The sequence below is a fragment of the Loxodonta africana genome, chromosome 16 (assembly GCF_030014295.1).
Source record: "Loxodonta africana isolate mLoxAfr1 chromosome 16, mLoxAfr1.hap2, whole genome shotgun sequence".
NCBI lineage: Eukaryota > Metazoa > Chordata > Mammalia > Proboscidea > Elephantidae > Loxodonta > Loxodonta africana.
This window is the reverse complement of record NC_087357.1, coordinates 60,015,363-60,159,541: the sequence shown is the minus strand read 5'-3', so window position 1 is coordinate 60,159,541 and position 144,179 is coordinate 60,015,363. Positions and strand designations below refer to the sequence as shown.

The following is a 144,179-nucleotide window of genomic DNA, read 5'->3' as shown; positions in this document are numbered from 1 at the left end:
TTACCTTCCGTTTACGTAGAAAAAGCCCAGACAAGTCCATTTATCATTATCAGCTAACAATATGTAATTTGGCCTTCTCAACACTTTCATGTTCTTTTTCCATATAATAATGCATTTTAAGAAGAGTTGACTGTGTGAAAAGTACATATATTTCTCCAGACAACATATACTCAATAGTTTAAACTTACTTGTCCCTATTATTACCGGGAGGGGGGAAAAAAAATATCCAAATGGTGCAAGTGATATAACCCAACCTACAAGCAAGGAACTTTTACAACTGCAGTTCCAAAAACAGCCCTCCAAAAATGCATGTCCTGTGTCCATTATCCAAACACTGCTTGAGTGATTCAGCAGCACACTCTCCACGGAGAAGCCTTGTTTATATTCAGTGATTCTGATGGCCAAAATTTCTGCCACAAAACATTCTCTAACTGAGGCTCAAGTCTTGCCTGAAGCACAGAACTCAAGAGACATTTGGTTTGGCTTAGTATATTTCATCCTGATTTAAATTTTTAAGAGAGTATGGAATCCCTCACAATATCTTCATCCTATTACACTGGAGGGAAACCCTGGTGGTGTAGTGGTTAAGTGCTATGGCTGCTCCCTCACAATATCTTCATCCTATTACACTGGAGGGAAACCCTGGTGGTGTAGTGGTTAAGTGCTATGGCTGCTCCCTCACAATATCTTCATCCTATTACACTGGAGGGAAACCCTGGTGGTGTAGTGGTTAAGTGCTATGGCTGCTAACCAAAGGGTTGACAGTTCGAATCCGCCAGGGGCTCCTTGGAAACTCTATGGGGCGGTTCTACTCTGTCCTATAGGGTCACTATGAGTCGGAATCAACTCGACAGCACTGGGTTTAGTTTATTTTTTTATTACAGTGGAGAGAGATGTTTTACTCAGTTCTACCAATTTTCATTGACTCTTTCCCTGGAGTAATATGGCAGACACTGATCAGTACAACTGTGACAGTTTTAAAACATGGCTGCAAATTCTTTGACATTCCTCCCATTGAGAGATGGGGTCTCTTAACCCTTTCCTTGAATCTTGTGCCAGCTTCAACTAATAGAGTATGGAGGAGGGGACACTATGTAGTTTTGAAGGCTAGAATATACAAGGCCCTGTAGTTTCTTCCTAATTTGCTGGAACATTCTTCCTGGAGCCCTGAGCCACCATGTAAGAAACCTGACTACCCTGAGTTTGCCACGCTGGAGAGGCCTGTTGTAGGCATTCCAGTTGGCAGTCCCAGCTGAGTCCAGGCTTCCAGGCAGGCATTGCTGCAAGGAGACAGATGTGAGAATGAAGCTGACTTGACCCCCCCAAACCAGCCCATTTTTCAGCTGAAAATATCATCAAATGAACAGAAAAAAAAAAAAAAAAGCCACAGGTAAACCCTGCCTGAAATCCTGACTGACAAAATCATGAGATTCTGTTTTGGCCACCAAGTTTTAGGAAGTTTGTTTTATAGCAATAGATAACTGTTTTGTGGGGGTTTTGTTTTAAAATAAATGGACACACGCTCAGGTTTGTTATGCATAAATTAGTTTATTGTAAGGTAGTCAAGGCACAGCACACAGGTAAGACTCAAAGACATTCATTCAAACCTGGTGAACCGGGGTGGGGTAAAGTTAGTCCAATAATGAAAGTACAAATCTTCAGGCATTTACCTTTAACCAGTGGTGTTGGGAGGAAAGCTCTCTCATCCTCGTTGGAGGTCACTCCTTGCTAGGGTCTAAGGTCAAGGGACTGGGCAGAGTCTCTTCAGAGAGAGTCAGAGGCTCAGTTGCTCTTCTCTCACCAGAAGAGCAAAAGCCCGGGGTTTTTATGTTGTTCAGTCCCTCTGGTCTTACACGATAAGGGAGGGTACAGCTCACGTTGCATCAAGGTAATTCATGTCATATCTTTATAATCAGGGATGTTCATTTGGAATGTCTAACTTAGACAAACTAAGGGTCACGTCACACCATATCGCAGCAAAGTCATCATCTACAACAAGGAAGTTGCTTATAAGTTTCAAAAACCAGTTGCTGCCGAGTCGATCCAACTCATAATGACCCTATACGATAGAGTAGAACTGCCCCACAGGGTTTCTAAGGAGTGGCTGGTGGATTCAAACTGCTGACCTTTTGGTTAGCAGCCAAGCTTTTAACCACTATGCCACCAGGGCTCCACTTATAAGATTAGAAATTGTTTATATGAGAGAAGTTGTTTAGTTGTTGGTTGGTTTTAAGTTTTTTACAACTTAGCTTAAAAGTTCAAGAGATACATGTTTCACAGATTTGTGTTTGGGGATCACTACATTGCAAGCATACGTTACAATAACCAGAACAATTACCTCATAAGTCATGTAGTCACTGACGAACACAACGGCTGGTGGGTTCAAACTGCTGACCTTTTGGTTAGCAGTGGAGTGCTTAACCATTGTGCCACCAGGGTTCTGTACCCCACTATTAGGTAATATAATTTCATTTGACAGACAAAGAAATTGAACCATAAAGTCACATCATCATAGCAATGCAGGGTCAGAGATTGGTTCCACTGATCACTGAGAAACTATGTGCTCACTCTTCGTTGCATCTCTTCCTGTCGATCATAAAGCGTTTAAACTCTAACACAGAAGATGACTAAATCCATTTGCTTTCAAAGTGTGTTCTCTGGAGGCTCAGGTTCAAAAAACGGTGACCCTGGGTGAAGAGACAATTGGGGTAGGATAGCTAAGCAAAGGGAGTTCTGGGCCTGTTTCAAACCAAATTATTCTGCTTTTACTAGTTGTATAAAAAACGTTGGTACTCTGCCTAAGATAGCTTTTTAAAACAAATATTCCATTACTAAAAGAAAGAGTAAAAAAACAAAAAGTTTTCAAAACAGTTATCTAGTCCAAGGTCCTCGTTTTAAAATTGAAAAGCTGCATCCTGAGAAAGAAGGCATCTAGCCATATCGCCTTTCTTAGTCTCCTAGTGCTGCTGTAACAGAAATACCACAAATGGATGGCTTTAACAAAGAGAAATTTATTTTCTCACAGTAAAGTAGGCTAAAAGTCCAAATTCAGGGTTTCAGCTCCAGGGGAAGGCTTTCTCTCTCTGTCGGCCTTCTCACCAATATTCCCCTAGACTAGGAGCTTCTCTGCGCAGGGACCCCGAGTCCAAGGAGTGCTCTGCTCCCAGCACTGCTTTCTTGGTGGTATGAGGTCCCCAACTCTCTTCTTTCTTCCCTTTCATCTCTTGAGAGATAAAAGGTGGTGCAGACCCCACCCCAGGGAAACTCCCTTTACATTCGATCAGGGTGGTGACCTGAGTAACATCACCCATCAGGTTCCCTGACTTCCATTCCATTGATTTCACCAGGCTTATATAATTAGCCTATATCATGTGTATTAGCAAGTGCCAAGATTGAAATGAGTTCATTTATCCAACCAATGTTTTTTGCACTCCTGTCAGGTACCAGGCCCATTAATAAGTCCCAGGGATATAGTGTGAAACACAATGGCCATGGTTGTTGCTCTCATTGGGTGTACAACTCAGGTAGGAAATAATTATCAGCCGATAATCCATGAGCTTCATTTCTGTCAATACCTTCTGTTTCTGTCCACACCTTATTTGTAACAAGACCTATTGATAGAGGAACTCTTAAAAGTCAGATTACTTGGTCTCTTGCTGAGGACAAAATTTAGGCTATAACAGGTGAAAGGAAGGAAACCCATCCAGTTGCTGTAGGGTCAACACCAACGCGTGGCCACCCATACATGTCAGAGTAAAACTCTGCTCCACAGGTTTTTCAATGGCTGATTTTTCAGAAATAGTCGGTGTACTGGGCCCTCCAAACTTTTTGTTAGCAGCCAAGTGTGTTAACCATTTGTGCCACTCAGGGACTACATAATAACCCAGAAATAGGAATAATTAGGTGGAAATTAAGCAGAGTAGGCCCATGTGTATAAGATCGTAAGGCAATACAGAATTTTTAAATTCCTATAAAATTGCCGGGATGAATTTCAAGGAATTTTATCCAGTTCTTTGTATTGTTTATTTAGTTTTGCTTGAGAATTCCCCCTTAATTATTTCAAGAATGTTTTCAAGTACCACACTATTCAGGTGGCATTTTTAGAGTATGTCTTATAAAGCTCAAACTAAATGTAAGTAGGAATGTGAGATAGGTTTTAAAAATAGAAGTAGGCCGCCTGAGAGGATATGTGGACATGGTGATTTTTAAGCTCCTATGGAAACCCTGGTGGCATAGGGGTTAAGTGCTATGGCTGCTAACCAAAGGGTCGGCAGTTTGAATCCACCAGGCGCTCCTTGGAAACTCTATGGGGCAGTTCTACTCTGTCCTATAGGGTCACTAAGAGTCAGAATCGACTCGACGGCACTGGGTTTGGTTTTGGTTTTTTGGTACTGTTATAAAGACAACAATCAAAACATCTCCTCAATTCAGTCATAAAAATTCAAGCCTTTTAGGCAAATCAATTGTAGAACTTGTGAACCAAATAACAGCTAATGAGTGTGAAAACACCACAGATTCTTCATTCTAAAATGTGCAAAAGGGGTACTTTAAACTTTCTATTTTCATTTTAATTAAAATAGATAAAAGCTCTGCTTCAACACTTGAGAAATTCCAGCTGCAGGAACAATGCTTCCAACTTGTACTCTTCTTTAAAAGATTCCTGTTTTGGCAAAATCATCTTTTGACTCATCGCCAAAACAATAATTCATCATTTAACATAAAATGTCTCTTTTTAATAGATGTTATAGATTGAATTGTGTCCCCAAAAATGTGTGTCAACCTGGCTAGCCTGTGATTCCCAGTATTGTGCGGTCCTCCACCATTTTGTGATCTGATGTGATTATCCTATGTGTTGTAAGTTCTAACCTCTGTGATGTCAGTGGGGCAGGATTAGAGGTAGTTATGTTAATGAGACAGGACTTAATCTACAGGATTAGGTTGTACTTTGAGTAATATCTTTTGAGATAGAAAAGAGAGAAGGGAGCAGAGAGGAAATAGCCCTCATACCACCAAGAAAGAAGCACTGGAAGCGGCATGAGTCCTTTGGGTTCAGGGTCCCCGAACTGAGAAACTCCTAGACCAGGGAGAGATGGGTGATGAGGACCTTCCCCTAGAGCTAACAGAGACAGAAAGCTTTCCCAAGAGCTGGTGCCCTCAATTCGGACTTCTAGCCTCCTAAGCTGTGAGAAAATAAATTTCTGTTTGTTAAAGCCATCCACTTGTGGTATTTCTGTTACAGCAGCACTAGATAACTAAGACAATAGAGAAAACTGTATTATATGGTGTGATCATGAAACAGTATATTTTGACAACTAAAACTCTAGAGAGTGACCCTATTTTAAAAATGAATTACTGATGTTCAAATCTATAAATACAAACATAAATATATTACGCAAATTTATACTGACAATTATTTAATGTTTGGTAATTGAAATGGCACTGCAAAGACTGGGCTTCAGCATCACCATGAGAAAGTTTATTCTTAGTCTAAGATTAAAAAAAAAAAAGTCTAAGATAATACATATAAATGACGAAAAAGGTCAGTTTGGGTCTCTACTAATATATCAGCAAAACTTTGAAAAAACTGTTTGCTGCCTCTAAACTTTATCCTTCAAACACCACTCCCTCTCCTTGGGTAATGTTGAAGAGAAAAATCAATTACAGACATTTTACTTTGATTTTTACGGTTTTTCTTACCTCAAAACCAAATATTTACCAAAAAAAAAACTGACCCAAACTGCAAATGCCTGCCGGAAGCTGCTCTATAGCAATGTAAATTTATTTTATCTTGCTAGAAAAAGGTAGTTTGTCAAACCATTGCCTCCTAATGTACATCTCAAAAAGTGTCTTTGCTGCAGGTGGGTGGAGGGCCTAATTATTAGCAGCTGGGCCAGAGGTAAACTGGTATCAGTTGGTCTCAGTAAAGGCAGAAGGCAGGGTTCATTGATCATATTAAAATTACCCAATGGTGATCTTCTATATTTATCCCTCCTCTTGTCTTTATAAGCCCCATTGTAGGTAGCTTCTTAGAGCCATTTGCTTTTTCTGGAATCAAAATGGCCTCCCTAAACGCACATGGACAACTGCTCATTTGATTATTTTTAACAGTTGTTGCAAATTCGTGTGAGTAGTTCACCTCTATTGTTAGCCTAAAAAAAAGAAATTTTTTATGAATAAAATGATGTTCAATCCAAAACCGAAACTCGCTGCTGTTGAGTCGATTCCAACTCATAGTGACCTTATAAGACAGAGTAGAACTGCCCCATAGGGTTTCCAAGGAGCAACTGGTGGATTTGAACTGCCAACCTTTTGGGTAGCACTGAATTCTTAACCACTGCACCACCAGGGCTCAAATGATGAACAAATGTAGGGAAATTGGTAGCATCCTGCTTGATTCTGTGTTGCACAGTTGTACCCACTAAGTAGAGAACAGTCTGTGAGGTTGGGGGTGGAAACCAAAAGATAGGACAAATTTCCCTGTCCCTGTTGGGCATGGAACATCTGTTCCATTATATTAAATCAGGTTCACCACAGCATGATAACCAACTTCGGAGCTACAATTGGATATTTAATGTTAAAAATAATTGGTATGCTCTGCAAAAATAAACAATTTAACAACTTGCTCTTGGTAAGTGGGACTTTACTTTGGAAAGTAAATAACCTCTTAACACCATTTCAACATTGGATCTCAACATAGACCTAGAAGTGTTTTGTACTCATTTAATCTTAAAATATTAAACAAGGAGAAGGCCATCTCCTTTTTATTCCTCTGATCTGGTTCCCAGGTGCACATACTTGTAGACATATTAAACCAATAGGAGCTGAGTATCTATTAAGAGCCATACACTGTAGGTAGAAATGATGGTGTCAGACCAACATGGTCCTTGCTTTTGGAGAGCATATACTCCGGAGGAAAGTGACAGTAAAATAACCATCAAATCAATAGCAGAAAAATAAATATGAGATAGAGATGAATGCTGTAAAAACCCATTGCCATCGAGTCAATTTTGACTCATAACAACCATCTAGGGGATGAAAACAGATTGATTTGAGAGCCATTTTAGATTAAGTGATCAAAGAAGCCATCTCTAAAGAGGTATCATTTAAGATGAGATCTAAATGACAAGAAGTAGCTAGTCATGGAAAGGTCAGCAAAGATCGTCATTCCCGGAAGAGGAAACACCTAGGTCAAAGGCCCTGATGTAGAGTAAGTGAAACATATTAAGAACAGAAAGATCAATTGGCTAAAGCAGAATGAAACAGGAGATAGTGTTGGTGAGGTGAGCAGAGCAAGTTCACATACGGCTTTGTAAACTGAGGTAAGGCATTTGGATTTTATTCTAGTCATTGTTATATAGGATCCACTGGAGGACTGTAACTTCATTTTATTTACCCATTCTACTGTTGATGACACTGAAGTGTTTCTGGTGCTATAAGGAGGGATTTTATAGTGAAGGGGTGTGTATATGCACCCCAAACTCCCTTGCATATACTTACACTCTTAATCCCTAACACACATTTAGCTAGGGTTTCATACAATTTGTTTTCCATTTAATAAGTATTACATGTTCTTCCTTAAAATATGGGAGAAAAAAAAACTATAAAGAAGAAAATCATCATCACCAATAATCCTATTACCCAGATGTGCCAGATACCTAAAAAGCTAGTCTCCCATTCTCTGTCCTGCTCTGTGTCCTCGGAGAGTGATCTGTATGGGCTACACTGACAACTTCCCTTGCTTTCTGGTCGCTAAGCATATGACTGAAAAACAAAAAACACTGAGTAAATATTAGCCACTTCTGCTGTTATTATATGCAAGGTCTCTAGGTCACACTTTATATCATAGGGCTACTGAAAATAAATATTATTATCTAAGTGTATAGGCTACAATTCCATTTTTAAGTAGGGAGAATACTTAAAGGGTGTAGAAAGCACTAAAAAAAAAACCTACACTTTGTAGGTACCTGAACTATGAACTCAAAGCCATTAGAAAAAAAAACATTCCACTAGTCAGTACGTAGGTGACTAAGGAATTGGCCCCAATTAAGCTATAAGGAAAAACTTAACATTAAGAATAATTGGTTGGTGGGATTTTCAAAGAAAGAATTGTGTTTTCAGGACAATGATTCTGCTTATCCTTGTTCTGCAGTAACTTTCACTTTTTTCCTTTTTAACATTCATCTGTAACTTCTCAAATGCTAAATGAAGCGGTGAATTCTACAAACACAGAAAGCGAATGACCTTTCTCAAATATAACAGCCGTGGAAGAAGCTTAACCATTTGTCAGGAAACAGCATCTCTTCAGCATGCCTAGACTTCAAGGTTTCTTAATCCATCTTTCAAATATAAATTTTCTGCTGAACCTTGCTAGATAATTATGATTATTGCCAATATTATATCCCATGCTAAATGGATAAAGAAAATCAAGTTGTTTGATTTTTAACCTCTTCAATTCTAACTTAAATTAATGAGAGATTTGTGTACCAAAATCCAAAACAGAACCAAAGACGATTAAAGACATTGTTATGGATTGAATCGTGTCCCCCCAAAACATCTGTCAACTTTGGTAGGCCATGATTCTCAGTGTTACGTAATTATCCTCCATTGTGTGATCTGATGTAATTTTCCTACACAAAACCAATAAAACCAAACCCAGTGCCGTGGAGTCCCTAGGTGTTGTAAATTCTAACCTCTATAATGTTAATGAGGCAAGATTAGAGGCAGTTATGTTCATGAGGCAGGAAACAATCAACAGGATTAGGTTGTATTTTGAGCCAATCTCTTTTGAGCTACAAAAGAGATTAAACAAACAAGCAGAGAGATGGACTTCCTACCACCAGGAAAGAAGAGCCAGGAGTAGAGTGCATCCTTTGAACCTGGGATCCCTGCGTTGAGAACCTCCTAGACCAGGGGGAGGCTGATGCCAAGACACACGGAGATCTCCAAGGAACACCAGGCCCACAGATATTGAAAGGAGAGAAAAGCCTTCCCTCAGAGCTGATGGAGAAAGAAAGCCTTCCCCTATAGCTGGTGCCCTAAATTTGGACTTGTAGCCTCCTAAACTGTGAGAGAATAAGTTTCTGTTTGTTATAAAGTCATCCACATGTGGTATTTCTGTTATAGCAGCACTAGATAACTAAGACAGACATTAATGTCCTTGTTTTATACTTCTAACTAGATAACTTGAAAGTAAGTTCCTCCAATCAATAGTGTAATAATGATGAGGCTGTTTGTACCCCTTAATAATCATGTAGTCCCCAAATAATGATGGGACTATGAAGTCAAATGTGATTAATTTTAGGATAAATGTATTTATATAGGATGTATGTATTAGAAGTAGAACTAATAAAATTACTGAGGTATGTTAATACACAATAATTAAAAAGAAAATGAACATGTCAAATTTAAGGGATGAAAACATGATTTGTAATGTCTAAAAGGATTAATAACTTACAAGAGAACAACTCATTTCTCTGAACAGTTTTGCTATATTAAAAAGTCTAAGTGTGAAATGACTAAGGCTCATTTTATATTGACCTATTTTAGAGGAAAGCAAGTTAATTGTTAGGAAAGCAAATGAGAGCCAAGAGAAATAATCTATCCTAATTGATCAGTAATTAATTATGACTGGTTATTCTTGCTAGACATCTGTATGAAATTATTAATATTGAAAATGCTTCAATAATTTAACCAAGTATTTGACATAAGTTATTTTAATGATACATGAAAGACATCTTGTTAACACTCTGGAATGAATGACTTCATTCATACAATCATAAATAGGATGATCATAGAAACAGATTCATATTTGTAATTTCATTTCTTTAAACTGATTCTTATAGCAGAAGTCTGACGGTTACCTGGTGTTGTGTAACTTTTCAATATGAGTTTGTCAATTTGAGGTTTGAAATGTAGCTGCAGAAATAAATGACAGTGACCTTGATAAGTTATTTGACTTAACATATAGAATTTAATTTATCATATAGCATTTTACTAAATATATGAGAGTATTGAAACTAGGGATGGAGATGGTCAGGCTTTTTGCTGTTACTTTCATCTGAAAAATTAAAGGCCAGAAATTCAGCTGATGAAATAATACGTCTAGTCATACTTCTGACCTCTCCAATAAAAGCTGGGAATGAATTCAGCACCGTGGAGGCTAACTCTTGACTTTAGAGAGATAGACATGTCTGTTGTTCAAGAGCTCTACCTTAAAAGCTAGATTTTGCTTTATTTTCGAAGGGAAAAATTGCTGCTTACTGTAAGGAAGACAAAAAATGATTTTCTCAGTGGACAAATGGATACGTTGCTGTGTGGCGGGGGCAGCTGCACCATTGTACTGTCACGGCACTGTTAAAGAAGCATTTTATTCCAAAGACGTTGCGTCTGTCACAACCACTGAGCTCCTGGTCGATTAATGAATCTCATATGAACTATGACAAGCGGGTATGGAGGGCAGAAAAACAAGTAGCACAGCAGGGTCTTCAGCAGTGGGCATCTTTTCGTTCTCACTGTCTCTTTTCTTCCCCTTTAATTGTCTACACCTTCAAATGCACTTACAACTTAGAAGCTCACAGCTACAAAGACAAACCATGGCAAGAACCCTTTATATATCAGTGTAGCTGAGAGATGAGCATAATGAGATGCCCCTTGGTGAAATAGTGCATTGCTACCTAGAGAAAGCCCTTGCCAATTCTTCAAGCAGTCGTTTTAAAATGATGGAAAAATATTGTGGTAGCCCACCATTAACAACCAATTCATATCTTTTAGTAAATGTCATCGAAAAGGCTACATCAAAACCACTTTGTAAAATGTTCTTTTATCAGATATGGGAATTGTACTTCACGATAACATATAGTACACACTGATATTTATACAAATGCATAATAAATGTACAACAGCAATTTGTCATATGAGTGTACATCTTTAGGGAGAGATTGCCAGTAAGCCCCAGTAGTGTATTAAAAGTAAGTTACTACTTTTGTAAGTAACTTTTGTTAGTTTTATGACATTTTGTAACGATTGCATTACACTTACCGTGTTCTATAAAGTTGTGGAATAGAACTAGGTAGATACTCTCTAAGACTTGCTTGAATTTCTAAAATCCATGATTGAATCTTCTTTGCTCTAAAAGTCCCCTAATACCCTTCCACCAAGTCATAAAAATCCTGATTAAGCCTTAAAGAATTGTAAATCTCTTTTGCTACCATTGTTACACAATAGGTTTTATTCTGTGGCTTGGAAAATTGTAGTGTAACATCCACCTTACACATTTTATAATAATTACTAAGTCATTCTTATATTTAAAATAAAACAAAACCTGTTGCCATCAAGCAACCCTCATAATGACCCTATAGGACAGAGTAGAACTGCCCCATAGAGTTTCCAAGGAATGGCTGGTGGGTTTGAACTGTCGACTTTTTGGTTAGCAGCTGAAACTCTTAACCACTGTGCCATTAGCCATTACCATATGTATGTTCAAAATACACGTGGTAAAATCTTCTCATTACTCCACAAATCTAACCAGTCTAACCAGTCATATTAAAATGAATTTTCTGGGATAACCTAAACTTACATTTTTCCCTAAAATTTTTTTATTTGAAAATAAAAATGACAGAAATGTTTCTCTTTTGTTTCCTCTATTAATAAATTAAGGAGCCCTGCTTAAGTGCTCTGCTGCTAACTAAAAAGTTGGCAGTTCGAACCCACCTACTGGCTGTGCAAAAGAAAGACCTGGCAATCTGCTCCCATACAGATTACAGCCTAGAAAACCTCATGGGGGAGTTCTATTCTGTCTACAGGGTTGTTATGAGTTGAAAAACCAACTCAATGCCACATAACAAAAACAACATTAATAAATCATTAGAAAAAATCGATAAGATACACAAAGGGCTATTATGAATTATTTGATTTCTTTCTACAGACATTTTCAATTTCTAAAATTAATTTTTGTTAAAACTACATAATGTTCAAAGTAATTTTATGGTAATCTTGATTCCTTTAATTATTCTTTTTATTTTATTAATTTTATGAATTTGAAATACCCGTAATGAAAGCAAATTTAGTTTCAGTAAATAAGTAATGTCCAAAAAAAGGAAAAACCAGTTTTAATTTAGATAATAAAGTTCATATCATTCTGTAAGTAATTTCTATAATTAGCTCAAATATAAGAAGCTATTAAGCAAAGAAAAGCCAAGTAGAATTTCTATGTACAAAACTACATAGAAAAATAAAATATTGGACAAGTTGTTGTTGTTAGGTGCCGTGGAGTCAGTTCCGACTCATAGTGACCCTATGCACAACAGAACGAAACACTGCCCGGTCCTGCGCCATCCTTACAATCGTTGTTATGCTTGAGCTCATTGTTGCAGCCACTGTGCCAATCCACCTCTTTGAGGGTCTTCCTCTTTTCCACTGACCCTGTACTGTGCCAAGCATTATGTCCTTCTCCAGGAATTGATCCCTTCTGACAACATGTCCAAAATATGTAAGACGCAGTCTTGCCATCCTTGCTGCTAAGGGGCATCCTGATTGTACTTCTTCCAATACAGTTTGTTCTTTTGGCAGTCCATGGTATATTCAATCTCCTTCGCCAATACCGCACTTCAAAGGTGTCGGTTCTTCCTCGGTCTTCCTTATTCATTGTCCAGCTTGGGTCAGGTGCACCTTAGTCTTCAAGGTGACATCTTTGCTTTTCAACACTTTAAAGAGGTCCTTTGCAGCAGATTTGCCCAATGCAATGAGTCTTTTGATTTCTTGACTGCCTCTTCCACAGGTGTTGATTGTGGATCCAAGTAAAATGAAATCCTTGACAACTTGAATCATTTCTCCATTTATCATGATGTTGCTTACTGATCCATTCGTAAGGCTTTTTGTTTTCTTTACGTTGAGGTGCAATCCATACTGAGGGCTGTGGTCTTTGATCTTCATTAGAAAGTGCTTCAGGTCCTCTTCACTCTCAGCAAGCAAGGTTGTATCATCTGCATAATGCAGGTTGTTAAATGAATCTTTCTCCACACCTGATGTCACATTATTCTTCATATAGTCCAGCTTCTCGGATTATTTGCTCAGCATACAGATTGAATAGTATGGTGAAAGGATACAACCCTGATGCACACTTCTCCTGACTTTAAAACACTCAGTATCTCCTTCGTCTGTCTGAACAACTAACTGCCTCTTGATCTATGTACAGGTTCCTCATGAGCACAATCAGGTGTTCTGGAATTCCCATTCTTGACAATGTTATCCATAATTTATTATGATCCATACAGTCTAATGCCTTAGCATAGTCAATAAAACACAGGTAAACATCCTTCTGGTGTTCTCTGCTTTTAGCCAGGATCCGTCTGACATTAGCAATGATATCCCTCGTCTACGTCCTCTTCTGAAACCAGCCTGAATCTCTGGCAGTTGCCTGTCATATACTGCTGCAGAAATTTTTGAATGATCTTCAGCAAAATTTTGCTTGCGTGTGATATTAATGATATTGTTCATTAATTTCCACATTTCATTGGATCGCCTTTCTTAGGAATAGGCATAAATATGAATCTCTTTCAGTCAGTTGGCCAGGAAGCTGTCTTCCATATTTCTTGGCATAGATAAGTGAGCACTTCCAGTGCTGCATCTGTTTGCTGAAACATCTCAATTGATATTCTGTCAGTCCTTGGAGCCTTGTTTTTCTCTAGTGCTTCCATTGCAGCTTGGACTTCTTCCTTCAGTACCATCAGTTCCTGATCATATGCTACCTCTTGAAATGGTTGAATGCTGACTAATTCTTTCGGATATAATGACTCTGTGTATTCCAAATATTGGACATAGGAAAGAAAATCTTTCCAGCAGGGAGATTTCTATTTCAATTTGATATTTATACAGTATCTGTTTCTGGGCACAGAAACATTTTAAAAGCATATTTTGGTTAGACAGTTTGCAAATATGAATCAAGTGTATGACTAGTATATAGAATTCTTCAAAGTATTTGCAGCTATACAGTAAGGAACATACTTGAAAACTACAGGTAAAATCTTACATGGTGGTGCAGTGGTTAAAGTGCCTGGCTGCTAACTGAAAGGTCGGCAGTTAGAACTCACCAGCTGCTCCTCGGAAGAAAGATGTGGCAGTCTGCTTCCATAAAAATTACAGCCTTGAAAACCTATGGGGCAGCTCTACTTTGTCCTTTAGGGTCACTATGAATTGGAATCAACTTAATGGCGATGGGTTTGGTTTTTTGCTTTTTGGGTTTTTTTTTTAGAGAAAAAAATGTTGACATTGTTACACCAGTTTCCATGAAACAAAAAGGTGAAACTCCAAAAGATGAAGATATTGTCAGGACATTAAAAAATGAAGATATGTATTTCATGGCTGTGTACTGGGACTGGGATTATCATGCACAAACGTCTTTCAAGAATTCAGGGCCCACATTATTTGGGGTTACAATGACAAACGTGTTCTTGTAGGTATTATATGCTATTTTACACTTTATTTATTTCAACAAAATAATTTAGTGCACAGATGATTGTTGTTGTCATTGTTGTTGTTGTTAGGTGCCTTCAAGTTGATGCTACCAGGACTCTTTAAATGGATGATTACTCTTCTGTAAGTAAAAGAAATGGCTTGAAGAAATGAAATCTTATTCATGGCAGAGTAAATAGATGTAAAGAAAATGGAATAGTGACCAGCAAAAGGTAAGCTTTCACTCAGTGTTAGCTAATATTTAACACCTACTTTGAGCATAAGGTCCCCAGGTGGTGTAGACAATTTGTGCTTGACTACTCACCTAAAGATTGGCAGTTTAAGCCCACACAGTGGCACCACAAAAGAAAGGCCTGATGATCAGAAAGTTTATACAGCTCAAAATAAAACCTGAATCATCTAGATTTCCCCATGCAAAAATAGGAGAGAGATAAGTAATCAGGTCCAGATGTCTTAAAAGAGAAGTAGCCCAGGGTTTCATGTACAATTACTCATGACACAACCTCATCATTACTGTGATAGCACCAGTCAACACAGGACTTTATAGAATTAATAGGGAGCCCTGTCCAACCTGCCTGGGCATTCATACCACAGCAAATGCCAAGCCTAAAGCAACAACTCCATATGGCCCCCAGTTCCTTCTCACCGACAGTTTTAGTGATCGGTTCATATTTTTTTGACAATGAAGACAATGAAGAACTGCTAAACAGGCTCATATCCTCTGGAAAGTGGTCACAGGATGTTTACTTGCCTTTCAGTTTTCGGAAAATAATAGGAAGGGCGTTATAGATGACTCTGTGATTTATTCTTTTTAATGTGGAGATTTCAATGGAAGACAAGGGTCAACTCCAGGGCGTCTGAATTTGGGCGTGAGGGAGAGGCAGATGGAGTTTCAAAAAAAGCAGTTTAATAAGCTTGACTCTGGAACTCGTGCTAAGCAAGTCAATTCAATGTTCACCTTGAATCACACAAAGGTATAATTCTTGCTAAGGTAAAAATAAACTTTTCTTCTTCTAAAATTATCTCTGGTTTTCTTTTTATTGGTCACAATTCTTAACTTGTAATTGAATTTCAAGCATTAAAGACTCTTTAAAAGAAGTTCATGATTATAAAAGAAGGTGTGCATAGCCATTTTGATATTTTAAATGGGAATATCAGGACTTCATGCTAACAATATCAAGTCTTTCATTCCACTGTTATCTGCTCTAAATCTTGAGTTTTCATAGCTCCCCCAGTATTTTCCTCTTGCGAATGGCTTTGTATAAGTGGGAATAAACCAATTCAAGATTCTTAATGATACTACTTAATGTGAAGCATGTATTTATACATGCTTCACATTTTTCAAATACTTCCACATACACAGGATATTCAAAACAAGGCTGTGAAACAGGAAGAGAAAAAATTATTGGTCCTACATTACGTACAGATGAAGAAACATAGGTTCAGAGAGAGACTTAGGTTCCGTGACTTGCCGTATGGATGTTAGGTAGCGGGGATAAGACCAAACTTTAGATCCCTTATCTCACAGTTGTGGTTGGAATCCACCAGCCACTCTGTGGGATAAAGATGTGGCAGTCTGCCTCTATAAAGATTTAAAGCCTTGGAAACTCTATAGGGCAGTTTTGTTGTGTCCTATTGTGTTGCTATGAGTTTGAATCCATTCAGCAGCAATGAGTTATCTTCCAGTTTAGTACTTTTATTAATTGGGATGACTTAGATAATGCTGCTAGAACAAACAATCCCCAGATCTCAGAGTCTCAGAATGACAAAGGTGTGTTTCTTGCTCTTAATACATGTCCATTGCAAGATGGCCTGAGGCTCTCATTAGTTTTCTCACTCTGAAACCCAGGATATTGGATCATCTACTATCTGGAAAGTTGCCTGCCACTGGGATAGAGAGAAAGAAAAACAATAGCAAATTACACACTTGTTCTTAAAGCTGCTGCACAGACACTTCCGGTCATGGTTTATCAGCCAAAGCAAGTCACGTGGTCATGGCTAGCTTCAAACAGGCAAACCTATGAGGAAGTGAACCAAACCATAAATATTTTGTAAATATCACTGACTAAAACAATCAGTTCTTCTAGTCACTAAATATTCAGTTCATTTTTCTTCCCATAGACAATGTGTACTCATCCCCTTCCTGAAGGAGAAAACCCAAAAGTCCTATTCAGTAAGAATATCAAGCTCAAGGAACATGATCTTTGCATGACACATAGCAGTCACTACATCACAGAGAGATGCATATCACGTCTGAATGTGGCTCCTTATGAACCAAAAACCTATGAGCAAAAAAAGCAAGCCATCTACTTCCCACGTATCTAATATGTACACAGGTGGAGCGATTCTCATTCAGAAAGGAGAAGAATAGGAGGCAAACAACAGCCGCTGGTCATGAAATCCCAGTGGGCAGATATCGTAAGGATCCTCTACTATAAGGTGTGAAGAATGTTCCTTGATTAGATCCCAAAAGGGGCTCCCCAGTCCATTGTTCTCTAGGGTTCTTTGTTCTACCAGCTGAAAAATTCTTCCTTTTCCATTTTTCTCCTTGGCCATATTCAAACAAGTCATGAAGAAATATGGCTGTGTTGAGACACTGAGCAGCTTTTTCAGTTCCCTGCATTGTAGGAGGAAAAACAAAGATAACATAGTGAGTTTTCCTTAAAACAAAATGTGTTAAGCTTAAAAGACTGCTCTTTATTCTGCAGTTACCCACTTTCTAGACTTTTAGTGCCAAAACGTATTTTCCTGAGGAATTCTTCATCAGCAGTATGGTGAAATTAATGAATAGGGGGTCCCCCCACTATGGAATAAGAGTGCTACCACTGCTAACCAAAGGGTTGGCAGTTCGAATCTACCAGGCGCTCCTTGGAAACTCTATGGTACAGTTCTGCTCTGTCCTATAGGGTCACTACGAGTTCAAAAGCACAGGTTTTTTTTTTTTTTTTTTCCACTATGGAATAATTTTGTATGAAGTATAATTTTTTGCATGAAACATAACTTTTATAGCATCGTTAGGAGTCCAGGAAAAAAGTAACACTTCTAAGGGGTTAAAAATAGAATAACAATAAAAACAACCAACCAAACAAAAAACCTTGAGTTTAAACCAGAGCTGTCGGCATGTGCACGTGTACAGATTGTTTTGCTCTGGCTCTGGCAAGTGGAAGGATCATCACTTAAGATTCTAATATTAAGCTTAGGAACCTGGGCTAATTGTTGGATTCACTTGCTTTGGACACATCATCAGGAGGGATTGATGATTAGAGGAGGGAGTCATATTTTGTGATGTAGAGAGCCAACAAGGGTGTGGGAGACCCTCAGTGAGGTAGATTGACACAACAGCAGCATCGAAGAACCTGAACATGTTGGTGATTGTGAAGATGATGAAGGACTGGGCTACATTTCATTCTGTTGCATATGCATGGTGTCCCTATGAGTTGTGGTCACTATGAGCAGAAGTTGACTAGGCAGCTAACAGCAACAATCTAGCCCCCTTAAGGCTCCCAGCAGAAGTGTATGCAAATTCTCTCTGGAAGAAAACTTAGATTAGCTAAACATAAACATCCAATCAAAGATTAAAAACCCCAAGGAAACAAATCACTATGAGTAAGAGTCAGCAGAATCAATATCAGATTAAGACTCCAAAAACTACAAATATGGGAATGATTAGACACTGAGTATAGAATAATTGTGAAAAAGATTTAAAGAAATAAATGATAGAGTCACAGAAGTAAATAGGTGACAAAAGATTACATAAAGTGGCCAGGAAGATTTTTAAAAGTAGTTAAAGTAGAGCTCTTACAAAAGAAAAATGTAACTGCTGAAAAAAAAAAAAAAAAAAAAAAAGCCCTCAATGGATAGATTTAAGACCAATTAGACACAGGTAAAGAAAAAGGAGAGGAAAGATGCAAAAATAAAATCTCAGAATGTAGCACAAAAAGGCAAGGAAATAGAGAATATAGAAGAGAAGTTAGGAGATAAATTAGAATATTTAACCTAGGTCTAATTGGAATTCCTGAATGAGAGAATAAAGAGAATGGAAAAGAGGCAATTTTAGAAGTTAATGCTTGAGAAGGAAGTGCATAAATCCAAGGCTACAGGGTGAACAACATATATTTAGTAAGATAAAGAAATGGTTAGAGGCGGAGCCAAGATGGCGGACTAGGCAGACGCTACCTTGGATCCCTCTTACAACAAAGACACGGAAAAACAAGTGAATCGATCACATACATAACAATCTACAAACCCTGAACAACAAACACAGATTTAGAGACGGAGAACGAACTAATACGGGGAAGCAGCGATTGTTTCCAGAGCCTGGAGCCAGCGTACCAGTCACATACGGCACAAGCACAGAGAGCTGCTCCACCCCCCTGAACTAACCCCGGGAGGGGGACCAGCCGGTTCCACGGGCGGCGTGGGGCGCAGCCGGTAGGAGAAGTCCCCGGGAGGCAGTGACTGCTCTTGGAGCAGGAAGAGCAGCGTCCCAGCCGGCAACCGTCCCACCGAGATTTGGACTGGACGCAGGTACGGCATAAACACGGAGAGCTGCTCCACCCCCCTGAACTAACCCCGGGAGGGGGCCCAGCCAGGTCGCGTGGGCGGCGTGGGACGCAGCCGATAGGAGAAGTCCCCGGGAGGCAGCGACTGGTATTGGAGCGGGGAGATCAGCGTCCCAGCCGGGACACTTGGTCACGGCACAAGCACGGGGAGCTGCTCCACCCATCTGAACTAACCCCGGGAGGCGGCCCAACTGGTTCATGGAGGCGGCACGGCCACGCGGATGGAGGGATGAGAAGTCCCCGGGAGGCAGCGACTGATTTTGGAGTCGAGAGTGCACCGTCCCAGTAGGGGAGCCTTGACGCTGGGCGTGGGGCTGGAAGCGGAGGATCTGACCTTGACTCCAGCGGGCCAGGCCCCCCAGGGGCAATCTCCACACAGCCAGCACACATAGGCGACGCGCCCGTGGGAATCTCGGATATAATAGTCATTCTAAGCAAGACAAGCAACTCTGGCTATATTCTGAGGTGCTACTCTCCTATCTCTCTGTTCCCTCCCCCACCCTCCCCAGGCGGCTTCATTAACATCCGAATAGCCTGAGCCAGAGGGAGAACTCTGATAGGGATCTGACTGCATTTTTTTTTTTAGTGGATTTTCTGGAAAAACTAGTTTCCCAGTGATGGCTCGGAGACAACAATCCATATCAAACCACTTAAAGAAGCAGACCATGACAGCTTCTCCAACCCCCCAAACAAAAGAATCAAAATCTTTCCCAAATGAAGATACAATCCTGGAATTATCAGATACAGAATATAAAAAACTAATTTACAGAATGCTTAAAGATATCACAAATGAAATTAGGATAACTGCAGAAAAAGCCAAGGAACACACCGATAAAACTGTTGAAGAACTCAAAAAGATTATTCAAGAACATAGTGGAAAAATTAATAAGTTGCAAGAATCCATAGAGAGACAACATGTAGAAATCCAAAACATTAACAATAAAATTACAGAATTAGACAACTCAATAGGAAGTCAGAGGAGCAGACTCGAGCAATTAGAATGCAGACTGGGACATCTGGAGGACCAGGGAATCAATACCAACATAGCTGAAAAAAAATCAGATAAAAGAATTTAAAAAAATGAAGAAGCCCTAAGAATTATGTGGGACTCTATCAAGAAGGATAACCTGCGGGTGATTGGAGTCCCAGAACAGGGAGGGGAGACAGAAAACACAGAGAAAATAGTTGAAGAACTCCTGACAGAAAACTTCCCTGACATCATGAAAGACAAAAGGATATCTATCCAAGATGCTCATCGAACCCCATTTCAGATTGATCCAAAAAGAAAAACACCAAGACATATTATCATCAAACTCACCAAAACCAAAGATAAACAGAAAATTTTAAAAGCAGCCAGGGAGAAAAGAAAGGTTTCCTTCAAGGGAGAATCAATAAGAATAAGTTCAGACTACTCAGCAGAAACCATGCAGGCAAGAAGGGAATGGGACGACATATACAGAACACTGAAGGAGAAAAACTGCCAGCCAAGGATCATATATCCAGCAAAACTCTCTCTGAAATATGAAGGCGAAATTAAGATATTTACAGATAAACACAAGTTTAGAGAATTTGCAAAAACCAAACCAAAGCTACAAGAAATACTAAAGGATATTGTTTGGTCAGAGAACCAATAATATCAGATATCAACACAACACAAGGCCACAAAACAGAACATCCTGATATCAACTCAAATAGGGAAATCACAAAAACAAACAAATTAAGATTAATTAAAAAAAAAAAATACACATAACAGGGAATCATGGAAGTCAACAGGTAAAAGATCACAATAATCAAAAAGAGGGACTAAATACAGGAGGCATTGAACTGCCATATGGAGAGTGATACAAGGCGATATAGAACAATACAAGTTAGGTTTTTACTTAGAAAAATAGGGGTAAATAATAAGGTAACCACAAAAAGGTATAACAACTCTATAACTCAAGATAAAAACCAAGAAAAACATAACGATTCAACTAACATAAAGTCAAACACTATGAAAATGAGGATCTCACAATTTACTAAGAAAAACGCCTCAGCACAAAAAAGTATGTGGAAAAATGAAATTGTCAACAACACACATAAAAAGGCATCAAAATGACAGCACTAAAAACTTATTTATCTATAATTACGCTGAATGTAAATGGACTAAATGCACCAATAAAGAGACAGAGAGTCACAGACTGGATAAAGAAACGATCCATCTATATGCTGCCTACAAGAGACACACCTTAGACTTAGAGACACAAACAAACTAAAACTCAAAGGATGGAAAAAAGTATATCAAGCAGACAATAAGCAAAAAAGAAGAGGAGTAGCAATATTAATTTCTGACAAAATAGACTTTAGACTTAAATCCACCACAAAGAATAAAGAAGGACACTATATAATGATAAAAGGGACAATTGATCAGGAAGACATAACCATATTAAATATTCATGCACCCAATGACAGGGCTGCAAGATACATAAATCAAATTTTAACAGAATTGAAAAGTGAGATAGATACCTCCACAATTATAGTAAGAGACTTCAACACACCACTTTCGGAGAAGGACAGGACATCCAGTAAGAAGCTCAATAGAGACACGGAAGATCTACTTACAACAATCAACCAACTTGACCTCATTGACTTATACAGAACTCTCCACCCAACTGCTGCAAAATGTACTTTTTTTTCTAGGGCACATGGAACATTCTCTAGAATAGACCACATATTAGGTCATAAGACAAACCTTTGCAGAGTCCAAAACATCGAAATATTACAAAGCATCTTCTCAGACCACAAGGCAATAAAACTAGAGATCAATAACAGAAAAACTAGGGAAAAGAAATCAAATACTTGGAAAATGAACAATACCCTCCTGAAAAAAGACTGGGTTATAGAAGACATCAAGGAGGGAATAAGGAAATTCATAGAAAGCAACGAGAATGAAAATACTTCCTATCAAAACCTCTGGGACACAGCAAAAGCAGTGCTCAGAGGCCAATTTATATCGATAAATGCACACATACAAAAAGAAGAAAGAGCCAAAATCAGAGAACTGTCCCTACAACTTGAACAAATAGAAAGTGAGCAACAAAAGAATGCATCAGGCACCAGAAGAAAACAAATAATAAAAATTAGAGCTGAACTAAATGAATTAGAGAACAGAAAAACAATTGAAAGAATTAACAAAGCCAAAAGCTGGTTCTTTGAAAAAATTAACAAAATTGATAAACCATTGGCTAGACTGACTAAAGAAATACAGGAAAGGAAACAAATAACCCGAATAAGAAACGAGAAGGACCACATCACAACAGAACCAAATGAAATTAAAAGAATCATTTCAGATTATTATGAAAAATTGTACTCTAACAAATTTGAAAACCTAGAAGAAATGGATGAATTCCTGGAAAAACACTACCTACCTAAACTAACACATTCAGAAGTAGAACAACTAAATAGACCCATAACAAAAAAAGAGATTGAAACGGTAATCAAAAAACTCCCAACAAAAAAAAGCCCTGGCCCGGACGGCTTCACTGCAGAGTTCTACCAAACTTTCAGAGAAGAGTTAACACCACTACTTCTGAAGGTATTCCAAAGCATAGAAAATGACGGAATACTACCCAACTCATTCTTTGAAGCCACCATCTCCCTAATACCAAAACCAGGTAAAGACATTACAAAAAAAGAAAATTATAGACCTATATCCCTCATGAACATTGATGCAAAAATCCTCAACAAAATTCTAGCCAATAGAATCCAACAACACATCAAAAAAATAATTCACCCTGATCAAGTGGGATTTATACCAGGTATGCAAGGCTGGTTTAATATCAGAAAAACCATTAATGTAATCCATCACATAAATAAAACAAAAGACAAAAAACACATGATCTTATCAATTGATGCAGAAAAGGCATTTGACAAAGTCCAACACCCATTTATGATAAAAACTCTTACCAAAATAGGAATTGAAGGAAAATTCCTCAACATAATAAAGGGCATCTATGCAAAGCCACCAGCCAATATCACTCTAAATGGAGAGAACCTGAAAGCATTTCCCTTGAGAACGGGAACCAGACAAGGATGCCCTTTATCACCGCTCTTATTCAACATCGTGCTGGAAGTCCTAGCCAGGGCAATTAGGCTAGACAAAGAAATAAAAGGTATCCGGATTGGCAAGGAAGAAGTAAAGTTATCACTATTTGCAGATGACGTGATTATATACACGGAGAACCCTAGGGAATCCTCCAGAAAACTACTGAAACTAATGGAAGAGTTTGGCAGAGTCTCAGGTTATAAGATAAACATACAAAAATCACTTGGATTCCTCTACATCGGCGGAAGGAGCACCGAAGAGGAAATAACCAATTCAATACCATTCACAGTAGCCCCCAAGAAGATAAGATACTTAGGAATAAATCTTACCAAGGATGTAAAAGACCTATACAAAGAAAACTACAAAGCTCTACTACAAGAAATTCAAAAGGACATACTTAAGTGGAAAAACATACCTTGCTCATGGATAGGAAGACTTAACATAGTAAAAATGTCTATTCTACCAAAAGCCATCTATACATTTAACGCACTTCCGATCCAAATTCCAATGTCATATTTTAAGGGGATAGAGAAACAAATCACCAATTTCATATGGAAGGGAAAGAAGCCCCGGATAAGCAAAGCACTACTGAAAAAGAAGAAGAAAGTGGGAGGCCTCACTCTACCTGACTTCAGAACCTATTATACAGCCACAGTAGTCAAAACAGCCTGGTACTGGTACAACAACAGGCACATAGACCAATGGAACAGAATTGAGAACCCAGACATAGATTCATCCACGTATGAGCAGCTGATATTTGACAAAGGACCAGTGTCAATTAATTGGGGAAAAGATAGCCTTTTTAACAAATGGTGCTGGCATAACTGGATATCCATTTGCAAAAAAATGAAACAGAACCCATACCTCACACCATGCACAAAAACTAACTCCAAGTGGATCAAAGACCTAAACATAAAGACTAAAACGATAAAGATCATGGAAGAAAAAATTGGGACAACCCTAGGAGCCCTAATACAAGGTATAAACAGAATACAAAACATTACCAGAAATGATGAAGAGAAACCAGATAACTGGGAGCTCCTAAAAATCAAACACCTATGCTCATCTAAAGACTTCTCCAAAAGAATAAAAAGACCACCTACAGATTGGGAAAGAATTTTCAGCTATGACATCTCCGACCAGCGCCTGATCTCTAAAATCTATATGATTCTGTCAAAACTCAACCACAAAAAGACAAACAACCCAATCAAGAAGTGGGCAAAGGATATGAACACACATTTCACTAAAGAAGATATTCAGGCAGCCAACAGATACATGAGAAAATGCTCTCGATCATTAGCCATTAGAGAAATGCAAATTAAAACTACGATGAGATTCCATCTCACTCCAACAAAGCTAGCATTAATCCAAAAAACACAAAATAAATGTTGGAGAGGCTGCAGAGAGATTGGAACTCTCATACACTGCTGGTGGGAATGTAAAATGGTACAACCACTTTGGAAATCTATCTGGCGTTATCTTAAACAGTTAGAAATAGAACTACCATACAACTCAGAAATCCCACTCCTGGGAATATACCCTAGAGATACAAGAGCCTTCATACAAACAGATATATGCACACCCATGTTTATTGCAGCTCTGTTTACAATAGCAAAAAGTTGGAAGCAACCAAGGTGTCCATCAATGGATGAATGGGTAAATAAATTGTGGTATATTCACACAATGGAATACTACGCATCAATAAAGAACAGTGACGAATCTCTGAAACATTTCATAACATGGAGGAACCTGGAAGGCATTATGCTGAGCGAAATTTGTCAGAGGCAAAAGGACAAATATTGTATAAGACCACTATTATAAGATCTTGAGTAATAGTAAACCTGAGAAGAACACATACTTTTGTGGTTACGAGGGGGGGAGGGAGGGAGGGTGGGAGAGGGTTTTTTATTGATTAATCAGTAGATAAGAACTGCTTTAGGTGAAGGGAAGGACAACACTCAATACATGGAAGGTCAGCTCAATTGGACTGGACCAAAAGCAAAGAAGTTTCCAGGATAAAATGAATGCTTCAAAGGTCAGCGGAGCAAGTGCGGGGGTCTGGGGAACATGGTTTGCGGGGACTTCTAAGTCAATTGGCAAAATAATTCTATTATGAAATCATTCTGCATCCCACTTTGAAATGTGGCGTCTGGGGTCTTAAATGCTAACAAGCGGACATCTAAGATGCAGCAATTGGTCTCAACCCACCTGGAGCAAAGGAGAATGAAGAACACCAAGGCCACACGACAACTAAGAGCCCAAGAGACAGAAAGGGCCACATGAACCAGAGACCTACATCATCCTGAGACCAGAAGAACTGGTTGGTGCCCGGCCACAATCGATGACTGCCCTGACAGGGAGCACAGCAGAGGACCCCTGAGGGAGTAGGAGATCAGTGGGATACAGACCCCAAATTCTCATAAAAAGACCAAACTTAATGGTCTGACTGAGACTAGAGGAATCCCTGCGGCCATGGTCCCCAGACCTTCTGTTGGCACAGGACAGGAACCATCCCCGAAGACAACTCATCAGACATGAAAGGGACTGGTCAGCGGGTGGGAGAGAGATGCTGATGAAGAGTGAGCTAATTATATCAGGTGGACACTTGAGAGTGTGTTGGCAACTCTTGTCTGGAGGGGGGATGGGAGGATAGAGAGAGAGGGAAGCCGGCAAAATTGTCAAGAAAGGAGAGACTGAAAAGGCTGACTCAAGAGGGGGAGAGCAAGTGGGAGTAGGGAGTGAGATGTATGTAAACTTATATGTGACAGACTGATTGTATTTGTAAACGTTCACTTGAAGCTTAATAAAAGTTATAAGAAAAAAAAAAAAGAAATGGTTAAACGTTAGAAGCACTCCTTTTAAAACCAGGAAGAAGACCAGAACGTTCACTATTACCAGTTCCATTTAACGTTGTACTGGCAGCCCTATCCAGTGCAGTAAGATAACTAAATACAACTACAAGAGTTGAAGAATAAAATTGTCATTATTCACACTTGGTTGTCTACTTAGAAAACCTCAAAGACAGAGAAACTACAGACAATTTATTAGAAATAAGAAGAGAATTCATCAAGGCATCTGAATATGAGATCAATATACAAAAATCAACTTTATTTCCATACATCATGCACAAAGAAAAGACAAATTTTTTAATTATTTACGGTAGCAAAAGAGATCTAAGAAATTCAACAATAAATTGAACAAAGATGTGCAAGGCCGATGTGAAGAAAATGTAAAACTTCATCAAAAGACATTGAAGATTTAAATTTGTGGCATATGTGATGCTCGTGAATACCAAAACCAAACGCATTGCCGTGGAGTCGAATTCCTACTCATAGCGACCCTACAAGACAGAGAAGAATTTTCCATTGGGTTTCCAAGGCTGTAAATCCTTAGGAGGCAGACTGACACATCTTTCCTTCCGTGGAGCAGCTGGTGGGTTCCAACCACCAAGTTTTGGTTAACAGCCCAGCGCTTAATCATTGCACAACCAGGGCCCCCTTGTTGATGAACAGGAATACCCAATATCCTAACTATATGATTTATCTCCAAATTGAATGCAATTCCAATAAAAATTCCAATACAAATTTTTTGTTCCGTCAGAAGCTGATTCAAAATTTTACCTTAAGAGCAAAGGTCCAATTACTCTTGAGGAGAGTAAGATGGTGGATATCTATAGAGAAGACATTTCTAGAACCAAAGTAGGAAGAGAAAAATTGATGGTATCAACACATCTTAAAAAAAAAATAATAAGTTACCTTGGGAAGGAGCTGGACCTGTCCACAACCTAAACTTTTTTCCATCCAGTTGATTCCAACTGATAGTGATCCTATAGGACAGAGTAGAACTGCCCCATAGGGTTTCCAAGGCTGTAATTTTGACAGGGAAACCCTCGTGGCATAGTGGCATAAGTGCTATGGGTGCTAACCAAGAGGTCAGCAGTTCAAATCCACCAGGCACTCCTTGGAGACCTTATTGGACAGTTCTAATCTGTTCCAAATGGTTGTTGTGAGTTGGGATTGACTCCATGGCAATAAGTTTGAGTTTTTTTTGGTTTGGTGTCATCCATTTAAAAAATGTATAAACCACTTCATCTTCAGCAGTCAGAAATGTTACATTGTTCCTTTTCCTATTTAAACATATATTTTTATTCCAGTTACCTCACAGAATTTCATCCTACTGTAAAATATATTTATGCTTGAGAGGACTTCACTGCTTACGCTATTTCTTTAAAACAAGCATATGTATGTAATTAGAAATCTTATACAATTTTACATCCACATAACCATAAGATTTAATGTCAAACTTTTTCTTTGGAATTGATCTATTATTAGTGTAGTACACAATTGATATTCTACTGCTATTCATAAGGCTTTCACTGGCTAAATCTTTTCAGAGGTAGACTGCCAGTTCCTTATTCCTAGTCTGTCCTAGTCTGCAAGTTCAGCTGAAACCTGTCTGCCATGGATGACCCTGTTGTACATGAATACCGGTAGCATAGCTCCCGGCATCACAGCAACACACAAGCCCCCACAGTATGACAGACTGACAGACGCATGGGGGAATTAGTCTGTCCAGACTAACATAGACTAGCAGTAGGATCCAGCAGGCTACTTCTGAAAAGATTTAGTGAGTGAAAACCATAGGAATAGCAGCGGAACATTGTCTAATACAGTGCCAGAAGATGAGCCCCTCGGGTTGGAAGGCACTCAAAATGTGACTGGGGAAGAGCTGCCTCCTCAAAGTAGAGTCAACCTTAATGACATGGATAGAGTCAAGCTTTCGGGACCTTCATCTGATGGTGTGGCACGACTCAGACTGATAAGAAACAGCTGCAAACATCCATTAATAATCGGAACCTGGAATGCAGGAAGTGTGACTCTAGGAAAATTGGAAAATGTCAAAAATGAAATGGAACGCATAAAGATTGATATCCTAGGCATTAGTGATCTGAAAGGGACTGATATTGGCCATTTTGAAAAGGACAATCATATGGTCTACTATGCTGGCAACAACAACTTGAAGAAGAATGGTGTTGCATTCATTGTCAAAAAGAATATTTCAAGATCTATCCTGAAGTGCAAGGCTGTCAGTGATAGGAAAATATTTTTATGCTGACATGGAAGACTAGTTAATACAACTATTATTCAAATTTGTGCACCAACCACTAAGGCCAAAGAGGAAGAAGCTGAAGATTTTTACCAACTTCCGCAGTCTGAAATTGATTGAACATGTAATCAGGATGCACTGATAACTACTGATGATTGGAATTCGAAAGTTGGAAACAAAGAAGGATTGGTTGTTGGAAAATATGACCTTGGTGATACAAACAATGCTGGAGATCACGACTGAATTTTACAAGACCAAAGACTTTTTCATTACAAGTACCTTCTTTCACCAACATGAACAGCGACTATACACATGGACCTCCTCAGATGGAACACACAGGAGTCAAATTGACTATATCTGTGGAAAGAGACAATGGAAAAGCTCAATATCATCAGTCAGAACAAGACCAGGGGCCTACTACAGATCCGACCATCAATTATTTATATGCAAGTTCAAGTTGAAACTGAAGAAAATTAGAACAAGTCCACGAGAGCCAAAGTACGCCATTGAGTATATCCCACCTGAATTTAGGGACCATCTCTGACTCATTGAACACTACTGACCCAAGACCGGACGAGTTGTGGAAGATCCTCAATGAGACGGATTGACACAGTGGCTGCAACAATGGGCTCAAGCATAGCAACAATTGTGAGGACTGTGCAGGACCGGGCAGTGTTTCATTCTTTTGTGCATAGGGTCACTATGAGTTGGAACCAACTCAAAAGCACCTAACAACAACAACAACAACAAGACACAACTGATGAAAACCAAATAAGTATATTACAAATTATCATGGATCAATATTAAACATCAAAGGTAAAATTTTCCTGAAAATGAGTCTCATAATGAGATAGGTGAACCTTAGTTTATGTATCCATGAAAAATTATCACTTAATGCTACAATGAGACAGGGGTCAATATCAACTCCACATCTATTTTTATGTTTTATAATGTAAACACTGAGCCCTTGGCTCATTGCTTAGAGCAACTTAAACACCAATAATTTCGATTGCTCTCTTGGCCCCAGGAGGTTTTTAAACCCTGGGGCTATGCAGTAGGGTTAGGTGACAAATAGGAAAGCCAAGCCCAAGTCCCTTGCCATAGAGTGGATTTCTACTCATGGTGATCCATGTGTTAGAGAGTAGAACTACTCCATAGGGTTGTTCTGGCTATAACCTTAAAGGAAACAGATCACCAGGCCTTTCTTTTGCAGTGCTGCTGGATGGGTTCGAACTGCCAATCTTTAGGTTATTAGCTGAGCACAAACTGTTTGCAGGACCTCAAGAGGGAAAAAGTGATTGTAAAAGGGGAACTAATTCCAGGTCTAGACAGCAGGCAGGTTGTTAGGCAGATCAGTTTTAGGACAGGAAACATAAGGAAGTTGAAGATCTTGAAAGTGATTCTCTTAAAACTGTCCAGGCCAATATAAACTTGGAAAGTCTTTGTGTACCCCAGTTTGAGGACCACTGATTCAAGTCTTACGGCTAATATTTCTGGCTGATTTACTTGCTCAACAAGGAGCCCTGTGATTAAAATGTAATTTAAATTTCCTCAGGCCTGGGTGTAATAAGCAGGTCACAGTAACAGTAATAACCCAAATTGCACTTAATTGTGTCCCTACCTGCTGACAAGACCTCCCCTCCCTTGACAATTCCACCCATCTCTAACTTCGACGGTGTGTCTTAAGTGTTCACAGACAGATACATCCACATAGCCAATCCTGCGCCTCTCACTGGGCACAGGTACCAATGCATTACAGCTGTACTTCTCACACTTTCACTCAGTAAAATTTTACTGGAAACAATGAAATGTCAAGTCAAATTTGGTAAGCCAAGAAAAGTATTCTTCTTATTTTACCGTGAAAGGATCTTTCACAGAGTCTTGGTGGCACAGTGTTTAAAGTACTTGGCTGCTAACTGGAAGGTCGCTGGTTTGAACCCACCAGTGCTCCACGGGAGAAAGGTGTGGCAGTCTTCTTCCATAAAGGTTACAGCCTTAGAAACCCTATGGGGCACTTCTACTCTGTCTTACAGGGTTACTATGAAACAGAAGCAACTTGACAGCAATGGGTTGGGTTGGGTTGAAGGATCTTTCAAAATATCATATGTATTAGGTCACTGGGTTATTAGTTTCTTAAGCTGCCAGAACAAAATACCACAAACTGGGTGGTTTATAAGAAAAATTCATTGTCTTACAGTTCTGGAAGCTAGGAGTCTGAAATCAAAGTGTTTGTTGTGCTGATTCCTTCTGGGGACTCTGAGAGAGAATCTGTTCCATGCCTGTCTCCTCACTTCCGATGATGGCTGCTGACCCTTGATTTCCTTGACTTGTAGGCGCATCTTCACATGGTTATATACTCTTTATTGCTGTATATCTTCTCCTCGTTTATCATAAGGACATTAGTCATATAAGATTAGGACCCATCCTAGTATGACCTCATGTTAACCTAACTGATAGCATCTTCAGAGGCCCTACTTCCACATAAGGTCATGTTCCCAGGTATGGGGGTTAGGACTCCAATATATTTTTAGGCAGAGACACAATTCAATCCATAACACTGTACATTATCACCATTGTTGGATTTTTATATGGATATTTTAAATATTTTACAATTATTTCTGATTATGTAATATTTGATCCATATAAAAGAATACATGCAACATACATGTAAGATACCAGGTATCTTAGTTATCTAGTGCTGCTATAACAGAAATACCATAAGTGGATGGCTTTAACAAACAGAAATTTATTTTCTCACAGTTTAAGAAGCTAGAAGTTTGAATTCAGAGCGCCAGCTTGAGGGGAAGTCTTTCTCTCTCTGTTGGCTCCAGAGGAAGGTCCTTAGAACGATCTCTGGAAACCGAAAAGTGCATATATTCAAAAATTTCTGGGTATGTATACTTTTGTGAGCTTTTCCATTGTCTCTTTCCACAGATGCAGTCAATTTGATTTCTGTGTGTTCCATCTGGCAAGATCCATGTGTATAGTCACCGTTTATGTTGGTGAAAGACGTTGGAAAAGCTCAATATCATCAGTCAGAACAAGGGGCCGAGTGTGGAACAGACCATCAATTGCTCATATGCAAGTTCAAGCTGAAACTGAAGAAAATCAGAGCAAGTCCACGAGAGCCAAAATATGACCTTGAGTATATCCCACCTGAATTTAGAGACCATCTCAAGAATAGATTTGTCACATTGAACACTAGTGACCGAAGACCAGACGAGTTGTGGAATGACATCAAGGACATCATCCATGAAGAAAGCAAGAGGTCACTGAAAAGACAGGAAAGAAAGACAAGACCAAGATGGATATCAGAGGAGGCTCTGAAACTTGCTCTTGAGCGTCAAGCAGCTAGAGCAAAAGGAAGAATTGATGAAGTAAAAGAACTGAACAGAAGATTTCAAAGGGTCTCTCGAGAAGACAAAGTAAAGTATTATAATGACATGTGCAAAGAGCTGGAGATGGAAAACCAAAAGGGAAGAACACGCTCGGCGTTTCTCAAGCTGAAAGAACTGAAGAAAAAATTCAAGCCTCGAGTTGCAATAGTGAAGGATTCCATGGGAAAAATATTAAACGATGCAGGAAGCATCAAAAGAAGATGGAAGGAATACACAGAGTCATTATACCAACAAGAATTAGTCGACATTCAACCATTTCAGGAGGTGGCGTATGATCAGGAACCGATGGTACTGAAGGAAGAAGTCCAAGCTGCTCTGAAGGCATTGGTGAAAAACAAGCCTCCAGGAATTGATGGAATATCAATTGAGATGTTTCAACAAACAGATGCAGTGCTGGAGGTGCTCACTTGTCTATGCCAAGAAATATGGAAGACAGCTTCCTGGCCAACTGACTGGAAAAGATCCATATTTATGCCTATCCCCAAGAAAGGTGATCCAACTGAATGTGGAAATTATAGAACAATATCATTACTATCACACGCAAGCAAAAGTTTGCTGAAGATCATTCAAAAACGGATGCAGCAGTATGTCGACAGGGAACAGCCAGAAATTCAGGCTGGTTACAGAAGAGGACGTGGAACCAGGGATATCATTGCTCATGTCAGATGGATCCTGGATGAAAGCAGAGAATACCAGAAGGATGTTTACCTGTGTTTTATTGACTATCCAAGGGCATTTGTCTGTGTGGATCATAACAAACTATGGATAACACTACGAAGAACGGGAATTCCAGAACACTTAATTGTGCTCATGAAGAACCTGTACATAGATCAAGAGGCAGTTGTTTGGACAAAACAAGGGGTTACTGATTGGTTTAAAGTCAGGAAAGGTGTGCGTTAGGGTTGTATCCTTTCACCATACCTATTTAATCTGTATGCTGAACAAGTAATCTGAGAAGCTGGACTATATGAAGAAGAACAGGGCATCAGGATTGGAGGAAGATTAACAACCTGCGTTATGCAGATGATACAACCTTGCTTGCTGAAAGTAAAGAGGACTTGAAGCACTTACTAATGAGGATCAGAGACGACAGCCTTCAGTATGGATTACACCTCAACATAAAGAAAACAAAAATCCTCACAACTGGACCAGTGAAGAACATCATGATAAACGGAGAAAAGATTGAGGTTGTCAAGGATTTCATTTAGTTGGATCCACAATCAACAGCCATGGAAGCAGCAGTCAAGAAATCAAAAGACACATTGCATTGGGCAAATCTGCTGCAAAGGACCTCTTCAAAGCGTTGAAGAGCAAGGATGTCACCCTGAAGACTAAGGTGCACCTGACCCAAGCCATGGTATTTTCAATCACATCATATGCATGTGAAAGCTGAACAATGAATAAGGAAGACAGAAGAAGAGTTGACGCCTTTGAATTGGGGTGTTGGCGAAGAATATTGAATATACCATGGACTGCCAAAAGAATGAACAAATCTATCTTGGAAGAAGTGTGGCCAGAATGCTCCTTAGAGGCAAGGATGGCAAGACTGCGTCTTACATACTTTGGGCATGTTGTCAGGAGGGATCAGTCCCTGGAGAAGGACATCATGCTTGGCAGAGTACAGGGTCAGCGGAAAAGAGGAAGACCCTCAACGAGGTGGATTGACACAGTGGTTGTAACAATGAGCTCAAGCATAACAACGATTGTAAGGATGGAGCAGGACCGGGCAGTGTTCTGTTGTGCATAGGGTCGCTATGAGTCTGAACTGACTCCACGGCACCTAACAACAACAACAAGGTGATATGAGTATCACCTTTCATTTAAGTAAGTGCTGCACCTCTGCTTAGCATCTTTACCTTGGCTCCCTTTCTCCCTCTTTATATATATATAAGTTATTGTCAGGTACTGTGGAGTCGGTTCCAATTCATGACAACCCCGTTTATTACAGAACAAAGCCCTGCCTGGTCCTGCACCATCCTCACAGTTGTTGCTGTTTGATCTCATTGTTGCAGCCACATGTCAATCCATCTCTTTGAGGGCCTTCCTCTTCTTCAACTACCCTCTGCTTTACCAAGTATGATATCCTTTTTTAGGGATTGTTCCCTCCTGATAACATGTCTAAAGTACATGAGATGAACTCTTGCCAACCTTGCTTCTAAGGAGTATTCTGACTGTCTTCCTTCCAAGACAGGTTTTTTTGTTCTTCTGGCAGTGCATGGTATATTAAATATTCTTCACCAACAGCATAATTTGAAGGCATCAATTCTTCTTCGGTCTTTGTCTTAGTTATCTAGTACTGCTAACAGAAATACCACAAGTGGATGGATTTAACAAAAAGAAATTTGTTCTTTCACAGTCTAGTAGGTTACAAGTCCAAATTCAGTGTGCCAGCTCCAGAGAAAGGCTTTCTCTTTGTCAGCTCTGGAGGAAGGTTCCTTGTCATCAATCTTCGCCTGGTCGAGGAGCTCCTCAGGTGCAGGAACCCCAGGTCCGAAGGACACGCTCTCCTCCTGATGCTGTTTTTTTGATGGTATAAGGTTTCCAACTCTCTGCTTGCTTCTCTTTCTTTTTATCTCTTAAGAGATAAAAGGTGGTGCAGGCCACACCCCAGGGAAACTCCCTTTTACATTGGATCAAGGAGGTGACCTGAGTAAGCGTGGTATTACAAGCCCACCCTAATCCTCTTAACATAAAATTACAATCACAAAATGGAGGACAACCACACAATACTGGGAATCATGGCCTAACCAAGTTAGTATACAATTTTTGGGGGGACCCAATTCAATCCATGACAGTCTTCCTTATTGGTTGTCCAGCTTTCAAACACATGTGAGGCAATTGAAAATACCATGGCTTCAGTCATGTGCACCTTAGTCCTCAAGGTGACATCTTTGTTTTTTTAACACTTTAAAGAGGTCTTTTGTAGCATATTTGTCCAATATGTCCTTTGATTTCTTGAATGCTGCTTCCATGGGCGTCAATTACCGAGCCAAGTAAAATGAAATACTTGACAACTTCAATCTTTTCTCCGCTTGTCATGATGTTGCTTATTGGTCCATTTGTGCGGATTTTTGGTTTCTTTATGTTGAAGTGGAAACCATACTGAGGCTATAGTCTTTGATCTTCATCAGTAACTGCTTCAAGTACTCTTCAGTCTCAGCGAGCAAGGTCGTGTTTCTGCATATTTCTGGTTGTTAATGAGACTTCCTCCAATTCTGATGCCACATTCTTCTTCATATAGTCCAGCTTTTCTGATTATTTGCTCAACATACAGACTTAATAAGAATGGTGAAATGATAAAACCATGGTGCACTACTCTCCTGATTTTAAAGCACACTGTATTCCTTGTTCTGTTTAAATGATGGCCTCTTGGTCTATGTACAGGTTCCACATGAACACAAATAAGTGTTTTGGAATTCTCACTCTTCAAAATGTTATCCATAACTTTTTATAATCCACATGAGAATGCCTTTGTGTAGTCAATAAAACGCAGGTAATCACCTTTCTGGTATTCTTTGCTTTCAGCCAAGATTCATCTGACGTCAGCAATGATATTCCTCTTTCCACATCCTCTTCTGAATATGGCTTGAATTTCTGGCAGTTCCCTGTCAATGGACTGCTGCAACCATTTTTTAATTATCTTCAGCAAAATTTTACTTGTGTGTGATATTAATGATACTGTTCGATAATTTCCCATTCTGCTGCATCAATTTTTTTTTGGAATGGGCACAGATATGGATCTCTTCTAGTCGGTTTGCCAGGTAGCTGTCTTCACAATTTCTTGGCATAGAGAGGTAAGCATTTCTAGCATTGCATCTTTTTGTTGAAGCATCTCAATTGGTATTCTGTCAATTCCTGGAGCCTTATTTTCTGCCCGCACCTTTAGTGCAGCTTGAACTTCTTCCTTCAGTCCCATTGCTTCTTGATCATATGCTACCTCCTGAAATGGTTGAATGTTGACCAATTTTTTAAAATATTTTCTCTATCATTCAATATTTTGATGCTTTCTCTGTCTTTTCTTTTTTAAAAATACTTTTTTGATGCTTTCTCTGTCATTCAATATTTTGCCAATAGAATCCTTCAATATTGCAATCTAAGGCTTGAATTTTTTCTTCAGTTCTTTCAGCTAGAGAAATGCTAAGCGCCTTCTTCTCTTTTGAGTTTCTAACTCCAGGTCTTGGCGTATTTCATTATAATACTTTACTTTGTCTTCTCGAGCTGCCCTTTGAAATCTTCTGTTCAGTTCTTTTATTTCATCGTTTCTTCTGTTTGCTTTAGCTTCTCTATGTTCAAGAGCAGGTCTTCTGACATCCATTTTAGTCTTTTCTTTCTTTCCTGTCTTTTTAATGACCTTTTGCTTTCTTCACATTTGATGTCCTTAATGTCATCCCACAACTTTTCTGGTCTTCGGTCATTAGTGTTCAATGCATCAAATCCATTCTCGAGATGGTCTCTAAATTCAGTTGGGATACACTCAAGGTTGTACTTTGGCTCTCATGGACTTGTTTTAATTTTCTTCAGTTTTAACTTGAACTTGCATGGAGCAATTGATGATCTGTTCCACAGTCTCCCCCTGGCTTTGTTCTGAATGATGATATTGAGCTTCTCCATCATCTCTTTCCACAGATGTAGTCCATGTGATTACTGTGTAATCATCTGTCAAGGTCCACATGTATAGTCACTGTTTATGTTGTTGAAAAAGGTATTTATAAATAATAAGTCATTGGTCTTGCAAAATTCTATCGCACGATCTCCTGTGTAGGTGTCATTTCTATTGCCAAGGCTATATTTTGCAATTGCAGATCCTTTTTCTTTGTTTTCAAGTTTTGCATCCTAATTACCAGTAATTATCAATGCTCAATGCATCTTGATATCAAGTTTGATCAATTTCAGACTGCAGAAGTTGGTAAAAACCTTTAACTTCTTCATCTTTGGCATTAGTCGTCGGTATGTAAATTTGAATAATATTCGTATTAACTGATCTTCCTTGTAGGCATATGGATATTGTCCTATTACCGGCAGTGTTGTAGTTGAGAATAGATCTTGAAATGTACTTTTTGACAATGAATGCGATGCTGCTCCTTTTAATTTGTCGTTCCTGGCGTAGCAGGCCCTATGATTTTCTGATTCATAATGGACAGCACCAGTACATTTCAGTTCACTAATGGCTAGGATATTGATGTTTATGCATTCCGTTTCATTTTTTTCAACTTCCAATTTTCCTAGGTTCATACTTCGTACATTCAACTTTCCAATTATTAGTGGATGTCTGCAGTGTTTCTTCTCATCTTGAGTCACACCACCTCAATAAATGAAGATTCTGAAAGCTTCACTCCATCCATGTCATTAAGGTGCATTCTACTTTGAGGAGGCAGCTCTTCCCCAGTCATATTTTCAGCTCGTTTCAACCAGAAGCGTTCATCTTTCAGCACTATACCAGACAATGGTCCCCTGCTATTTGTCAGGTTTTCACCAGGTCCTTCTTCCCAGTCTATCTTAGTCTGGAAGCTCTGTTGAAACCTGTCCACCATGGGTGACCCTTCTGGTATCTGAAATACCAGTGGCATTTCTTCAAGCATCACAGTAACACGCAAGCCGCTACAGTAGGACAAACTGACAGACAAATTGTGGATACATACATCAAGAGATGCTCAAATGTTAACTCTCAGATATTTGCGATGGTGAAAGGTAGTATTTCCTACCATTTTTTGAAAAAATTACATATAAATAAAGAATGAGTAAATAAATTCTCAAGCTAATATGCCTAAGTACATGTGAAATCTTTAACCTCTTGGTAATTTCCTTGATGATTCTATTCATATACACACAACATACACCAGGGAAATTGATGTCTGATGAAACTAGCAGTAGTAACAAGAAAGGACCTGGGAAGAAGTAAGGAAAAATGGTCCTACTCTGAGGTATTTTAATTACCGTGTAATAGTTGTATCATAAACATTTCCTGGGAACACCCCTTGATGAAAAATAGATAGTACCACATCATGTCTTCTTTTCCAGAGAGAAACGTCTATAATAAAAACTATCTGTCCTACAGGTAATAGTTACTAAATATGACTTTTCCTAGGTCCCTTTCTCTGAGTATTATAAATGAATGCATCTTCAGTTATACCCAGTATTCGTTCAACAAATATTCCTGCATCGGTGTCCAATTTCAAATTGGTTGGCTTGCCGTTGGCTGACTTTCCATCAAATGATGGGTTCTAAATATATTCTGATCTGAGTCTTCAAGCTGTGTGTCTAATATGATAAATACTACATGTCTAATGATGATCTGTGTGTGTGTATTTCTTTTATGAGTCAGATAATACACTAAGCTCATTCAGCTCACTTCGAGTAGGGGATAATTACACCACGAAGTGCCAAGCCTAAGGAGAGAGGTGTGCACTCTGGAAGGGGAGCCTAATGACTGTGGAATTTAGATCTGTGTTTGGAGACAATAAGGTAAACTCTGTGACTTTAAGCTCTACATATTTTATCATTTATGTAAGGATATGGGAGGTGTCATTCCTAGCTGGGCGGCTTCTAGTATCACCTAATTCAAATGGCATCTAAGATGAAAATTATCCACGTGAACTAAGGGCAGTCATTATATTTTCGGAAGTGTATCTTCAAAACACACCGCTTTAGATAAGGTGACCATGTAATTTAATATCTAAACAAACTTTTCCTGGGACAGTAGTAAATGGGTCAAACATTGAGACAACAGGCCCAAACAGGGACTGTCCCAGGCAAATAAAAGCCATGGTTGCCATTTATAGAAGGAGAGATGCTTTGGGGCCTTCTCTGAGGTGAGGGTGGAGTGTTGATTTTGGAGAAAAAATGGTAGACGCCCAAAGAGGCTTCCTGTTGTCTTTCCAAGGGTAAGTCAGGATCGTCCGGGGACAATAAATTGTAAGAATCTGATAAAAGTCTGAAGTCTTCACCACTTCAATTTTGCTTTTTAAACGTTCCATATTACCCGCATTAATATCAAAACCATTTTATTGAAAACAGTCTTTGCGCTGATGTTTAGGGGCAGTGAGAAATGGGGCTCTGGGGGAAAAGTACCTCATTCCGCTGTCACCTTGGAAGTTGGTGGGAGAATTACAAGGAAAAAGCAGGTAATGAATGGAGTGTTTTGCAAGAAAGGAAAGAGTACTTGGGGTGGGGTGGGGGGTACATCTGGGATTATAAACAGCGGAGGCAAAAGAAGATTTTGTGAATTGCCCAACATGGTGTCTTCAGAGCCTGATTAACAAGGCTGTAATATCTGAGTGACCCTGGGTGCCAACCAGGTGCTCTGTGAGAGGAGAGGGCAAGTTCTATGTTTGACAGCAATGTCACCTGGTTGTCTGGGAGAGAGATGGTCCAAGTGACACCAGTGGTCCTCGAGCTGTTTGTAGGTGCCCAGTGACAGAAGCCTTGAGTCAGCCGGCCCCTGAACGCTTGGGACGGAGTTTGGCGGGATGCAGACAGAAGAGAGATCCCAGTCATGGAAAACGCCACTCTAATTCCCGCGCTGGGTCAGGTCGGCTCAGCACCTCCGATGCTTTCCCTATAGCCCCACCCACTCCCGTCCCAGCACCGCCCACATCCCAATCAGTGCTTTAAGTCAGCTCGCCGCTCCCCACTTCTCCGCCCGGCTGGCAGGGTGAACTCCCGACTGCTTAAGGTCCCGGCTCCGGGAGCTGTGGGCGCGGGACGGGCCCACTGCGCGTGCGCGCACCGTCCCGCATCCCTGGCCCCCTTCCCCCCCGCGCCCGCGACTTGGTACGGCCGGGCGGTTGGCGTCCTCTGCGGCTTCCAACCGGCGGCGGGCTTTTCAAATCTTCCCTTCGGAGGCGCTGCGGCGCCCCGGGCTGTTTGCGCTTGTAATGGAGGCGCCGGCCCTGAGGGGTCCGGAGCTCGGCCTGGCGGGGCTTCCCGCCCAGCAGGTGAGTAAGGACGTGTCCTGGCCGCGGGCGGAGACGGGGACCCCGGCTACAAGGTGTCACGTCGCGTCTTTGTTCCGACGTCGGAAAAGCCGCCCCCTCTCCCGGGCCTGGTATTCCGCTGTGGCCAGAAAAAAAGAGAGCCTCGGAGACTGCACTCTCGGGCTCTAAAGGAGCTTGGAAATCTGCGCACACTGCCACCACCCCCGATTTCTTAGACAGGACACTGAGGCCCGGAATGGGGACGCGGTGGCCGGAGTCTCCCCGCGCTTCCGGACGCACCTGCCAGCCGCGCTCCCCAGGGCTTGGACGCTGGTCTTTTGACAAGTGTGGGTGCCCCACGGGAAATGGGAGCCCCAGGATTTCCAAGAAGGCCACCTCAGGCTAGCGTTTGCCTATTCCTGGATTTAATGGAAAGTTCAATTATTGGAGGGGTATTTGCCGTGCAAACTGAGGGGCAGGGTGGGGAAAGAAACCACAGCCTGTGAGTTTAAGAGAAGGAATCAAACCACAAACTCCGAATTTAAAAAGTTGAAACTTTGATAGTGGATTCTTTCACAAATAATTAGAAAAGAGAGGGGAGAACGTTTTGAATTAGAAGTTTCGCGTTTGCTTTTTAGCCATTAAAATGTGCGTTAGACACCTTTTTACTTAACAAAGACCTACATTGTTTTTTGACAAAACCAGTTACTAAAATGCTATATTATTATTGTATTTTCCACTCCTAATCATAACTTTTAGAGTCTTAAAAGAAAACTCTGATGCCTTTAAGTGGAATCTTCACTTCCATTGTAATCTCCACCTTCTCCCACCTGTTTCTGAAGTAGATTAAACCAAATGAAATTGCAAATATTCTACCAATTTTGACATAGAAATCCAGCAACTCCGTATTATTTAACCTAGTATCTTTGTTTAGAAACCTGGAATTTCCTCAGTAGGTAGAAAATTGTTAGGAAGTCTTCAATAATACTGGGAAAAATGAAACAAAACATAAAGATCATTATGCAAAAAAAAAAAAAATCCAGTGCATTTATCAGTAATTTATGCTGTTTATGCCAACAATTTCAAAGATTTTGATGTAAAGTACTTTTCAATCCTTTCCTGTTAACGAACTTTGGCTGCCCTGATTGTTAACAAAATCTTGATTTCTAGTAAATTAATGATCTAGTGAGGATCTTTTTTTATTGAGGATCTTATATATATCATATGTTGGTAGAGTTCAAGTGTATGAGCTATGTGTAGGAGTAATATTGAGGGATGGAACAGAAGAGACAATAGAATAAATTCATGAAAGAAGTTTAGCTGCGTGGAACAGATGTAAATGTTTAAATATCAAGTGTACATAAAAACCCGTTGCCGTCGTCAACCCTATAGGACAGAGTAGAACTGCCTCACAGGGCTTCCAAGGAGGGCTGGTGGATTCAGACTGTCGACCTTTTGGTTAGCAGCCTAGCGTTTAACCACTGCACCACCAGGGCTCAAAGTGTACATAAAGGTTGGATAGTTTACAAGTGGGAAGGTACAATACTTAGTGATTTCTTGGGCAGGATGAAATGTAAATAATTGAGATGTTTGGATCTTGGAGTAAACTCACGAAATAGTAATAGGTTTCAACCTATCAGGAATATTGAGAGTCAGTAAGAAAATTTTAAACTTGGTTAACACAGAATTGCCATTTGTATTTCCCTTGGTATTAATAAAACTGCAGTCTAACTGGGATAAAAAACGGGATTTTGAGGTCTTCAAACCTTAAGGAGCCCTGGTGTCATGAAGGTTTAGCGCTAGGCTGCTAACCAAATTGTTGGCAGTTGAACCCGCCCACTCGCTCCACAGGAGAAAGACCTGGCGATTTGCTTCTGTAGAGATTACAACCTAGAAAACCCTGTGGGGCAGTTCTACTCTGTCACATGGAGTTGCTGTGTTGGAATTGACTCCATGGCTCCTGATAGCAATTCATGCCCTGATCTGTGACTCCTCATAGCATAGAAGAGTGGCTTTGGAGTCAGATGAAGGTGAAATTCCACTCGTTGTGTAACCTTGAACAAGTTACCTGCCTTTTCTAATTCTCTGTTTCCACAGCTGTCAAACGGATATAATGCCTATCCCAGAAGGTTGTTGGGACTTGAGAACCACTCTAAAGCACTTAGCACAGCATTTAAGGTAACACTCAGGATATGCTTGAGAGGCGGTTATTCTTATTCTTTGTCCCATTCATCTGAGAAGTTAGAGCAGTCTCCTTCCTTTTTTTTTTTAAACAAATGTTTAAGCATTTGAAATCTCAAAAAATAAAATAAAATTTCAGAAGTGATACTATCTCTGCAGAAAAGTCAGTCTATACAGAAGGAAATGAATTTGAGAATTTCTTGTCCAATTTCATTCCCCAGAATGATAATTATTAACAATTTCCAGATGTTTTCCTGTCTTAAAATTCTTTTTTTGAGAAAAGTGAGATCATACTATATATCCTCTTATGCAGTCTTTATCTTGGTCTCTTAGCCAGTCTGGTTTAACTACTTCCAGCAAGTGGATGATAGTTTCTATCTGGATTACTGTAGCCGTTTTATCGGCGACCTAACTTCAATTTTCTTTTTGTCAGTTCTTAGTACCTACACTAAGGCCATTTTCTTTGCACTTCCTTTGTACCATTCTAGCTCTTAAAATCTAATAGGTTCCTGACTTCTATATATTCTAGATTTTTACTTTCAAGTACTTGATGTAAAGTACTTTTCAATCCTTTCCTGTTAACGAACTTTGGCTGCCCTGATTGTTAACAAAATCTTGATTTCTAGTAAATTAATGATCTGTTGAGGATCCAATATGTATGATATGTTGGTATAGTTGTTCAAGTGTATGAGCTATGTGTAGGAGCCCTATTTGCATTCTGGCCTAGCCCTATTCCTTTTTTAATAGACTATTTTTAGAGCAGCTTTAGGTTTATAGAAAAATTGTACAAAAAATGGAGAATTCCTATATACTCCCTTTCTGCTCCACAGTTTCTCTCGTTATTAACATCTTGCATTAGTGTGGTGCGTTTGTTACAGTTGATAAACCAATACTGACGTTTTTATTAATTTAAGTCCATTGTTTAGATTAGGGTTCACTCTGTTGTGCAGTTCTTTGTGTTTTGACAAATGCTTAGTGATATATATCTACCATTACAGTATAATACAGAAAACTTTTACTGCCATAATGAGGTGCAAGGCTACAATAACGCTGGCTGTGATGATTAAGTTTTCGTGTCAACTTGGCTGGGCCATGATTCTCAGTGGTTTGGCAGTTAAGTGATGCAGTCATCCTCCGTTTCTGTGATCTGATGTAGTCACCCTCCATTTTCACATAACACCAATTTTGCCTAACCACCCAGTCTTTGGAGCCTGTGTCAATAAGGGAGGAAAGAGTGTAGTTGGGATCATACAATATGTAGTCTTTTTAGACTGGCTTCTTTCACTTAGAAATGTGCATTTAAGGTTTCTTCATGTCGTTTTGTGATCTGATAGCTAATTTTTTTAAATTACTGAATAATTTTCCATTTATGGATGTACCATAGTTTGTTTATCTGTTCATCTATTGAAGGATACTTTTTTGTTTTCAATTTTTGGCAATTATGAATAAAGTTGCTATAAAAATTCCTGTGTAGGTTTTTATGTGGACATAACTTTTCAGCTCATTTGGGTTAAATACCTTGGAGCGTAATTCTGGGTCTTATGGCATGACTATGTTTAACTTTGTAAAATACTGTCAAATTGTCCTCTATAATGGCTGTACCATTTTGCATTTCCACCGGCAATGACTGAGAGTTCCTCTTGCTCCACATCCTCACCAGTGTTTGGTGTTGTCAGTGTTTTGGATTTAAGCCATTCTAAAATGACTAATAGGTGTACAGTAGTGTCTCACGGTTTTAATTTGCAATTTCCTAATGGCATATGATATTGAGCATATGCTTGTTTGTCGTCCCTCTGTATATCTTCTTTGGTGAGATGTCTGTTCAGTTCTTTTGCCCATTTTGTAATTTGATGGTTTTTCTATTGTTGAGTCCTAAGAGTTCTTTTTATTATTTTGAATTCAATTCTTCTATGTCTTTTCATTCTCTGATCAGTGTCTTTCATAGAGGAGTTTCAACTTACCAATTTTTTTCTTTCACAGAACATGTTTTTGGTGTTGTATCTAAAAACCCACTGCCAAACCCAAGGTCTCCTAGGTTTTTTTGTATGTTATCTTGTAGAAGTTTTATAGTTTTGTGTCTTACATTTAGGCCTGTGATCCATTTTGAGTTAATTTTGTGTAAGGTCTGTATCTAGATTTTTTTTTTACATGTGTATGTACAGTTGTTCCAACACTATTTGTTGAAAAAACTACCCTTATTCCATTGAATAGCTTTTGCTGCTTTGTCAAATTTTAGTTGACTATATTTTGGGGGTCTATTTCTGGACTTCCTATTCTGTTCTGTTGATATATTTGTCTATCCTTTCACCAATATGGAAACCCTGGTGGCTGCTACCCAAAAGGTTGGCAGTTCAAATCCTCCAGGCACCCCTTAGAAACTCTGTAGGGCAGTTGTACTCTGTCCCATAGGGTTGCTATGAGTCGGAATCGACTTGACGGCAATGGTTTTTTTTTCCACCAATACCATACTGTAGCTTTATAGTAAGTTTTGAAGTCAGGTAGTATCAGTCCTTTGACTGTGTACTTCTTCTGTATCATGTTGACTATTTTGGGTCTTTTGCCTTTCCGTATAAACTTTAGAATCAGTTTGTCGATATCCGCAAAATAACTTGCTGGGATTTTGATTGGAATTATGTTGAATCTATAGATCAAATTGGGAAGAACTGAAATCTTAATAATATTGAGTCTTCCTATCCATGAACCTGGAATATCTCTCCATTTATTCAGATGTTCTTTGATTTCTTTCATTAGCGTATTGTAGCTTTCCTCATATTGATCTTGAACGTATTTTATTAGATTTTTATCTAAGAATTTCATTTTTTTGTGCTAATGCAAATGGTGTTGCCTTTTTTGTTGTTTTAAAGTTCAGCTGTTTGATTTATTTATCCACGGAAGTTTCGCCTCTGGTGGAATCATTTAACAAAGCTCAGCACTGAAATTTCAGTTAGCTAATCATCTTACATGTGATATGATATTGCATTTTTAATTTCAAATTCCAATTGTTTATAACTGGTATGTAGGAAAGCAGTTGACTTTTGTATATTGACCTTGTATCCTGCAACCTTGCTATAATCACTTATTAGTTCCAGGAATTTTTTAATTTATATTTAGGAGTATTTCTACATAGCCAATCATATCATCTGCAAACAAAGACATTTCTTTTCCCTCCTGCCCAATCTGTGTACCTTTAATTTCCTTTTCTTGTTTCGCATTAGCTAGAATTTCCAATATGATGTTGAATAGGAGTGGTGAGAGGGGACATTTTTGTCTTGTTTTCTAGTCTTAGGGGAAAACATCTAGTTTCTTACTATTTTAAGTATGATGTTAGCTGTAGGCTTTTTGTAGATGTTCTTTATCAAGTTGAAGAGATTTCCTTTATTCCTAGTTTGCTGGGGTTTTTTTTTAATCTTGAACAGATAGTGGATTTTGTCAGATTTTTTTCTGCATCTGTTGATATGATCATACGATTTTTCTTCTTTAGCCTCTCGGTGTGTGATGGTTTATATTAGTTGATTTTTAAATGTTGAATTGGCTTTTCACACCTGGAATAAATCCCACTTGGTTGTGGTGTATAACTCTTTTTATACATGATGAGATTTGGTTTGCTAGTATTTTTGTTGAGGCTTTTTGCACCTATGTTCATTAGAGGTATTGGTCTGTAGTTTTCCTTTCTTATAATGTCTTTGTCTGTTTTAGTTTTAGCATTAGGGTAATAAAAATCAAAAAACCAAACCCACTGCCGTCTAGTCGATTCTGACTCATAGCAATGGCCTCATAAAATGAGTTGGGAAGTGGCCCCTCTCTTTGTATTTTTCAGAAGGAGATGGTAGAGAATTGGTATCATTTCTTCTTTGAATGTTTGATAGAGTTCACCAGTGAAACCATCTGGACCTCCTGCTTTCTATTTTGGACTGTTATTAATTTTTGATTCAGTTTCTTTAATAGATACAGGCTTGTTCAGATTATCTATTTCTCTTTGTATGAGTTTTGGTAGATTGTGTCTTTCAAGGAATTCGTCCATTTCATCTAATTTATCAAATTTGTGGACACCGAGTTGTTCATAATATTCAGTTATTGTCCTTGGGATCAGTAGTGGTGGCTTGTGAGTTTACGTTTATCATCCTGACTTTAAGTATCTATAAGATAAGCACAATGGCATAGGATTCTGTTTGACTTGATTACAAGCAAGCCCAGAATCAGAAAACCAAAAAGGAAGAAATAGCAAGAGGACAACTCTTCCCAGGCCTCTGCTCTTCCTGGAGACTTAGTGTGTACAAGGAAACATGCTTTTGCCATTGGTCCTGACCATTCTTGACTTTCATCTGTCAGGCCATTGTGGCTGAGGCAGCAGTGGTGATGCTTTTGGCTCTCCGCTTCTCCTCTTTAAGGTCGATATGCATCATCACTGAATACTCATTACGTCATTGTTCTCACTGTGGACAGCACTGGATGCCATTTCTTTCCAAAGAAGCACTTTGCAGCCCTGTTAACTAAAGACAATTCCCTTTGGTTCCTAAAGCCTTTCTGGGCTACAGCTAGTCTAAATTGCCCAGAAAGATGTTTTTTCTGCATGAGGTATATATGTGTACTTAAAGAAGCTCATGGAGAATGCAAAAGTGACTAAAACAACCCTCTCTTTTTCACTCTAAATACGTTCAGTGCCGTGCATGTATTAACCCATTAATTCTGCTTGTGTCAGCCCATCTAGACCCGCTTCGTTCACATTAGCCTGAGACCTGCCTCTGCAGGGGAGATGGGGCTGCAGTTCACTGTATATGTTAATTTGTCTGGGTTATGGGGCCAGCAAAGTATTTCAGTAAGAAACCAGGTATTAAATATTTTCTGCATTGTGGGCCTTCTAGTTTCTGTGTTGAAATTACTGAATTCTGCCATCGTAGTTTGAAAGCAGCCCTGGGCGATATAAATGGATTTGTCTGTGTTCCAGTACAACTTTATTTACAATAACAGACAGAGGACAAACCATACTTTACTGACCCCTGCTTTGAAGGATAGAATTCTAATGCTAATATTTGGTAAGCATACCTTGTTTCCTTATGAATATTAACTTGTATTACAAATAAGATTAAAAAAAAAAAAACTAATTTTACATTTCCTTTCTCCATTGTTTCTCAAGCCTCTGTGGTTTTATGCAATCTTCATCAGCAAATGAGGGAGAGAAACCCTGAGATTAGAAACCCTAGCAACTGAAACTGATTCTTCAGTGTGGCTGTTGCCACCTGCTGGTTTCGTAAGGTGGTTGCAGCTTTCAAGGTTGCGGTGGAATTTGAAATAGTCCAGCAGTGGTTTTCTACCCTGGCTGCTCATTGAATTGTCCCAGGAACTTAAAAAAAAAAAGGCAGCTCAGGCTCCACTGCCAGACATTCTAACTGGTTTGGGGTAGGTCACAGGCTTAGGTATTTTTTAAGAGGCCCTTCCTCTCTGCCCCGAGGTGATTGAATGTGCAGCCCGCTTTGAGAACCACTGTGTTAGTTTAACTGGCTGCCTCACTGCAGCATTTAAAAAGCAAAATTGAATTTAGAAGTGCCAGATGGTATTTGTTTGTATTTGAGTTGTGGGGTAAAGCTATTCATTCCAGCTTCAAGTTGCGCCCTGTGTGCGCTCTCCAATACTAACCAGCCTGCCAGAGTTTATTTCTATAAACATATGGGTCACATAGATAATTCTTATAATTAATTGCTAATTACATTAAAGAAGAATTTACTTTGGGGCTGACAAGACATAAAAAGATGAAATGGAGTTGTTGAAATTCAATGATGTGTAAAGAAGGAAAACCAGCAAATGGCTGCATTTATATAGCACACCAGTTTTGAGTTACAGCACTACACGAGAAGGTTTTTATGTGATGATTACATGATATAATTACAAAAAGTAATTAAACATATCTGTTTTCTGCATGTGAATAGTACAGTTGTTTAATTTGGGTAGTCAAGTCAAATCGTTTACTGCAGCTTCTCTCTTTTTAGATCGTCTCTATAAAATACTAGCTCTACTAACTTTAATTTTTTTTCTTTTTGCCAAGATTGTCTTTTTCATATCTGAAACTTTTGTTATTATATTCCATATATATTTTTCAAATTTATATTTTGATCTAATTAAAAAGTAAATGATACTGCTTATTTTTTTTTTTTATCACAGAAGCTTGGAATGGTCACTTTTGGAAATAGACATACTGGAAGCAATATTACACGTTCGTGGAATAGTGAAGAACATCCTATGATTTATAATTTTTAAAATGCCACTGTGAATTAAATCAGGACAGTGCAGTCAGTTTATAAAATTTTAATGTTACGTATGAAACTCAGATATAGAATCAAGCTATTGTAAGATTATCGAATAAAAGACTTGCAAAACTAAAATGTTTTAGTAGTTTCACAGTAACTCTTAAAACTAAAATAAATGGCTTCAGAATGACATTCTAAATCTCTATTCCAGGTTGCCAAGGCTTCTGACATTTTCTAAGTTCAGTGCTTTCACTCTATGGCTTCGGAGATTTTATTTAAACTGTATACCATGACAAATAGCCTGTCACCTCGTTGCTGCCAAGCTATGGCTCCTTTATTCAATACCTGTTCTTTCAGAGTTCTTCCTTGGTTAATTCAGTGTCACCAACCATATCTTGCCATCCCATAATATAGCTTATATAATATCTACATATGCTGTATTACTGAAATTAATTAACATGCCTTAACAAAACACTATAAACTGACTTAAACAATAGAAATTTATTCTCTTAAATTTCTAGAGTGCGGAAGTCTAAAATCAAGGTGTGGACAGGACCATGTATCCTTTGAAGGCCCTGGGGAAGAATCCTTCCTTGCCTCTTCCATTTTGTGCTAGTTGTAGTCAATCCTTGGCATTCCTTGTCTGGTGGTTGCATCGCTCCAGTCTGTTTCTATCTTCACATGTCATTCTCCTCTTTGTGTGTGTCTCTCTGTGTCTTCACATGACTTTGTAAGAACACCCATTATTTGGTTTAGAGCCCATCATAATCCAGTATAACCTCATCTTAATTACATTTGTAAAGATCTTATTTCCAAATAAGGTCACATTCACAAAGGACATGAATTTGGGGGGTGGGGGGTGGGGAGATGTTATTTAACCTAGTATAGTTATGGTAAAGGAGCTATGGTAGCACAAAGGTTAAGCGCTCTGGTGCTAACCAAAAGCTTGGGGGTTTGAACCTACTTCGCACCTCCAGGGGAGAAAGACCTGGTGATCTGCTCCCATAAAGATTACAGACTAGAAAACCCTGTGGGGCAGTTCTACTCTGTCACATGGGGTCACTCTAAGTCGAAATCTACTCCACAGCACCCAATAACAGTAATAGTTAAGGTAAGAACATGTAGCATTTCTCACCTTTGTTCCTGTTTTATCTAGTAGGTTGTAAAGACTTCCTGATAAAGTAAGAAATAAAAGATTTTGTAAAGAGATTTTGTAAAAATAGATATTTTTAAAAAAAATACCATCACATATTAAACTTTTTTTGCTTTCCCAATGCAGTATAAAATTATAATGACATCTAGTACATTTTCCTTCTACTAAGGGAAAAAAAGAAATTTTATAAATCTGGATTTCTGATATTTTTTTGAAATAATTTTTTTTTTCCTTTTGTTTAGGACTGCAGCATCCAAGAAAAAATTGACTTAGAAATTCGAATGCGAGAAGGAGTATGGAAACTTCTTTCTTTGAGCACTCAGAAAGACCAGGTTTTGCATGCAGTTAAGAATCTCATGGTATGCAATGCTCGAATAATGGCTTACACATCAGAGCTACAGAAATTAGAAGAGCAGATTGCAAATCGAACTGGAAAACGGTTAGTAGCATAGCTCACCTATGGATTTTAATGTCCTTAAATAGTTCAATTAAAAACATAATGTAATTTAACCTTAAGTATAAGTCGAATTACCAAAGCTTTTAAAAAATGAGTACACCGAAGTAGCAACAGAGACCATAAACATTCTTTTGACAGTAGGGCTTGGCGTGAACTTACTATTTAAAGCACCATTTTTCACTGGGTAGTTTTGTTGTTTTTTTTTTAGTTTTGTTGTATTCAGTACTCCAGATTGTAAAAGTGGTTAAGAAGGAAAGAATGAGAAAAAAATTTTAACAAGAAAGGACAAAGGACGGAGAGTGGATAATTGAGTATAGAGATATATAGATTTAAAAAAGCTGATTGCTTAGAGATAGCTCCGGCACTATGCAAAGTTTCTTTAGACATTCATGCTGGATGGGCTGGTAACAGTGCACCTCCATTAAATTGTTGAAAAGTAAGGAAAACATAGGGCAGAGAAAGGGAGCTCTATAAAAACAAAATAATGATGGAGTTATGATATAATAGAGACCTGGGTAAAAAGTGACCAATGTTTATTACCTGGAGATAGATATTTAATCATTTTGTGTCTCAGTTCCTTCATCAATACAAGGGAGACAATCATATTTACATTTTGAAAATCGAGATTATATACAGAAAAACCTAATACAATGCATTTTGCGTACTTAATTCTTAACAAGTATCAAATAACCTTCGTTATTATGTGTCCCGAGCATTGTAAAATAAAATTGTAGTATCATAATCTAGGAAAATATTTTTTAGATAGACTTAGATTGGCTTAAGTCAGTGCCTCCCAAACTGGATCATAAGTATCACTGGGAGCTATCTCAGTGAAAAGCCCTAACACCCAGTGATACACATGGTGCATCTTTTTAGAGCATCAGTTTTTAAGCTAGTGCCTGAGAAATTTAGTATTGCAACATAGTTTTGGGTTATGATGCACTTCTATTCATGGGAAGATATGTTCCTTCTCCTCAGCCTTTATTATATTGTTCATATAAAAACATTGTTTCCTTTAATTATCGAATTATTTCTGGTATTTAAAAAATCTTGGATATTCTATATAGGTTCTTTCATTTACAACTTCCTTTTTTTTTTTGTGTATGCACAGATATAAACTGATCAAATATAACTGGAGATTATAGTATTTGCCTTCCATATTACAGAAAAATGATCTGAAGATTAATGAGAGTCTTTGGTAGTTTTCTGAATTCCTTGAAAGAGTGATGTGAATTATGCCGTTTGGTTAGTCAATCAAATATTTATCAAATATCTTCCACTTACAGGACACTTTTTTTTTTTTTAATTTTTATTGTGCTTTAAGTGAAAGTTTACAAATCAAGTCAGTCCCTCACATAAAAACCTATATACACCTTACTACCCACCACCAAAGAAACCCACTGCCTTACTACATGCTCCCAATTACTCTCCCCTCAATGAGATGGCCCGCTGCCTCCTTCCACTCTCTCTTTTCATGTCCATTTTGCCATGACCCTTCTAACCCCCTCTACCCTCCCATCTCCTCTCCAGGCAGGAGATGCCACATAGTCTCAAGTGTCCACCTGAATCAAGTAGCTCACTCCTCATCAGCGTCCCTCTCCAACCATTGTCCAGTCCAATACATGTCTGACGAGTTGGCTTCGGGAATGGTTCCTGTCCTGGGCCAACGGAAGGTTTGGGGGCCGTGACCACCAGGGTCTTTCTAGCCTCAGTCAGACCATTAAGTCTGGTCTTTTTATGAGAATTTGGGGTTCCCATCCCACTGTTCTCCTGCTCCCTCAGGGGTTCTCTGTTGTGTTCCCTGTCAGGGCAGTCATCGGTTGTGGCCAGGCACCATCTAGTTCTTCTGGTCTCAGGATGATGTAGTCTCTGGTTCATGTAGCCCTTTCTGTCTCTTGGGCTTGTAATTACCTTGTTTCCTTGGTGTTCTTCATTCTCCTTTGATCCAGGTGGGTTGAGACTCATTAATGCATTTTAGATGGCTGCTTGCTAGTGTTTAAGACCCCAGATGCCACTTTTCAAAGTGGAATGCAGAATGTTTTCTTAATAGATTTTATTATGCCAATCGACTTAGATGTCCCCTGAAACCATGGTCCCCAAACCCCTGCCCCTGCTTCACTGACCTTCGAAGCATTCACTTTATTCAGGGAACTTCTGTGCTTTTCGTTTAGTCCAATAGTGCTGACCTCCCCTGTATTGGGTGTTGTCCTTCCCTTCACCTAAAGTAGTTCTTATCTACTATCTAATTAGTGAATATCCCTCTCCCACTCCCTCTCCCTCCCTCCCCGCCTCGTAACCACAGAAGAATGTGTTCTTTTCAGTTTATACTATTTCTCAAGATCTTATAATAGTGGTCTTATACAATATTTGTCCTTTTGCAACTGACTAATTTCACTCAGCATAATGCCTTCCAGGTTCCTCCATGTTATGAAATGTGTCAGAGATTCCTCACTGTTCTTTATCGATGCGTAGTATTCCATTGTGTGGATATACCATAATTTATTTATCCATTCATCTGTTGATGGGCACCTTGGTTGCTTCCATCTTTTTGCTATTGTAAACAGTGCTGCAATAAACATGGGTGTGCATATATCTGTTAGTGAAAAGGCCCTTATTTCTCTAGGATATATTCCGAGGAGTGGGATTGCTGGGTCATATGGTAGTTCTATTTCTAGCTTTTTAAGGAAGCGCAAAATCGATTTCCAAAGTGGTTGTACCATTTTACATTCCCACCAGCAGTGTATAAGCGTTCCTGTCTCTGCACAGCCTCTCCAACATTTATTATTTTGTGTTTTTTGGATTAATGCCAGCCTTGTTGGAGTGAGATGGAATCTCATTGTAGTTTCGGTTTGCATTTCTCTAATGGTTAATGATCGAGAGCAGTTCCTCATGTGTCTGTTATCAGCCTGAATGTATTCTTTAGTGACGTGCCTGTTCGTATCCTTTGCCCATTTTTTAATTGGGTTGTTTGTCTTTTTGTGGTTGAGTTTTGGCAGAATCATGTAGATTTTAGAGATCAGGTGCTGGTCAGAGATGTCGTAGCTGAAAATTTTTTCCCAGTCTGTAGGTGATCTTTTTACTCTTTTGGTGAAGTCTTTAGATGAGCATAGGTGTTTGATTTTTAGGAGCTCCCAGTTATCTGGTTTTTCTTTGTCATTTTTAGTAATGTTTTGTATTCTGTTTATGCCTTGTATTAGGGCTCCTAAAGTCCCTATTTTTTCTTTGGTGGTCTTTATCTTTTTAGACTTTATGTTTAGGTCTTTGATCCATTTGGAGTTAGTTTTTGTGCATGGTGTGAGGTATGGGTCCTGTTTCATTTTTTTGCAAATGGATATCCAGTTATGCCAGCACCATTTGTTAAAAAGACTATCTTTTCCCCAATTAACTGACACTGGGCCTTTGTCAAATATCAGCTGCTCATATGTGGATGGATTTATATCTGAATTCTCAATTCTGTTCCATTGGTCTATGTGTGTGCTGTACCAGTACCAGGCTGTTTTGACTACTGTGGCTGTATAATAGGTTCTGAAATCAGGTGGAGTGAGGCCTCCCACTTTGTTCTTCTTTTTCAGTAATGCTTTACTTATCCGGGGCTTCTTTTCCTTCCATATGAAGTTGGTGATTTGTTTCTCCATCACATTAAAAAAAGTCATTGGAATTTGGATCAGAAGTGCATTGTATATATAGGTGGCTTTTGGTTGTTTTTTTTTTTTTTTTTTGGTAGAATAGACATTTTAACAATGTTAACTGTTCCTAACCATGAGCAAGGTATGTTTTTCCACTTATGTAGGTCCCTTTTGGTTTCTTGCAGTAGTACCTTGTAGTTTTCTTTGTATAGATCTTTTATATCTTTGGTAAGATTTATTCCTAAGTATTTTATCTTCTTGGGGGCTACTGTGAATGGTATTGATTTGGTGATTTCCTCTTCGATGTTCTTTCTGTTGATGTAGAGGAATCCAAGTGATTTTTGTATGTTTATCTTGTAAACTGACACTCTGCTGAACTCTTCTATTAGTTTCAGTAGTTTTCCTGAGAGTTCCTTAGGATTTTCTGTGTATAAGATCATGTCATCTGCAAATAGGGATACTTCTACTTCTTCCTTGCCAGTCTGGATGCGCTTTATTTCTTTATCTAGCCTATTTGCTCTGGCTGGGACCTCTGGCACAATGTTGAATAAGAGTGGTGATAAAGGGCACCCTTGTCTGGTTCCTGTTCTCAAGGGAAATGCTTTCAGGCTCTCTCCATTTAGGATGATGTTGGCTGTTAGCTTTGTATAAATGCCCTTTATTATGTTGAGGAATTTTCCTTCTATTCCTATTTTGCTGAGAGTTTTTCTCATGAACGTGTGTTGGATTTTGTCAAATGCCTTTTCTGCATCGATTGATAAAATCATGTGGTTTGTTTTATTGATGTGATGGATTACATTGATTGCTTTGCTAATGTTGAACCATCCCTGCATATGTGCTATGAATTCCACTTGGTCATGGTGAATTATTTTTTTGATATAGTGTTGAATTCTATTGGCTAGAATTTTGTTGAGGATTTTTGCATCTATTTTCATGAGGGATATAAGTCATTAAAAAAAAAAAATTACAGGACATTTTTTAAGTACTGTGCTGTGCTGTCCAAATTTAAAGATCAGAATTTGTCAAAATCTGAGAATATATGTCTCTTACTTTCCTAGGGCTGCCATTACAAAATACTACAAAAATGGGAAGCTCTGAAGGAGTTTGTTTTTTCACAGTTCTGGAGGGTCTGAATTTATGGCATCAGCAAGACTATGCTCTTTTTCTGTCAGCTGCAGGGAAAGACTGCCCCTTGTATTTTTCAGCTTCTTTAGCCACAGGTATTGTTTGGAGTTCCTTCGTTTGTAGGTAGATCTTCACATGTTGTCTTCCCCTATGGGTGATATTGTTTTTGTGTCTCCTCTTTTATGAAACACCACTTAGAAGGGATTAGGATTAAGACTTACCCTGCTCCATTATGACTTCATTAATGTAACTGATAACATCCGGAAAGAACCCTATATTCCAAACAAGGACATCTTCACCAATGTAGGGATTAGAACTTGGATATATTCTTCAGGTGGAACACAATTCAGGCCATAACAATATGCATATTCAGCAGTCAAATATTTTGCCTTTAAAGGTCCAGCAGTCTGCTCCTTAGCATGGTTTTGATAACCCTTAAGGTAGAAAAATGCTATTTTTACTTTGTTACCAGACTTATCTGACTCTGTTAGTGAACTGGTTAAATAAATAGCAATTTAATGAGAATGCTAGCCTGCCTTCTTGAAGTTTTGAAGATAGCTTTGTGGCCAGCTGACTGGAAGAGATCCATATACATGCCTCTTCTAAAGAAAAGTGATCCAATGGAATGTGGAAATTATCAAACAATAGCATTAGTATCACATGCAAGTAAAATGCTGAAGATAATTAAAAAATGGTTGCAGCAGTACACCAACAGGGAACTGCCAAAAATTCAAGCAGAATTCAGAAGAGGATATGGAAGGAGGGATGTCATTGCTGATGTCAGATGGATCTTGGCTGCAAGCAGAGAATACCAGAAAGGTGTTTACCTGTGTTTTATTGACTATGCAAAGGTATTCAGCGATGTGGATCATAACAAATTATGGATAATATCGTGAAGAATGGGAATTCCAGAACCCTTAATTGTGCTCATGCAGAACCTCTACATAGACCAAGAGGCAGTTGTTCGAACAGAACAAGAGGATGCTTTATGGTTTAAACCCAGGAAAGGTGTGCATCAGGATTGTATCCTATCACCATACTTATTCGATCTGTATGCTAAGCATATAATCCAAGAAGCTGGACTATATGAGGAAGAACAGGGCATCAGGATTGGAAGAAGACTCATTAACAACCTGTGATATGCAGATGAAGAGGACTTGAAGAACTTACTGATGGAGATCAAAGACCACAGCCTTCAGTATGGATATACCTCAACATAAGGAAAACAAAAATCCTCACAACGGGACCAATAAGCAACACCATCATAAACGGAGAAAAGATTCAAGTTGTGAAGGATTTCATTTTACTTAGATCCACAATCAAAGCCCATGGAAGCAGCAGTCAAAAAATCAAGTAATGTATTGCATTGGGCAGATCTGCTGCAAAAGACACTTTAAAGTGTTGAAAAGCAAAGATGTCACTTCGGGGACTAAGGTGTGCCAAACTCAAACCATGGTGTTTTCAGTTGCCTCATATGCATGTGAAAGCTGGACGATGAATAAGAATGACCAAAGAAGAATTGATGCCTTTGACTAATGTTGTTGGTGAAGAATATTAAATATACCAGGGACTGCCAGAAGAATGAACAAATCTGTCCTGGAGGAAATACAGTCGGTGTGCTCCTTAGACGCCAGGGTAGTGATGATTTATCTCATGGACTTCAGACATGTTTTTAGGAGGGACCAGTCTCTGGAGAAGGACATCATGCTTGGTAAAGTAATGGTCAGGGAAAAAGAAGAAGACCCTCAATGAGATGAGTTGACATATTGGCTGCAACAGTGGGCTAAAACATAGCAATGATAGTGAGGATGGTGCAAGACTGGGCAGTGTTTTGTTCTCTTGTACACAGGGTCACTATGAGTCAGAACCAACTCTATGGAACCTAACAACAACAACATTAGTGATCTGCTTAAATAAATACAATTTTATAAGAACCCTAGTCTGCTTTCTCTTGACTTTTACAATAAAATGTAAAAAATATAGATAATAAACCTAGACTTTTTCAAAGAATAATTAAATCAATATGAAATGGTAGAATTAAGAAAGGTCTAATGGAACAATTAGGTCTGGATCTGCTAGGTCGTGAAAGATGGATGGGGCTTGGTTAAGTAAGTAGGAGGAAAACAGCATTCCAAGAAAGAGAAATAGCAAAAATAAAAGCTTAGGATGAAAGATTGGCTTGAATTGTTGAAAAGCAGTAAAGAGATAATGTTTGGTTGAGCTGAGGATCAAGCCAAAGATGAAAAGGAAGGATGAAGCAAGATTCAAGACAGCCTAAAATGTTGTGAAGTTAATTGGTAACACCTGGAGCCTTTCTGTGTGCCAGTTGTTGTGCTAAGATGTTTATAAATATCTTCTTAAAAACTGAGAAAAGTACAACCTTTCTATTAAAGTCTAGGAAACTGAGACTTATAAACTTTAGGTTACTTTTTCAACGGTACATAGTAACTAAATGGCTAGGACTTGAACCTAGAGGAGTTAAAAGCCCATGTACTACCCCATCCCCACCCGCTAAGAAAATCTCGTGTACTTTCTATTACCTCAGGCTGCCCTGGTGAGCCTTTATAGGGCTTTGCATTTATTTATCTAGCAATTAATTTCCCTTTATCGTTTTATTTTAAGCAAACAAGAGGCATGGTAAAATGGGTATTACAGGAAGGTTATCAGGCAGTAGAGTATTCAAAAGGATGGTAAGAGAAAGTATTAATCGAAAAAACCAATTTTTAAGGAAAATATTTAAGAATAGGTAGGCAGAAATGAATTAATAATGAAATAAGTTTTGAACAGAGAAACGAAATCAAAACTAGTACATGAGTTTCTTTAGGGCTTTTCTAATAGATCTTCATTCAAGGTACACTCTATGCAGAAACAGCCTTTCTGTCAACAGTTTTCAGTCATTTCTCAGTCTGATGAATTTATTTATTAAAGTAAACAAATAACCGTACTTCATTTTACAGCCTTTTAAAACTACGAGTCCAAAAAAGAATTAAACCATAATATCCTATGACATCTTACATGAAAATGATTTAACTTCTGTATATCTAGAATAGGAAACCCTTGTGGCGTAGTGGTTAAGTGCTACAGCTGCTAACCCAAGGGTCGGCAGTTCAAATCCGCCAGGGGCTCCTTGGAAACTCTACGGGGCAGTTCTACTCTGTCCTGTATGGTCGCTATGAGTTGGAATCGACTCCACGGGACTGGGTTTGGTTTTTTTGTTTTCATATCTAGAATAGTAGTAGTTTTGTAACATCCTTGGAAGAATTAAGAAAAGAATCACCCTGGATTAGACAAGGAACACCAGTAAAGAAATCAGTGATACAGTCTTGCCAATCTTTTTTAAAACCACATATCTTTTTTGAGAATACTGGTAACTGTTGAATATTCCATTGCCATATTCTAATAATGAGCAAGCACTTTGTTCTCCAAACAGCTTCTGTTACACTGCCTTTTTTAAAAATGCCTAAATCTGTAAAAGATTCCCAGGTTTGTGTATAACTTATAACTCAAAGTGAGCTACAAAAGTAGAGTGTAGAAAGCTTTGTGGGTTGGGTAGACAGTAGATACGTGGGGTGAGGGATAGAGCACAGACTGCTTGCTGCCTCAGTTTAGAGGGTAGGATGGCTTGCTTAGAACAATCCATTAATTTACTTTGACTAGTAAACCACACAATCACCCTAGCTTTTTCCTGCATGCTATAGGGTCGCTATGAGTCGGAATCGACTCGATGGCACTGGCTTTGGTTTTTTTTTTTGGTATAGCCAGATATATCTGCTTAAAAGATACCTTTTATCAGTCCATTTCTCAAAGAAAGATAGTTTCCCTTTACCAAAATCCTTAGTCATTCTAAGATCTTTGTGCTCTGATTCCAAACTACTTTCAGAGTCTTATCTCTTAAATTTCTACTTCACAAATTTCGTTCAGCCAAATATGAAACGTTTCGTACATTAGAAAATGTAAGAATAGTACAGTGAACATCATGTGCGTTCTCTATCTAGATTTAAGTTAATAGTTTGCCATATATGTTCAAGCTTCACCTGTATCCCCTAAATGTTGGCTTTATCCATCTCCATTGCTGAAGTGCTCTATTTTCTGTTCTCACTTAACAAACCTCTTTTGTTCTGCAACATCCAACCTGAATCATCAAAGTTTCCTTGATGATCATTTCTTCATTTAATCCAATGTTAAGGATTCAGAAAATGATTATTTGCTTCCCCTTAGTTTTAGTAGCATCTGAACCATATCTCACTATAACATACTACATTTTAATAGAGCTATTTATGAGCATATCTTTTAAATTAAATTGTAAACCTTTGAAGGCAGGGACAATGTCTAGTTCTTATATCTTATTAGTGAAATAAGATAATATCACCACTCCCTTCATAGGGTCATTGTGATGATTCAGTGCCTGAAACTTAGAATCGCCGTCCAAGCTGAGGCAACTCAATTAACGTTGGTTCTCTTCCTCTTCTTTGCTTCCTCCTGAACAGCTAACAGTGCTGTACACTTACATAAGAACAATTTAACATGCATTTCATAGATAATATTTTTCCCTGTCTATGTGTATGATGAGTAAAGAGGGCTTAGAACTTAAGAATTGTTAATTATATGCCAATTGACTGTTTTTTGGTCATTTCCTTCCACATTCTCAGGTTCTTACTGTCTTTTGGTCTAAGCTTCTATGTTTGCCATATTCCAGATTGTCATTTACTCCCTACTTTGTTTGCTTTTTTTTAACAAATGTTTTATTATGAAATTTTTCATATATTAAAAAATTGTAAGAATAGTACAATGAACATCATATACATTCTCCACTCTCCCTCTCTTTCTACACGCACACATACACATTTTTCTTTTTTGTTGTTGAACCGTTTGAAAATAAGTTGCAGGTCAAATGGCATGTACAACTATATAGTTTGCCATGCCTCTTCTAAAATTAAGAACATTCTTCAACATAACCAAAATGTAATTATCATATGTAAAGATATTAATAATTCCATAAAAATCACCCAATATTCTGTCCATATTTAAATTTACACAGTTATCAGAAGAAAATCCTTTATAGTAATTTTTTTCCCCAAACTGGGATTCAATCAAGATTCATGCAGTACATTTGGTTATGTCTCTTTGTTGTTGTTGTTAGGTGCCATCAAGTTGGTTCTAGCTCATAGCAACCATATGTACAACAGAACGAAACACTGCCTGGTCCTGCGCTATCCTCATAATCCTTGCTATGTTTGATCCCATTGTTGCAGCCACTGTGTCATAAGGTTTTCACTGGTCAATTTTTTTAGAAGTAGGTTGCCAGGTCATTCCTCCTAATCTGTCTTAATCAGGAAGCTCCATTGAAACCTGTCCACCATGGGTGACCCTGCTGGTATTTGAAATGCTGGTGGCACAGCTTCCAGCATCACAGCAACATGCAAGCCACCACAGTATGACAAACTGACAGACAAGTGGTGGTATGTCTCTTTAGTCTCTCTTAATCACCATACCTCTTTGTAAAATCCAACTGCTACTAATGCTTTAGAGTCTAGACCTTAAAAAATATTATCCCACGTTCTGCATTTGTCTAATTGTTTCCATATGGTAGCTATCATTGACTCTTTCTCATACCCCGTTTTTGCTGTTACTGGAAGTCACACTCAGGTTAAACCTTTTTTTCTGGACTTTTCTAGGTTGGGGTATTAGGTACTATAAACTCCCCAAAACCAAATCCTTGCCATCGAGCCAAATCCTACTCATAGCAACCTTATAGGACAGAGTAGAACTGCCCCATAGGATTTCCAAAGAGTAGCTGGTAGATTTGAACTGCTGACCTTTTGGTTAGCAGCTGAACTCTTAACTACAGTGCCACTAGGACTCCATGGTAGGTAGTATATATATACTCCTAAATTGAAGCAATATGATAGTTTTACTACTCAATTAATGATGCTGAGTTTGATTCTTTGGTTTAGATTGAAATTACTAGCTTTCTCCTTTGTGATTTATAAGCAGTCTACTGGAACTGGGCAAATACTCTGCTATCTAACCACCTTTCACTTAATGGCGTTGTCATCCATTTATGATCTTTGCCTAAATCATTTATAATGGGGGTTGCAAAACAGTGACTATCTAATTCTGTTATTCCTTCTACATTTATTAGCCACTAGTCTTCTCTAAGGATATTATGCTGTAATCCTTCAGATAATACTTTTGAGAGTCACTGTGTGGTAGCACGTTCCTCTTAATTGATGAGTAGTATTCCACTGTGTGAGTATGGTATAGTGTCACTTCTGTCTTCTAGTGTTGACTCTAATCCATGTTCTGCCTACTTTTGACACAGTAGAACTGCCCCATAAAGTTTCCAAGGGATGTCTGGTGGATTCGAGCTGCTGACCTGTTGATTAGCAAGCATAGCTCTTAACCACTACACCACCAGGGTTTCCATTAAAAAAAAAAAAAAAAAGACATTGCTGTCGAGTCGATTCCAACTCATAGTGACCTAATAGGACAGAGTAGAGCTGCCCCATAGAGTTTCCAAGAAGCGCTTGGTGGATTTGAACTGCTAACTTTTGGTTAGCAGCCATAGCTCTTTACTACTATGCTACCAGGGTTTCATTATGCTATCATCCTTCAGATAATACTTTTGAGATTCACTCTTAATTGATGAGTAATATTCCACTGTGTGAATATAACATAGTGCCATTTCTGTCTTCCATTGTTGACTCTAATTCACTTTCTGCCTACTTTTGGTCACTTGTCAGTTCCTCCAGATACTTGGTTTTAAAATATTTTTTCCAGATTTTATACTGTTTTCTGTTGGAGAATTTCTCCAATATGAGCTACTCTACCATTACCAAAAGAGGAATTCATTTTGTTGCATCTCGATCAATAAATTTTAATTTTTTCCACTTTATGGAATATTTTGAGATTTTCTTTGTGATTTAACATGGTCCAATTTTCCTGACTGTTTCCTCTACTCTTGAAAATGTTATATTTCTTTTTGTCAGGGTACAAAGTTATTATATATGTTAAAAAAATTATATTACTGATTTTGTTTTCAAGGTCTTCTATAAACTTATTTTTTGGTCACTCGACCTATCTTGGACTGAAAGAGATAAGTTAAGGCTTTTGGTTAGGGTTTTTCTGCCTTTATCCGCTTTATCCATGTGTTTCCTGTACTTTCTGCTTTATGAACGTGCTACTGTAGTATTTAGTACATTAGTACTTGTTGTGTATTCATTATCAATTGCAGCCTTTAGCATTATAATATGTTCTTTTGTTGTTATTGTTACTGCTCTCGTCTCACGTAATGCTTTGAGGCCTAAATTCTATCATGCCTGATAACGAGATCACATCCCCTACTTTCTTATTGATTCCATTTGTTTGATATTTCTCTGTCCATCCATTTTTAGCCTTTCTGAATCACGTTGTTGGAGGTGTGTTTCTTGTATTCATCCTAGAGTTGGGTTTTACATTATGAGCTAATCTGAAAATCCTTCTAATGTCTAATAAAAAAGTTAAGCCTATTTACATGTACTGATACGACTAATAAATTTGGTTTTAGCTTTGTCATATTTTATGTCATATTAACTATGTATGTGTAGTTTTAATTATGCTGTACCTTTTACTATATGGCCTATTTCTTTTTAATTTTTTTTTTCCTAATTTAGGAAGGGTTTTTTTTGTCATTGTAGTTACTATAACTTTATATACTGATAACTTTATGTAATACCCTTAGTTATTTTTTTCTTACTTAAAACCAAACCTGTTGCCGTCAAGTCAATTCCACCTCATAGCGACCCTATAGGACAGAGTAGAACTGGCCCTGTAGGGTTTCCAAGAAACAGTTGGTGGATTCGAACTGCTGAGCTTTTGGTTAGTAGTTGAGCTCTTAACCACTGATTTTCTGCTTTACGTGATAACATTTTGTTACCACTCATTTACATAGAGATCAATGAATTTATTCTCTTCTCTCCTTCACTACTCCTTTTTTTTTTTTTTTTTCAAGTTGTATTATTTCTGCTTTGGGGTAGTGGGTAATAGTTACATAATAATCTTTAACCTGTGGCTCCATCTTTGTTTTAGTTTTTGATCTACAATTAAATATGTATAATATAAAATGACCGATTTTTATTCTTTGTAAATGACTTTGTCTCTTTGCTTGGAAGTGCAAATGATTTTCTTTATTTTAAGTTCTGATAATTATACTGGAATATGTTTAAAGCTGATTATTCTGGCTCATTTAGGGCCTTTTCAATGTGTATATTCAATTCTTTCATTTCCAGAAAGTTTTTCTGAACTACAAATTAAAATATTAATTCTATCTCATTTGTTTTTCTTATTCGGGAACTCCAATTATACATAAGTTGGACCTTCTTTGCCTGTCTTCTGTATCTGTCGCTGTTTCTCTGATCTTTTTTAACTATTTCATTTTTGTTCATTTGGTTCTTTCCATTCCTATCCTCTAAGCCTATTCCTTAATATATTTCAGTTTTATCTCTTCTTCCTTGGACACCATGCATCATTTTAATCTTCATTTCTGAAATAACTTTTTCTTTCCCCTCACAATTTCTTTCCTTGTCTTTTTCTTTCATTCTTTCCTATCATTGCCAAGATGTCTTTTGCTTGTCCATTACTAGTCTGAGGTTTTAGATTTCAGAATTTTGGTTTCTTTCATATTTGGAGTAGTTTGTTTAACTGCATTTAATTCATTTGGGAATATCATATTACAGTTTTTGTTGCATCATTTTTGGAGGGGAGTTGATATGTAGCATATTTTTATCAGCTGAAGAATTTTCATTATTTCTGTTTTTATTCATGTTTCATATGGATGTTGGGGTTCTATTTTTGTCCTTAATGAAGTGTATAGAATTTTCCTGGGCCAAGGGATCCATAGGAGAAGGAATAGTAGGAGGGCTTACTTGGCTTCTTAGTTAAGAGTACGTTCTATTAAAGCTGTGAAGAACAGTTTCTTTAATAAATGGTACCTTTTGGGATGTGGGTTGATTGGTTTTCTGATTCTTTGATACTATTTTGTTTCTTGGTATTTTTAATTTTGACTCCTTCCTTCTTTTTCATTTCCAAGCCTCCAAAGGACATCTCCTCTGTTGTCTTTCTCTTCTCCAAAGTACTAATACAGAGTACTTTTGGAGCCCCTTTCTTTCAACTCCCCATAACTAGTGCTATAATATCTACCAAGTCTTATAACCATTCTCTCTTTTCCTAGGGGAGACCCTAAGTTGATTATTATTTGTGTTTTGCGATACCCACCTGACTCCTTATTTGTATAGGCCTCCAAGAGGTGGCTTTCATGGTTTCAGATGTTAATTTCTCTACTAACATGTAAACTGAAGTTTATATTGTCTGTATTCTAGTTTGCTGTAGGATGGGCTATGGGTGATTTTACTTGCTTTCCTTGTTGATATAAAGGCTTTTGGAGAGTGTGTGAAGAAATTCTTGTTTAGGTGGCCACCATTATTTTACAGGAACTGGGTAGTTACAGTCTAATCACTTTAACAAATGTTTTAGTGCCTCTTCTGCATAAGCTCTAAGCTAAATACTTGGGTCAAAAATATAAATATTCATAATCTTCGTTTTTGTGTAACTTTTTTTTTAAATGCCATACAATACATTTTAAAAAATAATTCACTCAATAGCTCTGTGAAGTAGGTAAATACTTCCTCATTTTACAGATTAGGGTGCTAAGGCTAAAAGGTTAGCTATAACTCACTAATAATTAGTTATTGATGTATAAGATCCAAACCCAAGGCTTTACAGTCTAAATTTAGTATCTTCTTCATCAGAATGGTCATATCCTCATTTCACTTGATTCAGTATCTACTAAAGATTTATTCAGTGCCTTAGAATGTCCTGACATTTATACCAGATATTGGTGATACAGCAGTGAACAAAATAAAAATCTCTGTGCTCATGGAGCTTGTATTTTAGCAATAATATTCCACTCCACTTCCCATCCATCTCCTTTTGTCTTAGCTTGGCTTTGTAAAAATAATACTAACCAAGGTCATTTATAGGACCTTTTTTTAAATTATGCATATGCCAAGAAATTTGGAGTACAGTTACCTGGCCAACCAACTGGAAAAGATCTATATTTGTGCCCATTCCAAAGAAAGGTGATCCAACAGAATGTGGAATTTATTGAACAATATTATTAATACCACATGCAAATAAAATTTTGCTGAAGATCATTCAAAAGTGGTTGCAGCAGTGCATTGACAGGGAACTGTCAGAAATTCAAGCCAGATTCAGAAGAGGATGTGGAATGAGGATATCATTGCTGATGTCAGATGGATCTTGGCTGAAGGCAGAAAATGCCAGAAAGATGTTTACCTGTGTTCTATTAGCTGCGCAAACACATTCGGCCGTGTGGATCGTAACAAATTATGGACATAACATTATAAAGAATGGGAATTCCAGAACACTTAATCGTGGTTATGTGGAATCTGTACATAGACCAAGAAGAGGCAGTCTTTCAAACAGAACAAGGGGATACTGCATGTTTTAAAATCAGGAAAGGTGTGCGTCAGGGTTGTATCCTTTCACCACACTTATTCAGTCTGTATGCTAAGCAAATAATCTGAGAAAATTGGCTATATTGAAGAAGAAAGTGGCATCAGGAATGGAGGAAGATTCATTAACAACCTTCATTATGCAGATGACACAACCTTGCTTGCTGAAAGTGAAGAGGAATTGAAGCACTTACTAATGAAGATCAAAGAGTACAGTCTTTAGTATGGATTTCACCTGAACATAAAGAAAACAAAAATCCTCACAGCTGGACCAATAAGCAATATCATGATAAATGAAGAAAAGATTGAAGTTGTCAAGGATTTCATTTTACTTGGATCCACAATCAACTCCTATAGAAGCAGCGATCAAGAAATCAAATGATGCATTGCATTGGGCAAATCTGCTGCAAAAGACCTCTTTTTAAAGTGTTAAAAAGCAAAGATGTTACTTTGAGGCTTAAGGTGCACCTGACCCCAAGCCATGGTATTTTCAGTTGCCTCGTATGCATGCGAAAGTTGGACAGTGAATAAGGAAGACCAAAGAAGAATTGATGCTTTTGAATTGTGGTGTTGGCAAAGAATATTGAATATGCCAGACGAACGAACAAATCTGTCTTGGAGGAAGTACAGCCAGAATGCTCCTTAGAAGGGAGGGTGGCCATACTTTATCTCACATACTTTGGACATTTTATCAGGAGGGACAAGTCCCTGGAGAAGGACATCATGCTTGGTAAAGTAGAGGGTTAGTGAAAAAAAGACCCTCAGCGAGATGGACCGACACGGTGCTTGCAACAGCGGGCCCAAACAGCAATGATTGTGAGGATAGCGCAGGACCGGGCAGTGTTTCGTTCTCTTGTACTTAGGACCGCTATGAGTCAGAATCGACTTGACAGTATCTAATAACAACAACAATTATGGGTATCATTCAACATAATTGTGATTTAGTAGTGTCAAAATAATTTCATGAGTTTTATGTGATTATTATGCTAAATAGTTTCTTATACTTCAGTTGCCTAGTTTATTGCTTATGTACTATAACAAGAAAGAAAGTAAAGAAAGCATAGGTTAGAAATGAAAATTGCATACTCTTGGTATTTCCACAATAAAATGTGAAATATTTAGTGACATTTCTGAGTTTATTTTTTAAGCTTTATGTAGTTTAGCATCTGTTAAGAGAATTTGTTACGTCAGGATTTGAAGTAGAAAGCTTATCTGCTCATTAAGATACTTACGAAGCTGTTAATTTTATGCTACATAATTTTCGGAAGGCTTAAAATTTCATGTTAAGCATTTTGAGTGTTTTAGTTTTCACTCATGTGCATATAGGTGAAGGATTTTATAACCTGCTTTCAAATAATTGAATACTATTTAAAATTATCTTAGTACTTCATTAAGAAAATATGAAGTATTTTAGTCATTATGCTATTTCCTATTATAGCTTATTAATTTTGGGAAAGAAATGCTATTTTAAATTCCTATCTATCAAAAAAAAATATCTAAAAAAAAATATCTAGAACAGTATAAATTAGGATAATCCGTATTTACTCAGTCGATTTTAAGATAGTTTTTGAGCAACAAAGCTAATTGGCACCCTCTTTTGGTCATTTTATTTACCTACAGACAGAAATATCTTAGAAGTTAAAATTTTGTCCTTTAAATGCTTATCCCTCCCTGTCTTGTAAATTTAGCATTTCCTAGTCTTTTAGTCTTACCTAGATAACTGTCTAAACAGGGTTCGTAAGAATAAGGTACAGTATTATTTAGCTGGCTTTTGTTTGGGTAATTTTGTGGGTATTTGCTTTTTCCTCAGGCTAGCTCTCTAGTTGTAGCATTCAGAATTGGTGTTAACATTGCAGATTTTCAAACAAGCATTTGTTTAACTGAAACAAACTATTAGCTACAGTAGCACATTATTAAACAGATAATGTTTAACAATTTTATTGTCAATTTGGATTAATTAGAAAAACACATTTTAGCACTAAAAATAACAGTTCTGGGAGATATTTGAATTGAAAATAACTCCAGCTTCAGAAAGTTGGAGCTGAATTACTTCAGCTCATCTAGTCTCAATTTTTTAAAAGACAGCCTTAATTATTCTGTACGATTATGTGGTTAATTGGGTTTATATTTTGTTTTGATAATATTTGCATATAATGAATTTGCTGACTGGCCCTAGAAATGCTTTTGCAGGTAAGCAAGCTGTACTCTGCCATGTGGTTGAACAGTTTGGAAGGGAATTTTTTTTTTGTAAATAATAAGTTTGCTTCTGGTGGTTCTAGTATTTCAGAATTTTACTTGCCTGCCAAACGCTCAAAGGCTCAAGTTTAATTCAATTTAATAATACCTAATGGGCTTTAACATAATCTATGACTTAGTCTGTTATATCAAAGTTACTCACCATATTAGAGCTTCCTTATCTTTTTTCACTAAAATAAGTACTTTAAGAATTTATATGATGCATTACTTATAGAGAAGTAATTTTTTTAAATGTTACTTACAAGTGCCAACAATATAAATACAAATGTATTTATATTGTATTTCTTGTACCAATTTGAAGAAATTAAGAGTTGTGTTTGATTTCAAGTGGGCCTTTCAGTATATTATTTTCACCAAAATATAAAACAAGACATTCATTTGAATTTTTTGCTCTAATGAACTAAGCAAGTTAATGTGCGACATAGAAAATGTTAAACTTGACACTCTTTATTTTATGATTCATTGGAACATTATTTTGAAATAATCAGTGAATACTTATATTTTTCATTCGGTATAGTCTCTATGTTAACTTATGTGTTGGGTGTGATCTTAAGTAATTAGATAGGATTCTGAGAATATATGGTTTTAAATGTACTATAGTGCTTTAGTCATACCTCATATGTGGCTCTATAAATACCATATAAATGTCCCATATAAACTTAAGCACCTTAGTAAATTATCTTAGCTCATTTGAAGTATATTTTACATATAATACTTGTATGCCTAATCCAGAAAGGGGGTAAAGAAAGATCATATTTTGTTGTCAAATTTGGAAGCATGATGATGAATACATAGATAGTCTCTTGTACAAAGCTACTGACATGGAATGAGATGGGCTAGAAATTAGAATAACTTCCCACTCCATACTCCCACCTGGTCTTTTTCCAGAAGCCCTCTTAGAATCAAGCATTATTAACAGGAAGTTTCTGTCTTGTCACATATTTGAAGTACTTAATTAAGTTAGCTGGCAGTTAATTAGCTAACCAAATAAAGACCCCTCCTCTCCAAAAAAATGCAAAAAATACTCTTGGAAATGTTGCCTCAGAAATCAGAGTGCTAATCTGTAAGTGCAGGTTATTAGGAAGCAGGATATTGGGGAGCTTATTTAAGGATGGGGTTGAGCTTGTCTAGTGGGAGTTTTTTTTTAAAGGTTTTTTTTATTGTAGTAAAATATATACAATGAAATTTGTCATTTTAACCATATGAAAGGGTACAATTCAGTGGCATTAATTATAGTCGCAATGTGCAACCATTGCCACTGTTTATTTCCAGGATGCATTCATCACCCCAAACAGAAACTCAGTGTCCCTTCAGTAATAACTCCCAGTTGTCCTCTCCCCCAGTCCCTGGTAACCACTAAACTACTTTCTTACTCCATGGGAGATACCTATTTTGAAAGATGTTTTTTCATGGTACTAGTTTACTCTGAAGTCAGATCTGGAAATATCTTATATCCCTGGAGTTTCCTTTTAAATTTTTTTCTGTTGTCATAATAATATTTTCCTCTCTACATTTTATTTTCCCTTCAGAGCCACTCCCTTCCTTTCCCACCTTAGTTAATTTATTGTATGTTTTAGTATCTGCTTAGTTCTTTGTAATTGCGGAGAATGAAATGTAATATTAACTGTATATAAATATATTGTTAGTTGCCATCAAGTCGATTCTGGCTCATGGCAACTCCATGTAGGAAGAGTAGAACTGCTCTGTACAGTTTTCAAGGCTGTGATGTTTTGGAAGAAAATCCCAGGCCTGTCTTCTGACGTACCCCTGGGTGGGTTCGAACTACCAACCTTTCAGCTACTAGTCAGTCACTTAGCTGTTTACACCACCCAGGGACCTTTTATGATAAAAAATATAAATATATAGCAGAGAGAAATTTTCTGATAAAAACTATTTTCTGGTAAAAATTGCAAATATATAGCAGAGATAAGTGTTCTGATAATATGTAAAATTCTGTAAGGGTAAGTTACTCTTGGTCAGCAAGTTACATGATTGGGAAGTTCACTAACTTTTTCAGGCCATTGTATCCAGTGGGAAGCCATGGTGGCGTAGTGGTTGAGAGCTACGTCTGCTAACTAAAAGATCAGCAGTTTGAATCCACCAGGAAACTCTATGGGGCAGTTCTACTTTGTCCTGTAGGATCACTAAGAGTCAGAATCAACTCGACGGCAACGGGTTTGGTTTTTTGGTTTTATGTTGGGTAAGCTGGAAATGTAATTTATGAAATGGTGATCCAAGGTACTCTACTTTTAGAACCTGGGGAAATATTGTACTTCTTATTTATGAATGTAAGTAATCACAAAGGACTTTCATTATAGAGTAAACCGATATACAATCAGCAAAGAATATAAAGTTTATATGAAAAATCAAAGAGAATGGCTTTGTGTATTTCTGTTAAAACAAATCAAGTAAAAAAACCCACTGCCATCAAGTTGATTCTGACTGATAAGTTTGAGTCAAATCGTTTACATTAACTGGAAGTCATTATTATTTATAGGTACATGTTTGTTTTGAAATTTATTGTTTTGCAATAATTGTTAAAACAATTGTTTTTTGGAAAAGATGTATATGTTTTTTTAATAAGGCTTTTTCTTTTGACAGCAATGTAAATTTTGAAAGTCAAGGACGAACAGCATGTAAAGGGAAGATTGCCATATCAGGTATGCTGTCGATGGATTAATTTTATATTGGTTAGTGAATTGTATAAAGTGACTTCCTCAAGTTGTTTTTTTTTTAACTTCCTGCTTCCCTTCAGTTTTATTTTGCATATCTCTATCAGAACAGTTGTCCTAAAACACTGTTTTCATCATTATGCTCTATGTTGTGTAGAGCTTTACAGTTTAGGGAAACCTTCATATACATTGCATACATTACACAGTTTTATCCTCAGTGCAGCCTTGTGAAATCAGGAGGGCAGTTCTCGTTTTCTGCATACACAGAGCTTAAGTTACTTGCTGCCACTGGCTGAGCTGGGCAGCAAATCCAAGTCTTTTGACTCTCCATTCCTTTTCTGCTCAGAAGCTTCAATGTTTTTTAATATTTGTCTAGGCCGTAAGTTCGTGAGGGTTGGAATCATGTTTGTTTTGTTCATCACTATAGACCCAGAAGCTAACGTAATGCTTGGTACGTAGTAATTGCTCAGTGAGTATTTATTTATTGGATGGAAGATGGCTATTCAATGACTGCAGGATAAAGACCAAACTTCTTTCCCTGGAGTATTCTGTTCTGACTCAACTATTTTATAGACCCAGAAGCTAACGTAATGCTTGGTACGTAGTAATTGCTCAGTGAGTATTTATTTATTGGATGGAAGATGGCTATTCAATGACTGCAGAATAAAGACCAAACTTCTTTCCCTGGAGTATTCTGTTCTGACTCAACAATTTTCTAAGCATATCTTCTGCTCTACATGGACTGTCAGCTTTCACCAGGCATTTCTTTCTTCGTCCTGTGAACACACCCCATGATCCTGATATCCAATTAGCTCTTGAAATAAATATATTTCATTCAAGATCTACTTGCTCATCCATAAAGCCTTTCTGGTTATCATTCTAAAAACACCCAGTGCCGTGGATTCTAGCTAGGAATATTTCCTTTCTCTGACTGCAGTTAAGAGACTCTTTACCACTAGGTGGCACTTATGCTGTGTATGGCTTATTCGTGTGTCTGACCCTTAGATAATTCACCTCTACAAACATTATTTTATCAGCATATTTTGGAAACAACAGTGTCTGCCTTTATGGGTCCTTAAGTACTAAATAGGTGTCTTAGTTATCTAGTGTTGCTATAACAGAAATACCAGAAGTGGATGGCTTTACCAAACAGAAGTTTACTTTCTCCAATTTAGGAGGCTAGAAGTCCAAATTCAGGGTGCAGGCACTAGGAGAAGACTTGTTCTCTCTGTCACCTCTGGAGGAAGGTCCTTGTTTCTTCTGAGTTTTTGCTCCTGGGAGATCTTCATGTAGCTTGGCATTTCTCTTCCCCATCTCTGCTTCTTTCTCTTGCTTGTTTACTGTCTTTTATATCTCAAATGAGATTGACTTAAGATACACCCTATACTAATCCTGTCTCATTAATATAACAAAGACAAAAACCCAAACCAAACCCACCGCCATCAAGACTACACCGACTCCTAGTGACCTCATAGGGTTTCCAAGGCTGTAAATCTCTGTGGAAGCAGACTGCCACATCTTTCTCCCACAGAGCCGCTGGTGGTTTCGAACTGCTGACCTTTCGGTTAGCAGTCAAATGCTTTACCACTACGCCACCAGAGTTCGTTCCTTTAACAAATACAACCCATTCCCAAATGGGATTATAACCACAGGCCTAGAGGTTAGGATTTACAACACATATTTTGGGGGACATAATTCAGTCCATAACACTCAAAAAAAAAAAAAAAAAGGTTATTTTATTGGCCAAAAGCCTTGTTCTCTTAGTATCAGAGAGCCTGCTGCCACACTTCAGGCTCTCTCACTCAAAGAACTGTTTTTAGAAATGTTTTTATGAAGAAACAAAAATTCTCATGCAAGAATAGATCTAAATCTTATACAGGATATAATTGGCCCAAATCAGAGGAATTGCCCTCAGCTAAGCAAAAAATTCTTCAGAAAAATAACTATATAAAAATCTGTTGCTTGTTTTATACTTATACATGTTTTCATCTTTCCAATTATAAGATTGGGATAAAACATGTTTTATACCTCTGTATCTTTTTGATACCTAACAGTACATTTACGTTTTTTTTTATTCACTATGTTCAATACATTTTAACATGAATAAATAAAATATTGTGTCTTTAAAGATGATTTCTAAAAATACTTAAACATAATCCTCCATTTCTTGCATCTAATATGGTACCATGGAGTATACAAATGAAATATATTAAATTGCAATTGAAGACTCAATGACATGATAGAGTTAACATCTCTTGTCATTTCTTAATAAAGAGTTTATTGACTATAGCAACTCATGATCTTGGGATTAACTGTATGTACATTTAGAAAGGTGCTTAGGTGAAAGCTTCTGAAGTAAAATTTTATTTTCCTCCATTTTAAATAAAATATTTTCATGACCACAAATGCTCTAAGGGCAAAAATGGAGCTTATTTCTTTATGTGTTCTTTCTTTCCAAAAGATAATTTCAAATTAAGGATCTGAAAGCCTCAGAAAATGGAATACATGTGTAATTTCTTTTCATCTTTGCCTAGCCTTAGTTATATTTTGTCTATGTACTGGTAAAAAAAAAAAAAAGGACAATTAAAAATTTACTTTTATAAATCCAATTTCTTTTGGCTTTGAGATGGAAATGTGACTTGTTTTGGTCAAAATGAATATTTGTAACAAAGTTTCATAATTTTTCTGAGATTACATTGACAGTGAAGAGATACACAGGTTTTTCGTTTCCAGCTTTACCACTCACTGACCAGTTGTTTATAAAAGTAAAGGATAATGATTGCGGCATTTATCCTTATTATTTCTGCTGAACGCCAAATAATTGTGTTGCAGTAGTGTCTCCGTTTATTCACTGATTACTGATTCTATGACTAAAAGCCAAATTAATCCACCAAATACCCCAGTTTTCACCTTTGAAAATGATAGACTTTTAGATCCTGATAGCATTAAGCTAGGCATCCTACCGTGGCTCTCTCAGGTTACCAATAAAATATCAGCAAAGATATAAAAATGAGAAAGGCAAAAATCCTGTAAAGTAAAACAGTCAACCATTACAAGAATCAGCAAAGAATTTCTACTATTTGAAGCTGGGTTGAGAAACATGATTGGTGGGTTACATATCTTTTAGTGTCTGAACAGTACATGAGTACCTGGGAAATAGATAAGAAATGTCTGCCTCCCCTTTTTGGGGTTCTGAGGGCGCAAGACTAACCAACAGCTTTGGGTGTACAGCAACGGAAGTCAGAGAGCCCATATTCTTTTCATGATGATGTAAATAGTGCCACCCTGACAGGAAGAACAACTGTAAGAAGAACAGTTGTGAAATGTGCCAGCAACTACGGTCAAGCGGAGGAAATGAGCTCATTTAACAGGACGTTGGCCAATCATAATTATTTTAAAAAAAAAAAAAAGCATCCCTATTAAAATCAAGAACAAAATAATAATATCTATTTTTCATCAATATAATTGAACACTTTTAAAAATTATAGCAAAAATGGTAAGAATAAAAGATGAAACTACTGAAAAGAAATGGACATTGAATACCATTTGAATATAATAGATTGCAGACCCAGAAAATCTAAGGTAATTTACTGAAACACTATTTGAATTAATAAAGAATTTAGTAAAAGTGGCTAGGTTTAAGATAAATATACAGAAAACAGTATGTTCTCTCAAAGCCAACAATAACTAAGTAGAAAACATAATGGCAAAAAAATTCCATTTACAATAACACCAAAAAACAGAAACAGTAAATAACCGAGGCTAACCTTAACAAAAGTGTAAGGGCAGATGTACCAAACATATTAATATAAAGGCATCAGTTTCCAAATTAATTTATATAGTAGTTTCTGATGAAATATTAGGTCCCTGAGTGGTGTGAACGGTTTGCATTTGTCTACTAATCTAAAGGTTGATGGTTCAAATTCACCCAGCGGTGCCACAGAAGACTTTGCAATTTGCCTGCATAAAGATTACAGCCAAGAAAACCCTATGGAGTAGTTCAATAAGTCAGAATCAACTCAATGGCAATGGTTTTGTTTTTGTTTTTTAATGACACATTTGGGAGGGAGAGATTTTGACAAAATAGTTCTAAAATTCATTTGAAGAACTTAGCAAGTGAGAATAAGATGTTTTTTAAAGGAAATATATCCTCTAACAGATACTAAAGTGTGTTATAAAGGTATGATGATTACGGTTTTAATATTATGATAAACAGAGTAATTGATAAATAATTAGGTCCATAAAACATATAGCCAAGAAACAGACACTAAGAATGTCATATGTGATAAAGATGGCATCATAAATCAGAGGAAGAGAAAGACTATTGGATTTATAAATAGTGCTGGAACAATTATTTTTCTAAGATTTGTATTCTTACCTCACATACCCAAAAATTTCATGTAGATTAAATAGTTAACTTTTAAAAGTACAAACCATAAACAATATCTAGAAAAAATATAGATGAATAGTAACTTATCTATGTCACCAAGAGATCTCTGAAACATGAAATAATCAAAAGATTGGCTTTTTTCATTATATAAAAATTTAAAAAATATATAATTATAATACAAAAGGGACCAGTTATAAACAATATGACAAAGCATGAATATTTTTATTAAGTAAAGAGCTCTTAAAATTCAGTAGAAAAATGGTTTATGGATATGAATAGATTCACTAAAGTTGCCAATAAATGTATTAACATGTTTTTGTTAGTCGAGAAAATAGAAATCTAAACAGTTAAATCCTGTCACCTGAGTGTTAAATTGGTAAATATATTTTTTAAATTATTAGTGAATAAGATGTATGTAAAATGCTTAATTTGGATGTGGAGAAAGCCCAGTAGGTGTATTTATCAACACTGATAAATACATATCTGCTGGATTAGGTGGTGGTGGGGACGAGGACTAATATAAAGTTTTTCTAAAAAGAAAATTAGAAATAGGCATTAAAAGCCTTAAAAATAGAATTTTTAGGGGGGAAAAAAGTAGACAAAGTATCATCTAACCTAAAATTGAAGCACATAAATCTAGCCGAACACCTTAATTTCATAAAGATTTATAATTAATTGAAAATGACATAATTAATAGCATGAAAAATTCGCTATAAACTTCCTAAGTGGTAACAGGGAATTGTTTTAAAAAGAGAAATTTTCCACAAATCAATTGAAGAGAAAGTTTGAGCTGGTGTTGAGTCAGTCCCTAACTCGTGGCAACCCTGTGCACAATGGAACGAAACTCCTGCCCTGTTCTGCACCATCCCCTTGATTGATTGCAAATTGAACCTTTGTGATCCATAGGGTTTTTCTTGCTGATGTGTACTCCCCAGGCAATTAAAACTAATTTCACTTGTCCATTGAAATCTCTTTACTATGCTGCGTTTTACTGTCATTCATACATCCTAATCTGTTTGGTAGAACCTTGATCCCTAACTTTGAAAATACTTAAATGTCTTAGTTATCTAGTACTGCTATAACAAAATATCACAAGTGGACGGCTTTAACAAACAGAAATTTATTTTCTCCAGTTTAGGAGGCCCGAAGTCCAGATTCAGGGTACCGGGTCTTAAGGGAAGAAGATTTTCTTTCTCAGTTGGCCCTGGAGGGAGGTCCTTGTCTCTTTGAGCTTCTGCTCCTGGGTGATCTTCATGTGGCTTGGGATCTGTCTTCCCCCATCTCTGCTCTCTAGCTTGCTTGTTTAATTTCAGTTATATCGCTAAAGAGATTGACTGGAGATATACCCTACACTAGTCCTGCCTCATTAACATAACAAAGATAACCCATTCCCAAATGGGCTTATAACCACAGGCATAGAGGTTAGGATTTACAACATATTTTTTGGGAAAAGAGTTCAATTCATAACACATACCAAAGGAATGTCGTAGGAAAATCGTTACTACTATCAACTGGTATTAAAAGTAAAGGTGAGGCACTATTTACAATAGCCAAAAGGTGTAAACAACCCAAGTTTCCATCAACAGATGTGAGGATAAACAAAGTGCGACGTATACATATAATGGGATATTAAAAGTGAAGTTCTGATACATGCTGCAACATAGATGAACCTTGAAAATTAAAACATGCTGAGTGAACTAAGACACAAAAGGACAAATACTGTGTAATCCCACTTATATGAAATACCTAGAACAAGCAAATGTATAGAGACTAAAGTTTATTAGTAGTTACCAGTGGCTAGAGGGAGTTATTGCCTAAGGGGTACTAAGTTTCTGTTTGGGGCAATGAAAAACTTTTGGAAATAGCGGTGATGGTTGCACAACGTGGTTAACATAATTAACGTCACTCAGTTGTACATTTAGAAGTAGTTAAAATGGCAGTTTTTTGCTATACGTGTTTTACCACAATAAAAAAAGACAAAAAAAAAAAAGTAGAGGAAATAATGGAGGAAACTAGGAAGTAAAAATTTAGAGTATGTCAATGGTCTAGATTAACTTCTGGAATAAGGACCATTAGCACAATTTCTTTAGTGTTTAAAGACTGTGAATAAGAGAAATTACGTTTCAATGACTTTTAGAGCATATGTTGTTTCTTGGCTTGAAAAAAAGTGGTATAGTCTTTCTAGTTTTATGTCTTAAGGAAAATACTACAGTGTGCACATGAATATATAAAGATTTTCAAATTCTTTTGTAGACAAATGTTACTTGAAAAACCTTGACTCTGTCAAAAGCTGGGTCTCTACCAAAAACCAGTGATCTTAGACAAGCTCCTTATTTTCTTGGAAGTTTGCATATTGGACAAAAGCACTAAAGTCACTTCTCCATCTACTATTCTATGCCTTTAAAATGTATTTAACTACAGTTGCTGTTACTGCTTACCAAAAAATAGAAATTCAACAAACTAGATTGCCCATAATTCACCTATTTTTAAAATGTAGATAACAAAATGAAAATGTTATGGTATAGGCTTATTACAGATCACTTAGTAAATCAATTATTTGAGCAATAATTGGTTGTAAGAAATGGTGTGGTGGAGATGTATGATCTCCTCCAACTTCATGATGGGGAGAGGGAATCACTGTCAGCATCAGCAGCCCAAGGCTGATTCCTGTGACGTGGAGGTCAGACACGCCTCCTCTCTCCAGCCTTTTTAGCAATTCTCATACCAGCCATCCCTCCCACGGCTCACTCTGCTTCTCTTCAGGGTTCAGTAATTTGTTGCAATGGCCATTAAGAACTCACAGAAAATACTCACAGTTATGGGGTTCATTAGCGAACTAGCAGGTTATAATTTGGAGCCTTGGTGGGGCAGTAGTTAAGAGCTCTGCTGCTAACCGAAAAGTCAGCAGTTCAAATCCACGAGCCGCTCCTTGGAAACCCAATGGGGCAGTTCTACCCTGTTCTGCAGGGTCTCTTGAGTTAGAATTGACTCGATAGCAGCGGGTTTTGTCTTTTTTTTAGGTTACAATTCAGAAATGACTCAGGATACAGTTCTTTGATTAGGATATCCTCTTCTTAGCTATGCCCACAGGCAGGCCTCCCTTTCTAGCCCTTGGCGCCTCGGCCCCTTGGCCTGTCTTCTGCTCTACTTGGGCAAGTGTTACAGGTCTCTTTAGCTCTGCCCGTAAGTGCCCAGGGACATCCCACTCCTCCAGTAAGCCTCTGCTCAAAGGCCCCCAGCTCTTTTGCTCTGTGGGTCAGCAAGGCTAGCTTTGTCAACAAGTGCCTGGAGGCACCCCACTCTGCCCAGAGGTGCTCAGCTTTCTCACTCCATGGGCCAGGAAGCTCATCACCTAGTGGGATGGCAAAACTGACCAATCCCTTCATTAGAGTTCCATACACTTTATTTTTATGATCCCACCCCCATGAGGATGCCATGCAACTTATTTACATTATTAGCAAGTTATATAATCCCCTTAGTGGGCCACAAGCACCTCATTTGCATAGTTTCACCTTTCATTTGATGGAAGTTACAAAGACTATGGCTAACAGGGCCATATTAAGTAATGCATTGCACTGTGTTGGTGCTTTTGCTTTTTATTAGTTTTTTAAATAAATGTAACTGATTTTATGTTTTTAATTCATTATGAAATTATCAGAATACATTATCAAATGCATTGTGGGATCCATAGGTTCATGTCATGTTAAGAAATAAAATGTTGAAAAAAATTATACTTGTAATTTCTTTTTCCCTCTTCTATAGATATTCGAATACCACTAATGTGGAAAGACTCTGATCACTTCAGCAATAAAGAACGTATGTATGATTATGGTTGAAATGTTTAGTATCTGGTAAATTTGTGATTATTAGGGGAAAAAAGGCTGCTTCCACACTGAAATAAATTGGTGCATTCAATAGAATAAGCAGAACCTTGCAAAACTGGTTTTTCTGATTTTTAGTATAAATATGTTATAGTCACTTGATACTAATCAAGATAATGCATATCTAGCGTACTTCTAGTTGTTGATAGGAAACTGTACAAGGATGGTAAGTAACGGATGGTGGGGGCAGGGTAGAGCAAAATGAAGTTTAAGAAGTAAAAGTAGAGGCAGCATTTCTTTTATTTGACCAGAATCTGGGAGATCTTTTTTGTGCCTTACTTTATTGTTTCAGATTATTTAACAGGATGTAAGAAGGAAAGATTTTTTTTTCCTTCTCTGGCTTTATATAGTCTTTATACATCCATGTATTGCTTAGGTCATGGAAATTAACCTGAAATTATTTCTAGCTGTTAGAGGCAAAGCAGAAAACATATGATAATCCTTTTTCTTTCTTGTCTATTGTGATAGCTTTGTTCCTCTTACTTTAAAAACTGAATCATATTGAGCATAATTAGTTTTATATGAAGAATACAAAATCAATTTAGTATATTTGTTATTCAATTAAGAAGTATAATTTACTTTAAAAAGGAATACAAGTGGGAATAAAGTAAGATTTTTTGATTACTATAGAGAATCAGTTTTTCTGGAGCAGCATTTTTTCAATAATAAGGATTTAGCCCTTTAATTACCTAATACTTTTTAAAAACATCACCATACTTAAGGGCCCAGCAGCTATGTTTTCAATGTTCCCATGACTACTTTTTATTGTTTTTTGTGGTTTCCTCTCTTACTTTTAGTTTCATGGAAATTGTTTTGCTGTTGTTAGTGTGCCTACTCTTAACCTCTTCTAATAAAAAACATCTTTTATTAAGTAGACTTAGAAGCTCAAACTACAAAGGTAATAATATATTTATAATAATACATTTGCTATTAATAAAAGCTTAAAATTTTTTCTAGGAAAAATATATACGAGTTTGGTAGTTTCCTTAGGCTGCTAAGAAGTCTATATATTTAACTTTACTTTTTGGTACTCCCTAGTTTAATTGTTGTGTTCTAGTTGGGTGTCCACCATTTATCTGTCAGTTTGTTGTACTGTGGTGGCTTGCGTTTTGCTGTGATGCTGGAAACTGTGCCACCGGTATTTCAGATACCTGCAGGGTCACCCATGGTAGACAGGTTTCAGCAGAGCTTCCAGACTAAGACAGACTAGGAAGAAAGACCTGGCGGTCTACTTCCAAAAAAGATTGGCCAGTGAAAACCTCATGCATAGCAGTGAGCCATTGTCTGACACAGCGCTGGAAGATGAGCCCCTCAGGCTAGAAGACACTCAAACGACGACTGGGGAAGAGCTGCCTTCTCAAGGTAGAGTCAACCTTAATGATGTGGGTGGAGTAAAGCTTTCAGGATCTTCATTTGCCGACGTGGTGTGACTCAAAATGAGAATAAACAACTGCAGATATGCATTAAAAATTAGAACATGAAATATACAAAGTATGAATCTAAGAAAATTGGAAATCGTCAAAATAAAATGGAATGCATAAAGATCGATATCCTAGGCATTCATGAGCTGAAATGGACTGGCACTGGTTTTCAATTGGATAAGGTTTTTTTTTTTATGGTCTACTTTGCTGAGAATGACAATTTGGAGAGGAAGGACGTCGTATTCATCATCAAAAAGAGCATCTGTAGATCTATTCTGAAGTACAGAGCTATTAGTATTAGGGTAATATCCATATGCCCACAGGGAAGACCAGTTAATACTACTATTGTTCAAATTACACACTAATCACTAATGCCAAAGATGAAGAAACTGAAGATTTTTACCAACTTCTGCAGTCTGAAATTGGTCAAACATGCAGTCAAGATGTACTGATAAATACTGGTGATTGGAATGCGAATGTAACAAACGAGGAAGGATCAATAGTTACAAAATATGGTCTTGGTGACAGAAACTGCTGGAGATTGCATGATAGAATTTTGCAAGACCAACAACTTATTCATTGCAAATGCCTCTTTTCAACAATGGAAATGGTCACTATACACGTGAACCTTGCTGGATGGAATACACAGGAATCAAATCAACTACAACTGTGGAAAGAAATGTTGGAGAAGCTCAATGTCATCAGTCAGAATGGCCAGAGGCTGACTGCAAAACAGGTCATTAATTGCTCATATACAAGTTCAAGTTGAAGCTGGAAAAAGTTAAAACAAGCCCTCAAGATCCAATGTACCACCTTGAGTATATCCCACCTGAATTTAGAGACCATCTCAAGGATAGATTTGATACATTGAACACTAATGACTGAAATCAGACAAGTCGTGGGATGACATCAAGGACATCATACATGAAGAAAACATAAGGTCATTAAAAAGACAGGAAAGAAAGACCAAAATGGGTGTGAGAAGAGATTCTGAAACTTGCTCTTCAACAAAGAGTAGTAAAGTGAAGAGAGGAAACAATGAAATAAAAGAGCTAAATAGAAGATTTCAGAGGGCTGCTCAAAGTATTATAATGAAATGTGCAGAGACCTGGAGTTAGAAAACCAAAAGGGAAGAACATGCTTAGCATTTCTCAAGCTGAAAGAGCTGAAGAAAAAAATTCAAGCCTCAAGTTGCAATATTGAAGGATTCTATTGGCAAAATATTAAATGACACAGGAAGCACCAAAAGAAGATGGAGGGAATATACAGTTACTGTACTAAGAAGAACTGGTCGATGTTCAACCGTTTCAGGAGGTAGCACATGATCAAGAACCAATAATACTGAAGGAGGAAGTCCAAGCTGCTGTGAAGGTATTGGTGGAAAACAAGGCTCCAGGAATTGATGGAATAACAATTGAGATGTTTCAACAAACAGATGCAATGCTAAAAACACTGCCTCACCCATGCCAAGAATTTTGGAAGACAGCTACTGGGTCAGCTGGCTGAAAGAGATGCATATTCGTGCTCATCTAAAAGAAAGGTGATCCAACACAATGTGGAAATTATGAAACAATGTAATTAATATCACACAAAAGTAAAATTTTGCTGAAGATCATTCAAAAGTGGTTGCCACTGTACATTGACAGGGAACTGCCAGAAATTCAAGCTGGATTCAAAAGAGGATGTGGAAGGAGGGATATCATTGCTGATGTCTGATGGATCTTGGCTGAAAGCAGAGAATACCTGAAAGATGTTTAAACCAAAACCCATTGCTGCTGAGTTGATCCTGACTCATAACGACCCTATAGGACAGAGTAGAACTGCCCCACAGGGTTTCCAAGGAGCAGCTGGTAGATTAGAGCTGCCAACCTTTTGTTTAGCAGCCAAACATGTAACTACTGTGCCACCAGAACCACAAAAAATGTTTACCTGTGTTTTACTGAGTATGTAAAGGCATTTGACTGTGTGGATCATAACAAATTAGGGATAACACTGTGAAGAATGGCAATTCCAGAACACTTAATTGTGCTTGTGTGGAACCTGTACATAGACCAAGAGGCACCTGTTCGAACAGAACAGCAGGATACTGCATCGTTTAAAATCAGGAAAGGTGTGCATCAGGTTTGTATACTTTCACTATACTTACTCATCTGTATGCTAAGCAAATAATCCAAGAAGCTGGGCTAGGCATCAGGATTGGAGAAAGACTTATTAACAGCCTGCACTGTGCAGATGACACAAACTTGCTTACTAAAAACAAAGAGGACTCGAAGCATTTACTGATGAAGATCAAAGACTACAGCCTTTAGTATGAATTCCACCTCAACATGAAACTGAAATCCTTATAACTGGATCAATAAGCAACATCATGATAAACGGAGAAATGATTGCAGTTAAGGATTTCATTTTACTTGTATCCACAACCAACGTCCATGAAAATGGCAGTCAAAAATCCAAGGATGTATTGCTTGAGTAAATCTGCTGCAAAAGACCTCTTTAGAGTGTTAAAAAGCAAAGATGTTACTTTGAGGACTAAGGTGCACCTGACCCAAGCCATGGTATCTTCAGTTGCCTTGTATGCATGGGAAAACTGGAGAATGAATAAGGAAGACCAAAGCAGAACTGACATCTTTGAATTATGGTGTTGGCAAAGAATATTGAATATACCACAGATTGCCAGAAGAACAAACAAATCTGTCTTGGAAGAAGTACAGCCAGAATGCTCCTTGATAGCAAGGATGGCGAGTCTTTTTCTCATGTAGTTTGGACATGTTATCAGGAGGGACCTGTCCCTGGAAAAGAACATCATGCTTGGTAAAGTAGAGGGTCAGCGAAAGAGAGGAAGACCCTCAACAAGATGGATTGACACAGAGCAGTCACTATAAAATGTTGAGTTGCAGTGTACAATATGTGAAAGCAAGAATCTGTTAACAAATAGTTATGGTGATTTTTTCATGTTCTATTGAAAAAATCTATTTAATGTAATGTAATGGATCTTTCCTTTAAATGTTTTTCTTCTCTAGGATCACAGCGCTATGCCATTTTTTGTTTGTTCAAAATGGGAGCTGAAGTTTTTGACACTGACTTGATGGTTGTGGATAAAACAATTACAGATATATGCTTTGAAAATGTAACCATATTGTAAGTATGTTTTTAATCTTCAGAGAATGAAAGTAATCTAAAATTCTGTCTTTTTTTCTTTTAAGTAAGGCATAATTATTGGGTTCTGGATTATATTGGTAGCATTAAGATCTTAAATATTTAAAGTGATTTTTGAAAATTATTTTATTTCAAAGAAGCCTGCTTCTACATTTGAAAATGTAAAATAAAATGATAATCTTACAATTAAACTAGTCATAAATATTTGACTCATTGGATTTGATAAATGTTTGTAAATTTTATAAAGATTTATAGTTCATTCTTACCTAAGCTATAAATACAGTGGAACCTCATAATAACGTTATTTAATATTGAGTGAATTGGAGCGTAAAACAGGTTCTTTGATCTCATATAGGAGATTTAGTTAGAAAAAGTTAGAGAAATACTAAAATAGTATAACAACTTCATTTATAAGGTAGGAATGAAATATGTACCATAAGAAAAGCACTTTAGTAAAATTTTGGTGTGTTCTTGTTTCTTATGGTGCCCTTTTTTCATGTACTCCAAAACAATGAAAAATTGGGTGATCCTCAGGGCTGTTTTTATTGCCCCAGCTCTTTTACAGGCTCATTTTATTTTGGTCATGATATAGAACGAGAAAGAACTCCTCAGATAGCCGTAGAAATCATTTTTAACTAACATAAGTTCTTCCTGGCCTCTTTCAAAGGTTCTATTGGCCTGAAATCAGTTTGTGATTTGTATATCTTTCAGGGTTTCAAAGTCACTATTTTCGTGACTATGTGTTAATAGCTATTGAACTATTAAGATAAAATCAATATACATTTTTTTATTTTTGCCATTTTAGCTATGGAGATATACAATTGTGATTTTAAAGCAGTAGTTTTGCTACTCACATAGCATTAAAAAAACTATTGCAAACCATATTTTATGGCTTCTGTCCAGTGCCCCATGGTAATTGTATAGCACAGAAAAATAAAATGCATTGTTCTGGCTTACTAACAGTAATGTAAACCTTCTTACTCACCAGCTGTATTATGCCAAAGGAATTTGTTTAGAACCCCCAAAATATCCCCAAATGCTTAGATAATTGAGGCTAAAAAATAAAATTTTCTTTAATTATCTGAATACATTTATTTCCACTATTAAGTATTGCTAGTGGATTGTTTTCCACCAAAATCATCCTGTTAATGAGCTTTTTCTTCATTTCACTTTGTTATTGTTTATCTTTACCACAAAGACAAAAATCAAAAAATAATTTTTTCAGGGAAAGACCAATGCAGGTTGCACATGATTTATAATTTTAAAAATATTCCGTAAATATTTTAAATTGTTTTAAAAATAACTGCTGACAAGTGTTTTAAATGTTTAAAAATGTGCTTTTTGTTATGATGATTGTTTCTTTAATGAGAATTCAATATTTATGAATCCTTGGTTTTCCTCTAAATATTGACATTTGTTAGTCATTACCAGGAATACTGTATGTTTAAAAGTTGCCAAATAGTAAACTATAAAAATATCTGGAAGCTATTTCTTGGATTTATCCAAAGTATAGATTGGCCATTTAAATCTTAAAAAGTCTGTGCTGCATTTTTAAAATCTCTGAGGCTGATGAATCTTCGGCCTGTAGGCAGCATCTGCTGCTGATGGATCTCTTTTGTGGCTTTAGTATGTTTTATTGTTAGTAACACTACCACAATCTCTTATAGTGAAGGTAGTTGACTGTGTCTGGAAAAGGGCAAAGCCAACCTTAGCATTTGCTAAAATGGCAGAATTTCTGCATATTGATTTAATAAGTATGTACTGAGTATCTTTTATCTTGTAGGCACAATGCTAGGTTAAGAATACAGGATTACCAAGAGAGCCCCTGCCCTAAAGGAGTTCATGCCTTGAAAGATATGTCCCTTTGTGTTGTTTTTTCCCTATATAACCAAGCAGTGGAATGTTGTTTATAGTTATTTGGTACAAAAGTGTAGTGGGTGTTGGAGGGCAGCTTCGAGTGGACTTTAAATGAGCTCTTGTGAAGTAGAAATGAGAACTAAAGGTTTCAGCAGATTTTGTTCTAGAAGAATAGTCATTTCACTCACAATCATTAGCCATTAGAGAAATGCAAATCAAAATTACAATGAGATTCCATCTCCCTCCAACAAGGCTGGCATTAATCCAAAAAACAAAATAATAAATGTTGGAGAGGTTGTGGAGAGACTGGAACACTTATACATTGCTGGTGGGAATGTAAAATGGTACAAACCACTTTGGAAATCGATTTGGCGCTTCCTTAAAAAGCTAGAAATAGAACTACCTACAATCCAGCAATCCCACTCCTTGAAATATATCCTAGAGAAAGAAGAACCTTTACATGAACAGGTATATGCATATCCATGTTCATTGCAGCACTGTTTACAATAGCAAAAAGATGGAAGCAACCAAGCAACCAAGGTGCCCATCAATGGAAGAATGGATAAATAAATTATGGTATATTCACACAATGGAATACTACGCATCTATAAAGAACAGTGATGAATCCATGAAACATTTCATAACATGGAGGAATCTGGAAGGCATTATGCTGAGTGAAATCAGTTAGTTGCAAAAGGACAAATATTGTATGAGACCACTATAATAAGAATTTGAGAAATAGTTTAAACAGAGAAGAAAATATTCTTTGATGGTTACAAGAGTGGGAGGGAGGGAGGGAAAGGGGTATTCACTAATTAATAGACAAGAACTATTTTAGGTGAAGGGAAAGACAACACACAATGCAGAAGAGGTCAGCACAACTGGACTAGACCAAAAGCAAAGAAGTTTCCTGAATAAATTGAACGCTTTGAAGGCCAGTGTAGCAGGGGCAGGGGTCTGGGGACCATGGTTTCAGGGGATATCTAAGTCAATTGGCATAATAAAATCTATTAAGAAAACATTCTTCATCCCACTTTGGAGAGTGGCATCTGGGGTCTTAAATGCTAGCAAGCAGCCATCTAAGGTGCATCAATTGGTCTCAACCCACCTGGAGCAAAGGAGAATGAAGAACACCAAAGACACAAGGTAATTATGAGCCCAAGAGACAGACAGGGTCACATAAACCAAAGACTACATCAGCCTGAGACCAGAACAACTAGATGGTACCCAGCTACAACCGATGACTGCCCCAACAGGGAACACAACAGAGAACCCCTGAGAGAGCAGGAGAGCAGTGGGATGCAGACCTCAAATTCTCTTAAAAAGACCAGACTTAATGGTCTGACTGAGACTAGAAGAACCCCAGAGGTCATGGTCCCCAGACCTTCTGTTAGCCCAAGACAGGAACCATTCCCAAAGCCAATTCTTCAGACAGGGATTGGACTGGACTATGGGATACAAAATGATACTGGTGAGGAGTGGGCTTCTTGGATCAAGTAGACATAGGAGTCTATGTGGGCATCTCCTGTCTGGAGGGGAGATGAGAGGACAGAGGGGGTCAGAAGCTGGCTGAATGGACATGAAAATAGAGAGTGGAAAGAAGGAGCGTGCTGTCTCATTATGGGGAGAGCAACTAGGAGTATATAAAAAAAAGCAAGGTGTATATAAGTTTTTGTATGAGAGATTGCCTTGATTTTTGTAAACTTTCACTTAAAGCACATTAAAGAAAGAAATAAAAAGAATAGTCATTTCAGAAAATCAAACATATAAATACCTTAAAAGTGGTGATATTAAAGGAATTACAGGAGAAATAGCATCGGTAACAAGATGACCAGGACATTGTATTCTGTTTCTTTAATTAATAAGCCTGTATGTATTGGTTAGCTCTGGAAGTTGCAGTGACTCAGGCCATTTAGATATTAAATAAACACAGGGAGATTTTTGTCTCTTTAGCATATACTAACATAAACTTATTTCAAGCACTAATTTTAAATATTATGAAAACATCAAAAGATGTGATTTTATTTTCTGCTGAGTTAAATTTCTAACATTATGAATGCACTTGTTTTTAGTAATGAAGCTGGCCCAGACTTTCAGATAAAGGTGGAAGTGTATAGTTGCTGTACAGAAGAGTCTTCAATAACCAACACACCGAAAAAGCTGGCTAAGAAACTTAAGACATCTATAAGTAAAGCTACCGGAAAGAAAATAAATTCAGTGCTTCAAGAAGATGGTCCTAAAACAGACTTGTTCTTCAGTTCAGCTGTTTTGTAAGTTTCTAATAAAATATTTATGGTAACATAATAGGATTGTATACTGTGACAGTTAAAGTATTGTGTTTGAAGTAAGTTTACATTTTAAATGTAAAAAAAAAAAAAAAATCCGGAAACAAAACTTGGTAGTCTGACATTTACCCAGCTGAGTCATCTTGAATACCTTCCTTTGAAGGGGGGAAGTTGGATGACAGTTGGATGTTTTTAGTGATTTGGAATTCCAGTTTCTACCAGAAAAAAACGCTTTCCTTGAAAAGGGACTATGTGTATGTCAGAGTGTTTACTACATATCATTTTACTAATTGGATTTCTTCTTGTATTTCATGCTTTATTCTTATAAGGTTTTAAGAAACTTTTTTTTTAAATAAAACCTTATTACCATTATCACATCAGTCAAAACAAAAATAAGCTCTTAATATCATCTAACAGCCAGTTTGTTGTATTCAAATTGCCCCAATTCTGAAAAACATCCTTTTGTAATTTGTTTGTTCAAATCAGAATTCAAACAAGATCTATATGTTGCATTTAGGTGAATCCTCTGTCTCTTTGAATCTATTATGATTCCTTACCCATTTTTTTTGCCATTATTTATTGAAGAAACCAGGTCTTATAGAATTTCCCATAATTTGAATTTAGCTGATTGTATCTTTGTGGTGCTTTTTAACATCTTTTTCCATCCCCTATGGAAACACTGGTGGTGTAGTGGTTAAGCACTATGGCTGCTAACCAAAAGGTTGGCAGTTTGAATCCACCAGCTGCTCCTTGGAAACCCTGTGGGGCAGTTCTACTCTGTCCAATAGGGTTGCTATGAGTCGGAATCAACTCAGTGGCAACGCATTTGGTTTTATGTTTCCTGTAACTGGTAGTTAGATCTAGAGGACTGATTAGATTCAGGTTCTCTTTTGGGGTAATAGTACTTCATGTTATTATGTATACTTCCTGTTGTATCCCATTAGGAGGCCTTGTCCCATTTTTAGTGATGTTCAAATTGATCAGTGGCTTCAGCTGTTACCAGCCTGATTCATCATTAAAAAGTTCCCTACCGACCTTTATCTAATGGTTTTATTAGCCATTGCTAATCATTCATTATTTCATTAGGGTTATAATTTGGTGGTTTTCCATTTGGAAAGGGGGATGTAGTGGATATAACTGAATGTAGCAAACACAACAGCTTCTTGTATTCAACAGGTATATCTTGTGTCTCTTGTATACAAAGGATTGTGCTGCCAGGCATATAATGGTAGAGTAAATTGTAGAGGGAGCTAAGATGCCCCAACAAATAATATGGTGTTCACACAATGTCCAAATCACACAACATCCTGTCATAGAACGTATCCTGGACGTTAAGCGACACGTGACTGTATTTGTGTTTCAGTCTATTATAATCGGTGCCCAAAGTGTCCAATCCGTAATCAGTGGGAATCTTCAAGTTGTTGCCTGTAGCCTTTTGACACAACACTAATCTTTGATAGCTCATTTGCTTTCTGACACAAGATGTCCTAATCTCCCCTTGTATGTTATTCCCAGGCTTAGAATTACCATTTCTCCAGGGAGCCCAGGGTTTCCCTGGGATACCTTCTTTAAACATTGGTGCCTGACAAGTTTATGTTTATATTTCTTTGTGAAACCAGTGATCAGGCTCTGTTCCTAGAATTTTTTGCATGTGTAGTAGAGTTGGCTCTTTAGCATCTCAATAGTTTCATAATAAATACAAAAAGCAAAATACTTTAGGTATAGATGCTAGAAATGTCGGTCATCACAATGTAATCCAATAACATTTTTTTGTCAGATATTTTTAAATATAACATACGTCTTGGAACTCTAGTGACTTTCAGTCTATTTGGCTTGAGACCCACACTAAGAAATAGATTTTACACCATGACTGAGTACATAGCCACCTAAGCAGACAGATTTCATGGAGGAATACTTAACCGTAATATTTGCAATATAAACCAAAAAAACAAACCAAACCCATTGCCATCGAGTCCGTTCCGACTCATAGTGACCCTATGAGTAGAACTGCCCCATAGGGTTTCCAAGGAGCGCCTGATGGATCTGAGCTGCCAACTTTTTGGTTAGCAGCCGTAGCTCTTAACCACTCTACCACCGGGGTTTCCAATTTGCAATATAGTTACCAGATTTTTCTTTTTTTTCTAGCTGTTCCCAGTCTTTTAAAAACCATTATATAGGTTTCATGATCTAATGAGTCCAATCCCACAGTCTGAAAAGCAGTCATAGAATTCAAGTCCTTCCTAAGTATTGTTAAAAAGGAGGGAAGGGTCTCTTTAATTTTCTTCCTTTAGAACTAAGACCATCCTAAAAATTTTCTAGGTTAAGATTATGCTAAGATTTGCTAGAAGGTATTTTAGTTCAACTATAAGATAGTGGAGCTATTTATTTTTAATGTTTAGATAAACAATAATATTTCCAGATAGAAACAAAGATTTTAGAACTGAAAGAGGCATTAGAGATAATCACCTAGTTTCAGTAGTTTTAAAACTTTTTTAAGCTTCAAAATTCCATATTAAAAAATAAATCTTATGGAAACCTTTAAAGCATGTAAAAGCAATGAGTGGACTTCTCGAGCAGTTTAAGACTCCATTGCTTAGCAGTATATACTTAATTTTTTTTATAAAACCCTAGAAATGTCTCTAAAGAGCCTTAAAAAAAAAAACAAAACAAAAAATGTGTTTAAGCATCCTTACCTCTCATATAAGAAAATCGAAACCAAGGAAATAATGTAACTTGTCCAAGGTACTGGGTAGTTAGCTAAGAGTTATACTGGCCTAGTCATTCATTACTTGTGTGACCTGGGGCAGATGAATTTACTCTCTCTGGGTTTTGTAGTTCTCTCTGTAAAATGGAATGGTAATAATAATACAATAATACCTAACTGCACAGGATCATTATGAGATTCAGTAAGATAATTCATGAACCTACCTGTAAAAACCTATTGCCATAGAGTCAATTCCAACTCATCGTGACCATATAGGACAAGGTAGAACTGCCCCACATAGTTTCCAAGGAGTGACTGGTGGGTCTGAACTGCAGCCTTTCAGTTAGCACCTGAGCTTTTAACCACTGCGCCACCATGAACCTACAGTAAGCTTTTAATACATTTAGCTCATACAAATTTTGTTACTATTTTTACTGTACTCAGGCCAGTGCTTTTTCTGAACTTTTTTTTTTTTTTTTTAACTCCTACTGAAGCACTGCAGTTTAGAAACTTGACAGGATTATAATACGTAGACAGTTTTTTTTTTTTTTTAATTTCAAACCACTGTTTATAATTCCATAAGAGCATGAAAATAATCTAAATGATGTTAGATCTTATATTTAACATATATTCCTCTTTGAAGCCTAGAGGAATTTTTGGAAATAACATTGTTATTGTATATAGCATTAAGTTCTTTTTAATAAGGATTAGTATATTTTTCTTGACATAGTCATTCTCCTGTTTAAATTTGTCATTCTTCTTGGTTTATCCCTGAATCCAAACACTAATTTTCTTTATGACCTTTTCCCATAAAACCTGCATGCCATTTGCTTATTTTACGCTGCTAAGATTTTTTTTTAAGATTTGGTCAAAAGATAATAGTAAAACCTTTTACAACATTTCACCAAGTTTTCATAATACTGTTGACTTTCTGGTGTGAATCCAAAATATACAGGGTTAAACTCGTAGCCCAGGGCTCTTCTTACCTGATACATCCTTAACTGACTGCTTCAGTGCCGTGATGGGGGTTTGAGAATAAGCATAAAGATTTATAATAAGGGGATCAAATGGGTTTCTGTAATAGTGGTCTAGTTCATTTAGAAGATTTCTAATACAGCTTTTAGTCTTGAGCCAAAATGAGCATAAAAGGTCAAAGTAGAGCAATATGGATCCTCTACAGTAATATGGCATGTGACCAAATATAGCTGTTCTTTGTGGAGGGGGGGGAAGTGAATTTTTTTCAGGCTACCATTTCAAGTCATCATTTATTTTTTCATAACATTTTTCATAATATTTGTATCCCGAAAAATGTTATAACAATTGGCCTATTTGATAGAAAAAAAATGTAGCTGATTAAACTTTTGGGAACTCAATATTAGGGTTGGCTGAAAGGAATGAGTGTAATGTTTTAGAAAGAAAATGTTATCCTGACAAGAATGTTTTAAAAGTGAGGTCATTGTTGATTTTGGAAGCATTGGCATTGTAATTAGTCGTGGTTTAAAAATGAAGTAACTTGAAATATCATCACAAAGTATTGTTTGATCTGAAAGAAGACAGTGAACATTTTTGGTAATTTTTAGTATGCTCCCTGATGTGATTCATTTATCCATTTTATTTGTGGAATTTAGCCTACTGAAATTCCTTAAGCTAGATTTTCTCAGTGTCTGTAATAGCTGAATTAACTGTTTTATGGCCCTTGAGAACTATTTCGTACATTATCCTTCATTGTGTATATATAATTTTAAACAATCATCTCATGAAAACTGATAAATTTGACAGTGATTATTTACTTGATGAAAAGATTAATATTTTTCTAAATAAGCCACCATACAACTACATTTTAAATTAAATCTAAGTTACAAAACAAGTATCCCAGCACTTGTCTGGAATAAATGGATTATTTTTGTTTTAAGGAAGAATGGTGTTAAAAGTTTGGTGTGAAAGATAATGTAGTTTTCAGACATAATTAAGGAGTTAGGTACTGAGTATAATTTATTGATTTGATCATCCAAACATGATTATTCAGCAGTTAACGTCCTGTGGTGCGTTAGATTTAAAGGTTAATAAGTCATGATCCCTATGTTCAAAATTCTTGGAATATAGTAAAATTTGAGTCATTATGTGTCTATTTTAACAGAAAAATATCTTAATTTTAAATAATTTCTAAACGAAGTGTAAAGATAGTATGATATAGTGGATTCTCTTTCCAATATGCCACTTATTACTAGCTACAGGGAAGTCAGTTACAGTCTGTGAAGCTCTCTCAACTTCAGCTTCCTCATAGGAAAAAGTAAACCAGAATAACTGCCCTACCTATCTGAAGTAGGTGTTGTGAGCATTAAAAAGATACTGCGTGTCAAAGTGCCTTAAACTCTACGTAAGTAGTTGTAGTATTATAATGCCTTATGTTTCTCTGAGTTTTAGGGAAGATTTTATCCTGGTACTTTACCACATTTATTACTTCATTACAAAAGTAATATAAACTTGAGAAATAAAACTTCGAAGAAAAAAAAGTTACTCCTAATTCAACCATTTTAACCCAAATACTTTTTTTTATCATTTTTCGACTGATATTTTCTTTCCAGATTTCTAAATACCTAGGTTTGGGGGATATTTAGATAATAGAAATTATACTGTCTTTTCTCCACAGTAAACAATTATACTGTGAGGCAGTGGTGGTCCAGTGGTAGGATTCTCCCTTTCCATGTGGGAGACCTGAGTTCGATTCCTGACCAGTGCAACTTATGGGGAGCCACCACCTGTCTGTCAGTAGAGGCTTGTGTGTTGCTGTATTGTTGAACAGGTTTTGGTGAAGTTTCCAATAACTAACACAGACTAGGAAGAAAGGCCTGGTGATCTAGTTCCAAAAAATCAGCCAGTGAGAACCCATTGAATCACAATGGTCTAATTCCATCGTGCATGGGGTCGCCATGTGTTGGGTGCCAACTCAAGTACAGCTAACAAAAACAAGTCAAGCAGAGTAAAGTGATTAAGGTGATGGGAGGTTGTTATTTCAGAGGGACAATCAAGAGGAAGGTAACATTTGAGCTGAGACCTGAATGACAGAAATGAACCACAAGAAGGAAAAGCAGAGGGAAGGGAATTTCATACAAAGGAAAATAAGTGCAAAGACTAAAACAAGCACATGCTAGCTGTGTCTGACCAACAACAAGGCCAGCACGGCTGGAGTAGAGTGAGGGAGTGATAAGAGATGTCCAAAAGGAAAGTAGGGGGTGGACGCTGTATAAGCAGTGCCTTACAGAGCATGATAAGGACGGCTGATTTTATCCTGGTGAGATGGGGAGCAAATGGAGGATTCCGAGCAGGGAAATATGCTATGACCTGACCTGTATTTTAAAACGATCCCTCTGGCTGTTGTGTGAAGAACAGACCACAGGGGCCAAGAGTGAAAACGGAGAAGCCGGCCAGAAAGCTACCGCGCTCTGATTTGGAATCAACATGAACGTACCTAGCAGAAACAGCTTTGATGGTTTGAGTTTTGAGATTTTACTGTTTCAGAAAATAAAACCAAGAAAAATCAGAAAATAAAATAAAGATTACTAGCACAGAAAAGACACATATTACTGAACAAAAACTCACTTTTTATCACCACAAAGTGCCAGGATATGAAATTTATTCTTAGATTTTCTTGGTACAAGAGTGCTATTTTTAAAGAAGCAGCATAAAGGGGATTAGAATGGAATGGGGAAAAAAAAAGTGTTATTAATGAAGTCTATCTTTCCCCTCACTGTAGATAAAAACCTTGCATTTTTGAAGTAGGTAGCCCAAACCAATGAGATTAATTCTTACTCCCAGGAAAGAAATATGAATCAGTTCCCATTAGTCTCCTCCTTAACAACTGTCGTTGACTTCCCGTTACACTTAGACTTAAATCCACCCTCTTCCAAGGCGCACAAGGCCCTGCATGACCCAGCAGTGCCTAACACATTTCCACTTGCTCGCCGTGCTCCAGCCACACAGGTCTTCTCTCGGCCCTCCCTTTGTACATGCTGTTCTCTCTGCTTGGCATGTTTCTCTGCGTTCTTTGCATGGCTAGCTCCTTTTACAACTGCATGATTGTTACCTCCTGAGACACCTTTCCTGATTCCCCTACCTAACATAGGTCCTCAGTTTTCTCATCCCCTTGTTTATTTCCTTCATAGAAAAAGTTGCATTGCAATGTGCAAATACCAACATTTTTTTTTTTTACCTGCCCGTACTGGAATATAATGCTGGGTGTTATTCACCATTAAATGCCCATCACCTGGCCCATACTAGGTTTTCAGTAAATATTTTACTGAGTGGATTGATGGAGCTCATTCAAAGAAACATTTGTATGTGAATTCAACCAAATAATTTGCAGATTTTATTAAGACAAAACATCATAAAGAGATAAACATGATAAATTTATTAATAACATATGTTGACTAAAATCTGTCATCTTTAACATTCAAATGTTTTATGTAATAGAAAACATGAAAATATTTAAAACATGTCTTGTTTCTCACTATTAGTGGTGCAAAATATAATTTGCTAGCTCATGCTACTCTGACATTGGAAAGTACTGAGAACAGCTTCAAGACCCATAACCTGTCTATTAATGGAAATGGTAAGTACATTCTATGTTTTACCTATCACTTATATTATGCATATATGTATGTGGTGTCAGTAATTCCTAATTTTTATATGGTCCCCTGAAACAGATATTGGCTTAAATATTGTAAGCATGCGTGACCCTGTGGGTTCTTTGAAACACGTCTATCCCATTTTCCCAAGGGAGCAAAGTTTATTTTCCTCTCTTTATGCACTTTGCCAAATATTTGTGAAGCTAACTTAGTGACCACAGAAAAGTTTTAGGTGTTCTGAGTCCCTCTCTTTGACTTGAAATTGATGACCTCACCACTTTGGCTGACAAAGAACTGTTTTACTTTTAAATATGAAATACTATTGGTAGGAAGCAGAGGATATGAAAGAAGATAGGGCTACGTTAATCGTAACCTTTTTCTCTCTGGAGATAGTAATAGCTGCAGTTTATCCAAGAGAAATATATAGGAAGTTGAAGAAAGTGGTTAGATGATTAGGGAGGTTTGTAAAACTTGGTATGAGTACTGTCCACTCTCCCAGATTATTTTTATCTATGGTGAAAAATACAGTATTTTGGAAAGGTGATTTGGATTTACATTTTTGTTTTCTGAATATGTAAATTATGTGGTAAGTGCACTCACTACCTTGTGCTACTTTAACTTTGTAAATATTGGTGGCTCCGTACTGATGAGATTGATGGTTTTACAACAGTATATTTTTTTAATTTCACAATGGAAGTTAAAAATAGAGAGAAGTCCATAAAATGTAAATGTTCAGTTTAACAAATAATTAGGAGATGAATAGTTGTGTAACTGCCTCCCACATCAAGAAATATATCATCACCAACACTAAAACCCATGCCAAACATGTTAATGTCAAGTCAATTCCAACACACAGTGACCCTATAGGACAGAGTAGAACTGTGCCACAGGAATTCCAAGGCTGTAATCTTTGCAGGAGCCGACTGCCACATCTTTCTCTTGCGGAGCAGCTGGTGGGTTCAAACCACCAACTTTTTGGCAGCTAAGCACTTAACCACTGCACCACCAGAGATTCTCTTAACCTAGGGGTAAATTTGTGTCATCTTTTATGGTATTTGTTTCGTTGCACTCTCTTTGTGGTTTTACCACCTATGTCCCATTACCCGTTGCCATCGAGTCAATTCCAACTCATAGTAACCCTACAGGACAGGGTAGAACTGCCCCATAGAGTTTCCAAGGAGCCCCTAGTGGATTTGAACTGCCAACCTTTTGGTTAGTAGCCATAGCACTTACCCACCACGCCACCAGGGTTTCTACCACCTATGGCTTCCCTAAATGATATAGCTTAGTTTTGCCTGGTTTGAACTTAATGGAATCACATTATGTCTTCTTAATGACTTGCTTTTTCTGTTCATCATTATGTATGCATTTTCACTGCTTATATTATTTCATTGTATGATTATATCACTATCTCTTATTCTGATTCTATTATTTTCAAAAGTTAAAGGAAACTTCAGGTTTTCTGTTTCTTCTTGAGTCCATTTCAGTAAGTTTTATTTTTCTAGATATGTATCCATTTGATGTAAAATTTGAATTTAGTAGCATTAAATTCTTCATGATATGTTCATACCTATTGAATTTCTGCAGCATGCATGTGTGGTGACGCCCCTCCGGCCTGCCTTTTCAATTCCTGGTATTAACTTTTTGTGCCTTCTGTGAATGTTTTTTGTTTGTTTGTTGTTGTTGTTGTTTTAATCATTCTTGCCAGATGTTTGTCAATTTTATTAATCTTTTCAAAGAACCTTCCTTGGACTTTTAAAAAATTTTCTGTTATAAGCTTTTTTACTATTCCATTAATTTTTTAAAATTTATTTAATTTCTTATTTCTTTCCTTTTACTTTTTTGAATTATATCTCATGATACTTTTTCTGTCTTCTTGAGTTGATGCTTAGCTTGTTGATTTTCAGCCTTTCTTGTCTAATATTAATATGTGCATTTAAATTTATAAATTTTCCTATAAATACCGCTGTGTTTATCCTGTAAATATTGCTGTATTCCCAAAGTTGTGATACATAATGTTTTTCTACTTTAGAATATTTTCTAATTTCTATCGTGATTTAAATCTTGAGCTATTTTAAAATATATTTTCTAATTTACAAAATGTAGTATCATACAGTTTTCTAGCTTAATTTAAGCATTGTGGTCAAATCACATACTTTATTATTTCAGACCTCTGAAATCTGTAGAGACTGTATTATGGCTCAGTATATGGCCAGTTTTTATAAATGTGCCATTTATCTTTGAAAAGAATATATTTTTGAAATTATTCAGTAATGCGTTCTGTGTATACTAATTATTTGTTAGGAATACTGTTCAAGTTTCTGTTCTTAGTGATTACAGTCTACATATTCTGCATTACTGAGCAAAAAACCCATTGTTGGAGGGTGTGATAAAGTCTCCTACTATGATTGTGGGTTTTCTAGTTCTCATTGTTCTGTTCATTTATTTTTATAACTTGAAGCTTTGCTGTTTAATGCAAAGAATTTGAATTGTGTATTTTCTTCTGTTATTTTACCCCGACCTGTACTTATTTTTAAGTTATAGACATGCCTGTTCAAGTAGCATTATATCGTTGCTGTTTTTAGGTGCTGTCAAGTCGGTTCCAACTCATAGCAACCCTGTGTACCGCAGAACGAAACACTGCCTGGTCCTGCACCATCCTTACAATTGTTATGCTTCAGCCCATTGTTGCAGCCACTGTGTCAATCCACCTCACTGAGGGTCTTCCTCTTTTCTGCTGACCCTGTACTTTACCAACGATGATGTCCTTTTCCCAGGATCCCTCCTGACAACATGTCCAAAGTACATAAGATGCCGTCTAGCCATCCTTGCTTCTAAGGAGCGTTCTGGGTATACTTCTTCAAAGACAGATTTGTTCGTTCTTTTGGCAGTCCATGGTATCCTCAATATTCTTCACCAATACAGTTCGTGGGGGAGCATTATACTGGATTTTTATTTTTATCCTTTTGACATCCTCCTTCCTTCTTTTTTTACTGTGGCATTTTATTCTTTTACATTTAATGTCAAATAGTTAAATATTTGGTTTAAATCTACCATCACACTCTCTGCTATTTGTCCGCCCAATTCTGCGGTTCTTTTTCAAAGACCGATTACTTTTATCATTTCAATTTTTCCTTGTTCTAATTGACGTTACACATTTTTTTCTCATCTTAGAAACTTTAATCATACTTATTAATCTAAAGGTAAGAGGTAGTTTGACTTTTTCTCAGACTTATGCTTCAAACAACAAAACCTAAAACTGGTACCAAACTTACTTGACATTGGCACTTATAGGTTCCACAGAACAGATTTTAAGGAACACCAACCTCTGTGCTTAACTCTTTTTTATGTGATAGGCATATTCCAGGAAGTGTGTGTGTAAATTGATGTCTTAAAAATTAATTGTACCTTGAAAAAGAAGAAAGCCTGTTATTAAAAAGAAACAAAATTATATAAAGAAAAAAACTCACCCCCTAATTTATCCATTAATGTAAATCTGTATGTTAACATGCTAGGCTTACCAAATAGATTTATACCAATGTCTCCTAACTACTATACCGTACCATACCCATTGCCATCAAGTCGATTCTGACTCACAGCGACCTTATAGGACACAGTAGAACTGCCCCATAGGGTTCCAAGGAGTGGCTGGTGGATTTGAACTCTGACCTTGTCATTAGCAGCCGAGCTCTTAACCACTGTGATACCAGTACTTCTCTCAATACTGTAGAATCAAGACAAGATGCAAAATTTTTTTAAATTATAACTCGGTTTTATTGTTCTTGCTAGGTGAAAGAAACAGCTAAAATGATATCTTACAGTTTATATTTGGCGTCAAGAAATTTTTATACTTTTTATAAGATAATGAAACCACATGATGAAGGGCTGCCTCACATGGAACTGAGATGTTATCTGGCTTCTTTTTCCTGCCTGTTTTTCATTGTTGTTGTCCTTTTTAAACTCCTTGTTACCCATTTGAAAATACGGATGAATTACATAAAATCTTCAAGTAATGAAAGTCAAAATTCTCTTTCGCTTCCTGTTTCATCGGGCCCTAACACTTTCCCAGGTTAGAAAAGAAGAATTAAGTATTTTGATAATATGCTGTACAAAGACTTAAAGGCAGCACTGAAAAATGGAAAGGGCATGGTTTTGGGAGTCAGACTACCCTAGATTTGAAATTATGGAAAACATCTTTTCTATCTCAGACCCAATGATAAATGTCATAAACACATTATCTCATGTGATTTTCACAACAATTCCCCTAACTAGGATGAGGTGGTATTTTAAAAATGAGGAATTGATACTCAGATAGGTTAAGTGACTGGCCGAGATGCCATAATTCTTGCCCCAGAGTATAAAGAAGAACCTATGACCCTGCATGTTATTCCACAGTGGTCCCGAGTTGTAAAGAAACCTAGATTAGAAGCAACAGGTGATTGCAGGGTATGTGGCAAGAGAGCTGTGGAGCAAGGAGTTCTAAATCCAATATCCCTATCAGAAAGTAATTGTTTTTCTTGGTGTACAATGAAATCTGAACTTATTTTGTCTGAGAAACAAATTGTTACACGTGGTATTTAGGTTCCAGATATGTTATTAATTGCCCAATTTTTATGGACTTACCTGAGAATTTAATCATCATTTATGATTCTATTACTTTAGGAAGTGCATTCTAACTTAAAAACAACTAGTTTACATATATGTAGAACATAAGCCATTCATAAATCAGAAAGTTGATTTCAGATGTATTACTCAGATGCATGCTTTTATTAGAATTTTTATTTCAGATCCTGCCTATTCTCTGAAAGAGATTCTTATTTATTTATCTCTGTGTTTTGGAACCACTGCCTATATTAATTATATGAATCTATTTCTCCCAAGTCAAACCCTCCATTTCTAAAAGCTAAAAGCTTTAATAAGGTATTAATTAAAAAAAAAAAAAAAGATTGAATAGTCAAGAAAATTTGTGTGCTGTTCTACAGTAGAATGTTGGGTATATAAGTTGATAAAATCTTTTTTGTTTTACTTTGTACTGTTCATTTAGATAGCTGTTCTTTTGTCTTTAACTGATGTACCAAGCCTTGGCTACTTTGCATTCGTATAGCTAATAACTGTATTTTTACTAAAAAAAAAAAAGTAATAATACTCAGAGTGAATGGCTAGCCATTTTATAGGCACTCCTAACAAACAGGGAGAACAGGTTGCGTACATGGTGATGCATTACGTTCAAATATGTTAGTATGTATTTCCTACTAACAGGACATTCTGCTACATCACCGCAATACAACTATCCAAACCTGGAAATGATACTGAAATGTTACTACCATCTAATCCTCAGACTCCATTCAAGTGTCCCCCATTGTCCCCATAACGTCGTTTATGGCAAAAGGATCCCGTGCAGAATCATGCATTGCATTTAGTTATCATGCCTCTTTCGTTTCCTTTTATCTGCAATGGTCTCTCCTTGACTTTCACTACCTTGGCATTTTTAGAGATTATAGTCAGTTATTTTGTAGAAGGTTCCTCCATTTGGGCTTGTCTGACGTTTTCTCAGTAGTAGATTCAGGATATGCATCTTTGGCAGGTGTATTACCAAAGCAAGGCTGTGTTCAGAAGTTATATGTCTATCAGATGGCACATAATTCCTATTTGCTCCATTACTGATTATGTTCACTTTGATCACTTGATCAAGGTGATGTCTGCCAAGCTTCTCTACTGTGAAGTTACTCCTTTTCCCTTTGTAATTAATTTCTGACGTCTGTGTGTGTTGGAGGGGTACTATGTAAGTATTCCATCTGTTATTAGACTTTCAGTTTACTCATTGATTTATTTATATCAGAATGGACTCATTTTTCTATATTTATTCAGTAGTTCATAGCCTGTTAATATTATTATTTGTCTTGAGGTTTATATTGTCCCCAGTTTGGCCAGTAGGAGCACATTCATTATGGCTTCTGTGTCTTTTTGATGTGTCCCCATAATTCTTTGGGCACTTCCTTGCTTTATGGCATAGCCAGATATTCCAGGCTCATTATGTACTATCTGTGTCCCTGCCCTGAAATCAGCCATTTCTCCAAGGAATCCTGGTTATTTTTAGTGGAGAATTTAATTTAGAAGACAGCATATGGGCTTTAGGTATAAACCCATCGTCATCGAGTCAATTCTGACTCATAGCGATCCTATAGGACAGAGTAGAACTGAGCCATAGGGTTTCTAAGGAGCACCTGGTGGATTTGAACTGCCAACCTTTTGATTAGCAGCTGAATCCTTAGCCATTGTGCCACTGGGGCTCCCGGATTTAGATATACTCATTGTTGTTAGCTGTCATTGAGTTGGCCCCCAACTCATGGCGACTCCATGCACAAGAGGATGAAACACTGCCTGTTTCTGCACCATCCCCGTGATTGGTTGTGGATCAGACCGTTATGATCCATAGAATTTTCACTGGCTAAGTTTTGGAAATAGGTCTCTGGGCCTTTCTTCCAAATCCATCTTGTCTGGAAACTCCACTGAAACCTGTTCAGCATCATAGCAACATACAAGCTTCACTTGACAGATGTGTGGTGGCTACACATGAGGTGCACTGGCCAAGAATTGAACCCGAGTCCCCCACATGGAGAGCTAGAATTCTACCACTGAACCACCACAGCCCCAACTCATTGCTACTAGGGCATTGCTATTCCTAGATCGTTTCAGTGGACAGAGCTAAGCACACACACACACACACACACACATTCCATATCTATTTATTTCTATAGCTCTATATGTTGTTGAAAACCATGAGTTCACACCAGCACATCCAGTTCTAAACCAACACCTCCAAGTTTATTCTAATCATTTGTAACTCCTTCTCTTGACAATGAGAAACTTGTCTTCTAATATCCTTAATACATTTTCTTTTTTGATCAATCTCCCTCAAGTGCCAGTTGTCCATCTCCTCCACGTGAGTGTTTTCCTCTTCCTGCTGGGGCTCTGACTCCCCATTCTGGGTTGCCCTAACCTTGTGTAACTCCTCACCTTGCTCAGGCTCTGACAGCCTACATCAGACCGTCCCCTACACAGGGCTGCCCCCTTTGCCCTGCTTAGGCTCTAAGTCCCCATGCCTGGCTGCTCTCACTTTCACCTCATGTGGACACCTTCCTCAGACTCCCCCTCTGCTTGAATGCCATTCTCACTTAACTCAGGGCTCTGACACAGTGGACTGAGTCACCCCACATGTGGATGGCCTTCTCATGACTCCCATGGCTAGGCTGCCTCCCACGATTCCCATGGCTGGGCTGCCCCCCATACATGGAACTCTCCGTACTTTGGTTCTGATGCCTCACACGGGGCAGCCGCCTGCACATAAACACCCTCCTTACCCTGCTTGGGCCCTGACTCCCCACCTTAGGCTACCCCCCCACCCTGAATAGACACCCACCTTGGGCTCTGATGTCCTAACGCAGGCTGCCCTTCTACAGTGATACCCTCTTCTACCTGCTCAGGACAGACCTCCCCATTATAGGCCGCAATTGTCCTCGTCGACTCATTCAGGCTCTGACACCTTGTGCAAAGCAGCCCTCTTACTCACTCCTCTCATCCTGCCTGCCCCAGCACTCAGCTATGGCACACCGTAGCTTCTCGCTAGCCCCTGGCACAACTGCTTATTTTGGTGGGCTCCACCTGATGGCTGAAGACTGCGTCTCACAACTCAGCTCAAACTCAACATAGCCAAAATTGATCTTATTATTTCCATCCCACTCCCAAAAATTCTTCCTGCTGCTGCTTTCATCCTTAATTCCACTCTTCCTTTCATTTACTATACCCTGCCTAACACAAAGTCCTGCTATTTTGCTCTTTAAGTACCTCCCAAATGTATCCCTTTCTCTTCATTTCTGCTTCCACCACAGCCCTTATTTAGGTCTTCATCTCGCACCTGAGTTGTTGCCAGATGTGTAACTTGCTACATGGCTACCATGGTTCTAAAGTGCAAATCTGTCCGGCTTTTCATGGATGGCAGAGCTGAGGTCAGGGAAGGGGAAGGGCCAAAAAGATCTATTAAATTATTACTGTAAAATTGTGTACTACTTTGATTAATTACATCCTTAAAGATCAAAAAAGAGATTAAGAAACTAAAAGTTTCATGTCTTCTTCTAGGTAATAGCATGCCATAAACTATCAGTTTAATTTTATCCTTTTCATTCTATGTTCCCCTATTTGATTTTCTCATTAAATACGGTGCTGGTATTTTAAGATGAACTTTTACATAAAAATAATTTAAAAATATGTCCTCGTACAAAGCAAAAAAAAAAAAAAATTTGTGAAAAGCAATTAAAATGTATAATAACCTTAAATAAACACATGTTTGTAACTTGATTTTTTTCTCTCCCCTTTAATTAGAGGAATCTTCCTTTTGGCTTCCCTTATATGGCAACATGTGCTGCCGATTAGTTGCCCAGCCAGCTTGCATGGCTGAGGACGCACTTGCAGGATTTCTTAATCAGCAGGTTAGAGGACTTTTAATAACCTACAATAATAGTAACTCATATTTAAACGTTAATATACTGGCAGTTGTTTGGCCTTCTAACATTGGGAAATAGTTCTTGAAGTCTTTTTTAGATGTCTGTTTTCTAAATGTTATCATATATAGACTGTAAGGGGTCTGGGAGTCAGAAGAGGGTACAAGGTGAGGGGTCTAATGCGGTTTTGATGGCTAAGGAGTTACCATGTCTCCATGTTTCCCTGCTGCATGAATAGCAGTAACAGCACAATCAGCATAGCCAAGGACTCCCCGTGGAAACTGATGGGAGCTGCAGCACACCTTTACATAAAGGCCTTTCTGGCAGGCAGCTTTTGGCACAGTGTAGCCCTCTGGGCTTCCGAAACTGCCTCTCTGCCACCTACTGCTGATTTATTTATAACCGTAGTTATTTATAGCCAGTAAATAATTAATTACAAGCTTCAACAAATCAATAGCTTTTTCTGAAAGATTCCATTAGGAGGAAAGAAAATTTGCATTCTTACATGATAGTCAACATTTTTCAGGGTTCTGAGAACAGTAAGGGAAAATTATATTTTGAACATTGAGGGTTATTTTTGTAATTTTCCCGAGTCACTTGATAAATTGCCATGGAATTCTAAGCACTCATTTTTAATAGACTAGCTTTTCCAAAATTGCACTGATTTATGATTTTGTGTGTGTAAAAGTTATTTGATAATTATTACCTCCATTTTGCTTAACGCTTTTGAGAATTGCAAACTTCCCTGATATTAACTTACGCTGATTTGGGGCAGTTGTCTTATTGCACAGTAAATTCATAGGCAGTTCTATCACATTTTAAAAAGTCTGGAAATGAATTTAACTGTGAAGATTTAAATATTTTGTTGAATTTAGTGTTAAAATTATAAATAATGATAAAATTGGTAGTTTATTGATTGCTTTTCTTTTTCAGCAAATGGTAGAAGGTCTGATTAGTTGGAGAAGGTTATATTGTGTTTTGAGAGGGGGTAAACTCTACTGTTTTTATACCCCAGAAGAAATTGAAGCTAAAGTGGAACCAACCTTGGTAGTGCCCATTAACAAGGTAAATGAAGTGCTATTTTAAAAATAAAAATATGACATCTGATGAAGTTTGTCCTTTTCTATACAATTTACATCATTACCATCTGATAAATAAAAGGGAATGATTGCTAAATATAGCTTAGTTCATGCAGATAATCAAATCTGTTCTTGCTGTTTTTCTTTCCATTACAGAGCTGCTTGGTTAAAGGAAATACTGCGTATTTTCTAAGAAAACTTAGTAGTGGCAAATCTATCCCAGTAAATAGCTTTTAAACCAAAGACTGTAACTGCATTAACACAACATTTTACATTTTTATGGGCTAATTTAATCAAGATTATATAAATATAAATTGTTCACATTATAGTCATGTTCTTTTTAGTTACTATTCAAATGAACCCACAGCAAGACTTTCTGATTTTTTATGGGATCGATGGGCAATTGTCCAACCTTCCCTCAGGAGAAGAAAGCCTGATGGTCTGTTCATGTTGAATAGTTGAGTGCTTGCCCTGCATTTAAAAAGTAGCGCTGTCCCACCTATAGAATCTTGTCAAGTATATACGTACTGGTTTGATACAAAGGAGGCTACCTGAAACTCTGTAAGAAAATCTGTCCATCAAAGGCACACTTATTTTCTTTTATCCCACTCTTCTAAATTTATCTTCATCTTTCATCCCAATCTAGGGTTTATTAGAGGGTTCCCCCCCCAACCCCCACCCCCCACGGACTTTTTATAGCATTCCTGCTCTAGAATACTTTAATGGCATTTCTGGAGCTGGATACCATGTTTCCTGCCTGAGGACTGCACCTAACTGATTCTGGTTGGTTTACGTTGCTTGCCTTTGCAGTAGTTAAATTGAAGTGTCTGATAAAATATGAACCTCATGGTTAACATCTTTTAACTGTATATGTTCTACTTGTATTTGAAGTGTCCTTTAAAGAAGTTTTAAGTTGTGTATCGTTCTACATAATAGTTGTAGTCTTGAAAACATGTGGGTACCTGTCTGCCAACCTATGAGGACTTGAGTTAATTTCTATGGTCTTTTCCAGCAACAACATTTTTGTCTATTTCTGTCCTGCTTTTAGAAATTCCAGTACTTGTTACTTAAAGGAAATCTGTCAGCGAGATCTTTTATTATACAATTATGTCCACCTAATTTATCTGTTTTGTGTATCAGGAAAATTAGTGTTGCCCTTAAATAACATAAATAAATAATACCTTAATATTATAACATAGAAGCCCTGGTGGCACGGTGGTTAAGCCCTTGGCTGCTAACTAAAAGGTTGACAGTTCAGACCCACCATCTGCTCCTCAGGAGAGAGATGCGGCAGTCTGCTTCTGTAAAGATTTACAGCCTTGGAAACCCTATAAGGCAGTTCTACTCTGTCCTCTAGGGTGGCTATGGGTCAGAATTCAACTCCATGGCAGTGAGTTTGGTTTTTGGTTTGTAATGTTATGTTGTTGTTGTTAGGTGCCATCGAGTCGGTTTCGACTCACAGCGACCCTGTACACAACAGAATGAAACACTGCCTGGTCCTGCACCATCCTTACAATCGTTGTTATGCTTGAGCTCATTGTTGCAGACACTGTGTCAATCCACTTCGTTGAGGGTATTCCTCTTTTCCGCTGACCCTGTACTCTGCCAAGCATGGTGTCCTTCTCCAGGGACTGATCCCTCCTGACAACATGCCCAAAGTATGTAAGACGCAGTCTCGCCATCCTTGCCTCTAAGGAGCATTCTGGCCGCACTTCTTCCAAGAAAGATTTGTTCATTCTTTTGGCAGTCCGTGGTATATTCAATATTCTTCGCCAACACCACAATTGAAAAGCGTCAACTCTTCTTCCGTCTTCCTTATTCATTGTCCAGCTGTCACATGCATATGATGTGATTGAAAATACCATGGCTTGGGTTAGGCTCACCTTAGTCTTCAGGGTGATATCTTTGCTCTTCAACGCTTTGAAGAGGTCCTTTGCAGCAGATTTGCCCAATGCAATGCGTCTTTTGATTTCTTGACTGCTGCTTCCATGGCTGTTGTTTTCTTTATGTTGAGGTGTAATCCATACTGAAGGCTGTGGTCTTTGATCCTCATTAGTAAGTGCTTCAGGTCCTCTTCACTTTCAGCAAGCAAGGTTGTGTCATCTGCATAACACAGGTTGGTAATGAGTCTTCCTCCAATCCTGATGCCCCATTCTTCTTCATATAGTCCAGCTTCTCAGATTATTTGTTCAGCATACAGATTGAATAGGTGTGGTGAAAGAATACAACCCTGACGCACACCTTTCCTGACTTTAAACCAATCAGTATCCCCTTGTTCTGTCCGAACAACTGCCTCTTGATCTATGTAAAGGTTCCTCATGAGCACAATTAAGTGTTCTGGACTTCCCATTCTTCACAGTGTTATCCATAGGTTGTTATGATTCACACAGTCGAATGCCTTTGCATAGTCAATAAAACACGGGTAAACATCCTTCTGGTATTCTCTGCTTTCAGCCAGGATCCATCTGACATCAGCAGTGATATCCCTGGTTCCACGTCCCCTTCTATAACCAGCCTGAATTTCTGGCAGTTCCCTGTTGATATACTGCTGCAGCCGTTTTTGAATGATCTTCAGCAAACTTTTGCTTGCGTGTGATGTTAATGATATTGTTCTATAATTTCCACATTTGCTTGGATCACCTTTCTTGTGAATAGGGATAAATATGGATCTCTTTCCAATCAGTTGGCCAGGAAGCTGTCTTCCATATTTCTTGGCATAGACGAGTGAGCACCTCCAGCGCTGCATCTGTTTGTTGAAACATCTCAATTGATATTCCATCATTTCCTGGAGGCTTGTTTTTCGCCAATGCCTTCAGAGCAGCTTGGACTTCTTCCTTCAGTACCATCGGTTCCTGATCATATGCCACCTCTTGAAATGGTTGAATATCGACTAATTCTTGTTGGTATAATGACTCTGTGTATTCCTTCCATCTTCTTTTGATGCTTCCTGCATCGTTTAATATTTTTCCCATGGAATCCTTCACTATTGCAGCTTGAGGCTTGAATTTTTTCTTCAGTTCTTTCAGCTTGAGAAACTCCGAGCATGTTCTTCCCTTTTGGTTTTCCATCTCCAGCTCTTTGCACATGTCATTATAATACTTTACTTTGTCTTCTCGAGAGGCCCTTTGAAATCTTCTGTTCAGTTCTTTTACTTCGTCAATTCTTCCTTTTGCTTTAGCTGGTCGATGCTCAAAAGCAAGTTTCAGAGTCTCCTCTGACATCGATCTTGGTCTTTTCTTTCTTGTCTTTTCATTGACCTCTTGCTTTCTTCATGGATGGTGTCCTTGATGTCATTCCACAACTCATCTGGTCTTTGGTCACTAGTGTGCAATGATCAAATCTGTTCTTCAGATGGCCTTTAAATTCTGGCGGGATATACTCAAGTTCATATTTTGGCTCTCGTGGACTTGCTCTGATTTTCTTCAGTTTCACCTTGAACTTGCATATGAGCAATTGATGGTCCATTCCACAGTTGGCCCCTGGCCTTGTTCTGACTGATGATATTGAGGTTTTCCATCATCTCTTTCCACAGATGTAGTCAGTTTGATTTCTGTGTGTTCCATCTGGCGAGGTCCATGTGTATAGTCGCCATTTATGTTGGTGAAAAAAAGCTATTTGCAATGAAGAAGTCGTTGGTCTTGCAAAATTCTATCATTCCATCTCTGGCATTGTTTCTATCACCAAGGCCATATTTTCCAACTACTGATCCTTCTTCTTTGTTTCCAACTTTCACATTCCAATCACCAGTAATTATCAATGCATCTTGATTGCACACTCGATCAATTTCAGACTGCAGCAGCTGATAAAAATTTTCTATTTCTTCATCTTTGGCCCTAGTGGTTGGTGTGTAAATTTGAATAATAGTCGTATTAACTGGTCTTCCTTGTAGGCATATGGATGTTATCCTATCACTGACAGCGTTGTACTTCAGGATAGATCTTAAAATCTTTTTGACGTTGAATGCAACACCATTCCTCTTCGAGTCATCATTCCCAGCATAGTAGACTATATGATTGTCCGATTCAAAATGGCCAATACCACTCCATTTCAGCTCACTAATGCCTAGGATATCAATATTTCTGTGTTCCATTTCATTTTTGATGATTTCCAATTTTCCTAGATTCATACTTCGTACATTCCAGGTTCCGATTATTAAGGGATGTTTGCAGCTGTTTCTTCTCATTTTGAGTCGTGCTACATCAGTAAATGAAGGTCCCGAAAGCTTTACTCCATCCACATCATTAAGGTCGACTCTACTTTGAGGAGGCAGCTCTTCCCTAGTCGTCTTTTGAGTGCCTTCCAACCTGGGGGCTCATCTTCCAGCACTGTGTCAGACAATGTTCTGCTGCTATTCATAAGGTTTTCACTGGCTAATGCTTTTCGAAGTAGACTGCCGGGTCCTTCTTCCTAGTCTGTCTTAGTCTGGAAGCTCAGCTGAAACCTGTCCTCCATGGGTGACCCTGCTGGTATCTGAATACCGGTGGCATAGCTTCCAGCATCACAGCAATACACAAGCCCCCACAGTATGACAAACTGAGAAACTGACACATGGGGGTGTAATGTTATAACATAGTTATTTTATTTTGGTTTAGAAAATCAAGTTCCTAAAATGTATAATTTTATTGAAAAATGAAATTTTTTTTATTTCTTGCCTAACTTTTTGTTTTGATTATCCAGTAGTTTATTCTCCCCTCTTTCCCTGCCTTAGTCTTCTTTTGAAAACTTTGAAGCATACAGAAAAGTTTAAAAAGAAATAGAATAATGAACACCTGTATACCCTTAGGAAACCTTGGTGGTGTAGTGGTTAAATACTATAGCTGCTAACCAAAAGGTAAGCAGTTCAAATTCACCAGGTGCTCCTTCGAAACCCTATGGGGCAGTTCTATGCTGTCCTATAGGGTCTCTCTGAGTCGGAATGGACTTGACAGCAACAGGTTTTGTTTTTTTTGGTATATACCCTTCACCTAGATTCTTTAGCTATTGTTAGCATTTTGCCACATTGGCTTTTTGTCTAGATAGTTTAAAAAAAAAAAAATTTTTTTAACCAATTGAATGTAAATTACAAGTAGTGTAGTATTTCTCCTCTGAGTATTTTGGCATATTTCTTCCAAAGACAAAGACATTTTCATTTGTAACCATAATATTATTATCACACTCAAGAATTTTATTGATAATATTATCTAATATACAAAGCAGATCACCCCAATTGTCTTCAAAATGTTCTTACTACTTTTTGTTTATCACTTGATGCAGGACTCCATCAAGGATCATGTTTTCAATTCCTTTTCATCTAAATTGGGCCCTTCACAATACACTCCCACACATGTAGACACAAGCCTATTTTTTTGTGTGTGTGTGTGAAAGGGATTGCCTCTTTTTATTACATTGACGTCTTCGTTAAATGTAGGCCAGTTTTCTTTCTAGAATGTTCTCAAACTGGGATTTGACTAATCATTTCACTGAATTCAGGTTAAATATTTTTGGCAAGAGTTCCACAGAAGTAATTATGTCTAACATGATTTTTACTGGATAACAAGATAATAAGAAGTGAATCTTACCTATTTCTTTTTTTCCCTTACATATTAGACCATGGAATATGGATAGCCATAAACCAGATTAAAATGTAATTTAAACAAATGATATTTTTTAAATCATTCGATTTATTTGAAAACAGTTTTCAAAGTATTCATTACATCTTCTCTCAGCCATTTATGGTGGGCCAAGCCAGGTATGTTGTTAACTCTTTTTCAAATATGTTATTCTTATTTTACAAGTGATGAAACAGACTCAGAGATCAGATTGAACTTGCCTAGCTGGTAAGGAAAATTACATAGCTCACTCTTTTCCTAATGGGTAGAAAAAAAGATAAAAATTCATGGGCTGTTTTCCCATTTCCCCAGAGACATATTCCTGGACTGTACTTAGAGGACAAAATTAGACTTTTTGTATCTCCATACTTAGTCTGAATCAGAGTTTTGAAAGTAAAAAGTAGCTTTGAAATAAGATTCTGAACCCGAAGCCACAATTGACCTATAGACAACGGCTTAGGCATTGTGTTTAACTTTACCACTTAAATTTAAGAGGACAGTTATAATGAAACTCCTGTGTTATTGTAGCTTAGTGCATCTGTATTTTTCTGTCTGATGATGAGGATTTCCTTCCAGAAAAGTGGCAACAGTGTTTACATGGCCTGACTGAATTGACCTTTCTCCAATTGATTCGTTTTTCCTGTGGTAATAAAGGCGGATGGCCAGGCAATTGATGGGATTCTGTAGTCAATCAATTCCATTATTAAGATGACTGAAATTGGTACAGTTCAAAATCCCTGTGGTTGTTCCACAATTGACCATTACAAATTCACAGGAAAATGATTAATCTAGTAATTTGTATAGGCTTGGCCTTAGACTTGGGGACAAAGTAGGCTGTATTTGGCCCTGAGGACTGATGACATAAATATCTCTTCCATTGTACGTGACTTTTCTCTAAAGTACAGAAGAGAATTTTAAGATTAAAACCTGAGGTAAATGTTAACATTGGGAATATAATTGCTGATCCCAAAGGTGAAGCTGATGACAAAATCTTGCATTCTCCAACTTTGCAATACTGCCATCTTAATGTTTTTCTATTCTTCCTCGGTCTTCCTTATTCATTGTCCAACTTTCACATGCATATGAGGCATTTGAAAATATTATGGCTTGGGTCAGGCCCATCTTGTTCTCAAGGTGACATCTTTGCTATTTAACACTTTAAAGAGGTCTTTTGCAGCAGATTCGCCCAATGCAATAAAAAAGTGCTTTTGAATGATCTTCAGCAAAATTTTACTTGTGTATAATATTAATGGCATTGTTTGATAATTTCTGCATTCTGTTGGATCACTTTTCTTTGGAATGGGCACAAACGTAGATCTTTTTCCAGTCCATTGGCCAGGCAGCTGTTTCCCAAATTTCTTGGCATGAATGAGTAAGCATGTCAGTGTTGTATCCATTTGTTGAAATATCTCAATTGATATTCCGTCAGTTCCTAGAGCCTTGTTTTTGCCAATGCCTTCAGTGCAGCTTGGACTTCTCCTTCAATACACCATCAGTTCTTGATCACATGCACTTCCTGAAATGGTTGAATGTTGACCATTTCTTTTTGGTGCTGTGACTCTGTGTATTCCTTTCATCTTCTTTTGATGCTGCCTGAGTCGTTCGGTATTTTTGCTCATAGGATCGTTCAATATTGCAACGCGAGGCTTCAATTTTTTCCTCAGTTCTTTCAGCTTGAGAAATGCTGAATGTGATCTTCCCTTTTAGTTTTCTAATTCCAGGTGTTCGCATATGTCATTATAATACTTTGTCTTCTCAAGCCGTCCTTTGAAATCTTCTGTTCAGCTCTTTTACTTCATCATTTCTTCCTTTTGCTTTAGCTACTCTCCGTTCAAGAGCAAGTTGCTAAGGTACATAAATAACAGTTCTGTTATTTTAATCATAGGATCTGTTCTCCAGCTATAATTCTTGTCCTTCTGAATGACATTTCCTGTAAAGCTAAGTCACTTCATTAATTTTCATAGGGAGCCACCTGTGGAAATAGTCACATTAAGAGAAGAAAAGCCTAAAAGCTATTCGCCTCCCCTTTTCAATCCAAATTTGAAAGGGTGATTTACTTCAAAGTGATTGCTTCAACTTCAAAAAAGCTTCACTGTGAATATTGTTGAGCAAGACATTCTCAATAATGGGTACTTAACTGGAGCCACTGAATCGCCTGGACATGGTAAAAAGCATTTTGTTAGCCAAAGCTTTATCCATTGCCAACAGGGGTTGAGGGTGAGAAAGAGAAGCGCAGGTCTTTGAAAGCAATAGTCTTTTCCTGATTTAAATAACTATATGTCACTGCATTTTAATTAATAACGAAATTTGTACTAAACAAGTCCGAAACGCTACTTGGTATGATAGGCCTGTATTAAATTGCCTTGAAATTAATTTTCACCATTGTATTTATCATGGACCTGGAAAACAAAATTATTATGAAGTACATAGGATTTTCTTCTGATTATTTTAGTCTTCTCAATATCCAAACCCTAACAATTATTCGGATAGTACCCTATTAAATACAGCAAAAATAAACTTTTTTAAACAGCCTTTCCCTTAGGAGCTTATATCTTACTGACATAAATTAAAAATAATTATACCCAAGTGATATTAGTCATATACCCAATGCTGGCTTAATTTATGGCTTTGCTTTATGTATTTCAAACATTCCTTTCTGTATATTGTGAAAGTAGTCTTTGTTATTAGAGTAAATAAGATCTGAAGCTTGTTTTTAACCAACATTATATTTGTCTTCAACCCTGATTAACAGGGCTTTAGATCGAGGACCTTTCAAAGAACTTGACATTTTTCACAGGTATTATCTCGTTTATCCTTATGACATGTTTGTTAGTGAAGTGTGAAATAAATATTATCTCTGCATTATAGATAAAAAAGCAGGCACTTGTAGACTTACATTGCTTTTTGTACTTGTATTTTGTTTTTTAAATTGTTTTCTAGAAAGTTTCAAGATAATCAATAGAGAGAATAATATAAATGAACCCATCTGTACCCTCACACAGTGCCTCTACCCTAGAATTATTTTGAAGCAAATACTAGAGACCGTGTCATTTTATGTTGTGGATATTCCATTTGTCATACTTAAGTTAATTTATAGTCTTAATATCATCAAAAATCCAGACTATGTTCAAATTTCCCAGTCACATAAAAATGTTTTTAACAGTTTTTTGAATCAGGATCCAAATAAGACCCATCCATTCCAGTTGGTTGATTAGATTGATTCGGTCTCTTAAATCTTTTGGCTTTGCTCACCTCCTACCCGACCCCCACCGCCTACCTACGTACCTCTCTTGTCTCTTTCTCTGTCTTATCATTTATTAAGAAACTGGGTCATTTATCCTACAGAGTTTTCTGTAGACTGGATTTTGCCGATTGCATCTTCAGGTTGGTCTTTTTTTTCCCCCTTCTCTTTTTTCATCAGGTTCATGTTGATTGGTTGGTTGGTAAGAATACTTCTGAGGAAGTGTTGTGTACTTTTATCAGCAGGCACATATGTCTGAATCTTCTGTTGATATTAACATTGGTTAGATCCTTTATTTCATTAGGAATTACAAACCGATGCTATTTTTACATGCATTCTTTGTTTATTAGCTGAGGTACCACTACTTTACCACTACTTCATCAGCTATTTGGTTACCTTGAGGTACAATTATCCTGTTTTATATAGAAACATAGGATAAATGCTTGATACTTTGCTTTTAGTTACTGCTGTCAAATAATAACATGGTTCTCTAGACTCCTTCAATGAGTTATTTTTTAAATATCATTGTGAATTTATGGATTTAGAGGTATTTGACATAACAATCCCTTGCCACTGTTATCCTCATTGATGCTCACATTGTCCCATCTTTGGCGAGTGGAAGCCTCTTCAAACCGACTCTTGAGTCCTTTTGACACAGTCCTAGTCATCTTTGATTTCTGGTAGCACAGATGTTTCAGGATCATCTTATACATTCCCTGATCCATGCTGGGAATCAGGCATTTCTCCGAGGGTCTCCGATTCCTTTGTAGGAAAGAATATTTACAGATCATGGTCTGAGTGCTACAATCAAAAACCCGACCAGTCGCCATGGATATGATTCTGACCCATTTTGACCCAGTGTGTGCCAGAGTAGACCTGCGCTCCGCATGGCTTTCAGCGGCTGACTTTCTCCTGAAGCGCCTCTGGGTGGACTCAAACTCCTGGCCTTCCAGTCAGCATCCAAGCTAGGGGTGTTCATTCCAGAAGCAGACTTTTTTAAAGATCATGTAGTCACAAGTAAAATAAAAAAATTCATAAGTCTACTTCTGGTCAAGAAATTTTCCATCGTTCACAGAAATGGAGCGGTAAAGTACAGTTTTGATTCGGAATAATGAACAACCTAAAAGAAACTTTCCTTTGAATTCCTATTTGATATGTTTTGTTGTTACTTCTCCTTTGTCATGCAATCTTTTAGTTTAATAAAAAGTTTCCCGTTAATTACGTTATTCGAGATGATAAAACATAGAAGTTATATGTTTTATTCTGCATTTTACTTGCACCTTTTGAAAACCTCTCATGTTTTAAAAATTTAGTTGTATATGGTCATCAGAATTAATGGAGTACATAGCATTTATGAGTATATTGCTGCATTGTATTCTCTAAGGAGAATATGAATGACTTCAACTCATCAGATTTTCTATGTAGCTGTTTTCATTCGAAATGATACCTTAGCGTTATGCTAAATACACATTTCCATCTATAAAAGTCACATTTTCATTATTCAAATGTTAAATTCGTTTTAATCCTATATAGAAAGGTAGTCATAATTTGCATTAAAATGGGTGGGGGGGAACACAATTTAAGTTACAAGAATATTTCATATTTTATTATTATTTTTAATACTATCAGCAATAGAGGGTCACCCCTCCCCCCAGCACACACGTACTGTGATTCAGCTCTCAGTTAGTCTGATAGAATAGCATATCAACGATTCTTCCTGGATCTTGAGTCATTCTCTGATAGTGACAATAAGCTGTATATTGAAGATGTGGATTACATGGATCTTTCAGCTCCAAGGATGCCATTTAGGATAGCATTTTTTATGTTGTATAAATAATTACTTAAAAGAGTTAATTTACAAGGTTTTTTACCAAGTGATAGGAATGTAAAAAGACCCTATTATGACAAAATTAAAATGCTGACCATAAGTCCCATTGTAATGCACTGAAGACGCTTACGTTCCTGCACGTCTACAATGACAGGATAGACTAATTATCTCTAAGATTGCTACCAATCCTTATACAGTCATGCTCTGCATAACATCCATTCAGGCAACTTCCGAGTGCATATATGTCTGTGGTCCCATAAGGTTATAACAGAGTTCAGAAATCCTAATGGAAGAATGAGATGTAGCGAACATAACTGAACATAGCAAATGCAACCGCTTCCCACACGCAACATGTGTATCTCATGTCTCATATTCAAAGCGATTGCACTGCCAGGCGTCTAATGGTACCAAAACCCGTTGCTACCAAGTCAGTTCTGACTCATAGTGATTCTACAGAACAGAGTAGAACTGGCCCATACAGTTTCCAAGGAGGGCCTGGTGGATTCGAACTGCTGACCTTTTGGTTAGCAGCTGTAGCACTTAATCACTATGCCACCAGGGTTTCCGTATAATGGTACAGTACACTGAAAACCAAACTCATTGCTGTTGAGTCAATTCCAGCTCATACAGTATCCCATACAGCTTTGCTAAGTACAGGGAGTCCCCAGATTACGAACAAGTTCTATTCCTAAATTTATCTTTAAGTTGAATATGAGATGCAGTTTGTGCCTAACATCAGCTAGTCAAGTGTTTGTCTTAGCATACAGTGTACCTTTCTGTGCATAAAAAACATTAAAGAAACACTTCCAGATATACTAAAACATCTTTAAAATAATAATACAGTAATAGTAATGTTTTGATGCATATCTCAAAGTAACACTCATTTGTTGTTATGAACCTTTGTATGTGCCTCAGATTTTATGGGGGTTGATTTGTAACTACACATTGTACATAAGTCAGACATTCGTAACCAGGGACTGCCTGTATATAAATACATTGTTCCCACAACGTCCAAATCACATAATGTCCTATTTCACAGAATGTATCTTGGCTGTTAAAGGACACATGGCTGTATTCTTTGATACTCCAAAGGTTCTAAGTTATGTTGCAACTTTTTACAGCATACATTTTGCCCATGTGGTTTTGAATAAAAATTTCTTCCTTCAGAAATGAGCTTCTTGGGTAGTGTATATGGTGTTCACCTGCCTTTATGTACTCACTTTCAGGAAATGGTTAGCTTTTCTTCATAACTCTTTTCTACTTCTCTAATACCCCCGTAGACATCATTATACAGTGAAACCTATAAGAGCCACAACTCAACAGGACTACCTTGTTTTTCCAGGTCTCACAAGTTTTCTGCCTTTGGCACGGTGAAGTCTTACTTACTTTTCTATTGCTATTAGTGAAAATATTTGAGCGTTCCTTCTCTGACAGTTTTCTGCCTGTAAAACAGCACGGAGGCAGTGTCTGATCTCCTCTAACTTCACAAGGCGCAAGGAGAACCAAGATCAACAGCCTAGGGCTGATTCCTCTGAGGTGTAGGTCAAACATGCCTCATCTGTCCTCCATCTTTACCAATTCTAACACCAACCATCCCTTCCACAGCACTCTACTTTTCTGCTGGGTTCGATAATTCATTGCAATGACCACACAGAACTCACAAATAATACTTATAACAATTATGAGGTTTATTAGGGAATTAATAGGTTATGATTCAGGCTCAGGAACACTCAAAGATACAGTTCTTCCATCAGGACAGCCTCTTCCCAGCCATGCCCTCAGGCACACCTCTCCCTAGCCCTAGGCCTCTGCCCAAAGGCACTCAGCTTTCTCTCTCCGTGGGCCGGGAAGCCTACCACATTGTCTCCTGCTGCTAGGTCTCTGCTGTCAGGTCTCTCCTCCCACCTCTTCTCACTATCATCAGGGTTACAGCTTGCTTTCTGGCTCCTGGGTCCAGGGGCTTCTCAGTGCAGACATCCCAAGTCCGAAGGATGTGGTGGTTCCTGGCTGTTATTCCTTGCAGGTGCTGGGATTCTCCTCTCTGCTCTGGAATTGGCTCTCTTTTCGGGCAAAACTGACCAGTCTCCTTGGTGGGCCATCATTCCCCTATGACACAGTCCCACCCAATCACTTGGGTGGGAGTTACAAGACCATGGCTAGAAAGGCCACACAGGAGTAATCAATTGCACTGCACTGCCTTACACAGGTTCCAGCTTTTCAGGATTTACTGTATATGTGAGTATATAGGTCTTAGTATATGACTGTACGTACAGTCTCTCTTCATCCTTGGTCACCTTTTGGAACTGCTACCCAAAATGCTCTTCTGCCTGCATTGCATTAGGCTTAACCGTGTTCCTCTTAGAATTGCTCTGTCCAGTGGAGAAGCCACTAGTCTCAAGTGGCTGTTAGGCACTTAAAAGGTGACTGGTCTGAATTGAGATGTGCTGTAAGAGTACAGTACAGACTGAATTTGGAGGTTGCTTATGAAAAAAGAATGTAAAATGTCTCATTAATTTTTATATCGATTACATGTTAAAATGATAATATTTTAAAAACGGAACAAACAGATGGAAATAATGAGAATGTTCACACGTTGTGAAGAATGTAACCAGTGTCGCTGAACAGTTTGTATAATTGTTGAACGGGAGCCTCACCTGCTATGTAAACCTTCACTGAAAACACAATACAATATTTTGTAAAAAAGGTAATATCTTGGATAAAAATATATATTTTTTTTAATAAAATATTAAATTAATTTCACCAGTCTCTTTTTAAAAATGTAGCCACTAGAAAAATTTTTATCGCATATGTGGCTTACATTATATTTCTATTGGACAATATTCTAGAATAATGTAAAACTCATCATTATTCAAGCAGCGAAATCCCTATTTCTGCATACTGTCTAGTTCTAGTCCAGATTTTTTCCCCCCAAGATTCCTTGGCCTGAACCGCATGTAGGTGCTAGCCTGCCATGTGGCATGGCAATGCCTGCGTGTGACTTAGGAATAGACTTCTGTCTTCTACATGTAGACACGTTAAGTGTCATCATGGTATCATACACAGAGCCACTCAGAAGAAAAAGTTTGAGACAATTGACATGAATTGAAACCTTTGCCTTTGTTGTATTGTATCATTAAAAAAGAAAAGAATTTTAACATTGTGAAGGTTATATTGCTTTATGGATCTTTAGCTATGAGCTCTGTAAATGAATGTTACATAAAAAATAAATGTTAATGAGGAAACCTAACTGTTTTGTTGCAGGAAACATTACGTTATGGTTTTACTGCTTAAACTGATAATACTGTATTTCATGCACGAATATTAAAATAAGAAACGTGCTTTTACTGACTCTTTTATTGCTGTTGGAAATACAGTTAGCATGTAATCCACATTACAATTATGACCTGCTGTATTTGTCTTATTGCAGATTTTAAGATGTATATAAAAGACAGCAAACTCCCCCTTGAACTGAGACAGCTCGAAACAGAGGTTATGTTTTAACTTCATGTAATTTTGCATAACTGCTAGATATAGCGTGGCTTGAAACATTACCTCAGCTTTTTTAATAGAAAACATTTTTTAAAAAACCTTCTGGATTTGAGTTTGAATATTAAAACTTCTCAAAATTACATATTTTAAATTTCAAATGATCAGCAATAAGCTTATAATTACATCTGGTATAAATATGGTTGCTAAGCAATAAAACATTTGTTTGATCATTACAGAAATGTTCTCTTGTAAAACACAATTTTGTCTTAATTTTTAGGAAACTAGAATTCGGGCAATGGATAAGGATGCCAAGAAAAGAATCCATAGTTTCTCTGTCATCAACCCTGGTTCTGGACAGGCTATCACTCAGATTTTTTCAGCTGACGATAGAGAAGGTCTTCAGAAGTGGATGGAAGCCTTCTGGCAGCATTTCTTTGATCTTTGTGAGTAGATGTTTGGAGTTTTTAGTAGTATATTCAGGTAGCATGAGAAGATGCACACCGCAATCTGAATATTGAAATTATAATCTTACTGTTTGGATGATCTTACTTATTTTCTTTTATGCTTTTTAATAAAATAGTAGTATATTATCAGTGTACCCTGTGCTTTTTTCTCTCAGCTACTCCCTAAAGACATACTGACTAGTTGCCCTTTGAATTTCAGCATCTCTACTTCTTACATTTCAGTTCCTGAATCCCTAAAACAACCAAACAGCGTTTTCTCAGAATATTAGGTTTTAACAGCTTAAGGCAATGTATTTTATCCAAGGGATAAGGAGCCATTTGAGAAGTAAAAAAACTTCTTCAGGATGCTGAAATGTTAAAATGTTCAGAGGAGCCTCATTTTTATGTAACCTTCTGTTAACTCCAGATTCATTATAATACCATCTTGGACATCATCCAAAGCGTTGTTTTTTTTTTTAAACTGCACATATGGTTTTTCAGTCTCAATAATACAATCCAGTGGCACGGATTATAAAAACAATGTGATAGTCATATAATAGGGTTCTAGTATGTAAAATATGTGAAGCTCTAAAAAAAGAAAAAATATATATTTATTTTTATTTATAGTATGTAAAATATGTGAAGCTCTAATTGTTATTTCTCAACTTAAGGAGGAATTTCAAGAGAAAAATATTAAAATTTTAGCAGTTTTTTTTTTTTTAACTGACAAACTTAACAGCTTATTTATTATATATAATTTTGTATTGAAAATGTAGAATATTAACAATGGCTATTTCTAATCAAAGTAAACCTGTTAGGTTCAACTAGTATTTTATGTTTTTAGAATGCTTTTCTATAGAATCACAAAGTAGAGAAATAACCTTGGTTTTTCAAAGCAGCCATTTCCAAACAATGAAAAGTTATTTCTACAACTCCTAGAAATAATTCTACAGACATTTTAGGAATTCTTACTAGCTGTTTCTGGAATGTTGTGGTTACATACCTGCAGTCCTTAGGTTAATTTTTATAAGTCTGCTCTGATCCGTGTCCTGTTTAAGAATTACATTGATAGGGAGAGGGGGCAAGTAAGGGAACCAAATTTATTGTTTACCTCCCATATACCAGATGGGTTCATTTATTTCTCATAACATGCCTGTGAGGTAGAAATAGTTTTTCTCTGCTCTACAGATAAGATGAGCCCTGAGGAAGTTTCTGGTTCACTGCAGGGAACCAGAGGACCTCCTTCATGGCATTCTTGGACTCTTTAGGACTTTTTTTTTCCCTTAAGTACTGTCCCTAGGCACTCAACAAATGCTCACGCACTGCATTTCTTTTTTGTAAGTTTCAGTGGATCTTAAGCGTGTAACACACAAGATAGCAGCTTCCTTTCTTTTGTTGATCACAGCTGAAATTTTAACTCCTTTCCTAATGCTTTGATGTAGATGGTCTGTCATACAAAGACATTATTATTTTTAGAAATGATTCTGGTATTTTATAATTTTTATATGCATAAAAACAGGAAGGAAAGGGGTAAGTGAAGGTAGAACTACAGAAACGTTGTAGTCTGGACACCAGCTACAACTTGATTATGATCTCATGTTTTCATTCCCTAAGTTTATGTGAAATAATTTATCATGCTAAAGTAAGGAGTTGGAGGGATAAGAATCTCATGACATTTTTGTACTGTCAAAGTAATAAGAAAGTGATGACAACTGAGTTCTCAAGTCTGGTTATTTCTTTAATATTTAATGCTTCTTGAATAAAATCTGCCAATCTACTTAATTCTTAAAGTACAAATTGTATCTCAACTGTTCCTTACTATTATGTTTACACTTTAGAATTCATTGTGCTTGGAGAAATGGAAGGAAAGATGGAAGCATATAAACTGTCCTAAAAATTGACTTATATTTTAAAATCTTTTACGCAGGAGCCCTGGTGATGCAGTGGTTAAGTGCTCAGCTGCTAACCAAAAGGTTGGAGGTTTGAACCCATCAGCTGCTCTGGAAGAAAGATGTGGCAGTCTGCTTCCATAAAGATTATAGCCTCAGAAACCCAATAGGACAGTCTGCTCTGGCCTATAGAAGGTCGATATAAATTGGAGTCGACAGCAACAGATTTATGTTCCTAGTGGTAGATAGGTGTAATCTCTTGTGATCTTAGTTGAAGTATGGTGTTTAGAGCAAAGCAGAAGATAGATAGTCAGGGAAAAATAAAGTAAGAGTAATTTAATATTTGGACCAGTGTTCAATTCTTTGGTCCCACTTTAAGAGTGAAAAACCAGGAAGGTGATATAAATAGAAATCATAAGGAAACATTGAGAAAACTAGGTTCAGTTATACTAGAGGAGAACAGAAGGGGTGGTGATGGTGGGGATGAGAGAAAATGATAAAAAATTATAAGGAAACATTGAGAAAACTAGGTTCAGTTATACTAGAGAAGAACAGAAGGGGTGGTGATGGTGGGAATGAGAGAAAATAATAGCTGTCTTTAATATTTAAGAGCTAACAAACATGTAAAAGAGGAATAATGCTTGTTCTGGATAGTCAGAAGGGGTGGAATTAGGAATGATGGTTCAAAGATACAGAAAGTTAAAATAGATTTGGAACATTAACTTTTCCCCAAATATTTAATAATATAAATAATATATTGTTTTGTAGATGTATTATAAACAATACAAATATTGAGTTCCATTAGCGGCTTAGCATAATGGATTGTTTTGACTGGGAACATTATAACAATAAAGAGTGTTGTGGGAAACATTTTCTTTGTATACATCGTTATGTGAGTAAAACGTATCCATTTAATATTTCAGATTGGGCCTTTGTTTTCATGTTAGCATACTGACTATCACATATAACTATGCATACTAATTTATTCACTGGCAAAATAAATGTTCCAATTGTAAAGTCTTGACCAGTGAACATGCCACATTTGCACCTCTGACTTCAGTAACACACAGGATAATGTGGCATTATATTCCAATTTTCAACATGGTTGGTATTCTGCTACAAGCTTAAGAGTGAGAGGCTTTCATCTATCAACAAAGAGAAAATACTGTACCTTATAATTTGTCTAAGAATGTGACAGAAAAATATTTGCTAGTCTAAAATCTTTCATTATTTTTCCATTAGATAAAGGTTTTTTGTTTTGTTTTATGTCCCCAGGAAGTAAAATCTGGCTTTTATATATTTATCTAAAAAAGGAAGTAGAGGGGAGGAATTAGTTATTAGATCTCAGATCCTACTAGATTTGAAGCCTTATACTGAGGGTTTTATTCCTTTTATGAGTTGCTATGTGGGCTATTTGAAATTTTTACTTAGAAGTAGATAAAATGTAAGTATATTCTGTACTTAGCATTGTAACAAGACACACTGTAAGGTTTTTGTTTCTGAGCTATTCAAGGTGATGAATTTTTAACTTATGCTTGTGCTACTGTGACTAATTGTTAGACTAAAAACAATATAAACAAATAGATAATTTGACTAAAAATGTAATGTCTTTAATTTTTAAGCCATGGAAAATTAGTTGGATATTGAATATGAATATTGAGAACATAAAAGACAGAGAATTATAGATCATAAATCAGTCTAAAAAGGCACGTATATGTATTATATTTACTTTTCTACTAGTATAAATCGGGTATAAGAATGGGGAACCTCAGTAATTTATAATACGTAGTATCTATCTATTGCCGTCGAGCCGATTCCGACTCATAGTGACCCTATAGGACAGGGTAGAGCTGCCCCATAGAGTTTCCAAGGAGTGCCAGGCGGATTTGAACTGCGGACCTCTTGGTTAACAGCTGTAGCACTTAACCACTACACCACCAGGGTTTCCATGTGATATATAGGCACATTGTATCTATTACCTTTGCTGTCTATCATGCAGGTACATAATAAGTATGTGAAAGATTAAATTTTTTTTATATCTAATCAGGAGAAATAATCTGAGGATTTTATTTTAAGATGAAAATAATAAAACATAATTTAAAAGAAAATTAATATTTACCACAGTTACTTAACTTACTAGTTGAAACCAATTATTCAAGAGCATTTTTTTCCTTATTCTAAATTCATAATGACTTTAAAGTATCTTTCCTAAAATAAATTAGACCCAGTTCGTATTTTATTGAGTGATATATCTTTATAGTGATAGGCTTTTATGAGTATCTTTTACTTAAGTGGAAATACAGTGTTTTTCTAGAATTACGTAATCTTTAAAAGTATGATGATCATCTTAAAGAGAATAATTGTTAAATAATTATTTCTTAATTAAATTTTTCACAGTTAAAAACTGTTTTTGAGATCCACCACTCGTTTTTTCTACTTCCTTCTACATAATTATATTCCAGTGGATTGTTTACCTTCCAGCTGCCTTAAATACTGCATGTTTTTACTGAATATTTAAAAGAAGAGGACCTTTTCAAACCTTTACCATAAGTAGAAATTTTCAAGTAATTAGTGAAACGGTTTAGTATTTAATAGCCTAGAGATCTTAGCTTAATATCTGTACACAGAATTTTATTTTTTAAATAGATTACCTTTATCTCTTGACTTGGACTTTGAAATTATAGGTAGTACTAAGTTTTTGTGGAAGCTTGCTTAAGCAGTACTTTACAAATTTACTGTTATTTGTTTTAACAAAAAAAGGTGTTTATATTTGTTGAAAATGGAATTTATATCTTCACATTTATGTTTAAACCCAATGCCTTCCTTTTTATGGTTTTTTTATGGTTCTTAGGCCAGTGGAAGCACTGTTGTGAAGAATTTATGAAAATTGAGATTATGTCACCAAGGAAACCACCTTTGTTCTTGACAAAAGAGGCGACCTCAGTCTACCATGATATGAGTAAGTGGGGTTTGTCTTTCTAAGCTGCAGGGTAACAAAAACAACATTGTCCATATTCAAGCAGCTTATTCTATTGACATTAAAATGCTAACATTTTCAGGGCACAGTCAAAATGAATGAAAAAAGACTGTGATTATAGACTAAGGAATTCATGTTTAATAGATGAATTAATACAAAATTAATGAATACACATTTTTTATAGTTTGAATGCTTAAGATCAAACAAAAACTTTAAGGCTTCAAAATGAATAAAGGTGCAGTGGAAATAAATACCAGCTGAGGAGCTGATGAAAATTCTGAAAATGTAAGCTTATAGATTCTAAAATATGGTCATGTTCATTTTTCTGTATTTTATTAAATTTCTTTTTAAGTAGTCTTCTAAATGAATATTAATGAATGGAAGCTTTCATCTCAGTCCAAAAAAATTGGTTAAGTTTAATACTTAGGAAAATTTAAAATTTTTATACTCATTAATATTCCATTTTTCCACATATCAAAGGGGGTTTATTTATCTTTGTAGGGTTGTCTCATTTAATGTGTTGTGAACAAGCACAAGTCACTGCTAAATTCTAGTCTAATTTGTCTCTAATGTACCTATACTTATATATACTTTAAGATGTTAGATTAAATATGATAAATTTGGATTTATACATTTGAAAATACCAATGATTCATTTAATAAAGTTATTTATCTTTGTTCTCTTATTTTTCCCAAAGAAAATTTCAACCCACACCCTTATCATCACCACAGTAATATCAGAGCTTTATCTATTTTTCTGTTTTGTTTTTTTTTTTTTCCACTCTATTTCCTGGTTTGGGGTTTTTTGTTCTTTTGTTTTTTTCCCCTTTTAAAATAAATTTTGCTGGTTTACAGGAAATAATCCTAATCCAATTTCAGTAGTCCTGGTTTTTATATCAGACTTTTGTAAAAAAAGGGAATCCACTCTTACATAGAAGTCAGAATAGGTTTTAAGTCCAAGAAAAGTTATCTAATAAATACTTAATTTATAGAACCAAAACAAAAAAAATACTCATCTAACTCCACTCTTTTGCAACCTAGATTTTACTCATTTGTTTAGGAATGTGTGTGTATAGATAGATAGATAGGCAGGTAGGTAGGTAGGTGGGTGGGTGGGTAGGTAGGTAGAACAAAAAATCTCTCCCTAATATTTGGTTGTATTTCGTGTAGTTACTTTTAAAAGTAAGTGTTTCATTGCTTATGCTAGTCTAAATTTTTGATGACCATTACACTAGTACAGTTGTTTAGAAAAAAATAACTTATTCAGGTAAAAAAGTGTATACTGCTTTTGAATTTTTCCCATGTATTTTTTCCTAAAATTAATATAGGCATTGATTCTCCTATGAAACTTGAAAGTTTAACTGATATAATACAAAAGAAAATTGAAGAGACGAATGGACAGTTCCCTGTTGGTCAGCATGAAGAGTCCTCGCCACCTCCATGGGCCTCACTCTTTGATGGTAATCATCAAATGGTTGTCATTCAGAAAAAAGTATTATCTCCTGGAAGTGAGCAGTTACATGACGGGAAAGGGAAAAAGAGACGGGCTCCCCTTCCTCCTTCTGATAAACCTCCATTCAGCTTAAAAACGCAATCCAGCATAGATCAATTGGTTAAGGACAAGTGGGGAAAAACTAGTGTATCTCGGACCTCGCCATTGGATGCCAAATTATCGACTCTAATGCATCACCTGCAGAAACCAGTGGCTGCTCCTCGAAAACTTCTTCCTGCCAGGAAAAAGAGTTTAACTGACAGTGAGCACACAGACACTAAAGCCAGTTTTGAAGCCAAGCCAGTGCCAGCTCCAAGGCAGAAATCCATCAAAGACATTTTGGATCCTAGATCATGGTTGCAGGCACAAGTATAGAAAACTCTTAATGTGTAAAACATTTATCAAAATCTATAACCGTGAGGCTTAATTCAGAGGCATTATAGATGTAATGACATGTAATTATGTAGGTAAATGTGACAGTGATTTACATCAATGATTAATAATCTACTAGTTATAGAAAAAAATGTGAGTGATTTCCCCAGCAAAGTGCAAGAGGCAGTTCCTAGACAATATCCTAATTGTTGGAAGGGTTAATTTATTCGTAAATTAGTACCAGGAAGTGAACAAGAACTACGCAGAAAAAAGCATTCAAATTTCTTTTAGGGAGAGACTGTCTAGTAATTTAAAATGTGTTAAATATGAGCTATATTCTCATTGTGAGAATTTTAATAGTAATGGAATGTTTCGAATGTTTTATTCAAGCCACAAATTATAAAATCCACCCAAGAAAATTTCTTCTTAGCATTCTGGAATTCTCATCTAATGGTTCACTGGCTCTCATCTATTGTTCAGCTTGGTAGTTTATAGGCCTGACCTTTTTAAATTCCTGGGATACATTTTGGAATATTAAATTCTTCCATCTTTAAAGAGAATTTTAACATGTTGTTCAAACTTGTTTCCTTGACGAGCCCTGAAATCCTGTTATTAACTCTTATTAGTGAAGCATAACATTTATTAGTTTAGAAGAATGATAGATGAAATATTTTTTACATCCACTTTTCTATGTGTGATGCTAATGTCCATTGTGACTTTGGAATTTGGGGAAGTGGGTAGCTGATTAACGCCTTAAGATCCATTTAATACTTATTTTAAAAGCAGATAGCAAATTCAAAAATAACAAAAAATTTGGCCATGATAATAATTTTCAGGGTTCATCTTTTTTTTTTTCTTAATTACCGTATGCTTATGCAATTAACGCGCACCCTCTGTGTTTGTTTGCCAGCCATGCATCTTCCCCCTCCCCCAACCATGAGGTATTTTCATAAGCACACTATCCTTTTTTTTTTTTTTAACAGCAACTTGGAAGAGAATTGGCATGGCAGCCTTGTGAGGGAGCCTCGCAGGGGAAGGGCGTGGCCCACAAACACACAGGCATTATTTCCATAAAAATACAGTAGATGTCAGCTATTGATATTATTCATTTAAAGTCATATTTTTACAATAGTGACATAGGAATCATTTCCATAGGGGGTAATTTCCATAGCAACTAATCATAGTGACCCAAACAGGATTATGAAATGGAGTGAGGAGTAAATAGCAAGAAGATGAAATTTCATTTCTTACAATAATGCTTCTTGTAAACAAGAGCTTAACAGTTTGAAAATCTAATCAGAATTTCCAAATAAAGCAGTTTCCATAAGATGTCACCAACAACACTAAATCTCAAATCACACCAAACCCTAAATGTCATTGGAAGAAATAAAAATAAATGAATTAAATTACTGCTCTACGTGTAATATTTAGAGATCTTTTTAAAGCTAGCAAGAGCTCTATTTGGATCAGAACTACATTATTTTAAAGTAAAATGAATACTTGTCAAAAATAACTTAATAATTGAACCTTTTGTTATTTTTAGACACGTCTTTTTTTTCCCCTGCTTATGTAGAATGACGTAACTGCTATATTACTTTTGTGTTTGCCCAGGACTCCTGGTAAAAATTGGGACTCAAGGGAGTAATGATACAAAAGGTCTATTGTGACTGGCAACACCAGGATAGACTTGGTGAGAAGCAAACCGTAATATTTGCCCAGTTTTAGAGACAGTCACACGTATGAAAACTTTAAAAAGTAGGATTAATTTACTTTTCTAGCCAGAAAGATCTCATAAATTTCTGGTGCAATTGCCATTCCAGCAAATGACGTATTAAAAATCAAAAGGATATTATTGTTTGTTTATTTTTTAAACCTCAGTGCTGTTTTTGACAGCATTTGTGCTTGTTGTTGCCACTAAATTATAGAGCTAGAAGATGCTGCAGGCAAAATTGTTTCTGAAACTGGCATCCAAGGAATTCTTTTTTTCATAGTTGGTGCCTTCTTTTATAATGAGTCAGTATTTTAACTTCCAAACTATATTCTTGTCATTTTTCCTCATGCAGATTTTAGCAGAAAGAATTTAAGTAAATCAAGGAAGAAAATATATTCATAGAGAACTTACTGAGCAGTTGTAGTTGTGTCCTCAGTGTGGAAACTCTGGAACAGGACTGAAACCGTTCTTCTTGGATCCATGTAGGTGAAGCCTGACCAAGGACTACCCACCTCCACCCCTGAAAACAATGCTGTTTGTTTGTTTCTGGGAGATCCATCTTACTGCATGCTACAAAGCCTTGGAAATCATCCTGAAGCTCTTAGCTGCAGGTCTTCAGGCCATAAAAAAACAGTCGTCCAGTCGATTGCAATGCATGGTGACCCCGTGTTGCAGAGTAGAACTCGGCTTCATGGAGTTTTCAAAGTCAATGACCTTTCTGTAGCAGATCATCAGTCCCTTCTTCCTAGGAGCCTCTGGGTGGGTTCAAACCACTTACCTTTCAGTTAGTAGTTCAACTGCGCTGTCCGAGGACTCTTCTTTGAACATAAATAAATTAAAAAAAAAAAAAAAAAAACCCAAACCCATTGCTGTCAAGTCCTAGAACTGCCCCATAGGGTTTCCAAGGAGGGACTGGTGGATTCGAACTGTCCAACTTTTGGTTAGGAACAGAACTTCTGACCACTACGCCACCAGGGCTCCTCTTTGACAATGTTGTTGTTGTCGTTAGGTGCCACTGAGTCCGTTCTTACTCATAGCGATCCTATATACAACAGAATGAAACACTGCCCCGTTCTGCACCATCCTTACAATTATTGCTATGCTTGAGCCCATTGTTACATCCGCTGGGTCAAACCATCTCATTGAGGGTCTTCCTCTTTTTCACTGACCCTCTACTTTACCAAGCATGATGTCTTTCTCCAGTGACTGTGCCCTCCTGCTAACATGTCCAAAGTATGTGAGACATTGTCTCCCCATCCTTGCTTCTAAGGAGCATTCTGGTTGTACTTCTTCCAAGACAGATTTGTTCGTTCTTTTGGCAGTCCATGGTATATTCAATACTCTTAACCAACACCCCAATTCAAAGGCATCAGTTCTTCAGTCTTCCTTATTCATAATCCAGCTTTCGCATGTGTATGAGGCAATTGAAAACATCATGGCCTGGGTCAGGCGCACCTTAGCCCTCAAGGTGACATCTTTGCTTTGAACACTTAAAAGAGGTCTTTTGCAGCAGATTTGCCCAGTGCAATGCATCTTCTGATTTCTTGACTGCTGCTTGCATGGGTGTTGATTGTGGATCCAAGTGAAATGAAATCCTTGACAACCTCAATCTTTTCTCCGTTTATCATGACGTTGATTATTGGTCCAGTTGTGAGGATTTTTGTTTTCTTTATGTTTAGGTGTAATCCATAGTGATGATTGTGGTCTTTGATCTTCATCAGTAAGTCCTTTAAGTCCTCTTCACTTTCAGCAAGCAAGGTAGTGTCATCTGCATATTGCAGGTCATTAATAAGTCTTCCTCCAATCCTGATGCCCTGTTCTTCTTCATATAGTCCAGCTTTTCAGATTATTTGCTCAGCATACAGGTTGAATAGGTATCGTGAAAGAATACAACCCTGACACATACCTTTCCTGACTTTAAACGATGCAGTATCCCCTTGTTCTCTTTGAACGTCTGCCTCTTGATCCATGTACAGATTCCTCATGAGCACAATTAAGTGTTCCGGAATTCCCATCCTCCCCAATGTTATCCATAATTTGTTATGATCCATAGTCATTAAAACACATGTAAACATGTTTCCGGTGTTCTCTGCTTTTCAGCCATGATCCATCTGACATCAGTAATGATACTCCTCGTTCCACATCCTCTTCTAAATCCAACTTGAATTTCTGGCATTTCCCTGTCAGTATACTGCTGTAGCCACTTTTGAATGATCTTCAGCAAAATTTTGCTTGCATCTGATATTAATGATATTGTTTGATAATCTCCACATTTGGTTGGATCACCTTCTTGGGAATAGGCATAAACATGGATCTCTTCCAGTCGGTTGGCCAGGTAACTGTCTAACAGCGCTGTATCCGTTTGTTGAAACATTTCAATTGGTATTCTCTCAGTTCCTAGAGTGTTGTTTTTTGCCAGTCCCTTCAGGGCAGCTTGGACTTTTCCTTCAGTACCATCTATTCCTGATCATATGTTACCTCCTGAGGTGGACGACCAATTCTTTTTGGCAGAGTAACTCTGTATTCTTTACATCTTCTTTTGATGCTTCCTGTGTCGTTTAATAGTTTCCCCATAGAATCCTTCGGTATTGCAACTCAAGGCTGGAATTTTTTCTTCAGTTCTTTCAGCTTGAGAAATGCTAAACGTGTTCTTCCCTTTTGGTTTTCTATCTCCAGGTCTTTGCACGTGTCATCATAATACTTTGGCTTCTCAAGCCACCCTTTGAAATATTCTGTTCAACTCTTTTAGTTCATCATTTCTTCCTTTTGCTTTAGCTACTCAGCATTCAAGAACAAGTTTTAGAGTCTCTTCTGATATCCATTTTGGTCTTTTCTTTCTCTCCTGTCTTTTTAATGACCTCTTGCTTTCTTCATGTATGATGTCCTTGATGTCATTCTACAACTCATCTGGTCTTCGGTCGTTCGTGTTCAATGCATCAAATCTATTCTAAGTTCAGCTGGGATATGCTCAAGGTCATAGTTTGGCTCTTGTGGACTTTTCTAATTTTCTTCACTTTCAGCTTGAACTTGCGTATGAGTAATTGATGGTCTGATCCGAAGTCAGCCCCTTGCCTTGTTCTGAATGATGGTATTGAGCTTTTCCATTGTCTTCCTTCCACAGATGTAGTCAATTTGATTCCTGTGTATTCATTCTGGTGAGGTCCATGTGTATAATAGTGGCCATTAATGTTGGTGAAAAAAGGTATTTGCAACTTAGAAGTCACTGGTCTTGCAAAATTCAATCATGCAATCTCCAGCATCGTTTCTGTTACCAAGGCCATATTTTCCAACCTACCGATCCTTCTTTTTTACAGCTTTCGTACCCAATCACCAGTAATTATTAGTGCATCCTGATTGCATGTTTGATGAATTTCAGACTGCAGAAGTTGGTAAAAATCTTCAATTTCTTCATCTTTGGCCTTAGTAGCTGGTGCGTAAATTTGAATAATAGTCATATATACTGGTCTTTCTTACAGGTGTATAAATATTATCCTAATACTGACAGCACGGTTCTTCAGGATAGATCTTGAAATGTTCTTTTTGATGATGAATGCAATATCATTCCTCTTCAAGCTGTCATTCCTGGTATAGCAGACCATATGGTTGTCCAATTCAAAATGACTAATACCACTCCACTTTAGCTCACTAATGTCTAGGATATCGATCTTTATGCATCTCATTTCATTTTTAATGATTTCCAATTTTCCTAGATTCATACTTTGTACATTACAGGTTCCATTTCTTAATGGATTTTGCAGCTGTTTCTGCCCATTTTGTGTCGTGTCTCATCAGCAAATGAAGGTCCTGAAGCCTTGTCTCCATCCGTATCGTTAAGGTCAACTCTACTTTGAGGAGGCAGTTCTTCCCCAGCGGTATTTTGAGTGCCTTGCAACCTGTCAGTTTGTCATACTGTGAGGGTTTGTGTGTTGCTGTGATGCTGGACGCAATGCCACCAGTATTGAGATACCAGCAGGGTCACCCATGGAGGACAGCTTTCAGCTGAGCTTACAGACTAAGACAGACTAGAAAGAGGAACCCCAGTGGTCTTCTTCTGAAAAGAACTAGCCAATGAAAACCTTCTTAATAGCAGCAGAGCATTGTCTCTTTGACCATAGTGATTACTAAATGCTAGTTCACTCCCCCACAAAAGGTATTTATAAAACCAAGTTGGCTTTTTTCTTCTTTTTTACTCTTTCTCATTATTTTTTACAATTAAAAAAATTATCTCAAAATATTGAGTTAAACACTTTGTCAAGGAGTTAATCAAAAGAAGTATTTGTTTTCTCATTTGCTAAACCAGAAGTTTATAACAGAAAAATATGTCAGGTAGTAAAAGATGTTTCAGTTTTTTATGAGCTGGCTTTTCACATTCCGTGTTTGCCCTTTTAATTTGTTTCTTGATACAGGATGACGATAAACTTGAAACAAAGAGTTAGCAGTCAGATCTTGATAATAATATTACAATTGGAGAAACATAATAGAAACAATAGGTATTTCATGCTTTCATGATAATTCTGCTGATCTGAAGATAATGTTTTAGACAATTGCATTTACATTTCAAGCACAGGGATATAAATTACTTAGAACAGAATTAAAATAGACTTATTCTTCATTGCTGCAAAGTGATAAGCTTCTTTTCAAACATCTTGCAAGGGCAAAGATGGCATTTTGTTAGTATAAACCTCCTAAGGTAAACAGTCTTTCAAAAATATCAGGCATGCCAACTCTTGCTGAGTTTTGTTAAATCCTCCTTAGCTGTCTGCAGTGCCCAATGACCTCTTTTAAATGGGTGTGAATGGATGTGGAAAACTAAATCCATTTATTATAAATGCCTTTTCTTTACCCTTTAGGGTCCTACTAAATGTATTTTACCTGGTATTATTTATTAAAAATGGAAGCCACCGTGATTTAGAGACAACTCATGTAAGGTAGGTTAAGCAGTCAAGTATTTCTTCAGGCTTGTGTTCAACACCTCAGCCACCTACCGAGAAGTTAATTAATTTAGTCCAAAATGGAATTATAGGGCAGTTTGGTGCAATTTTATGTTAAATGCCATTTGAATGTAATCACCTGTGTTACCACGAATGTGGAATGGTACTAGATACAGACTGCAGCACCACAAACAAGAAGAGAAGCGCTTTTGCAGGAAAAAATGTCCCTATGGCTAGAATTTATCAGAATGCATTGTCTTTTTAAAGAATGAATTATTGAACAGTAATAAAACTTTAACTGATGACCATTTATATTCTAGTAGTTATCTTCAGTATTCTGTTAGTCTTAAACTGTAATGTAGATAGAGTTGATTTTTGCACTTAATTTTAGGGGCGTTAACTATTTTTAAAATGTTTCCATGTTTATGTGTAATTGCTTCTGTTTCATTGCTAATGGTTATATGAAAACGGTTTATTCTGGATCATGCATATTTTTAGTTAACCCTAGGAGGAATGCCACCTATGAATTATTAAAAGACAAGATTACATTTAAAAATAAATTAGGGTAAATAACATATTTTCTATGACAACCACTTGTGTAATTTGCATTGTTTGTAATTTTTATTTTTTAATTGAATGTGGTCATACTTCTGCATTAAAAAGTATTATATCATGGACGTACATTTTCTTAAAGCACCAGAGATATTTGGTAAGGAGGCCGATGTCACGTGATTACAGCTTCTCTAAATTAGAACTGATGGATGAAGATATTTTCTAGCATGTTTCCCTGGGATACCCTGTTAGGGCTAGACTGATGGAAGCAAAGGCGCGTTGGAATCAGTTTAACCAGAGAAAGACACACCCAATAACTGGGACTAGTTATTATACGACTAATATCCTGATATCCTTGGTATAATTAACATGGATAAAATGTTTGCATATAATCATTCTTACAGTATACTCTTTTAAAAATTCATTGTTGTAACCTTTCTTTTAGTTTAGTGATCCAGAATTTCCCCAGAGCTTAAGTCACTCTGATAATAAATTAGGCACCTAGAATAGTCAGTCACCATTAGCCACAAGGAGACTCCTTATTTTAATGTCCCTTCCTCAGTACTTAATTTATTCCCATGGAGCACCTCGGGAGGGGGAGAGAAATGAGTGAGGCTGCCTCGGTTATGTTGCATTTTATTTCTAAATCTGTAGTAGAACCAAAAATATTTAACATATCTTTTTAGAAAGACTTCCTTTTCTCAATGTATCCAGGTAAACTAAGTACCCTTAAGTTTCAGTTAGGAAAAAAAAACTGTTACAGAAATAGTAAGATTTTTATTTATCTGAGTATAGGAAAAAATACCAGTCCTGGCATGCTTGATAACTAGAAAGCTGGGCGAGATCATTTCAAATTTTACTACAATTTGTGTCGTACTTTAAATTGAAGCAGTTCTCCATTACTGGACATTTTGATCAGATTTTATAGAAGAATCCTGATCAAAAGGGGGAAATGCAGAACAGAATTTCTAATTCTCATGGAATCCAGATTTCTGGAGCCGTTGAGTCTGGATGAACCCATGAAACTATTGCCCTGAGATAAACTTTAAACCAAAAATATCCTTGAAGCCTTCTTAAAACCAAACAACAGTTTACCCAAATAGTAAAAAATGTCTGCTGTGAACATTATGCTCTTTTAAGAACTATCTGTATGGGATGTAATTGATAATAGCAACTCGAAAGATTAGCTAGGAACCTTAGAGGGCAGTGAATTTTTGTTAATGGAGGAAGAACAACTCAGAAAAGGCAGGTGAGAATGACGGTACAACTCAAAGAATATGATCAATGTCACTGAATTGTGCTTGTAGAAACTTGAGTTGTATTTTTGCTGTGTATATTCTCAACAACAACAAAATAAAATTATATAAGAAATTTATAGCAGTTTGCTTTTAAAGATATGATAGTCTCTTAATGTAACTACTAAAGGAGAGGCAGATTGAAAAGATCTTGAATATATATAATTATGCTGTTTTATAAACATGTTTCAAGATATCAGAATAAATTCTTTTGTTGAAAATGTGTTGTGTATCAAATATTTTTAATCTACCGTTATGGATTGAATTTTGTCCTCCAAAAATATGTGTCAACTTGGCTAGGCCATGATTCCCTGTTTTGTGTGGTTGTTCTCCATTTTGTGATCTGATGTGATTGTCCTGTGTGTTATAAATCCTAATCTCTGTGTTGTTAATGAAGCAGGATTAGAGGCAGTTATGTTATGAGGCAGGACTCAATCTACAAGATTAGGTTGTGTCTTAAATCAATCTCTTTTACAATATAAAAGAGAGATGTGAGCAGAGAGGGCCCTCTCATACCACCAAGAAAGCAGTGCCGGGAGCAGAGCGTATCCTTTGGACCTGGGGTTCCCGCACTGAGAAGATCCTAGACCAGGGGAAGATTGATGACAAGGACCTTCCCCCAGAACCAACAGAGAGAGAAAGCCTTCACCTAGAGCTGGCACCCTGAATTTGGACTTCTGGCCTCCTAAACTGTGAGAGAATAAATTTCTCTTTGTTAAAGTCACCCACTTGTGGTATTTCTGTTATAGCTGCACTAGATAACAAAGACATCCACTCAAAAGAAAAGAAATTGGTATCCAGTGAATGAATACATTTTTGTTAACAGTCTTAATAAACATATTTTAATTAATTGTGGCAATTTTACAGTTTTCTATTAAGTGGTAGAAGAGTATTAAGAGGAGTTATTCACTTACCTCAAATATTAAAACATACATATACACACACACATACAGTTTGAGTCTTCAAATCAGGTATTTTCAATTATTTTTTTTAAATAGTTTAAAAATATGTTGGCACTGCAAGCAGAATATAAGTCCAAACCTCTTTCCACACCTTGCAGAAGTTATTGCAACCCAGCTCCAGCCTGCCATACCCTGCTAGGCACGTTACACTCTTGCCGCTCTGGGGTTTTGGACATTGCCTAAATGGCCTGTACAGTTTCTGCTTGTTCATCGTTTTCTTATACTATTATGTTTTCTTAGAATGCCTTTCCCCTCTTTCTTCATGCAACCTTCCCCTAACCCACAGTCAACAAACTTTGTTCATTCTTCACATGGTTTGTTGTTTCCATCAAGTCAGTTTCGACTCATGGCAACCTTTATGTACAATGGAATGAAACTTTGCCCAGTCCTGTGCTATCTTCATGATCCCATTGTTATGGCTATTTTGTCAACTCATCTGTGTTGGTTATCTAGTGCTGCTATAACAGAAATACCACAAGTGGATGGCTTTACCAAAGAGAAACTTATTCTCTCACAGTTTAGGAGGCTAGAAGTCCGAATTCAGGGTGCCAGGTCCAGGGGAAGGCTTTCTTTCTATTGGACCTGGGGGAAGGTTCTTTTCATCAGTCTTCCCTGGTCGAGGAGCTTCTTAGCGCAGGTACCCCAGGTCCAAAGAACACACTATTCTCCTGGCTCTTGTTTTTTGGTGGTATGAGATCCCCCATGCCTCTCTGCTCACTTCTCCCTTTTATATCCCAAAGGAGATTGGACACAACCTAATCTTGTAGGTTGATTCCTGCCTCATTAACGTAACTGCCTCTAATCCTGCCTCATTGACATCATAGAGGTAGGATTTATAGCGCACAGGATAATCACATCAGATGATAAATGGTAGACAATCATGCAATACTGGGAATCACGGCCTAGCCAAGTTGGAAGACACAATCCAATCCATGACACTATCCCACTGAGGCTTTCCCTTGTTTTCACTTACTCTTTACCTAACAAGATGTCCTTTTCTAGCAATTGGTCTTTTCTGATGACCTGTCCAAAGTATGTGAGCCCAAATCTCACCATCCTCGCTTCTAAGGAGCATTCTGGTTATATTTACTCAAAATGGTAGCACCTCTAAATTTGCCAAGACTACACATCCTCCTCATCCCCTCCACATAGGTGGAGTTATACTCCCTTTGTGCTTTATATCTCTTATCTATATCCTAAGCACTTGTTTATATTTCTATGTTCCCCTGTGTATTGGTTTTGTGGATTTATTCCCTGTGCAACAACTTACCATAAACTTAGCAACTTAATACAACACCCATTTATTATCTCACATTTCTGTAGGTCAGAAATTTGAGTGAATTCAGATGGATTCTCAGGATCTCACAAGGCTGAAATCAACGTGTTGGTCAGCTCTGGGGCTGGAGGGCAGGGGAGGGTGGAATTCTTTTCTAGGTTTATTCAGGTTGTTGGCAAAATTCAGTTCCTTGAGGTTGTAGGACTGGCTGTTGGACAGGGGTCGCTCTCAGCTCCTAGATGCCACCGTTCAGTCCTTGCACCTGGTCACTCCAATTTCAGTGCAAGTAGATTCAGATCAAATTCTTCTTGTGCTCTCAGTCTCTGACTTTCCCGTCTGCTACCAGCTGGATTCCTGTGATTAGGTGAGGCCCACCGAGATAATCTCTCTTTTGATTACTTCAGAGCCCACTGATTAGTAAACTTAATTACATCCAGAATATCCCTTGTGTGTGTAATGTAACATAATCAAGGGCATGATATCTCATCATGTTTATAGGGTGGGAAAACTTGGGGTGCCATTTTAGGATTCTCCCTAGCACACTGTGGTGGATAGATTTTTTTTAAGGGTAGGGAACTTGTCTGATTGACCTTTTAACCCTGTTATAGTATAGTGTAACGATATTGAGTGCAAATTATTGGGTATGCATTATTTGTAGGAGCCCTGGTGGTGCAGCGGCTAAGAGCTTAGCTGCTAACCAAAAGGTTGGCAGTTTGAATCCACCAGCAGCTCCTTGGAAACCGTTTGGGGCTGTTCTCCTCTGTCCTACAGGGTCACTATAAGTTGGAACCGACTTGAAGGCAGTGGGTTTTTTGTTTTGTAAGGTGCTGTGCTGTACTTTAACTCATCTAATTCTTACCATAGCCCTCCTATGAGTCCCACTTAACAAATGTAGATTTGCCCTGGGTCACACTACATGGCAGTTAAGAGTATGGATTCTGGAATTAGACCTGGGTTAAATTTTAGCTCTGCCACGACTTAGCTGTGTGATTTGGGGCTTTTTTTTAAAACCTCTTCTAAGTTTTTTTTTTTTAAGATAAAAATAATATGTACATTATAGGATACTTGTGATTATTAAATAAGGTTATACATGTTACACATATCCCAGGGCCTAGCACCTAAGTTCTTGCATTGTTTCTACAGCGTGGTGATTAGCATATAACAAATGTATAAAGGGGGGAGTGAGAAGTTGTAGCTGCCATATAGAGAGAGAATGACTTAAAATAACTTATAAGCCCTCTCCCACACAGAAGTTAAACACATTTTCTGCTTCATAAGAACATGTTGGACTTAACAATATGAAAGAATTTATGGTATATGTGTGTGTGTGTATCCAAATATTTATTGCCTGTTCTTTTTAAAACTCTATATTAGGCACTACTGGGGCCTATAAAATTAAAAGAATACTTATTTTTGAGAAGTTCAATTCCAGTTGGAGGGACCAACTATATTAGAGAATATTAAGTTGAATTGCTGCTTGACCTGTCTCCTGAATAGCTAGTGTAAATCCGTCTGGATACAGACATTTAAAACAATCCCTACCTACCATTAGGGAATTTAAGAATCTAGTTGAAAAGATTAAATAATATATAAAACAGCAGTGGGCAATATAAAAAGAGTAGAAGGTAAGCATTAATTTTAAGTGCAATGAGGGGATTAGTGGAGGATATAAGAACTTTTACAAAGCAATTCTTAACTACTGCAAAAGGACTTGTGTCTTTTTATTACTAAAATAATGAGTTAAGCAGTACAGAATTATATACTGTATCTTGTCAAGACGAGTCATATCACGAAAATTTTTTAAATCTAGAAGGGACAAGTAAAATACACAATTCATCCTGGAGGAGTTTAATTTTACAGCATTCAAACTTAAGGGCAATTAATAGTCATGGAAGTCATCAAAAGGAATGGATTGGGAATGGTGGTTGGCCGGGAAGAATGGAATGAGCATATTGTTAAGGCAAGAATTAATAAGACATGTCATGTGCCGTTGAGTCGATTTCAACTCATAGCGACCCCAAGTGACAGAGTAGAACTGCCCCATAGGGTTTTCTAGCCCGTAATTTTTACGGGAGCAAATTTCAAGGTCTTTCTCCTGTGGATCCTCTGGGTGGGTTCCAACTGCCAACCTTTTGGTTAGCAGCCGAGTGCTTAACCATTTTGCCATCAGGGCTCCTTCAATAAAACATGTAGGTCAAACAAATGGGTTGGTATGGCTGAAACAAAAGTGGACATCAGGGAAAGGCAGGGTATATTAGACTACATGAAGGAACTTGAATACTGATTCAAGAAAGTAAAATGGGTTACATGAAGTAGGAGTACTTGATATCAGGACTAGATTTGGCAGAGTTAGTGGAAAGAGCACTCAGTTTCTCAGTTGGAGGAACTGGATCTAGTCCCTGGTCTACCAATAACTATCCACACTGCCTTGGGCAAGTTATTCTGTTCAACTGCCTTATCAGTACCCAAAACCAAAACCAAACCCATTGCCATCAAGTCAATTCCAACTCATAGTGACCGTACAGGACAGAGTAGAACTGCCCCATAGAGTTTCCAAGGAGTGCCTGCTGGATTTAAACTGCCAACCTTTACGGTTAGCAGCTGTAGCTCTTAACCACTATACCACCAGAGTTTCCCCCTTATCAGTAAAACAGCAGGAGTGGCTGTGAGTTTGCTCAAACTAACTTAGAGAACCCTAGGCTAGTGAGTTGATGCCCTTGGAGATGGCAATTACTAAGGGTCACCTCAAGTGAGTGAACTTCTAGGTCTCTCCTAATTCAACTACAGCAGCTCATAGTTTATCTGTCTTTATGAAGTGTGGTCTTCTGTGTAAGATTGGTTTAAACAGAAGAGCTTTGCCATTAATGTTAAGGGCAATGGTGGTTCAGTGGTAGAATTCTCATCTTCCGTGTTAGAGACCCGGGAAGATTTCTGCCCAAAGCAAAAAGATTACCAGCAAAACATAAAAGTGTTTTGCCGTTAAAGATTTGAAAACTACTGGACTAGATAAACTCTGGGGCCTCTTTCATATCTCTAATAATAGTAACCATGACAATGATAAATTACTTACAGGTACTGTTTTAAGTGCTTTGCAGATATTAATTCAATCATTGACCAACCATGTGAGGTAGTAGTAGAGCAATCTCCATTTTACAGATGAGCAAATTTAGGCACAGAGCAATTAAGTAACTTGCAGGTTAAGTGGTGACGACAGGTTTTGATCTTAATCAGTCATGATCCAATGTCAGTGCTCTTAATTTGTCTTTTTTCTAATAACTACCTAAACCAAACCCATTCCTGTCGAGTCAATTCTGACTCACAGCGACCCTATAAGACAGGGTCAAACTGCCCCACAGGGTTTCCAAGGAGCACCTGGGGGATTCAAACTGCCGACCTTTGGGTTAGCAGCCATAGCACTTAACCACTACGCCACCAGGGCTTCCACTTTGTACTAATAAAAAAAAAAAAAAAAATTTTTTTTTTAAATAGCCTCTGATAAATATGAAACAACAAGAAAAAAAATTGAGAGCAAATTTTGCCAGATAGCCTCCAAACTCTTTGTTCCTGGTGATTGTGGTCACTTGGTATATCTGTGTTAAAGCCCCAAATGAAAATCCATATCATTCATAATTAGATTTAGCATATGCTAGTCTAGCATCAGAGCCCTGGTGGCACAGTGGGTAAGAACTTGACTGCTAACCAAAAGTTCAGCAGTTCAAATCAACCAGCCACCCCTTGGAAACCCTATGGGGCAGTCCTATAGGGTCGCTATAAGTCAGAATTGACTCGACGGCAATGACTAGCATTGTGCTTGGCTCTGAGCGGAGGGAACATTTGGGTATATGTAAACCTGACTTTACTACCAGGCTGTGAAAAGTGTTAGAAATATGAAGGGAAGGATAAGATAAACTCCATCCGAGGAGATCTGGTAGAATTGGAAGACGTGGCCTTTGAGCCAGGCATTGAAATATTAGTTGGTCTTTGTTAATTACATTTCTTTCACAGAAAGCAGCAGAGACTGGCTAACTTAAGCAAAGAGAAAAAAAAAAAATAAAAGGACAGGAGGAGGGAATTTATTGAAAGGCTATTGGGATAGCTTATGGGACTGAGGTTGCCTAGGGAAGGCTGGACAGGACAGCTTTGAAGTCCTTATCAGCCTAGTAAAATAAAGATTGAAAGAAGAAAGTTTGTCTGTTGTTCTTCTGCAGTGACTACATCAACATGTTGTATTTAATACTGGAGCTACTAAATGAATCACAGAACTCAATGCCTTCCAACAGGGGCCCTTTACCAGGTGTGATTTTTACACCCTTCCCCCAGGGAACATTTGACAATGTCTGGAGACATTTTTGATTGTCATGATTGGAGGGCAAGTGTTGCTCACGTCTAATGGGAGGAGGCCAGGGATGCAGCTAAAGGTCCTACCGTGCACAGGACAGCTTCCCACAGCAAACAAGTATTCAACACAAAATGTCAATAGTGCCGAGGGTGAGAGATACTTGCCTGGAATGCATGAATAATGATAATCTAAGACAAAAAGCATAAACATAGTAAAAGAAGCAGAAAATATAATGGGAGTACAAAGAAAGGGAAGGCATTTTGGAAGAAGTTAATAGTTGAACGGGATCTTGAATGTCATGTATGATTAGCCTAGGCTGCTATGGGAAAGGGCATTCTGAGCAGAGGGTACAGAATTAGCAAAGGGACAGGAGCATTTGGGTGGATTTAAAACATGTTCACAAATTCTTCGAAAGTAAAGCCCAACTCTCCTGCCCTTGAATATGGGCCAGACTTAGTGACTCGCCTCTAACTAATAGAATATGGTAGAAGTGGTACTGTGTGACTTCTTAGGCTGGGTCATAAAAAAGGATAGGTCATAAAAGGGACAGCCTACACCTAGCACTCTCTCTCTTGGAGGAAACCAGCAGCTGCTCTCAGACAGTCCCAGGAGAGCCCCATGTGAGAGGAACTGAGGCCTCCCACCAACAACCCGTGCCTCCTTGTGAGCGAGCCACCTCACAAGCAGATCCTGCAATCCAAGTCATGACTGCAGCCTCACAAGAAACTCCAAGCCAGAATCATCAAGGCAAGCTGCTCCTGAATTCTAGACCCACAGAAACTGTGAGGATAATAAATGTCTACTTTAAATCATTAAGTTTTGGGGTAATTTGTTTCACAGCAATAAATAACTAACCAGCTAGTTGCTATCAAGTCGACTCTGACTCCTGGTCCTCCCGTGTGTGTGAGTAGAACTGCTCTCAGTAGGGTTTTCCCATGTGTGTGAGTAGAACTGCGCTCTGTAGGGTTTCCAATGGCTGATGTTTTAGAAGTAGGTCACCAGGGCTTTCTTATAGGTTCAAACTGCCAACCTTTTGGCTAGTAGCCAAGTGCTTAACCGTTTGCACTTTAGGAAGGCATAAAAGTATAGGGTATATACCAAGAACATGAAACAGTCTAGTTCGCTATATAGGAGATTTGTGAGAAATAAGGTTTAGTAGGCAGGTGGGGTCAGATCACGGCAGGCCTTGATTGTCAGGCTACAGTGGTAGCCGTGCAGGCATGGTTTATCCAGCTCACATCTTTGACCTGTTCTCTACTGGGGTCATAAGGGCAGAAACAGATACCAACAGTATCAGGAAGCATATTCACCACTAAACTGTCTCTAGAAAGATTTTTTTTTTAATGTCCTGTAAGTGCCACCACTACAGATTAAATTCATAGAGGACAGGGACCATTTTTTTAGACATGGCTTGTCAATATAAAGGTACTAAGAGGATCATGCCTCACCTAGCATTATTAAAAAAAAAAAAAAAATTTGTTTTCAAAAACCTCATAGAATCCAGGTCACTAACGTGACACCGTTCGCTTGGGTTTTCTTATCTGCCAGCTTTTTGCAAGGGGAGGGTGACGTTAAATTGCATGCACCTGTGACATCCTGGCATGACTGAGTTTATCCAATTCTCTTAATAGCAAGACGGAAAGAGAGGCCTGGAGGGTTGTAAAAGGCACACAGAGAGTGGAACAGGCTGAAGGGAGGAAACGTCAGGGGCCTAAGGCAAACCTTATTTACATGCATCCACACGAGGACTTTGAATGGCTTCCATGCTCTTGCTCTGCTCCCGTCTGAGGGAAATTCAACTGCACACTTTTTTTTTTTTTTTTTTTGTAATTTGTAATACCAAAAATGTTTCTTAACTTGTTAATTATGAGAACAAAATTGCCATCGTCCTCAAATCAACATCTCAAGGTTTCTCTGAGAAATTAGAGTAGCCTGCCTGGTATACTTCACTGACGCTCTTTGTTATCTCATGCAGCAAAGTATCCCAAGAAATTAAATTCAATAGAACTTTGGAGATAAGATTCCACTTTAGTTTTATTTGAACCAAAATCGATTACTAAAATAAAATACTTAGAGTGGAGAACTGGGAAAATGTTGGACTAAATGTACCACACAGTCTTATCGACACCGGTGAAAATACTCTGTTGTTTAATTTTCTGCCATGAACTTCCTGGAAGGCAGTTGATAAATTTGTACTATATGAAACAAAATATTTGGGAAACCATATACTCAGCCAATACGTTGCTAACATGGTTGCTCTCCAGTCAACTCCAACTCATGGTGACCCCTGTGTGTCAGAGTAGACCTGTGCTCCATAGGCTTTTCAATGGCTGATTTTTCAGAAGTAAATTGCTAGGTCTTTCTTCCAAGGTGCCCCTGGGTGGACTTGAATTTCCAGCCTTTTAGTTAGCAGCTGAGCTGTCTGCACCACCCAGGGGTCCCCATCATGTGTACAACTCTGTGAGCTGCCTGAGCGTGTGAAGATGGAGGATGAAGGCCAGTCTATCCTCATGGAGATTGTTAATCATTTGGATTGATTCATGGGGTTTAGTTCTAGGGCCAGAAAAAGTTACAAATGTTTTTCTGTCCAATAATCAGCTTTGAAATGACAATTGTACTAAGTTGTGGGGTTTTTGTTATTTGTTTTAGCAGCAAAAACCCATTTTCAAACAAAATCTTAGGCAGACCTTTAATATAAAACACATCAAAGTAGAACTGCTCTAGGGGGGTAAAGGGAAAGGAGGGAGGAGCACTTGGCCTCCCCACGTCCAACCCCAGCATTCCCAGAAGGACCTTAGGGTTTCCCAGAACAGTTTGAAACCCGCTGGCCTCATGTATTGCTTGATTAGTCTTAATGAAGTCCTGCTATTCATTCAATTTGGAAGTTGACAAGCTTTAGACTAATTCCACTTTTTTCTTGTTCCAGTTAATTGGCCTTCTAGAACCTTACATTTTGACTGCTCAGTACTGGATTATTTAGCAGCCAAAACTAAGCAACGTTCAATCCAGCAACCAACGCCCGTACATGTGCGTGTAAAAGAGTGCCAGATTTTTCAATAAGAAAGAAAAAAAAAAACTTAATTTTAGCACATGTGTAAGTTTTATATTTTAATGGGTTGGTATTGTCTGCTTCTGTCAAGATTACAGCCCTGGAAACCCTGTGGGGCAGTTCTACTCTGTCCTATAGGGTCACTATGAGTCAGATGGCTATGGGTATGGTTTTGGTTTACTGTATTATTTTTAACTATATGGGAAATGTTTTCAGTGCTTCAAAACCAAACCTGTTGCAACTGAGTTGATTCAATTGAGTTGACCCCATGTGTTACAGAGTAGAACTACTCCATTGTGTTTTCTTATCTGTGATCTTATAGGATCCCTGGTGGCACAGTGGTTAAGAGCTTGGCTGCTAACCAAAAAGTTGGCAGTTTGAATCCACCAGCCGCTCCGTGGAAACCTTATGGGGCAACTCTGTTCTGTCCTGTAGGGTCACTATGAGTCAGAATTGATTAGATGGTGATGGGTTTTGGTTTTTTGTAATCTTTATGGAAGCAGATCGCCAGGCCTTTCTCCCGTGGAGCTGCTGCATGCATTTAAACCACCATCCTTTAGGTTAGCAGCTGATCACAAATCACTTGCACCACCCAGGAACCTTTTTTCAGTGCTTACCAAAAACTGAACCTGTTGCCATCAAGTCTCATAGCGGCCGTGTAGGACACAGTAGAGCTACCCCATAAGGTTTCCAGGGAGTGGCTGGTGGATTTGAACTGCTGACCTTTTGGTTAGCAGCTTCTTAACCACTGCCCCACCAGGGTTCCTATAAAGATTACAGATTAAAAAAAAAAAAAAAAACCAGTGGAGCAGTTCTACTCTGTAGCACATGGGGTCACCATGAGTTGAATCAGCTCAACTGCAAAAGGTTTGGTTTTTAAACACTGAGAACGTTTTGGTGCCCCTCCCCCCATGTAATTAAAAATAATACAGTAAAAAAAAACAAAACCAAACCCATAGCCATCTAGTCACATCCAATTCATAGTGACCCTATAGGACAGAGTAGAACTGCCCTGTAGGGTTTTCAAGGCTGTAATTTTGACAGAAACAGACAAAATACCAACCCATGGTCAGTCACATACATCTCAGTCTT

The 144,179-nt window shown here is 37.4% G+C and overlaps 1 protein-coding gene across 1 annotated transcript; it reads left to right on the top strand.

Annotated features, from left to right (window-relative positions):
* The first annotated feature begins 39,258 nt into the window (after window positions 1-39,258).
* Window positions 39,259-127,438, top strand: RTKN2 (rhotekin 2). Its single transcript, XM_003409284.3, has 12 exons — window positions 39,259-39,553; window positions 49,351-49,547; window positions 69,685-69,743; window positions 77,908-77,961; window positions 82,471-82,588; window positions 86,536-86,733; window positions 93,967-94,061; window positions 102,457-102,563; window positions 103,509-103,640; window positions 118,078-118,243; window positions 122,984-123,091; window positions 124,437-127,438. The coding sequence occupies exons 1-12, from the start codon at window positions 39,494-39,496 to the stop codon at window positions 124,973-124,975; spliced, it is 1,833 nt and encodes a 610-aa protein (XP_003409332.2). The 5' UTR covers window positions 39,259-39,493; the 3' UTR covers window positions 124,976-127,438.
* Window positions 127,439-144,179: the final 16,741 nt, after the last annotated feature.

What these genes read in the sequence shown, in the direction of transcription:
- RTKN2 (XM_003409284.3), top strand. Translation starts at nt 39,494, where the DNA reads ATGGAGGCGCCGGCCCTGAGGGGTCCGGAGCTCGGCCTGGCGGGGCTT. An exon ending in AGGGAAGATTGCCATATCAG is followed by an intron (nt 69,744 to 77,907) that starts GTATGCTGTCGA and finishes CCTCTTCTATAG; the next exon opens with ATATTCGAATACCACTAATG. An exon ending in CTCAGTCTACCATGATATGA is followed by an intron (nt 123,092 to 124,436) that starts GTAAGTGGGGTT and finishes AAATTAATATAG; the next exon opens with GCATTGATTCTCCTATGAAA.